At 39.2% G+C, this 144,179-nt stretch overlaps 1 long non-coding RNA gene across 1 annotated transcript; it reads right to left on the bottom strand.

Annotated features, from left to right (window-relative positions):
- Positions 1 to 24,539: 24,539 nt before the first annotated feature.
- Positions 24,540 to 143,860, bottom strand: LOC122748503. The gene is made up of 3 exons (XR_006355612.1): positions 143,799 to 143,860; positions 62,773 to 62,891; positions 24,540 to 24,658 (listed from the first exon to the last, which is right to left on the bottom strand). It is a non-coding gene; the product is annotated as an uncharacterized LOC122748503 (long non-coding RNA).
- Between the last annotated feature and the right edge of the window lie 319 nt (positions 143,861 to 144,179).

Raw genomic sequence — 144,179 nt, 5'->3', positions numbered from 1 at the left:
AACTCAGGTCCTCCTGAATCCAGGGCTGGTGCTTTATCCACTGCACCACCTAGCTGCCCTAGGAGGTGAGCTTTTTAAGAACAAGATCTGTTTTTGCTTTTCTTTGTATCCCTAGCATTTAGCACAGAGACTGTCACATGGCAAATGCTTAATAAGTGCTTGTTGAGTTGATTATAGATATTATTACTTCCATTTTATGGACCAGGCAACAAACCCAGAGTGGTTAATAGAATTTATAACTTGTCCATGGTCATAGAGATAGGAAGTATGATCTATTTCTGGGTGGAATGTGAACCCAGGTCTTTGTCACTCCAAGTCCAGTATTAGAATACTATTCCTTGCTGGAGGGCCACTAGTTGGCACAGTGGATAGAGAGGCAGGACTGGAGTCAGGAAGATCTGAGTTCAAATTGGACCTCAGACACTAGCTATGTGACCCTTGGCAAGTCACTTGACCCTATTTGCCTCGGTTACCTCAAAATGAGCTGGTGAAGGAAATGGCAAAACCACTCTGGTATCTTTGCCAAAGAAACCACAAATGACCGAACAACAATTTCCTGCTGCCTCTATCAGTGCAAAGTATTGTTGTTACCTTGTATTTCATAGGGAATTAGGAGGTAGGGGTGCTTATTTAATGTTTCTTTTAAGAAATAGGTTATGCTATGGTTGCTTATTCTGAGTCTTATAATACCTCTAAATACATGATCCATTAAAATAGTGAGGTAATATGGCAAAGTAGAAAAATTGGTGAACTTGGGAGTCAGCTGGTATCATGGTGCAGTGATAATAGAGTTTAAGTTTAGAGTAAGAGGAGTTGGGTTCAAATCCTGTCTTTGCTACTTAATTACCTTTGTGACATTGAGCCTTATTTTCCTTAGCTATAAAATGAGGGGATTGAATTAGATTATTTCTAAGGTACCTTCTAGTTCTAAATCTATGGTCCCCCACCTTAGGTTCTTTGTTGTTGTTCAGTCATGTCCAACTCTTTGCAACCCCATTTGGGGTTTTCTTGGTAAAGATATTGGAGTGGTTTGCCATTTCCTTCTCCAGCTCATTTAAAGATGAGTGTCAAAGGGAAAAGGTGGTGGGGGGCTTAGGTATTCCTCTGTAAAGAATTACACTCTTGCACACAGTCCAATTAGAATTTAAATGACCTTTTATTTGGACACTAGAGAAAGTGACTGAAGGGTAAGCTAAAGGTCTTACCGCTGGGGAAGAGGGCTCAAACCTCTTCTCCAAACAGAAGGAAGGTAGAAGCTTTTATAGAGGATTGGGGTGATCATCTGAAAATGGAAAGTTCCTTTTTCGACTAGGGTGGAGAAAGCCTGGGTGCTTGTCATAGTCCTGAGAGTCAGGGGGATTTTAGATTTGGAATGATTGTCCTAACTTCTGAGGTTATCACTGTCTCCTGGCTCCAGTCAGGTAGTAACCATACCTAATTGTCTTTCCTGCTATAGAATTTTATCTCCCCTTCTTAAATGTGTCTGTGCTGATATCTAGTTGGCCAAGCTAAACTTTAATAGTTCCTTAATTCCTTGGTATGTCTGTACTGTTATCTGGTCACCTTTGGTTTTGCTTCTCAAAGGAGAAACTTCTTCTGACTTATCCTAAATCCTTGTCATGAGGAAAATAAGGTAAACAGGGATAAGTAATTTATCCAGGGTCACAAAGTTAGTAAACGTATGAGGCCGTATTTGAATTCTAGAAGATGAGTCTTCCCATCTCTAGGCCCTGAGTTCTGTCTACTCAGATGCCCCACTTTAAATTCTAAGTCTGCCTTTTACTAGGGCAGTGGCTTTGAAAAGTCATTTTATTTCTTTGAGATTCAGTTTCCTCATCTATAAAATGAAGCATTAAGAGCAGATTTTCAAGATCTTCAAGTCTAATGTTTTACGATTCTATCATTTAAAGTAGTGTGTTATACTAAACCTAACTTATGAAGAAAAACTAAGCATGTATAACCTTTCTATCAGAAGCCCCTCAATATGAAGAGCTGAGGTACACTGAGGGGAGCTTTTACCTATCTGGTGTACTGATTGCATCCAGGCATAACCCCCCGGGAATGTCAGTATCTGGCAGCTCCCCTTACAAGCACTCTGACCCATAAGGTTGAAAACAAAGAACAGTTTTATTTACTTATTAAAGAACACAAACAGACTGGACTCTAATAAAAACTGACATTTAACCAGTGCTTCAGAATTTGGAAAACACTTTATGCATACTGAGCTTATATAATAATATATTAACATGTAACACTTAACATATGGTGAGCTTCACAAATACCCTGTGAGGTAGATATTATTTTGTTTTATGGATGAAGAAATAGAAGAGACCCAGAAAGGCTAAATAACATGCCCTGGTCATACAACTAGTAAGAAATTTGAATACAGGTATTTCCAACTTCATGTCCACTCTAATTATTGTGCCACACTGAGCCCATAGAGAGTTGAAATTCCTATAATGAGTCATTCTACCCAAGAGAGATATGTGCAGTCTATACTGACCTTTAGCAAGAAGGGAAACAGGGATTTATTATTCCATACTGGAACTTCTCTCTAAGGCTACTCTGTGCCACATTGTTTTTCTTTCATGCCATCTTTGGTTTAAGAGAGATGACAAAATGACCATCTTTTTATTAATAAATGTGCTGGCCTTATTAATAAACTGATTCAATTACCCAGAAATTGTGTCACTTGAACTTTTTAAAAAGCCACATTCTATTGTTGGACTGCTGTTCTGTCACTCTACTAGTCATTGACTTTATCAATCAATCAACAGCTACTATGTGCCAAGCACTGTGCTAAGTGGTGGGGATACAAAAAGAGGCAAACATCAGTCCCCTCAAGGAGCTTACAATCTAACATGGGAGACAACATGCAAACAAATACATACAAAGAAATCTAAATGAAGGATAAATAGAAAATAGTTAACAGAGGGAAAGTTCTAGAATTAAGAGGCGTTAGGGAAGGCTTTCAGCAAAAGATGGGATTTCAGTTGGGAAATGCAGAAATGGAATACCTAAAGATTCACAATGGATGAGAAGATGAGGATGGGTTGTGATTTCCAACATTGGTATAATTCTAATTACTTGACCGTGTCTTTATAGGTATTTGGTAGGTATTCCATTTCTGCAACTTGTGGTGATATGTTGCACAGTTTCAAATATTTCTTTGAAAAATCTGCACAGATTGATAAGTCCGGGCTCCTTAACAGTGAACTTTCTATTAGTTCTCAGTAGGAGTGATCTCCTTTTCACTAACATGAACCACTTCTTTTCAGAATTCACTGAACCGAGGTTCCTTTATTGTATATATTATTGGTTGAGTTCATAGGAATACCTCTCAGTTCCCTTCTTGCTTCTTAGCTGTTTCATAGGCTCCATCCAGTGGTAAACTTCTATCAGTTACACTTGATAGGTCTGGTAGCATCTGTTTCTTTAGAATCTATTTCTGTAAATTATCATTATTTTATTATTACCATTAATAGCAGTATCAGTCATCTACCAATGGTTGGAGAATAGTCACAAAATAGGATAGAGAGAGATCTCTAGTTTCCAAGGAGATGTCGCTAATAGCTGATTTCTTTGCCTCACCCATTTTCATGCGTTGCTGTAGACTGAATACGGTACTGTGCTTGGAATGTTGTCTCTCCTCATCACTTCTGGAGTGAAATCCTTTTCTTCCTTTGAGAGAGAGTGCCACTCTTTCATGAAACCTTCCTTGATACCCAGATTGTGTAGGATACTATCAAGCCTAGGTAACTGAAAGCATCAGGAAGGCAGGGGTTGTGTTCAAAGGATAATAGATTGACAGCTAGAAAGTCAAAGTCATTGAGCAACCCCTTCATTTTACAGATGAAGAAACTGAGGCCCAGAGAGACAAGGTGACTTATTCTTTGTTATCTTTGTTTCCCCAGTACCTAGACCAGTGTTCTGAATATGTTAAGTCCTGCATATAGGAAGCAATGTTTGTCGGATGGTTGCATTGTCTAAAAATATGGGAAAAGTCTCTCTCACTTCTAGCACCTCCCTCTGAGATTACCTTCCATTTACATTATATGTACAGTTATTTTCCTGTTGTCTCCCCCTTTAGAATGTGAACCCTGTGAGGGGTTTTTTTGCATTTCTTTGTATCCTTAGCACTTAGTCTAGTGCCTGACACATAGTAAATAGTTATCCCTTTTGCATTGTGACTTTCTCCATTGCAGTTTCTATATATTGTGGGTCAGCATAAGAAATTAAATAGGAATTTTTTGGGGGGGTTGCAGAAACTGCATATGACACACAAAGGCCAGCAGACAACATAGAGCCTATGAGCAAATACTTAACTCAAATTTTGTAATAAGGTATATAAACACCCCATAAGAGAAAAAAGAAATAATCAAGACTTCTCTGGTATGAAGGGAGAACCAAAAAAATTGTACATGGGTTTTCCAAAACACGGGGGCACTGAGCCCCTAAACTTTAAGATATGGAAGGGATAACTATACTTAATATATACTTGCTGTCTTTTTGTCTGTCTAGAGTGAATACCCACAGATCTATTGATACATTAAAGTATTTAACAATTTTACCAGTTACCTTGAAATAAAGAATAGGTAAATTAGAAGCTGCTGTGACTGTCAATATTTGTGTAGAGGAAGAGACTAAAATAGCATTGTATCTCAGTGAACAAGATTTGAAGGCTGCCTTGTAGGGTTATAATTAGGAATACTGGAATATGGGGCAAATTTAGTTGAGTTGGAGTAGGAGAGAGGCACCCATCCTGGTTGGATATAATCATGCCAGGAGAAGGGGTGACCTATTGTCTATAGTGCCAACCCCAATGGTGAAGCTGATCCCCAAACTCTTGTTCTCTTGAAGGAATCTGGGAGGAAAGGGAATTTCAGATGGGGAGAAGGCAGCTCCCTTGAGATGGGTGGGCTTTGAGTATGATGCTATGGATTCATAACTGTCAAAGAACCTCAAGACCCGAGGACAGCAGGCTTAAGGACAGTTTCAAGGTGGAAGCATTTCCTCCCATATGCCAACCATGGGCAAGGCCCTCATTGTTGTATCTTAGTTTTGTTTCTGGCACCTTATAAGATGTTCTACAGAATTTGAATATATATTCAGATAGACCGAAATGTCTTGTAAATAATAATAAATGACATTTATGCAGTGCTTTAAAGTTTACAAAGTATTTCATTTGAGCGGTATAACCGATTATCCTATGAGATAAGTACTATTGGTATAATATTATCCCCATTTAACAAATAAGGAAACTGAAGTTGAAAGAGATTAAATGACTTGCCCATGGGTACACAGCTTATAAGCATCTAAGGCAAAATTTGAACCTATCATCTTCCTGACATAAAATCCAAAACTCTATCTATTAAGACAGGGACTGTTGACTTGGGAACCATGAATTTGTTTTTAAAAAATATTTTTATCATTCTATTTCATTATTTTTTGCTTTTCTTGTTATTCTATGTGTTCTATTTTATGCTTTAAAAAAAATATTACTCTGGGTGAGGCAGCTAGGTGGCACAGTGAATAAAGCACCAGCCCTGGATTCAGGAGGACCTGAGTTCAAATCTAGTCTCAAACCCTTGACACTTACTAGCTGTGTGACCCTGGGCAAGTCACTTAACCCTCATTGCTGTACCAAAAAAAAAAAACACAACAAAAAAATACCACATTACTCTGAAGGTCCATTGACTTATCCAGAATGCAAAGATATCCATGCTTACCCCAACCCCCACCAAAAAAGATTAAGAACCCCTGAACGAAGTCATGCTATTTCTTAAATAGATTGATATTTTGGCCAAATGCCCAGGAGAAAGATTTAAAAGCTGAATTAGTTAACTTTCAATTAGAAGAATTGGGTATAATTTTTAAATAACTGAGGCCGAGGCTTGAACTCTCATTAATAATAATGGAGAGACACTTCTCACTCCTTGAGTACTCAAATTCTACAACTAAGACCTCCTCTGAAACGAATGTGAAATGTCATACATAACAAAATTTATGTGGAGAGCAAGAGTAGGAATCAGTTTAGCTTCTTTGAAATATTGTCTGTATAAAGTCCTGTTAAGTATATTCTCAGAGACCATAGAAGTAGGCAGAATAAGTGGCCACCTACTTGTAATTTGAAAACTATTGGACAGGCTCCACCACCCTACATCTCTGTTCAAACAAAATCTTATTTAATATGAGAATATTTATTACATGAAATCATGCAGATTGAAAAAAGGAAAACCACAACAAACCCACTATACATCCCATTATAATCACAGCAAAAAAAAAAATCCTGGAAAATACACAAAAAGAAAAGATCAGAAGGAGAAATAAACAGAATAATTTTATTATTCTCCTGTGACCTTAATTTTGGGGGGGCAAACTGTAAATAACAGTTTTGTTGTTCAGTCGTTTCAGTTGTGTCCTCTTCATAACCACATTTGGGGTTTTCTTGGAAGAGATACTGGAGTGGTTTGTCATTTCCTTCTTCAGCTCATTTTACTGATGAAGACACTGAGGCAAACAGGGTTAAGTGACTTGTCCAGGGTCACACTGCTAATAAGTGTCTCAGGTCACATTTGAACTCAGGAAGATGAGTCTTCTAAGTTTCTAGCTCAGCACTCCACTGTACCACCTGTACCACTTCAACAGGAGTTTATAGTTGTCCAATTATTTTTGAAGTTTTTGCTTGTGTATTTGAAGGTTTGTTTTTGCTGACAATTACTAACTCTATATGGAATTATCTTTTAAAAAATTTTTGTTCCAATCATTGTTTCCTATGTAAAGAGGACAAGTCCTTTCAGAAATCAGTTCTGAAAAGAACAGTTTCTATGAGAGTTTGTAGGCAGGGAGACTATTGCCTTGTCAGCCTTTCAACTCATTAACAAGAAAAAGATTACTTCATTTTCCCCCTTTTCAGTTTTTCCTCTTAGTTGAAACATTGTTACTGGCACTCGCAGAAGCAAACTCAAAGAGTTCTACAAATGGCAAGTTGTGAAGAATTTTTCTATTTTCCGTCATTGGAATTAAAAGTGAGACGAGAACAGACCGTCACTGATGGCTCCTCATGCATGGTGTTTGACTTCTTTCCAGATGGCATATGTGACTTTAGAATACTGGTCATTTAGCCTAAATTGCATTTTAAATTGCTTTTAAATGTATTTATAACTTTTCCTCAATGTGATGACTCTCTCAAGGTGAGATGAAATGCTCTTTCTACCGTTTAAAAAATAGCCATCAATAACTCAAATGTAGCCATTTCAACTTAAAAATCTATGCCCATCCATTGAGTTAACATAATTAAACTTGGTTTCTGTGATTGGTATCTGGAGCTATTTGAATCAATTGAAACTAAAAGCTGACAACTGTAGTAGACATTTCAGATAATTCAGTGAAATAGAATTTCCCCAAGGCTTTCAGTTTATGGTCATTAATCATGAAAGTGTAGACTTTAGGTAGCTGCTCTTCTCCTTGACTCCTTTCTCCTAGAAGTAAAATTAGTTTTCACTCACATCCAATGCCAGACTGTCTAATGACAATTTAAAGGATCCCAACTTTCCTATGGTTTTTTCCCTCTGTCTTGGCACCTACCCCACATAGCTCTCTATTCTACCTTTCAGCTTCTCAAATGAAGATATCTTTCACAGTTTGTCTATACTCACTTTCAGCAGACAGGCTTGTTTACAAATTGGTCCCAGTGTCTTCTCAACAAGGAAAAATTTGAGGGAAAAGAACCTACATGTACAAACATAACTATAGCAGCTCTTTTTGTGGTGGCAAAGAATTGGAAACTGAGGGGATACCCATTAATTGGGGAATGAATGAACAAGTTGTGGTATAAAAGAATGTAATGGAATACTATTGTGTTATAAGAAATGACAAGCAGGCAGATTTCAGAAAAACCTGGACTTACATAAATTGATGCAAAGTAAAGTGAGCAGAACCGGAAAACACTGTATACAGTAACAGCAACATTGTGCTGATCAACTACAAATAACTTAGCTCTTTCAGCGATACAATGATCCAAAACAATTCCAAAAGACTCATGATGGAAAATACTATCCACATCAAAGAAAGAATTGATGGAGTCTGAGATGCATACTATTTTCACTTTTTAAAATTTTTTGTGTTTTTTCTCTTTTGGCCTGTTTCTTCTTCTTCTTCTTCTTCTTCTTCTTCTTCTTCTTCTTCTTCTTCTTCTTCTTCTTCTCTGGTGAGGCAATCAGGGTTAAGTGACTTGCCCAGGGTCACACAGCTAGTAAGTGTCAAGTGTCTGAGGTCAGATTTGAACTCAGGTCCTTCTGAATCCAGGGCTGGTGCTGTATCCACTGTGCCACCTAACTGCCCCCTGTTTCTTCTTTTACAACATGACTAATAGGGAAATAAGGGCAGGTAGGTGGCACAGTGAAAAGAGCACTGGCCCTAAATCCAGCCTCAGACACTTGACACTTACCAGCTATGTGACCCTGATTGCCTCCAAACATCCAGGGCCATCTCCAGTCCTCCTGATGTATATCTTGCCACTGGACCCAGATGGCTCTGGAGGAGTGAGGCTGGTGACTGCACAGCCCTTCCTCACTTAAATTCAATTCATTTCAAGTCATGACATATTTCATGGTCCTCTTCAAGAACAAAGGACAAACAACAATATGGAAATATAACCTGTATCAAATTGCTTACCATCTTAGGGAGGGAGGGAGAAAATTTGGAGCTTAAAATTTTTTTAAATGAATGTTAAATAAAAATTTTAAATGTTAAATAATGTCTTTACATGTAACTGGGAAAAAATAAAATACTATTTAAAAAGAAAAAATGAAGAAAGATTTGATGTTGTACATTGTTGGACTTATTTAATCTACTAGGGGGACAAGAAGGTACAAATGCTATTGGAATTTTGAAAGCGTAGCCCTTCACACACTCTGCAAGTCCAGCCAAACTGGCCTCCGAGATGTTCCTAGAACTCATGGAATTGGAATGCCCATCTTTCCACCCCTCCACCTCTTAGAATCCTTAGCTTTCTTCAGTTCTTAATTGAAGTGTAAATCCTAAGGTCCCGGGAGTCAGGAAATGTTTCTTTCTTGTCTTTGTAGCCCCAGCACCTTGCACTGTGCTTGAGCACATCAGGGAACTTAATTGTTTGTTGAATTGAATGAATTAAATCAAGTCGAAGAAGTTCCTGTTCTTAAGGATCTTATTTCTTCTGGCACATTGAGCCCTTCTATTGTAGTTCTCACATATCACTTTTGCCCCTCCCATCACTCCTTCACTTCTTACTCCTCTGACCCTCTCCCCCCAAGTGTACTTGGATTTTAAGTGTTGTTGAAGAACTCCTTGTGCTGTATCTTTTTTTTTAACTGAAAAGAGGAGTGCTTTCAGAAAGAATTGTGCCAACAGCTGCTTCTTTACACACCTCTGACAGAATTGACCTTTTTATCCCTTGCTGTTTATTTTTTCCCTCACATAAACTAACAATTTCAAGAATTATTTTTTTTAACCAACAAACCATCTGTGTTTCTGCCTCCTATTTTCCCCCACTTTGGAAAACAAAAGCAAAATCCTTGTAACAAATATGTAGAGTCAAACAAAACAAATACCACCATTGGCCATGTCCAAAAAATGTATCTCAATCTGCACCCTGAGACTATCACCTCTCTTTTAGGATGTGGGTAGCCTATTTAATTAAACTTGGGTCCTCTAGAATTGTAGCAGGTCATTACTTTGACCAGAGTTCTTAAACCTTTCAAAGTTGTTTGTCTTTATAGTGTTGCCGTTGCTATAGAAATTGTGCTTCTTCCTCTGTCCATTTTACTTTTCATTAGTTTATATGAATCTTCCCGGCTTTCTCTGAAACTGTGTTCATCATCTCACAGCACAACAGTGTTCCATCACATTCATATAACATACGTTGTTTATCCATTCCCCAAATGAGGGGAACTCTCTTAGTTTGTAGTTTTTTGATACAACCAAAAGAATTACTACAAATGTTTTTGTGCATATGGGCCTCCTCCTCCTTTTCTTCCCTCTCAGAGCCTTAGGAAAAACTAAACTAGCCCACGTGTCTGAGCTTTGGGCAACAGGGAAGCTATGTCAATAGCCTGAGTTTTAACTCCCAGAATCAATCAAGTTTCAAGGATATATTTACCATCTTTGGGGAGAAAAAAAAAGCCTACACAGTAGAGATCCTACTAGATTTTGTTCCTTTTAAGCTTCAAAGCCTAAACGATCTTTCATTTCAACAAACAACCACTGAAACTTCCAAAGAACCTTGCAAAATTCCTCTCAAGAACCAGAAAGGGAAAATATATCCTTACATTTATATTGGCAATGTTTTCCAGCTAAGATCTATGACTTCGCATGAGCAAAAGGGGGTTTGTTAGAGCCAACTGGAATAGGAGGCAAAGGAATCTGAGTATAAAGAGAGAAGCAAGGGGAAGGAATATTTATATAGTACTTACTGTATGCCAGGCACTGAGCTAAGCACTTTTTATAAATACTATTTTATTTCATCCTTGTGACAACCCTGGGAAATAAATGCTAATGCTTATTTTACATTTGAGAAAACCTGAGGCAAACAGAGGTGTGAGAATCAGTGTGACACCACCCCTGCTGAGAAAGACATTGTGAGAACCAGGGCAATGCCCCCCTGAGGAGAAAGCATGTGACTAGCATCCGGAAGTTACATCTATTCATAGAAGTGCCTATAAGTCATGTCAATCAATGCTACCAGCCAATTAGCTTGGAGCTTGTGTGTGGGAACCGCCTCTATGGCGGTCTTCAGGGAGCTTCTGCTTGAGGAGAATGGGGACCCTTCTTTCCGCTGGAGGTCGAGGTGGCAGCAGCAAGTCCAGGGTAGCTAGGCTTTTTCTTTCTGAACTCCACGTGTCCTTCCTCCCTCTTTTGCTAACTTCTAAATACTTTAATAAATGCTTAATGCCCAAAGACTGGTGCTATAAGCTTCTAATTTAAGGTGACCACACATTAGATTTTGTCATAATAGTTATATTTTAAACATCACAGAGGTAAAGTGACTTGTCCAGAGTCACAGAACTAATAAGTGTCTAAATCTGGATTTGAACTCAGGTCTTCTTGACTCTAGGCCTATAATCTATCCATCGTGTCATCTAGCTGCCTACTTAGCTGGACTTGGGCTTCAGAACCCTCTTTTGTCTCTCACAGGGCAATGACTGCATGTCATGCAAGAGACTGTAAAAAAGTGGCCTACCTCAACATTCTTATTTTGTGTTTCCCTTGGTGAAGTATGACAAAGAGAGAGGAGGAGAGAGAGAGAGACAGAGAGAGAGACAGAGACAGAGACAGAGAGAGAGAGATAGAGAGAGACAGAGAGAGAGAGAGGAAGAAGAAGAAGAAGAAGAAGAAGAAGAAGAAGAAGAAGAAGAAGAAGAAGGAGAAGAAGAAGAAGAAGATGATGATAATGTTGATGATGGATTGAGGAAGAAAGAAACTAAAGAGTATGATAAAGGGAATAGGAGGTGAAGGGCAAGAGACTAGGAGTAGAAACTATCAATCAACCAGTGTATATTAAATACTTTCTATGTACTTGGCAACTAGGGCAGCCAGGTGGCACAATAAATGCAGTGCGAGACCTGGAGTCAGGAGACACATTCTTCCTAAGTTCAAATCTGGCCTCAGATCTGTGCTAGCTGTGGACCTTGGACAAGTCACTTGACCTTGTTTGGCTCAGTTTCCTCATCTTTAAATTGGGCTGGAGAAGGAAATAGCCAACCACTCCAGGATCTTTGCCAAGAAAACCCCAAATGGGGTCACAAAAAGTTGGACATGAATGAAAAAATTACTGAACATGTACAAGACACTGTACTAAGCACCAAGGATATAAGTCAAGAAGAGCACATTCTTTTTTTAAAAAATTCAATTTAATATTTTATCTTTTCCTGTTACACGTGAAAACAATGTTAACATTCTCTTTTTCAATTTTTGAGTTCCAAATTAAGGAGATCACATTCTAATGCAGAACATGCAAATAACTATAATATACAAGATAGACAAGAATCATATCTGTTGTAATCTGTTGTAGAAGTCTTGAGGGACTTAGGTGGGAGCATGTGTGTTGTGTGTGTGTGCTGCGGGTAAGGGGTGGTATTCATATGGAGTTTCATTGGCTGGTGAGGCTAAAACTATCTGTCTTTATTTAGCACATTTTAACTTACACAAGGGAAGGCTTGAGTTTTGGAAGGACATCCAACGGTTGGAGCACAAAGAAAGTAAGTAGAGACAATAAGAGAAGATACAACAGGGGGCAGCTAGGTGGTGCAGTGGATAAAGCACTGGCCCTGGATTCAGGAGGACCTGAGTTCAAATCTGACCTCAGACACTTGACACTTACTAGCTGTGTGACCCTGGGCGAGTCACTTAACTCTCATTGCCCTACCCCTCCCAAAAAAAAGAGAAGAAAGAAGAAGGAGAAGGAGAAGGATATGCTCCTTACATGTAACAGGTTGGCAGAGAATGGGAAAGATGATCCCTCATATGTAGCAAGGTTATAGGGCCTGGGATCTGGTCAAACTTATTCATCAGTTACCTAGTCTCAAGCTGTCATTTGACTCACCGATATATATTTAATTTTATCCTCCCAAGCTCTATAGTGACCTAGGGGTATGCTTGGATAATTTATTTTTCATTAATAAATGTGTAGTCACTTTTTCATTAATAAATTAGCTTCAGCTCCCATCTAGTTCATTAAATATTAAGTATTTGATGAACTAGGGAGACCTTTCCAAAAAGTAATACTCTAATTTATCTATGATTGAATAATAGTTAGAATTACTGAATATATGTATTAATAAATGGAATCTACAAAAATGTAAAGTACTGTCACTTCTTACATGGACATTTTATTTGCTGAAAGGGACCAAAAACCCCCACCATTTACGAGAAAAGCAGCTTGAGATAGTTCTGAAAACCAGAAGAAAAAAAGTCCTTCAGATAAATGTTCTGAGATCTATTTGAAAGGTCAAAGGAAAAAGCACTGAGTGATGGTAGCAATCGTTACAATATATTATTTCCCAGCAGCTAATTTAAGCATGACTTCAGGATTTGAATTTATTGCTGTGCTGTTGTCATTCGTCCTTCATTTTGAAGAGGACCAATGATTGTCACAGGTGATGTCTTGACTTGCTGGTGAATTGGATTTAAGTGAGGCAGAGTTGCACAAAGTCATCAGCCTCACTCTCTCTTTCAGAGGCATTGAAGTCCAAGTGGCAAGAAAAAATTCAGAACGACTGGAGATGGTCTGAGATGCAGTGGATGACCTTGGCATTTTCAATGTCTGACCAAGTTCTCAGTGCTTCACAGCTTCAGCTACATTCATGGCTGTTGGAATAAATTGTTCTTGTTTGCTCATCCCCCTGGGGGAAGTCTTTGAATGTTTGGAGTAGACATTTCCTTAACCCACTTACTGGGTAGGTTTGTGTTACCCTCAACCTGGTTTAGCCATCTATCTGCTCAGACCTTTTTACTGGGGTGAGGCTACTGGGCACGCTACAGATTCTTGGAGCCACAGGTAAGCAGTTGGGTGAAGGTGGACAGAAAAGATGGATGGACAGCCCTGGAGAGGCTTGGCAAGCCTTCATACCAGAGGTGCTAGTCCTCCCTGAACACCTCATACACCAAGATGCTTACTAGCTGTGTGAATGTAAGTCACTCTTAACGTCTTCCTGCTTCTGTTTTCTCAATTATAAAATTGGGATAATAATAGCACCTATATTGCAGGGTTGTTTGAAGGTAAGATGAAATAATTTTAAAAAGCACTTATTGGGGTAGCTAGGTGGCGCAGTGGATAGAGCACCGACTCTGGAGTCAGGAGTACCTGAGTTCAAATCCGGCCTCAGACAACTTAACACTTACTAGCTGTGTGACCCTGGGCAAGTCACTTAACTCCAATTGCCTCCACTAAAAAAAAATTTTTTTAATTAAAAATAAAAAGCACTTATCACCAGTGTAGGCTATTATATAAACGCATACTTCCTTCTCCTTCCTTTCCCCTATGGTAATGCTGTCTAACAATTATTTGCATTATACATGATAGAAATGCAGGTTTGGGGCTTCTCGTTATATGATAGAACTAAAGGATTTCCCATCAAGATGGCTGTTTCGGGGGCAGCTGGGTGGCACAGTGGATAGAACATTGGCCCTGGAGTCAGGAGGACCTGAGTTCAAATCCGGCCTTAGAAACTTGACACTTACTAGCTGTGTGACCTTGGCAAGTCACTTAACCTCATTGCCCAACACACACACACCCCCCCAAAAAAAAAGAAAGAAAGAAAGATGGCTGTTTGAACATTAGGCAAGCTGCCTGGCTCTGTAATACTACTCTGGCCAAACCCTGACATTTGCACCAAACTGAATAATGATCAAGGGATCAATGGGAAACTACAGTGATGTCTTCTCCCTCAAAACTACATAATAAACCAGGCAAAAATCCACTGACAAGAGGGAAAGGGAGTTGCCAGTGTAACCAGGGTTTGGGGACTGTAGCCGACTTTGCTCTTTTCCTATAGGCTGCAAGAGCAGAAGGAATCCCCTGAGAAAGCCTCAGTGTGGCTAGAAAACATCTGGGTGAGGACCTTGGCAGCAGGCAGCAACAATGGCATAGGGCGGACCTTCAGGAAGAGGGACAGCCAAGACTCAAGAGACCTGAGGTGTCCTGATACTCTGTCCTGAGATGCCAGAGAGGGACTTGAAGATCCAGTGCTCTGAATCTCAAAAATTTAGGAGGCTACCCTAGACAGTGGAGGTGATTATAATAATGTTCATAGGGCTAACCACTCTACCCAAAAGCCTCAAAGTACATCAGGTGATAGATACACAAAACCCCAATTCAGGAACTAAAGTTGGAAAAATCAAGAGACAAAATACCAATAAAAATTATTAAAAATCTAATTCCATAACAAGAGTAAGAGAGTCAAAGGGAAAAAATAGCTTTTCTAAAAGGACTGTATGAATATTTAGAAGAAATTGAGCAAGAAATAAAAATAAAATAAAAGCTCTGGATAAAACAATTGGAAGGAGAATAAATAACTTAGAAGGGTGGGTAACCATTAACCAAAAAGATGAAATCCCTGAAAACTAGAATAAAAGAAAGAAAAATAAGTGACTATGAAAACAGAAATAAATAGAACAAAATCAAAAGATTTTTTAAATAGAAGAAAATGTAAGAAGCTGCAATCTAAAATAATTGACTTAGGAAGCATGCAAAGGAGAGAACTTTTAAAATTATTGTGCTTCCTGAAAACCATAATTTTTTATTAAAGCCTGGATACTATTTTTTCAAGAAATCATAAATGAAAACTACCCCAGATCTATTAGAACAAGAGGGCAAAGCAATGTAGAAAGAATCTATCAATGAGCTTCTTAAAGCAACCCAAAAAAGGACAAGTGTCAGGAACAACATAGCCAAAATTAAGAACTCATATCAAAGGGGGAAAAAAAAACAACTCTTAAGAAAGAAGCAGTCTAAGTACCAAGGATCTACAATCAGAATCACAAAAGACCTAACAATTTCTACTAAAAACCAGAGATCTTGGAATACAATTTTCCAAAGGCACAGATACATAGAATAATTTACTTTGAAAATCTGAGTATATCCTAGAAGGGAAAAAGAAGATATTTAATAGAATAGGGGGTTTTCAAGTATTGCTGATGAAAAGGTCAGATCTGAGTAGGAACATGGAACTACAAGAATCCAAAGGAAATCTAATGTAGTGAGTATGCTCTGACCCCTCTCTCACAGTCAGATTGATTATATCTTCCCCTTGAGGTGTGAGGAAACACCAAGGCAGCATTCTTTTTTAATGCCATCAGATAAACCCTCAGAAAGCTGTGCCCTCCTCGTGTTAGGGGGCCCAGTAATCAGCACCTCAGTTCTACTGAACAATGTAACATCACTCAGCTTTTAGAAAAGGATATGTACTTTAAAAAAAGAACAGGGGCTGCTAGGTGGCACAGTGGATAGAGCACTGGCCCTGGAGTCAGGAGGACCTGAGTTCAAACCCTGGCCTCAGACACTTGACACTAGCTGTATGACCCTGGGCAAGTCACTTAACCCCAATTGCCTCACACACACACACAAAACCAAATAAAAACATAGAACAAATAGTTTTTCTCTGACATATCATGGAGCATGGTTTCCCCTATTCCCCACTCTGGTCTCGGGTTCACAACTCAGCTCAGCTCCTACATGGAAAGTGGTCCCATCAAATTCATATCAAGATGAAGCAAACTTTTTTTTTTTTTTTTGCATATAAGGTATTTTATTTTTTCCGTTACATGTAAAGATAGTTCTCAACTTTTGTTATACAAGCTTTACAATTTCAGATTTTTTCTCCCTCCCTCCCCTCCCTCCCCCCTCCCACTAGATAGCAGGTAATCTGATAAAGGTTATATCTATATGTCTATATATATGATAAATTTTTATGTCAACCACCTCCAAGCCTAGGTCCTGAAAGGTCACTCCCCAAAGTTACTCCTTGCTCCTATAATGCTGTGTTGACTGCCTGGATTCTGGATTCTGACTCCCAGCTTCCTCTGGCTCTGTCTACTAATCTTCAAAATTCTCAGGTACCCATAGTCTCTTTACAAGATTTTGCCAGCTAAGGAGTCACCAAATGAAGTCAAAAGAAAATAAGGCAAGGGCAGCTAGGTGGCGCAGTGAGATAGAGCACCGGCCCTGGAGTCAGGAATACCTGAGTTTGAATCCGGCCTCAGACACTTAACACTTACTGGCTGGTGGACCCTAGCAAGTCACTTAACCCCAATTGCCTCACCAAAAAAAAAAAAAGAAAGAAAGAAAGAAAGAAAATAAGGCAAAAGAGGAAGTAGCTGAGGTGGACAATCCTTTTTGAGTGCCTTATGACCAAAGAGCTTCCTCTTCCACATATAGTCAGCCAACTAGAGCCAGTCACAGAGTGTCTGCATGCTACCAAATCTCTCTAGCCACTTCCCTTATTATTATTATGATTATCCTAGAAGCAACCTTTTCAGGCTCTCCACATGCCATTCCAATGCCATCCTAGACACTCTGCCTTAAGCCAGACCTTCATTGCACTAGAAAGGTAAGTTAATTGAATGTTTTTGAAGGAGCTGCATGAAAATGTAGTCACTAATTTCCTGATAGAGGGAAAAGGAATGTGCCTTTCAGAAGCCTTCAAAAGATATTAAGATGAAGTTAAGAAAAATTAATATCTTAGGGGTGCATCAGCTCTTTCTGAGGGTTTTGAAAAGGGGATAAAGGGGCAGCTAGGTGGTGCAGTGGATAAAGCACCAGCCCTGGATTCAGGAGTACCTGAGTTCAAATCCGGCCTCAGACACTTGACACTTACTAGCTGTGTGACCCTAGGCAAGTCACTTAACCCCAATTGCCTCACCAAAAAAAAAAAAAAAAAAAGAAAGAAAAGAAAAGAAAAGGGGATAGAAAAGGAAGGGTAAAAGGAGGAAAGCACTAGTGTAAAATGGAGGAAGAGGGTAGGAAAAAAATGTCATTTCTCATCATTATAGTACAGGAGAAAAATACGTGGAACAAGAGGTAGGGAAAGCTGGTTAGAAATAACATTGCCAGAGACAGACAGAGACAGAGACAGAGAGACAGCAACAAACGGAGAGGACAATTGAAACTTTTCTAATGCATAGAAGAGAAGAGAAGGAAATACAGAAGGAAACATAAACATGCAGGACAGTTTTAACAGCAATATATAGTATGTATTATATATTATATTTTTCTTTAAAAAGTAAATTGTGAAATGGAGTCACAGTTCACATACATCCTTGTTGTGTTCTGTGTTTTTGGAAATGCTTCTCTTTTTTTTAGTGGCAAAGTTCAAGTTTCAAAAATGACATTGAAAAATAAAGTAGAGGGCCAGCTGGGTGTACAGTAGATAAAGCACTGGCCCTGATTCATGGGACCTGAATTCAAATCTGACCTCAGACACTTGACACTTACTAGCTTAGCTGTGTGACCCTGGACAAGTCATTTAACCCTCATTGCCCTGTCACTTCATACCAGAGACACTGCTTTGAAGGAGAAGATCCATAGAACAGGACTTGTAAGGAGAAATCAACTGAGAAGAGAAGACAAGGAAAACTGCAGACATAGGAAGGAAACACAGAAACCACAATGAGTGGAGCAGAGACTGAGACAGAAAGAAAGAGCAGCTGAACTGGAAAACCAAGGAAAGAGCTTGGAGCAGGGCAAGCCAGGCTTTGCTGTTGGAACTAACTGAAGAAAGTTTCTGGAGATTGGGAACTGGTTTGGATAAAGCAGAACCTTCAAACTATGAGTAAAGAGCAGGCTGGCCAGTCTGCTTTGCTCTTTATTGTCATCTATAGGTGGCAGTTAAGAGATGGCTGAAGATGGAGAGGCTCTGCATTTGCTCTGGAGTTGATTGATTGGAGAACAGTTCTGATGCCGGGAGCTGATTGGAGAGACTAGTGTGGATGCTGTTTTGAAGAGCTGCCTGGATTTGCCTTTCTCTTTAACACAATCTACAGTTTGAGAGAGAAGAAACCCTCAGAGCAAGAGCTCTTATGTGCCATGGATCCCTTGATTAGTCTGCCGAAGCTTGTAGACCCCTTCTCATAATAAATTAAAACACATAAAAATTTACAAGACTTAATTACAAAATTTGCCTCCCAAAATGTAAATAGTTATTCGGAAGTACAGTTATCTCCAGAGGACCAGTAATGAAGAAGTTAGCCACTGTCTGACAATGAGGTGATGGACTTTTGTGTAGAATGTTTTTGAACATGGTCAATACAAGAATCTTGTTTTATTCAAATATGCTTTTTATGAGTGTTGTTTTCCTTTTCCCCAGTGGGGGAGGGAGAAAAAGACAAAGCTTGATAATTGAATTTTTTCTAATTTAAGAAAAATAAATAATATAAAAATATTTTTTTTTGAAACAAGTCCATGGATCCCAGGTTAAGGACCCCTGCAGGGGCAGCTAGGTGGCGCAGTGGATAAAGCACTGGTCCGAGATTCAGAAGGACCTGAGTTAAAATCTGGCCTCAGACCTTGACACTTACTAGCTGTGTGACCTGGGCAAGTCACTTAACTCCATTGCCCAGCAAAAAAAACAAACAAACAAACAAAAAACCTTGCCCTATACATGCAGATTGAGGAGAGTGAAGCCAACTCAGAGAAGAAAAGGTGGGTACAGGTGACACACCCCCTGCCTAATGCATAAACATACATATATATGTACAATATTTTAGCAATGAATGTATAGAATCACCTCAAACAACTCAACCAATATAATTCTCTTTATTTATGAAAACTCAGTCTTGTGCTATTTAGTATTCTCCACAGTCCTCAAGTAAAATTTCTTCTCAAAATTCTCTTAAAAAGATGAAGTTGAAAACAACTTATTCAGAAAAAGATCTCTCCATCTCTTTCTCTTGATGACAGAAGCTTTCCAACCACAACAGGAAACAATCTGTTCAGCTTTTCTCAAGCTTTCACTCCATAGTTCATCAAGTAGATCCTCATAGATCTTCGTGGATGACAGATTACAACACACACCTCCCTGCCTCCGTAGAGAGAAGAATTTGACATTAAATCATTTTCTCAACCAACTTTCATAGATCCTTATCGATCATAAAGCACATACTTTTCCCCTGACTCCATAGGGAGGAAATATTTCATATCAAGCCATTTTCTCAGCTGTCACTTTTAATACTACCAACACAAATTAGTTTTTCCTCCTCAATTTTCACTTGTATCCAAGAGCTTAGAGACAGTAAAGCAATTCTGTAGCCTCTATAGGAAGGCTGATTGAATCAAAGGTTAACCTACAAAAATCAGGGTAGTGGGGTGGGGGGGACACTATACAGCTCTAAGACTACCCACACACTAGGCAACTTAGAACAGCCTAACCACAAGGGCAACCCATTGAAAGCAAGTAATAAGTGTGCTTATAGGTAAGGGCTGGATTTGTATAGATGTATCTGATTGGTTTCGCATTATTGATGTCATAGTCAAGAAGCTGCCAATGAACAAGGTTCTCTGGGGACAACTGTAGTATACTTGAACTTCTTCCCTGACTTCCACTCCAAGATCTGGCTGTCGTATTTCCTGTTATGAACCCTGGTGTCAATGTTTGAGTGGGGTACCTAAACCCCTCTATTCTTTTTTTTTGTTTTTTAAGTGAGGCAATTGGGGGTTAAGTGACTTGCCCAAGGTCACACAACTAGTAAGTGTTAAGTGTCTGAGGCCAGATTTGAACTCAGTACTCCTGACTCCAAGGCCGTGCTCTGTGCCACCTAGCTGCCCCAAACCCCTCTCATTCTAGAAGATAGATCATATTCTAACTGCTTAAGGACTTTAGTGGCTCTTTAGTCTATCTAGGATAAAATACAAACTCCTCTATTTGGCAAATCTATCTTTCCACTGATTTCACATTGTTCCCCTTCATGCAGGCCTATGTTGCAACCAAAATGACTTGCTATTATCCATATACAACATTCCTTCTTTTGCCTCTCTGCCTAAGTACAGGCTATATCCCACATAGAGAAGGCTCTCCTTCCCTCCCCATCTCAACCTCTTGGAATCCCTACCTCCTTTCAGGGTTCAGTTCAGTGATGCTCTCCCATCTCAAAATTATTTTATTTATTCATTCATTCATCTGTTTGTTTGTTTGTTTGTTTATTTTATTTGGCTGTTTGTTTTGTGGGTCAATGAGGGTTAAGTGACTTGCCCAGGGTCACACAACTAGTAAATGGCAAGTGTCTGAAGCTGGATTTGAACTCAAAGTCCTCCTGAATCCAGGGCTGGTGCTTTCAAAATTATTTTAAATGTATTTTTAATTACTTATTGTATAAGTTGTATTTGCCTAGTAGAATACAAGGTCCTCAAGATCAAGAAATGTTTTCCTTTTATCTTTATATTTATAAATGCTAATTGAATTGAATCTCCATCTCATGAGATTCTACGGGCCTCACATAGAGAAAACTAAGCTCCATAGTGCTTTCGGTAAGTGGATAATAAATGTTTTTGTTCATTTAGTCAGTCCACGCTCCTTCTCTGATCTCCCTCTTTTCCCAATACAGCTTAAAACCTTTTTGTTGCCTCCAGATCCCCTTTTCCAAGCCCTGGCTCATTCTGAACCTTAATACTCTAAGATGGATGGAATGTTCTAAAGCAATGGTCTCTAAGATGGGGTGTATACCCAAGGCAATGCATGACATGATTCATCGGGAATCAATTCAGCTTGACTAATATTTAACATATGGATTGACACTGACATCTTCACTTATTCCACACGGCAGCTGAGCATCTTGTACAGCACAGGAAGTAATGCAAAAGAAGAGTGGGAGTTCTTCTACAAAGTAGAGGGGTTGATTGGGAACCATCACTCATGCTCAGCTTTCAGTGTATTGCAATATACTGCGACATATGTGTGCTCAGTTGAGTGGATTTATTAATTATGTTATCTAATTTTAACTAAGCTAAACTTCACAAAGTGGACAGATTCCTGCAAAAAGATTCTTGCAAAGAAATCTCAAATTGAAGCTACTATAAATAATGTGATATATAACCTATATCAGGTTGTTTGCTGTCTTCAGGAGGGGAGAGGGAGAAAAATTTGGACTTCAAAATCTTATAAAAGTGAAGTTGAAAACTATCTTTACATGTCACTAGAAAAAATAAAACACCATTCAGTGGTTAAAATAAAAGAAAAAAGAAATGTGAGTATAAGAAAGTATACATAAAATGGCAGAGTATTATGTCTTCTTCAAACCATACTGCAAAGTAAAAAAAACGATAATTTAATCAGATCTGATAAGGTCAACCAAAAAAAGAGAAATCATCAAAATGATTTGAAATATGGCTTTATATCTACTATCATTAAGACTGTATTTCACTCAGTGTAGTGTGTGCCTTGAAATATTAGCTTACAACAGCATGAAGTCATCACAATTAGCAAGGCATTTAAAAATTAAACTTTGGTTGCCAAAAAACAATGTGTGTCACCTTTTGTATCTGCACATTTTAAAACCTTGGAAACAGAATTTTCTAACCTGTTTAAAGATCTTCCAAATGAGGAGTTTTAGTGGGTGTGAAAATAAATTTGTTTAAAAAATAAAAATATAGCCCTTCTCATTAACTTGCTGGAACCATTGATTGACATTGGGGAAAGATGGAAATTACTAGCCAAATTTTAACAAAAAGCTTTGCATAAGTGGTAGATGAAATTGAAAGATGAGGATCTTGTTTTAGTGAGCTTAGTCAAAGGTACACTTCTCACATTTGTATCTACACACCTTTGTAGATACATTTTAAAAGCTATGTCATTAAAAACAAATGTCAGAATAAATGGAATTTAGAAGCATGCCTTTGATTGCTGCAAAATGTTAAACTAAGATTTTAAAAAATATATCAGATTCAATCACATTGCTCTCACCTAAAGTAGGTTTTAATGTGTACAGAAATGAGAGTTTTTATGGTGACAAATTTTTCATTGTTTTTGTTGCTACCAGAGTCCTATTCCTTGAAGTTGTTTCTGGCATTAAGTGACTCCGTCTATGTATCCATGTCAGCCTGGAGTGTATATCTTTGTTCCTTCAACTGTACCCCAAATGGACTCTAGAACTCCTGTTTGGGTGTCAAGCGCTGGACACATAACTTCATTGCTAGCCACCCCTCAAGAGGTGAAGAACTTGGGCCTTCTGCAACTGTTGGTTCCTGACCTCAACTACTCAAACTATTGGGCATGATCTCCAACTCTGCAACTGCCTCAACTGATGGCTGTCTCCAGGTTCGGTTATTTAAAACCACCATGGACAGCCAATTGTCAGCCCCGCCAATCACATTGCTCCTTCTGACTCAGATGGAGAGAGATCTTCATACTTGTAAAGGGAATCACTGCAGTAATACCTTGTTACTACATCAAAACCGTTTCTTCTGTGATTTTCAACCTCCTCTCATATATCTTTACCTCATTCCTTTAAAATTTCTCCTTTTGGAGATATATTTTATAATGTACATGATACATTAGCAGAATGGTTCAAGTATATGATTTTATAAATAAATATGTGGGGGCATGGTCAAAAATTTTTGATAGTGTATATAATCAAAATGTTTGATCCAAGGAACAAAATACTGAATCTATGGACACAAATATTTCTGATGAGGAAAAAAAGGGGGTGGGGGGAATCTGTTTAAATAAGGTATACGAATATGCAGGGAAATCAATAACCAGTTTAGGTTTTTAAAATATGTGTATAGAAGATGGAAGGAAGAACAGTAACTGGGGAAAACTACAAAGAAAACAAAGGAGTAGAAGAACATCAGGGAATGCTAAAGCTCGAAATCTACTGAGGCTGTTGAATTCTAAGGATATTAAATGAAAGGTCTTATTTTCTTAAGCTATGATGGGGCCAGAAGATAAAAGGTGGGATAGGACCATTACTTTGGGTGAATAGATGATAACAAATGTTTGAATGAAGGCAGAATTTTAATTCATTGTAACTATGCATTGTACTGGGAAATAATTTGAAATTTAAGAAAAATTTCTAAACTGTTCATACCCTTTGATCTAGAAATTCCATTTTAGGGATGATCCTAAAGCAGATTATTATTATTATTATTTGGTGGGGCAGGGCAATGTGTGTTTAGTGACTTGCCCAGGGTCACAGAACTAGTAAGTGTCAAGTGTCTGAGGTCATATTTGAACTCAGGTCCTCCTGAATCCAGGGCCTGTGCTTTATCCACTGTGCCACCTAGCTGCCCCTGATGTGCATTTCTCTTACTATTTATTAGTGGTTTTAGAGCATTTTTCATGTGATTATTTATAGTCTTCAATTTTTTCTTTGAGATTGGAGCTTCTTTAGAAGTATCGTGCTAACATGGTCCCCTTAACAAAATTTAGTAGGTAAAAAATTAAATGCCTTGTTTCTTCTTTTAAAACTCTCTTACCAAAACTTCTTCCTTTACTTATTTTTTCTGCCTACTTCTCAATGTTGTTTGTTTGTTTTTGTGTGGGGCAATGAGGGCTAAGTGACTTGACCAGGGTCACACAGCTAGTAAGTGTCTGAGGTCGGATTTGAACTCAGGTCCTCCTGAATCCAGGGCCGGTGCTTTATCCACTGCACCACCCAGCTGCCCCTCAAAAGCATGGAGTGCTAACATGATAGCCATGGCCCCCCATTAGTGTCTCACCATGTCTGTTCTTCTGATACTTTGTCTTATCTTCTAGAACACTATATCATCAATATTTACTGATCCCGCATTCCATTCCCTCAGCTCTCTACTGTTTCCCAAGGTAACTGTGCATCCAATCCAGTAACCAATTTCTACTAATGTGTAAATAAGTAATAATGGTTTAATATACTGCTCTTTCCAGGCAACATATTTGTGTTGGGAGCCTTCTGGAGCTCAACCATTCAGTCTAAAGGACTGTCTCTCATCATTTGCTTTTCAGGTGCCATGGTGGAACATGATGAAGGGGTCAGGAGATCTGGGAGCTAGAAGCATCTTTCAGAGCACCTCAAACTACATCATAGCCACAGACTTACCTGTACCCCAGCTGGCCATCCTTTAAGTCTTGTAAATGTTGACCTTTGGCAACCTTGATAGTCCCTTGAAGTCATTACGAGGGGATAGGGTGAAGAAAAGCGTGATCGGTTTCCACTTCTGGAAAAACAACCCAAAGTAGTAGATTGGTTGTGTCATAGAAACAGTAGCATATTGCTTATGGGCCCCTCCTGAAAAAATAGCATTTCCTGCTCAAAGGAAAGCCATTAGGAGAGCAGGCTTCCATCGATTCCTCTTGACCTAAAAACTCAGCTTCTGCCCTCCCAAGGCTACCAAAAGCTTCTTCTCCTCCAGAGCACATCTATAACCACAACCAGTCTTCATAACTAACTTCAGGCCATTTCTAAACCAGCCACTAGGGGGCAAATATTCACTAATGGTAGCTGATTTCGTTTAAATGCTATATAAGAGGCATGCCTCCTTTCTGTCTCCCTCTCTCTACCAAACGACCTAATAACTTTTCCCCCCTAAAACTATGTCAGATTTTGGGGCTTGTTCTCATGAACAACAATCTCTGCAGTAGGTTGTTGGGTTTTGGTTTTTTGGTCAATTATCTCTTACTGTTCTACACCTACCAGTCCAACTGCTCTATCCCTGTCTCCTTTGCTGCCTCTTCATCTGTGTCATGGATATCTCCCAAGGCTCTCTCCTGGGCCCTCTTCCCTTTTCCTCTATAAGAGGGGTCTTAACTTTTTTTTTTTTTGGCACCATGGATCCCTTTGGCACTGTGGTGAAGCCACAGTGACCCCTTCTCTGAATAACATTTTTAAATGTATAAAATTAAATACATGGGCAGCTAGGCAGCGCAGCGGATAAAGCACTGGCCCTGGATTCAGGACAACCTGAGTTCAAATCTGGCCTCAGACACTTGACACTTACTAGCTGTGTGACCCTGGACAAGTCACTTAACCCTCACTGCCCTGAAAAAAAAATTTTAATACATGCTGTTTAGTCATTTTTAGTTGAGTTTGCCTCTTTGTGCCCCACTTTGGGGTTTTTAGTGGCAAAGATACTGGAATGGTTTGCATTGTTCCTTCTCCAGATGAGGAAACTGAGGCAAATGGTTAAGTGACTTGTCCAGGGTCACACAGCTAATAAAGAGTGCCCTTGTGGGGGCAGCTAGATGGCGCAGTGGTTAAGCACCGGCCCTGGATTCAGGAGTACCTGAGTTCAAATCCGGCCTCAGACACTTGACACTTACCAGCTGTGTGACCGTGGGCAGGTCACTTTACCTCCGTTGCCTGCAAAAAAAAAAAAAAAAATTATAAAAAAAAAAAAGAGTGCCCTTGTACTAGTTTTCCCCACCCATCCCCCTCTAATGTTCTGCCCCCTCACCTTGCTTTTTTTAGTTTCCCTGACTCTCTTAAAGCTAAAATCCCATCCCCTCCAAGTACACTACAAATACTCTTGTACCTTCTTAGTTACTGACTTGTCATCTCCAATAGAATGTAAACTCCTTGAGGCCAGGGATAGTCTTTTTGTTTTGCCTTGTATTACCAGGGCTCCTCATAGTGCTGCCCTATAATAAGAACTTAATCAATGCTTGATTTGACTTAGGTAGTAATATTAATTCAAAAAAACAAAGAAGAAAAGAAAGAAAAGAGGGTCAATGAAGAATTGAAAAGGTACACAGAAAAGAGGAGAAGGACCACAGAGGAGGGGATACACAAGGAGGGCAGTTTTGTTAACTATCCAATAAAATTTAATATGTACTTTAAAAAAAAGACACCTGTAGGGGCAGCTAGGTGGCGCAGTGGATAGAGCACCAGCCCTGGAGTCAGGAGGATCTGAGTTCAAATCCGGCCTCAGACATTTAACACTTACTGGCTGTGTGACCCTGGGCAAGTCACTTAACCCCAATTGCCACACACACACACACACACACACACACCACCTGTAGATAATAGAAATTCACAGTTGCTCATGCAATCTTTTTTTCTGATCCTTCTATATTGAAATATTCATGTTTTGTAACTGATTCCGTGAAAAACAAAAAAAGAAAATTTCTACTACAAAAGATATCATTAGGATCTGAAATCTCCAAGCAAGGAAGGAAGGATGCAATTGAAAGCAAGCTTGCTGCCTTCTCACAAGCCCTCCCTGCCCCATCACCCAGTAAGATGACAAAGAATCAAATGGTTTGGAGAAGGCAGTGCAACCCCCAGCTAACAAATTATTGTTACTGTTTTATTAACTTATGGGAAACAGAGCTGACCAAACCATTATTACCCTGTTCCCTGTGGGGGCACTTTTGTTTGTCCCTGGGTTTATCAGCTCTAAATCTTTTGTATTCAGGACCCTTGCCTCAGAACTGAGGACCTTTATGCTTAGTGTCTGGTTGATCTAGCTTTTGTGTTCAGTGAGGTGGTGCAGTGGATAGAGTGCCCGGTCTGCAGTCAGGATGACTCGTTTTCATGAGTTCAAATCTGGCCTCAGACACTTATTAGTTGTGTGACACAGGGCAAATCACTTAATCCTGTTGGTTTCAGTTTCCTCCTCTGTCAAGTGAGCCCAAGAAGGAAATGGAAAAACACCCCACTATCTTTGCCGAGAAAACCCCAAATGCGGTCATGAAGAGTTGGACATGACTGAACAACAAGAAACTGACTTTTGGGGGATAAAGTCAAAGACCCTTAAACCAGTTAAAATCTTTCAACCCTTTTTATGACTTTAGGTTTCTTGGCATGAGATACCATTTCGATAAAACCAACAATTCAATTCTATTCAACAAATATTTATTAAGTGACTGAGACATGCAAAAACATTATTGGGAACATGTGGAAGCATATTAAAACCTCCTTTTTAATTTAATGAAAATGTTAAGTAATAAACATTTCTCCAGGCCAAAGTTCTTTCCCCCATCTTAACTGGAAAGGATACTTTATTGGTACTTAAATCAAATTTTCTCAGGAAACAATATCCTCCACTAAAATTCCTTTCCTACTTTTCTCTTAGGTCTAATACCTTTTATGAAAATGTGCTAAAGGTTAAGAAAGCTAAGGGCCTGGAAAATGGATTAAGAGGAACAAGACTTAGAATAAGATGCAGACTTCATTCCTAGTTAAGGTCAATGCTTTCAGGGGCAGCTAGGTGTGCAGTGGATAAAGCACCGGGCCTGGATTCAGGAGGACCTGAGTTCAAATCTGACCTCAGACACTTGACGGGCACTAGCTGTGTGACCCTGGGCACATCACTTAATCCTCATTATCCTGCCCCGCCCCCCCCCAAAGGTCAATGCTTTTCCAGCTTGCTACACTACAGACTTTGAGGGAGGGTGAGATCGAGGACATAGTCTCTTGGTTGAGCTGAGTTATCTCACTCCTAATGGGAGAGCTACCTCATTCTATACTGCCCTATGTAGACCTACTCTGAGTTCTGTTTTGCTATTATTTGGGTTTCTTAGCTATTTGCTGTATGTGTTCATTGTGGAACTGTTATTAGGCAAGAAAGTGGTCAAGCTTTGAATATAGAGCTTTGGGTCCCATTTCCCTCCAGAAATGACAAGGTGATCAGAAGTTAGATGGAATCTGATCATATACCCCTAGATAATAATATTTAAGGGAGCAGATAGATATGTTTATAGCCTAGTACCTTCCGAGGAAAGCAGAGTAGCCTTTGGCCATAACTTAGTTCTTTTTCTCCTGGAAGGATTTAAAGACACCCTTGGAGAAGGGTCAGGGGAGAAGAGATGTCTATTTGACTTCCTTTCAAGCCACAGAATGACAAGCCCTCACTATACTTGGGTCCTTCTCCACACATGGGGCTCACCCTCACTCTTTCTAGGTACATATGGAACCTAAGAGTTCTCATATGCAGTAGTTTTTTTAATAATAATAATAATAATTATTATTATTATTATTTAGAGTAGTAGTGTCCAATTTTTTTATTACCACTTCAGTCAATAGAAAATGTTTGAGACATAGTCTCAATTGAAATAATAATTTCAATAAAGTAACAGGATATAAAATAAACTTATTTAAATCATCAGCCTTTCTGTGTTTTACCAATATAAAATAGCAAGAAGAGATAAAGAAATTTCTTTCAAGATAACTATAGTATGTATAAAATATCTGGGAGTTCAGCTACCAAGCTATACTCAGGAATTACATAAACAAAACTACAAAATACTACTTACAAAAATAAAAACAAACTTAAATAATAAGGGGCAACTAGGTGGCGCAGTGGATAAAGCACTGGCCCTGGAGTCAGGAGGACCTGAGTTCAAAACTGGCCTCAGACACTTAATATTTACTAGCTGTGTGACCCTGGGCAAGTCACTTAACCCCAATTGCCTCACTAAAAAAACAAACAAAAAAACCAAAAAAACGGCCTCAGACACTTGATACTTATTAGTTATGTGACCCTGGGCAAGCCACTTAACCCTCATTGCCCAGCAAACAACAACAACAACTTAAATAATAAGGGATATTAATTGCTCATGGTTGGACCTTGCTAATATAATAAAAAGGCAACACATGTAGCAATTAATAGATCATTGGAAAATTTGGAAACAAAATTTCTGTTTGTGATTTTGGAAGATAGATGGCAAAGGGCAAAGGATTGAGATGGAAGTGATGCGAGTAAACATTTCCTAGGGATTTGGCTGTAAAAGAGAAAAGACATATATACATATATATATGACAAAAATCTTGATTTTTGAGTTGTATTCTGCCCAGTGAATAGTTGGCTTTCCATATGGGCAGGTAGGTGGCACAGTAGACAGAGAAAGTGCCAGGTCTAGAGTCAGGAAGACTCCTGAGTTCAAATCTGGCTTCAGGCGCTTACTAACTATGTCACCCTGGAAGCAGGCAGAGGAAAGAGGAATCAAATATGAGAAAGGGATAAATCATAGCTTCTGTTTCCTGGGAGTTCTTCCCTTTGTAAGGTGATCATGAAGGTCCCCATAGGAGTTTGACTTTGCAGGGCTCCTCATGAAGCTGTGAATCTGCCTTCCCAAACTGTTCTTCCCCATGCAGACATTGCCAGCAAGCCACTGCTGTCCCAGGAAACAGTGATGAGGGAAAGGAGAAAGGAGAAAAAGGAAAGAATGGGGAAAAGGGAGAAAGGAAAAACAAAAGATGTTTTCCTTTCCATCCCCAAGAACTTACTCCTCAGAGGCTCTGTTACAATGCCCTCTCTTGGCTCATACTCACTCCATTTTCTTGTCTTTAAGACAATAGAATAAGTTGGGTTTTATGTTTTATAGGCAGCCTACAAGGCATGACAAAGTTTTCTCAGCCAATTCAAATACTCTTCCTTTCTAAGTCCAGTTTAATCAAGGGTTGTTTTGTTTTGTTTTGTTGGTTTTGTTTTTTTGCTCTTAATCTAAAGTCTTTGATTGATTGGTTGAGATATATTCACTCTAATTAAGGTACAGTTTTTTTTTAAATCACTTTAAATGGGTGGAGTGATTTGTTTGATTTACTGAGCCCCATCCTTACACAATTTGACTTAATTGACTACAGGTTAGGGGAGTGAGTAGGGTGCAGTCAGTTAGGGAGGATAGTTTGGAGCCAGATTGTGAATAGTTACACTTTTCAAACAGAATAGTTTGTATTTTGTCCCAGAGGGCAATAGAAAACCACTGAAGCTTCTTGAGCAGAGAAGTGACCCATGTATCCATTTAGCAATTGTGTGGAAGATTGGTTAGGAAAGACCTCAACCAGAGATGCTAATTAAGAGGCTGTCATAATAGTCCGGATGGGAGCCGGGGCTGAGGTAGCAGCCGTGGAAGTGGAGAGAAGGACATGGATATGAGAAATATTATTTTGGGAGTAGTGACTTTTCTTTTTTTTTTTTTTTTAGTGAGGCAATTGGGGTTAAATGACTTGCCCAGGGTCACACAGCTAGTAAGTGTTAAGTGTCTGAGGCTGGATTTGAACTCAGGTACTCCTGACTCCAGGGCCAGTGCTCTATCCACTGCACCACCTAGCTGCCCCAAGGGAGTAGTGACTTTTCAACTGATTATAATTGGGAGGTTAGGGAGAGTGAAGCTTTGAAGATATAGCTTGTGGACCTGGATAACCAAAAGGGTGGTGCCTTCCACAAAAATAGAAACATTAGGTAGATTTGGGGGAGATAATTAATTGTCTTGGATATAAACTCACAGACTCATAGATTTAGAGCCGAAAGGGATCTTAGATATCATTTAGTCCAATCTCTTCATTTCACAGATGACGAAACTGAGGCCCAGAAGTGGTTGCCTGACTTGTGCGAGGTCACACAGGTCAGATGGCAAAACCAGGATTTGAACTCAGGTTTTCTGACTCCAAAATCCAGTTGTCCTTCTACTACATTGTCTTGCTCCCCTAATGTTACATTTGAGATGCCAATGGATGAATACAAAAGTCACTTAATTAGGGGCAGGTAGGTGGCAGCAGTGGATAAAGCACTGGCCCTGGATTCAGGAGGACCTGAGTTCAAATGTGACCTCAGCCACTTGAAACTTACTAGCTGTGTGGCCCTGGGCAAGTCACTTAACCCTCATCCCCCTCCCCAAAGGCACTTAATTGCTATCTGCTTCAGTTTCCCCAACTATAAAATGGGAATAATAATAGCATCTACCTCACAGAGATGCTGCAGGTATCAGATGAGATAATATTTGTAAAGCAATTAATATAGTGCTTGGCTCAGAGTTCTTCAGTTATAGCTATCAATCTTTGTGACCCCCATGGACCATACTGTCCATGTGTTTTTTTGGCATCGATACTGGAGTGGTTTGTCATTTCCTTCTCTGATGAATTAAGGCAAACAGAAGTTAAGTGACTTGTCCAGGATCACACAGTTGGTGTCTGAGGCCAGATTTGAACCTAGGTCTTCTGAGTCTAAGGTCCAGTGCTCAAACCAATGAACCATCTAGTTGGCTCATTATAGGGGCTTAATAAACAAAAGTAGGTGCTTGATAAATTCTTGTTCCCTTTCCATTCCCTTCATTAATGCCATTCTCTGAGAAACTACCATAGCAAAGAATACAGATGCCAAACCTGACACTATTTGAAGTCATGTTACATCACTGTCATTTTATTTATTTCAAAGATGAATTTTTTAAATCATAAAAGTATTTTATTATTTTTTAGTTACATGTAGAGATAGTTTTCAATATTTGTTTTTATAAGATTTCTAGTTCCAAATTTTTCTCCCTCCCTCTTCTCCAAGACAGCAAGCAATCTGATATAGGTTATATATGTACAATCATGTTAAACATATTTCCATATTAATCATGTTGTAAAGGAAGAATCAGAACAAAAGAAAAAACAAAAGAAAGAAAAAAATAACAACAACAAATAAAGTGAAAATAGTATGCTTCATGATCTGCATTCAGACCCCATAGTTCTTTTTCTGGATGTGGAGAGTATTTTCCATTATAAGTCCTTTGGAACTGCCTTGGATCATTGTATTGCTGAGAAGAGCTAGGCCTTTCACAGTTGATAATAGCACAATGTTACTGTTACTGTGTACAATGTTCTCCTGGTTCTGCTCACTTCACTCAGCATCAGTTCATGTAAGTCTTTCCAGATTTTTCCAACAGTAGGTTTTAATTTGGTTTTGATTTTTTTGTTGTTTTGTTTTTGCAGGGCAATGAGGGTTAAGTGACTTGCCCAGGGTCACACAGCTAGTAAGTGTCAAGTATCTGAGGCTGGATTTGAACTCAAGTCCTCCTGAATCCAGGGCCGGTGCTTTATCCACTGCTCCATCTAGCTGCCCAGTAGGTTTTAATTTGGACACTTGTGAAGCCAGATTAGATCTCACTGCTTCATGCTACTTTCTCATGTCTAAGTAGGTATCTTCATTAGATTCTGTGACTAAAATCAAGTGTTGCCTGTTGGCTAATAGTTCTCCAAAAACTTAACTAGGCTGCTTCTTGGAAGACAGATATACTGTCTCTCATTGGTCCCATACTCAAAGCCTTTCTAACTTGGTATCGCCTGACAGGATTCATGTTATCCAAGCATAGCATCTGAGAGTGCAGGGTTGTCTCCATGCTATCATCAGGCATCTGTGGAAGATTTTTAGTGGAAAAAAGTCAAATTATGTTCTAACAATTGATCTCTATGACTCTTCTCAAAAATGATTCTTTCTGTCAGAACTCTCCTTCATTGGATTAGAGGCCATCAATTCTAATAAAGGTGCACGCTTGACTTCATATTGACACATTGTGTGGCATATTGCTATTAGACCAAATTTACTGCTTCATTTGGCCTCGCTAATACTTCTTTTTTCTTGATTAAAAGTCCTACATTTTTTGTCTTTTGACTCTCTCATTATTTGATCAAACATCATTTCTGCAAGGTGATATATATATATGTGTACATATATGTATATGTGTGTACATGCATACATGCATACATACAGACATACAGACATACAGTGGTAAAAATTATTGGAGTTTAGCTGACTCATTTGGGAGGGACCACACCTGGCCTGAAGTTATGTATGTTACTGAGGTCAGAAGGAGAAACCGACCTCCCCTTTTGGGGGAGGAAGATTGAACGCTCCCTGAGGGGAGGCTGGGGTGCTTCAGGAACAGAAAGCTAACTCTTCTCTCTCCTCTCTGCCTTTCCTGTGGTGCAAGCAACTGCAGATGTCCCAGGTGTGGTGAGTGAACACAAATTCCTTTGAATTAGCTTAATTGGAAATGAGCTGGGGATTGTATAGACTTAGGTTAGAGCTAGGAGAATTTATCCTATTTCTTTTCCCCTACTTCCTTATCTTTGATTTTTATTAATTTCACTTTTGTTGTTTAATTAATTCCCAAGTAATAAAATCTGATCCTTTTTTGGAAAAGTAGCTGTAAGGCTCCTTTCTTACTGGCCTGGGAGAAATATCTAAAAAGGCAGTTCGGAGGGGAGGGAGCTTTGAACTTAAAGGTCCCTCATTATTTCTGGGACTCCAATATTTCTGCGAGTCACCCAATTAACTTTCCATATATTAGATTTGGCCCTCACAATACACATCTATATATCTATATCTATATCTAAATCTATGCCTATGCCCATACCTATACCTATCTCTATCTATCTATCTATTGATCTATCTATCTATCTATCGATCTATCTATCTATATTTTTGGACCCATTTTAAAGAAAAGATTGCTGACTTGATTGAACCTTAGAAAGGACCTTATCTAACGAGGCTGGGAATTTTTTTTTTGGGGGGGGGGCAGCTGCAAAGGCTAGATTGAATGCTCAGCCACAGTTACTGCCATCAGAACCTATGCCACCCAGCTCTCAATGAAGAGGCTTTAGCAAGCACACAATCATGAGAATGATTAGTGAAAATGGCATTACCATTATCCTGAATTACCTAATCTTTAAAAAAAATTGTAATAAGCTTTTGATCCACCATGTAGGCTCTGCAATTTAGAAAAAAATAAATATAACTATCTTGTTCCCTGATTCATTACTTCATCTTCTGTTCTGTGAGGCTAACAACATAATTGGTCTTCCACAGTGCTTGCTTAGGCTATAGATGTTTTCAGAGACATTTAAAACCCTTCTATGAAGGCAGAGCCAACCTTGAGATACAGTTCCATACAAATTAAAATATGTTGTTTCTAAAGCTGCTTTGTCAGTTCTGGACTTGAACATTTAATGTATGAATAAGTATTTGTACCTCCCCGGACCATTCAGTTGCAAAGACCCAAGACCTTAATCTAGATGGGGAAGAAATGCATATGTTTGCTAAATGAGACCTTTCACTGGCATAACACAGTTTTTTTTTTTTAAAAAGACTTTCACATCCATTTCCTCAGAGGACACTTCACCTTCTATTGACTACCTACATATTGAGATGGTTCATCTTAAGTGACTGTTGCTGCTGTTACCATGTAAGATTTCTTTTTTAATCCTCTTGTGAGCTAAGTCAATAAAATGTCCTATAGGGAACGTACAATCAAACTTACTTCAGAAGGTTATTCAAGGCTAAAGGCTGAACAACTGCAAGGAAAAATAATAAGCATTTCTTTCTTTCCTGCAAAGATAATGATGATGAAAACAATAGCCCCTTAAAATTTTATAGTGCTTTATAGTTTATGAAGCCCTTTCTCATTGTCTTATATGAAACTCATTCACTTTCCTTTCTATTTCAGGATAATGCATTTACTACTTTTTTCTTTTGTCAGGATAGGTATTTGACAGCTATATGCTGCAGTGGATGGAGTGAGTGCCAGATACTTCCTCACTGTGTGACCCTAGGAAAGTCATTTAACCTTGTTTGACTCAGGTTCCTCATCTATGGAAGGAACTGGAGAAGGAAATGGCAAACCACTCCAGAATCTCTGCCAAGAAAACCCCAAATGGGGTTATGAAGAGTCAGATATGACTGAAAAATGACTGAACAATTTGGTAGTGATGTCTTATTCATTCATTCATTTACTTATTTATTTATTGTATTTTTATCTTTATTATATATTTATTATAAATACTATAGGTTTATATATAACAAATAGATACCATCATATTTTATATATAAATTTATATTTTAAATTTTATAATATATTTATTTCTCTTATTTATTTATTTATTTATTTGCAGTAGACTGTAAGCTACTTGAGGGTAAGGACTCTCTTTTGTGTTTGTATCTCTAGTGCTAATTGCTTAATAAAAGATTATTGATTTATTGATTGATGCCATGTAGAGATCATGAGTATAAGTGGAAAGACTTCTGGATCCAGAGTCAGGATGGCCCAAGCACCAGACACTTTCTAGTTGTGTTTGGAGCAGTCTACCATAGTAGACTGAGCCTGGGAATTTTAGTCCTGGCTCTGCCACCAATCAGTCGTGTGACTTTGTGTAAGTTGATTCTCCAGGATGATATGTAAAATGCCTACTCAGTAGTCCTGCAAAATGCCTTTTGTTTAGATGAAGTTTAAGAAGCAACCTCCTTGGGGGCGGCTAGGTGGCGCAGTGGATAGAGCACTGGCCCTGGAGTCAGGAGTACCTGAGTTCAAATCCAGCCTCAGACGCTTAACATTTACTAGCTGTGTGACCCTGGGCAAGTCACTTAACCCCAATTGCCTCACTAAAAAAAAAAAAAGCAACCTCTTAAGAGAGTGTTATGGAAATCATTGCTGCTATTTGTTTAAGTTTACTTCTGTCAGGTGCACACTTGTGTGCTCTGTGTTTAGCATTTCTTTTGTGTGTGGGGAAATAAAAGCTTAGATGTTGGGACCTCTCCCAAAAGGGAGTAATAGAAAGTAGGCCAAAGTGTAAGATGAACCAGGTATGGGACAATTATTTAAGTAAATCATCCTGAGGATGGGCCAAAGAATGTGAGAATAGGGTGCTTAACTCTTCATTAAAGGCCAAGTTCTCCTTAAGGCTAAACCTGGTCAGAGCTGAGAGGGAGCCCCTGCAGCAGTTCTCATTGTGAGATGAAAAATATGAGCGTTGGAAAGGATAATGTTGGGGATACAACAGCATGAAATGGAAAGAATTCTGGATTGAGTCATGAATACTTATTTGAAGCCTGCCTCTGATACTAACCATGAAATAATGCACAAGTCACTTGTCCTCTTTGAGACTTCTTTAAAAAAAGGGAAAATAATGCCTGTAATAATAATGGGAATAATAGTATGTGTAAAGCATTATATGTATGTCAAATTTCATTTTTTTCTGACTCTGACCAATTGGTAAGTTCAATGGCACAACTAAAAGTATCTTCATTTTTTTGAAGGACACAAAAGTACCTTGGAACAGAAATTCAGTCTGGATCTATGGTCTGGGAAGGCTAGACATTAAGAATTCACACACTTATCTTGTGTGCTAGGGTCAGCAGGATGTTGTAATAGAGAGCTGGCCTTTAAGTCAGAAGACCCAAGTTCAAGTGCTGTATCTTATACATACAGGCTGTGGGATCCAGAGCAAAACACTTCTCAGTGTCTCAGACAATGCTATGAGAGTATAAGGTATAGAAAAGTTTTTAATCTATATTGGTAGATGTACTTGGTAGATTACTTAGCAGGAATCCCCTGGATCAATGAAATCACAGGACTGGAACAAACTCAAAAAGACCTTGCTAAGACATTATCATACTGACTTTAGCTCCATCAACATTTCCAGGTTCTCATACATTTCATAATTGGAAGATGGGTATGGGACACTCAGCCCCCTCCTATCCTGATTCTATATAACCTTATTTGCACCTCTAGGTGGATGAAACAATTACAGAAAATAATTTGTTTCAAGGGTCTAGAATAAATTATTAGGAATTATTATCCTAATAATTTCATGGCCAACAACCACCGACCAGACTGAGGGGAAAATTCAACAGTCTCTGCAAAGTCATTTGTATCTTCCTAATTAAATGATAAATTCTCCAAGGGATTAGATTGTGATGCCTATTTTTTTCTCTCTCTCCACAACCTCCATACTAACTAGCACAAAAATCAGTACACAATGATCGGTCAATAACTTGTTGTCTGACCACTACAAGCTAAATCTTGTGGCTTTCTGAGCTAATGGCAGCAGAAGGGGGGAATGTTCACAATAATAGCTAGTATTTATATAATGCTTTAAAGTTTGCAAATCAATTTATAAAATATCTCATTTTATCCTTACAATAGCCCTGGGAAAGTGAATGAGGATCTTATGAGACAATGTAAGTGAAAGTACCTCATAAACTATTCTTTTTTTTTTTTTGGTGGGGCAATGGGGGTTAAGTGACTTGCCCAGGTTCACACAGCTAGTAAGTGTCAAGTGTCTGAGGCTGGATTTGAACTCAGGTCCTCCTGAATCCAAGGCCGGTGCTTTATCCACTTTGCCACCCACTGCCCTCTCATAAACTATTCTTATCGTCATTTTACAGATGAGAAAACTAAAGCTTAGAAAGGTTAAATGACTTGCCTCAGATCACACAACTAGTAAGTGTCTGAGTCCACATTTGAACTCAGGTCTTCCTGATTCCAGGTGTAATACTCTATCCCTAAGCACCCTCTAGCTGTGTTTGAAGAGTAGCTACAACTAATAGGCTAAATTGGCAAAGATGACCAAAAACGGAAAATAATAATAGTTGGTGGGGCTGTGTGAAAACAGGCAAATTTAACCACGTTTGATAGAACTATGAGTTGCTATAACCCTTCTAGAAGGAAGTTGAAATGTGCACCAGAAGCCACTAAACTTTGCACAGTCTTTGAAATGGCAATACTATTACTAGGTCGAAGAGATAAAATAAAGAAGAAAAGGTTGTAGACATACAAAAATACTTATAGAAACTCTGTTTGTAGTGGTTAAGTGGGTGCCCATCCATTAGGGAATGACTGAATTAATTATGGTATACAAATTAATGGAATATTATTGTGCCTTAAGAAATTATTTAGAAATGACTTTAGAGAAACCTGGGGAGATGTGTAGGAACTGGGGCAGAGTGAAGCAGAGTGAGAAAAACAATTTCTACAATAACATCATTAAGACAAACAACTTTTTAAGACTTAAGAATTCTGATCAATGCAATGTCCAACCACAGTACCAGAGGGAAGTATGCTACCCACCTCCTGATACAGAGGAGATGAAAGTGGAAGAGATGCAAGTAGACACAGAGGAGATTCGAATTGCAGAATAAGATGTAAATTTGGGTACATTCACAATGGAGGAATTTGTTTTGCTTGATGATACATATTTGTGACATGAATCTTCTTTCTTTTCATGGAGGGGAATGGGTTAGGGATTGTGTAGCCAAAAGCAAGAAAAAAAGAAGGAAAAGAGAGTCATTGAAGCAATTTTAAAATGTTCAGACAAGAACAGAAGGTCCAAAAGAATCACAAACAAGCAAAACAATTTTGAAAATTATGTGCTGAATTTATTGCATATTTCAAAGAAAAGATGTATATAATAGATTCATAGTTTCATTTATAATGTCCTTTTTCTATACTACTATGTGTATGGAAATGCTCATTTTACTTGATGTATATTACATTTAGACTAAGACCAAACCAAATTATTTAAAAAAACAAACAACTAACAACCTACTGGCCATCACTAACTCTACCTTCGGATTCAGTTAGCTAGCCCTAAGTCTTGATTCTGGTGCTTCATCATGCAAGGAGATAACTCTGGGTTCTTTTCAGAAGAAACCAACCTGGAAAGGCTTCAAGTAGACCCAGAAGAGGATTCTGTTTTATGAAGAACTGTCTCAATAACCCTGGAAAAGCTTATCACCAAAATAAGGCTGGTCAGTTGGCTCCCATGGGGTGACTTTTTTCAGTTATAGCAACCTATTAAACCATCTACTACAGTGTGGGAGAGGAAGGACATTGTGAATCTGTGCTGGAGGGAGCCCTCACACATATGAAATCAGAGATCCTTGAAGTAAGTGAAATATATGACGTGATCTATACAGCATGTCTTAAAATTTGAAGGCTATCTCAGGAGAGAGAAGTTATGCATTGAGGCTAGGAGCAGATTTATTGGTACCCAGGCTTGGCCAAGAAGTAGTCAATGAATCACTATTTGGGAGATGAATGGTGTGATATACATTACTTCTCTGTCTTAGTACTTGCATCCTCTTTTGTTTGACATAAGTAAGATTTGTTGATTTATGCATGTATCCATCTGGCCATTCAGAACAAAGAGAACACCCTTCTTCTTACCATTGGCTTAAAGGTTATAACTTTGCCAGAGTCAGACTTAATAAGGGATGTACATAGGCATGGACAAGGCAGCTTGATAAGGAGAACACCTCGCAGATTGACCAATTACTAGTATGACATGTGATCCAGAATAGCTGGTGCTATCTTTATGTGTTGTGAGACTCTAATAAAGGTAGTAACAAAGGGAAATTGGACAACTGAACTCTGACATTTGGCCTGAATCATGAAGTATCCTTCCAAGTGGACAAGTGTTATATGAACCCTTGAGTCAGGAATACTGGTATCCAGGGGTGGCTATATGGCTAATGGGGGGGGGGCAGAAGGAGGGGGGGGCCTGAATACCTGTGTATCCTTTCTCTACTATCTCCATTAAATAATTCAGCCTTTGAGGTGAATGGGCCAAGGAGTTCCTTTTCCCAAACAGAAAGAACCTGATTACGTGGATCAATACTGTTTAGTATTGTTATAGAAGCTAATCATTATTGTAATATTTTCCCCCTATGGGAACAACATATTCTGAATTTCAGTTTAAAATGCCAAGAACAGCTCTTTCCCTTAGCAACAGGGATATATAATCCCAAGTCCAGTGGTGGGTACAGAAAGAACAAGGGTCAAAGAATAACAAAGGGTCTTGGGATTCCTAGCAGCTTAAACATTAGCTGTTGAGGGCTGAGGATCATCTATGTAAGAAAAATTTAATCATAGTGGTTGTAGAGATGATAAAGTTTGGTTGGGGGAGGGGCAGGGATTCATCAAAAAGGAGGGTAGCACCATTCCATTAAATGCTGAATGACTTTGACATGATTGCTTTTCTGTTTTTTATATAAAAGCAACTTCAGAATCCCCCCTCTGTAAGAAAGAAAAGCAGTTAAGAAAAGCCAATGAACACAATAAGCACACCTGATAGTATATGCAACATTATGTAACTGTAGTCCCCCACTTCTATAAAGAGGAGGGTAGTGTATTTCATCATTTGTTCTCTAGAACACAGCCTTTTATTGTTGTTCATTCATTTCAGTCATGTCTGATTCTTCATAATCCATTTGGGGTTTTCTTGGTAAAGCCTCTGAAGTGGTTTGCCCTTTCCTTTTCCAGCTCATTTTACAGATGAGGAAAGAGGCTAACAGAGGTAAGAGACTTGCCCAGGGTCACACAGCTAATGTCTAAGGCCAGATTTGAACTCAGATCTTCCTGACTCCAGATTCGGTGTTCTCTCCACTGGGCCACCTAGGTAGCCAGAACAAAGATTAGTCATTGCATTTGATCTGATTCCAGATGTCTTTTGCTTTTGTTTTTGAGAGAAATGAATGAAATGTGCTCTCCTCAGATTAGGCAGGCCATATTGTTCAAGTCCCAGGGGCTTCTTCCTCCCCACCCCCCAACCCCCTTCTCTTCTTTTTCCTGCTGCGCTAAGCTGTTACAGTTATAAAGTGAGGTACCTGGAAGTTGTCCCGTAGGTGGGGGTACATGTTTAGAAGTTAATATGAGGGGGCAGCTAGGTGGCACAGTGGATAGAGCACCAGCCCTGGAGTCAGGAGTACCTGAGTTCAAATCCGGCCTCAGACACTTGACACTTACTAGCTGTGTGACCCTGGGCAAGTCACTTAACCCCAATTGCCTCACTAAAAAAAGAAAATTGATTAATCAGGGGCAGCTAGGTGGCACAGTGGATAGAGCGCGGGCCCTGGATTCAGGAGGACCTGAGTTCAGATCTGGCCTCAGACACTTGACACTCACTGGCTGTGTGACCTCGGGCGGGTCACTTAATCCCCATTGCCAAGGCAAAAAAAAAAAAAAAAGAAGTTAATATGAGGGGCAGTTAGGTGGTACAGTGGATAAAGCACCAGCCCTGGATTCAGGAGGACCTGAGTTCAAATCTGGCCTCAGACACTTGACACTTACTAGCTGTGTGACCCTGGGCAAGTCACTTAACCCTCATTGCCTCACAAAAATAAAATTAAATTAAAATTTTTAAAAAAAGAAGTTAATATGAATTAGGAGTGTTGAGAAGAGTGTACATCTGGAGTAGCCAGCCAACGGCCAGCCACTTCAAAACGGGGGAGGGAATCTCTGTTAGAGACACAAAAAAAAGGCCCCCGTGATGAGGCCACAGGTACACAACTTCTTTGAAAGTGTGTGCCCTTTCCTGCAAGATTGTAATACAATGGTCTTCCTGCTTTGCACCAGATGGGGAGTCCTGCCTCAGTTTACCTGTTTCTTACAGTTTTTATATATAGTATTGTAGCCATTGTGTATATTGTTATTTTAGTTCAGCTTTCTTAAGTCTGCATCAGTTCAAATCTACCCAGATTTCTCTGAATTCCTCATCCTTGTTTCTTTTGTGCCTCATGCACAAAATTATTGTGCCTTCCTTATGGCACAATAATATTCCATTGTATTCATACGTCACAGTATCTCCCATTTAATGGGTAACCATTTCAGTTCCAGTTCTTTTACTAACATAAAAGTGCTGCTATAAATATTTTAGCATATACAGTATCTTTCTTTCTTTGACATCTTTGGGATAAATGCCCAATAGTGGGGATCACTGAGTAAAAGGCTGAGAACTGTTTAGTAACTTTTCTTGTTTAATTCCATATTGTTTTTCAGAAGGGTTGGATGAATTTCCAGTTTCTGAAGTGTGTCTTCACATAGCCCCTCAAATATTGACTATTATTTCTGTCTTTTAACATCTCTGCAGGTGGAAATAAAATCTCAGAACTGTTTTAATTTGCATTTATTTTATTATTGTCCAACTTACTTTTCCAATGTTTTATTCCACTTTGAAGATGGAGACCATATCCTGTTCATTTCTGTTCCACCTCCTACCCCCAATAAAGTGTTGAGTAAACTATCATACTCAAGAGTTATTACTGTTATATTGGGCTCTTGAAAACATTTCTCTTTCAAAGAATTACTTGCCCATCCAATCCAATCAAAATTTAAGTAAAAGTTTTTATTATTTGGCACACAGAGGCATAGCTGGGAGAAGAAGCTTAACTTCAACTCCTGGGGAGGTTTAACCAGACAGCCATAGAGGTATGGCTGGGAGAAGAAGTCTAACTTCAAACTCCCCGAACAAAGGAGAAGATGACAATTTTATAGAGGTGAGAAGAGTGTGGGGGGAGAGACCTAAGACTGAAAAGTTACAGCAGTTTGAAAATGATGATGTTGGCTATTTAGATATATGAATAATAAAAATTCCACATTTCTAACTTGAGATCATTGTCACTATCTGGTCCTAATCACATAGCAAGCACGATGGCTCCCAACTAAGCTCATGTTGTAAATTCAAGGTCCCCAGCTTTCTGGGTGGCTGCTTTATGATCTGTTTGACCACCCCCTACCTGGTTAATCAAATACTTTGCTTCTCCAAGGAAAGAGTCATCTCTAACTGACCCCAACGAGCTGATCGACTGCATTTCTCCATGGTCATGGTGTCCCCCTCAGGGCCAGAGCAGCCCTAACTGGAGCCAGGCCCACCAGGCTGCTACTACAGAGTGGTCATTCAATATACATTTGTTTATTGATAGATTGCTTGGGCCTATGGTCAAATGAATTCTCCTTAGGCAATTTATGCCTGTCAGAAGATTAAATTTGGCCCATGGTAGCTGGATTTGCTTAGTTTTGCTTTGGAAGAAATAGAGCTGTCTGGCACTGAAGGTTTTGACAAATTACTGAGCTTTCATGGTATGCTGCCAAATATTCACAGAGAAGGAGTAACATTTATGGGTTTAACTTGAATGCCTCTTAACACCCACCCCCTCTCCACTAAGAAAGTCCAGAGAAGGTCACAATAGGAAGGACACTATTCAGTTTGTCACGAAAAGCCAGCTACTAACCACTGTGAAGGACAGAATCCATTCCATCAAGCTTTCTTGAAGGTTGAGGACAAAGCCATGATCCAAGTTGGGGTTGGACTAGAATAGACAGATGCAGGGTACATGAAAGAAGCTGTTTTGGAGTTTAGCAGTGCACTCTGGTTCTCTGGCTAGCAAGAAGCAAAAAAAAAAAAGTGAATAAATGGGGACGGGAGCGGGGAGACACATCGTAGCAGGATATTGATTGTAGTAAATAAGTATTAGAGAAATGGCTCAATTACTTACAAGTCCCAAACTCCCTAAGATATAATTTATCCCTATAAAATGGGGATAATTATTTTCATACTACGAGGTCATTAGGGAAACGTTTTGTAAACCTTGAAAGTGCTATGTGCAATAATGATAACAATGACACATACCTCCTAATGTTATTGTGCAAATCAAATGAGATAATTTATGTACAGTGCTTTGCAAAGCTTAAAGGGCTATAGAAATGTCAGTGATTGTTATTTTTTCCACACCTGTGACTTCATTAGGTAGAGAACTCCCTCTGTCAAAGCAGATCAGTAATACTTTTACAATTGTCAGCCTAGAGAATTGTTTGGAGCTGGGAGAGGCTAGGTAACCCACACTGGGTCACATAATGTGTATGTGCCTGAGGCTGGTCACAAAAAACCCCAAGCATCTCAACAAAAGGCTGGGTATGTACTCCTTAGACTAAGCATCTACCAGGGCTGTCTCTAGCCAAAAATCATGGCACAGTCAAAATTTGTCTTCAGTCTTTCCAGAAGCACAAGCCAAACTTATGGCAGGGTCAAAGTTTTTCTTCAATGTTCCTAGCATCTCATTGGACTCTTGCCCCAACCTCCAGCATTTCCTGATGTAATTCAGATACAGAGTGCCCTTCTTCTCTCCTTTTGACTGCAGCAATCATCATCCTCCTGAGCTGCCCCTCCAAAAGAAAAATGTCTGCCCTACATAAAGATTGTCCAGAATGGGAGAGCTCTCATCCTGACCCATTTTTTATTTGGGGGGGACTTCCACTGGATGCTCTGTTTAGTTCAAGGACCATGATGTCACCCTCAGTTTTCACTTTCACTACAGAGATGTCTACCTGGCCCAAGAGTCCTTGGCACCATGCACAGGGTTAGAAACGAAGATCTAAGAATCACTGGAGAAGGCATGGACTGTGGATCTCACAGATTAGGCTTTGTGGAATGAGTAAAAACAAAACCTTAAATCCTAACATCCCCTTGGGCCATAATGTTGTAGAGGATAGAAAACTGCCCAGAGTCAGGAGTCACCTCGGACACATATTAACTCTGTGACTTAGTAGGTCAGTCACCTGATCTTTGGGTATTCTCTGGGAACCGATAACTTCCTAATTTGTATAAATGGAGGGAATTTACACCCTAGGGAGGTCTCTACTTAGACCAAAGATGGGGGTGGGTGGGGAGGATTGGATGGGTGGGGTACACCACAAGGGATAAATTTCTTTATCTCAAGCCCAGACACAAAACCAGAAAGATCTGAGTTGAAGTCCTAGTTCTTACTGACCTTGGGTAGGTTACTTCATCTCTGTGCCTCAGTTTTCTCACTTCTAGAATAGGAAGGAAAATGCCTATACTGCCTGCTTCACAGGACTGTAGTGAGATAAGTGTCATTAATGTCAATTGCTATTATTCCAAAGAAAGCCTTGCTTAGTAGAAAGAACATAGAGTTGGAAAACCTGTTGTTTAGAATGTTAACTTTATCATTTCCTATCTGAGTGACTTTGGACAAGTCTCATTCTCTGGGACTCAATTTCCTCACTTATAAGATGAGGGGGTGAGGCCTATATGATTGTTAACATCTTCTTCCAGCCCTAACATTCTGTGAGTCTGAGTAAGTACCAAAGTAAAAAGTAAAACGCACAAAGATTTATTTTGTTTTCTGACTCCAGGACAAATGCATTTGAGAAAACTTGGAGTTCAAAGGTTAGGAACTCCAGAAAAAGGGAAGTCTGAGCCATTGCCCATAACAAGCAGATTATCCAAGAAGAAAGGTGAATGATCAGGTTCAAAGGAGCATGAGTTTTCCAGATGAAAATTGGGGGATGGGGTAAAAGGGGAAAAGACTTGAAGGCATCCCAACTGATCAGTCAGTTGTCAACTTGGATTGGTTGGAGGTCACCCAATACCAGGGAGGTTTTTGGGTTTTTTAAAAGTGTAGTTTGGGGGAAATCTTAGATCAGAGAAGGAGAAACTCTTTGTCTTTGATTAGCTAATCCAAGTTTTAGGGAACACTCAGTGACCCATTTTGGAGTGGGGAGTGAGAGAGGGAGGGAGAATGTAATCCTGTTGGGGTTTTCTAGCTAACAATGAAGGACTGATAGGAGGTGAGGTGGGTTGTCTCATTCTCACACTGCTAGTTTGTTCAAACAGTGCCTGGGGCACAGGAAGTGAGAGAGTACACAATTTTCTTGGGGCTCCATTAATTTGGGGGAAGGTCCCCCTCACCATTCATTCTTTGCTTTTCCTGAAAATAGTTGTGGGAAAAATTATTATTTATCAACATTGTTTGAACCTAGCTTTTTGTGACTAGTAATTTTCCAACCCAATACTTACATTGGAGGTTAGACTGACCTAATGCTTGGGTCTACCTAGAACAATTGGGGTTTTTTAAAATTATTTTAATTTTTTTTTTAACAATTGTGTTTTGGTTTTGTTTTGTTTTGTTTTTGCAGGGCAATGAGGGTTAAGTGACTTGCCCAGGGTCACACCGCTAGTTAAGTGTCTGAGGCTGGATTTGAACTCAGGTCCTCCTGAATCCAAGGCCAGTGCCACTGTGCCACCTAGCTGCCCCAACAATTGTGTTTTGAGTCTTCTCCCTCAGGTCTTATTTTGGGTCCATCCAAAGTTTGTGTTTTGGGTTCCACAATAGCTTGTGTTTTGGCTTTACTCCAATATTATTGAATGTTTATACTGTTAAGGGCTAAAATTCTAGCTAGTCTGTCTAAAATATCTAATGAGTGGTTGCCAATAAATTATAAGCTTTAGCAAGAGTTAGACTTTTAAGCATTTATTAAGGAGAATAAGAATTTGGTAAAGAGAGAGAGAAAGGCCTAGATCCCTATCTATTAAAGGGAGAGCACATTTCTAGCTCTGCTCTCCACCAGAGTCCAGAGGAAAGAGAGTGAGAACGAGTGCCAATCTCTTCCTTCCTCCTCCCACTAGCCCACATCAGGAAGTGACGCCAAAGATAAGACTCCTGGTCTTGACCTCAAAGACCTTTGTTTCATGGGCGGAACTCTTCTACAGTAAGTCTCCAGCAGGTGGCGTCATTCCAATCGTTACAATACTTACCTGCTGACATACATATTAAGCAAACTGCCTATGTGCTGCAGTTCTGGTACCCTTGTTTGAATTCTATATAATGTAAACCCCTCAAAGACTGAGGGAGGGAGCCACACCTTTTTTTCTGGCTCTCTCCTTTGCTGAACTGGCTTAATAAAATTCCTTCTAAAAACCTTTTTAGGTCCTGGGGTTCTCAACTGGCAAAGTTTATGAAGAACATATGTTCCATCAGATGTACAAAGCATATCACTTAATTTTAAAATTATATTTGAAATTTTTTGAAATGTATTCCCTTCTTTTTTTTGTTTTGTTTTTGTTTTGTTGTTGTTTGTTTTGCAGGGCAATGGGGGTTAAGTGACTTACCCAGGGTCACACAGCTAGTAAGTGTCAAATGTCTGAGTATGGATTTGAACTCAGGTCCTCCTGAATCCAGGGCTTGTGCTTTATCCACTGCACCACCTAGCTGCCCAATGTATTCACTTCTAACTGAGGAGTTCTTTAATTTTTTTGTTTGTTTGTTTCATGGACCCATTTGACTGTCTGGTGAAGCCTAAGGATTCCTCAGCATAAGTTTTTGAATGCATGAAACAAAACACGTAGGATTACAAAGAACACCAAGTATATTGAAATCATTATCAAAATATTTAAAAAAACAAGTTCACAAACCCCCACCTAAAAACCCTTGCTTCTCAGTTTGAAATTATGCCCAAAGGGAAAACAAACTGTGTGTACCTTTGACCCAGCAATACCACTACTAGGTCTGTATGGTAAAGAGATCATAAAAAAAGGAAAAGGACCCACATGTACAAAAATATTTATGGCTGCTCTTTTTGTGGTGGCAAAGAATTGGAAACTGAGGGGATCCCCATCAATTGGGGAATGGCTGAACAAGTTGTGGTATATGAATGTAATGGAATACTATTGTGCTATAAGAGATGACAAGCAGGTGAATTTCAGAAAAACCTGGAAAAGCTCACATTCACTGATGCAAAATGAAATAAGCAGAACCAGGTGAACATCGTGCACAGTAACAGCAACATTGTGAAATGATCAACTATGAATGGCTTAGCTATTCTCCATAATACAATGATCTAAGACAAGTCCAAAAGACTCACTAGGAAAAATTCCATCCACATCCAAAGAAAGAACTGATGGTGTCTGAATGCAGATCAAAGCCTGCTATTTTCACTTTTTTTTCATGTTTTTTCCCCTTTTATTCTTGTTTCTTCTTTCACAACATGACTAATATGGAAATATTTTACACGATTGCACATATATAACCTATAACAACTTACTGTGTTAGGGAGAGGGGAGGAGAGGGAGCAAGGAAGAAAATTTAGAACTAAACATTTTATTTGAAAAATGAATGTTAAAAAGTATCTTTAGGGGGCAGCTAGATGGTGTAGTGGATAGAGCACTGGCCCTGAATTCAGGAGGACCCGAGTTCAAATGTGGCCTCAGCCGATTGACACTTACTGGCTGTGTGACTCTGAGCAAGTCACTTAACCTTCACTGCCTCGCGAAAAGAAAAGAAAAAAGAAAAAAAAATATCTTTACATGTAATTGGAAAAAAATATAAAATACTACTTAAAAGAAAAAAATAAAAACTTCTGCTTCTACAGCTTCCATACTTGAACCATTTTTTATTCCATCCCTCCTTCCACCTACATCCTTAGTCTTTGACTCTAAGAATTAGAAGGTCTTCAAGGATTGCAGTGTGCCAAGAGACCTGGGGACCAGCCTTCTGGTGACATCTTCTCTGGAGAACTTTGGCTAGCCTGACCTTCTTCTGCTAGGCACACTGATCACTGGCAGGAGTCTACTCAGACACTTCTCCAGCTTTGTAAGATCTACCAGGGCTTGTGCTCTACTAGCGTGACCTGTAAAAAGCCCAGGAGGCCTCCTGGTGCTGATGAGGAAACAGAGGGGGGATCTGGTGGAGGAGGGGTGTGGAATATTGCCTAGACCATCAGATACAGTAAAAGATGAAGGCGGGTAGACAGGAGATTTGTTCCACAGTAACTGGGTAAAATAAGAAGCTAGTGATTCATTAATTTTACAAATATTTGTGGAATGCTTTCTATGTGCTATGGGGAATTAAAAAAAAACCTGTATTCTTGCTTTTGAGGAGTTTCTAAAGTTTATAGTCTAGCAGAGGAGATAAACACGCACATAAATAAAAGAAAATATGCTCAGAATCATAAGAAATCTACAAAGTTCTGTGGAAGTCAGAAGAGGGAGAGAATCACATCTGGTTGGGGGAGGGGGGGTTGGGTGTGTGGGAGAATCAAAGCTCCACAGAGCAAGAAAGATGTGTAGGGATTTGACACCCAGGAATGATTAAGAGCTAGAAAGAACACTAAAGAAGGGGAAAGGAAAAAAGCATTTATATACCACTTACTGTGTCAGGTACTATGCTAAGTGAGCACTTTACAAATCTTCACAATGAATTTTGAGGTAGGTGTCTATAGACATTGAGGAAATGGAGGTAAATAGAGGTTAAATGACTTGCCTAGGGCTGCATAGGAACAACTAGATGGTGTAGTGAATAGAGCCAGGCCTAGAGTCAGGAAGGCTCATCTTCCTCAGTTCAAATCTGGCCTCAGACACTTACTAGCTGGGCAAGTCACTTAACCCTGTTTGCCTCAGTAAAATGAGCTGGATAAGGACAATGGCAAACCAAATGGCCAAGAAAACCCCAAATGGGGTCACAAAGAGTTGGATATGACTGAACAATAAAAAAGGGTCACATAAATAGCGTCTGAGTTCAAATTTGAACGCAGGTCTTCCTGACTCAGGAAAGTGACACAGCTAGTAGGTGTCAGAGCAAGGATTTAAATGTAGGACCTTTGATTCCAAATCCAGCATTTATTTTATTGTGCCTCACTACCTCACTGCCAATATAGTAACATTCTCCCCATCCTTTACAGATCTATAGACAAAGCAGAAAGCCAGTGGGAGGCATCCAACAATAGGCACGATGCCCACTCACTTGGAGGAACTGAGGGAGGAGAACAGTAGCTTCAGACTGATTTCCTTTTTAGTATAGCATTAGATCTGCCCTGAAGCTCCCTCTAACAGAACCGGCTTCATTGATTTGGGGAAAAAGAAATGCCGGAGAGCACGTGGGGGCACTGTCATCTCAGAGATAACGCCTCCAAGATAGGATTTAATGATGGGATTGGAGGCTAAGCTTTAAACTGCTTTTGTTAGTAATGACAGCAGTAATAAATGAATTGTGGTGAGCGGCCTCTATTTAAAGCTCTTTATCCTCTGAGAGAGCTTTGTTTTCCACTCATTTTAATTTTTAATGAGCTGCTGAGTGGCCCTCCTGTTTGTTCAGTGAATTGGCTTGAAACATAAATACATTTATGAAATTGGTAACAAGCTATCAAACCATCTCCTTTTCCTCACAAGTCTGAATAGTCCCTTTTATGGTAATAACCAGAAAGAAGAAAAAGTCTGAACTTTTTGTAATAGCAAAAAACTGGGGGGGAAAAGTGGGTGCCCATAGTATGGGAAATAGCTAAACAAGTTGTGAAACGTAAATGGAATGGAATGTTACTGCACCATAAGAAATGAATGGGATGAATTCTAAGAAGCATGAGAAAACTTATATGAACTAATGCAGAGTGAAGTGAGCAGAACCAGGAATAAAAATATACACACAATGTGTGTGTGTCTCTCTCTTTTATTTATTCTTTGCAGGATAATGAGGGTTAAGTGACTTGTCAGGGTCACACAGCTAGTAAGTGTCAAGTGTCTGAGGCCGGATTTGAACTCAGGTCCTCTTGAATCCAGGGCTGGTGCTTTATCCACTCTGCCACCTAGCTGCTCCCCACAATGTCTCTTAAAACAGAAAGAGAAAAAATTTAAATGAAATGAAATGGGGTATAATTATAGTGACAAAGCTTGGCCCTAGCAGAGATGAGAACAGTCTCACCTTTCTCCTTTTTTTGGAGAGGTTGGGGAGGGGCAGCTAGGTGGCAAAGTGGAAAGAGGGCTGGGCAGAGTCAGGAAGATATGAATTCAAATTAGGCCTCAGATACTTTCTAGCTGTGTGACCCTGAGCAAGTCACTCAACCCTGTTTGCCTCAGTTTCCTCATCTGTCAAATGAGCTGGAGAAGGAAATGGCAAAATACTCTAGTATCTTGGCCAAGAAAACCCTAAATGGGATCATGAAGAGTCTGACATGACTGAAATGATTGAACAACAACATTGGGGGACTATGGGGTGAAATGTTGCATATTCTGGCAGATACAATCAGTGTGCCCCTTGGTTTTGTTTGTGTTTTTTATTTTATGTATTTGAAATTGTGTCCTTTGCTAAAAAAAAAAAAATTGGGTAGGGGAGAGGGCTATATTTAGAAATGAACGTAGCGGGCAGCTAGGTGGCACAGTGGATAAAACACTAGCCCTGGATTCAGGAGGACCTGAGTTCAAATCTTCCCGCAGACACTTGACACTTACTAGTTGTGTGACCCTGGGCAAGTCACTTAACCCTCACTGCCACTCAAAAAAAAAAAAGAAAGAAAGAAGGAAAGAAAAAAGAAATGAATGTGATATAAGATTATAAAAGGAGATTATTATAAGAGCCCCTGATCAATTTAGTGATTTCCCCAATCAACTGGATAAATTACTGATAATTGGTGATCAAGATTCAGAAGTAGATTCTCAAAATGGCTGTCCCTTTCTCATGGTCTATAAAAGTGAGCTGGTCATGTGGTATGCAGAATGGACCTTTATAGGGGAGAGGTAGTGAATGGTGACTTGCAGGAGAAGCAGATGACACACTGTACATGGTTGCCAGGTGATCTAAAGTTCTTGGTCCCTAAGTTTCCTTTCTCTTTCCTCGTTTGAGCATAGGTCAGGGATTCATGTTTCTGAGAATAAGCTTTGCCTGCCCAGTGCCCTGACCTATGCACAGAAAAGGGCATTGATGGAATTCCTGCAGCAGTACATGGCAGAACATCACTCTCCTCTTTGTAGAGAAGGGAGCTGAGCAATGTGGAATACTGCACATACTATCAAATAAAGTAGAGAAGGGGGCAGCCTGGTGGAGTGGCTGGCTCTAGCATCAGAAGAGGTGGGTTTAAATTCCCTCCTGCATGAATGCTATCTATGCAACCTTTTTGTTGAAGTGGAGTGAAGAGGGCAGAACCAGGAAACAATGCATATAACACCCATGACATCCTAAAGGCAAACAACTTTGAAAGATAAGAATTCTAATTAATGGAATGATTAACTATATTTCCAGAGGACCTTCTGACCAAGAGGTGATAGACTCAGGGTACAGATGGAGACCTTTTTTTGATACAGCCAAAATGGGAATTTGTTTTGCTTGACTATGCCTATTCCTTACAAGGGTTTTGGTTTTCTTTCTCAATTATGGGGAAGTAGGTGAAATAAAGAGAAAAACAGATTTTTGTTCATTAAAGAAAAAATAAATTTGAAAAGAACAAAAGAAAGAATTTTTTTCCCTAGATCACTTTGGCTCTTTCCTTTGCCTGAAACCTGTCTTAGATCTTACTCCTCTTTGTAAATGTATGCCTCCCCTCTCTCCCTGGGGAATGCAAGCTCCTTGAGAGCAGAGACTGTAGCAATTATATCTTCATATCTTCAACAATTCATTGTACATAGTAAGTACTTAATATGCATTTGTTATATGAATGAATGGTATACTTTTAGTTATCATAACATGGCTTCTTTACTATTTGTCCTCAACAGGTGGTATATTTTTAATTCCACTTTAATATTTTATAAAATCATAGGTCTTTTTTTTTCCCAGGGCAACTGGGGTTAAGTGACTTGCCCAGGGTCACATAGCTAGTAAGTGCCAAGTGTCTGAGGCCAGATTTAAACTCAGGTCCTCCTGAATCCAGGGCCAGTGCATTATCCACTGTGCCACCTAGCTGTCCCTAATGATAGGTCTTAAAAGAAAAAAAAGAAATGAAAGAAAGAGGGTCCACCATCCTGGCTACCACCAACAACAATAACTAATGAAGACCTGGAAAACTCCAACCACCAAAGTCCTTGTCACCATCAGATGTTTCAATATATATATGTGTGTATGTATATGTAGATATGTATATGTATACACATATATTATATATAGGATGAATCACATGAAAGAATATACATTTTGGCCTTTCTAGCTGATTTGCAGCTGAAACCTTCTACATGTGTGGTCTCCCCCTATTAGAATTTGGACTCCCTGAAAGTAGGCTCTGTCTCGTTGTTCTATTTGTATCTCCAGTATTTAGCTCTGCACTTCACACAAAGAAGATCCCCAATACATGTCTTTTCATTCATTCATTCATTCAATCTCCCTGGGCCTCAGTTTTCTCTTCTGTAAAATGAGAGGGTGAGACTAGCTAGACTCTGAGGTCCCTTCTGGAACTACATTTATGATATGATTCATGCATCCGCTAGTTTTGTCAAATTGTGGTATTTTTTTCTTTCTTTTTAAAACGTTGGTACTAGAGATGACCTGTTGGGTAGGGGAGAGAGGAGGGCCATATTAAGAAATGTGACGGTGGTGTAAGAACAAAAGATATCAATCAAAATACGATTTTTCAAAAAAGGACATGGTGTAGAGAGCCATGTGCTTTCACATGATTTGAGAGGAACAATCCTGAGAGTGAACCTGTGGATAATCCTAAATTCCTAATTTTGAGAATTTGGGCATTGGCCTTCTAGGGGAATAAGAGTTCCTTAATAGAAGGCTTCTTGGAGAAGGAAGAGGCATACCAATATGACCCCTTGACCCTGTGGTTAGAAGACTACCACCTCACAATGGAGGTGGGAAAGAGGATTGGATAGGAGATCTGGACCATGTCAACTCTCCCTGTTTTTTTGTTTTTTGTTTTTGGGGTTAAGTGACTTGCCCAGGGTCACACAGCTATTAAGTATCAAGTGTCTGAGGTTGGATTTGAACTCAGGTCCTCCTGAATCCAGGGCCCTATCCACTGCGCCACCTACCTGCCCCAACTCTCCCTGGTGTTTTCTGTGCACCCTTCAGGAAGAGCAGATTTGAAGTGAAGGGAGTTGTTCATTCATCAGACCGCCAAGGTATGTTTACCTTCTGAGGGATATTTGATTGCTTTATGTCTTTTTGTATCTGTTCATATCTGTAAGGACATTTTTGTATCTCATCAATATTGTGTGCAATGACATAAGGCAAGGTAACAAGCATTTATTAAGTCCTTACTGTGTACCAGACACCCTGCTAAGTACTTAAAAGAAGAAAAGTTAGACTTCTAAGAATCCTGAAATCACTCTTTTTATTTTTAGAACCTGAACAATGCAGACAATAGTATATTCTTATCAGAAACTTCCAAAAGGATGCTGGTGTTTTTTTAAGGAGGTGTAGCATTTAGAGGGGAACCTAAAGAGAAAATATGACTTCCGTTCTTCCAGATGTAATAGGGGTTTGACACATGCTTAGATCACCTAAGATGGAATTGCCCATGTGGAAGACGGTAGGGGACTTGGAGTAATGGAGTATTCTGTGTTGGCCTACAGTATACAGTAAAGGCCTTGTTGACTTGAGGAAAAAAATAAATCCTACTACAGATATTTACTGGCTACATGATGCTGAGTGAATCATGTAACATTATTATTATTATTATTATTAATTTATTTATTTTTGCAGGGCAATGGGGGTTAAGTGACTTGCCCAGGGTCACACAGCTAGTAAATGTTAAGTGTCTGAGGCCGGTTTGAACTCAGGTACTCCTGAATCTAGGGCCAGTGTGCTATCCACAGCGCCACCTAGCTGCCCCTCATGTAACTTATTATTAGCATCACTTACCTCACTATTCTAATTTTTATGTCATTCAGATATAAAAGGTTTGAGGACAAATTAATATCATGCTATTATTATTTTATATCTAATATTATTCAGACTATTGCATAGTTGGGTGAAATGGTAGCTATTATAATGGCATAAGAACTTGAGTTATACGCCCATCCTTTGTAGGCTCACTGAAAACATCTTTGGGAAAACTCCAGTAGCAGACAAGATGACAAGGATGATACATACTTCATCCTGTTTCCACATAGTGGTTTTAATTTCTCCTGCTAGGTCTTTATTATATCTTGAAAGCTTTTTAGGCCACATAGTTTAGAGATTATGCATTTCTGGCATAGTGACTTCTATTTAAAATGTTCTTAAATGTCTATGGATCATTGCTATGTTTAGGTGGTTGTGGGCAACAGTTCTGTCTGGAGTGATGCTCTGATTCCAATACGTGCTGTCTGCTGAATTCTCAAGTATATTTAGAGAGTTGTATTTGCACTATAGGGATTTATTGTCTGTTAGTTTTTAAAGGCTAGAGAGCTTCTTGTATCTAATTCTAGCCACTTGATCATGACTTTCTAGTATAGCCCTGGCTTGCCATTCTAGTGGGTGTTGCTATGGGAACATGAGATGCAGAAGCATGGCAGCAAAGCAGGCTTTTTACCCAAAGTTCACAGGACTTAGGCCACTGACCTTGACATTAGAAAGGATGCTGGGGGGGGTGCAGCTAGGTGGCGCAATGGATAAGGCACTAGCCTTGGATTCAAGAGGACCTGAGTTCAAACCCAGCCTCAGACACTTACTAGCTGTGTGACCCTGGGCAAGTCACTTAAACCCCATTGCCCTGCAAAAAAAAAAAAAAAAGAAAGAAAGGATGCTGAGAAAGAATTGAAGACTGAGAATCCATCTCACCTATTCACATGGTGGAATCAAAGGTCCCTGGGCACCTATCCCCACTTCCCAAGACTCTTCAAGGGTTGCTGATTCAAATGATGGAGATGGGGAGCTAAGGAACAATCTAGAGACTGCCAGGAGTGTGTTGGGTGAGAATGGATGGCCCAAAGGCCCTTTCTCCAGTTTAACTTCTGGATGATTAATTTCTTTTTTTTCTTTTGGTGAGGCAATTAGGGTTAAGTGACTGGCCCAGGGTCACACAGCTAGTAAGTGTTAAGTGTCTGAGGCTGGATTTGAACTCAGGTCCTCCTGACTCCACTGCCGGTGCGCTATCGGATGATTAATTTCTGATTCACTTCTGCTTGATGAACAGGAGAAGTGAGTGGGGTGTCAATTATCAATTCTCAACTCCTAATCAAATGCAGCTATTATCTATGCTTTTGTCCCCATTATCATTTCAATTCCTACTCCATTTGCTTAATTTCATATAAAAATTGGGGACTACTAACCCAGGCTAATTGTAGGCTCAAGGATATCTATATCTATATCTGTGTATCTATGTATATACATGTATGTATGTATGTGTGTATACATCAATATGGGCAGCTAAGTAGCGCAGTTAATAGAGTGCCAGGTCTGGAATCAGGAAAACTTGAGTTCAAATCTGGCCCCACATACTTTCTAGCTGTATGGCTCTGGGCAAGTCACTTAACCCTGTTTACCTCAATTTCCTCATCTGTAAAATGAGCTGGAAAAGGAAATGGAAATTACTACAGTATCTTTACCAAGAAATCCCAAATAGAGTCACAAATAGTTGAACATGACTGAAATAATTGAACAACAAAAATACATCTGTATGCCTACACACTGAGAGTCCTCTAAGCACCAAACCTGGACATAATCTGACTGTACGTTATTCTTTCTTTTTTCTTTTCTTTTTTTTTTTTTGGTGAGGCAATTGGGGTTAAGTGACTTGCCCAGGGTCACCCAGATAGTAAGTATCAAGTGTCTGAAGTTAGATTTGAACTCAGGTCCTCCTGACTCCAGGGCCGGTGCTCTATCCACTGCACCACCTGGCTGCCCCCTCTCCCGCCCCGCTGTACATTATTCTTAAATATGAATGCCCCCTATCACATGTGGGATCCTACCTTCTATATGCATGAACTTCATTACAAATGAGAGCTTTTCATGTTAGATCAATTAGATCAATATTAGATTTTTGCAATCTAAATTTTTGCATTGATATATTTCAGTTTTCACCATTTCATTGCATAATGTACACTGATCAAGAAGCCCAAGTTATTTAAGGCTAATCTTTTTGTAATTTCGGGTAGACATGACCTGATACTGAATTATTATTACAAAGTCCTCAGCTTCTATAAGCAAATCTGCATGACTCAGCCATTCTTTCTATAACTGCTTTGAATGGTGACCCTTATGTTTCATTAATATTACATGGAGTTTTATTTGGATAAAATCTAGATCAATTGCTACCCATTTTTACCATGCCAAAAGTTGACTGGTATTTCATAGGTGTTAATTACTTTAAATGTATTCTTCCCATTAAGGTTTGACTTTAGGATGCCAATAAGCTTCTTAACTTGCATGGCCTCAGCTTTCTCTTTGTTTTTTTTGTTTTGTTTTGTTTTTTAGTGAGGCAATTGGGGTTAAGTGACTTGCCCAGGGTCACACAGCTAGTAAGTATTAAATGTCTGAGGCCGGATTTGAACTCAGGTACTCCTGACTCCAGGGTGGGTGCTCTATCCACTGAGCCATCTAGTTGCCCCTCAGCTTTCTCTTTGATAGCTTTATGCTCAAAGTGTCTTGCCTGGAGAAGACTAAAGTATGCATAAGTATCTTCTTCATTCATTGGTTCAATTTAACTGCTAAATTCAAGCTCAAAACCTTCAGTCTCTACCTTTCCTTATATTAAGAATTTTATATTAGGGCAGCTAGGTGGCACAGTGGATAGAGCACCGGCCCTGGATTCAGGAGGACCTGAGTTCAAATCCGGACTCAGGCACTGGACACTTACTAGCTGTGTGACCCTGGGCAAGTCACTTTACCCTCATTGCCCTGCTCCCCACCCCCCCAAAAAAGAATTTTATATTTATCAAGTCCAAATGACATTTTAATATAAATGAAGAAAGTTTTCTTGTGAGGAAATAGCTATAAAATATCTTTTTCAGTAGAGTCATAAACATTTATATCATCCTTCTATATCAAGTGATTAATATCTTTCTTTGACTTAAAATCCATACTTCTTTTTCAAAGTAATGGTAATGTGTTAAGGTCTAGGCAGAACCATAGTGGGTTTAAACTATCTTCCTGAAAGATGCCAAGTTTTATATTAGTTGTTCTTGACATTACTATATTGGTGGCATGTCTTAAAAAGAGAACAGTCTTTCATATGGATCTCAAGTACTCTAGTGTTCTAAGTAAATTTGCAACTTTAAAAATATATTTGTAGTACATTAATATGCCAGGAGTTTAGAATTGAGTCAAAGGTTTTGCAGCATTAATAGTTAATAGCTAGAATTTATAGAGGGCTTTATCATTTGCAAAAGGCTTTACATATGTTATCTTTTATCTTCATGAGGACTTCATGAAGCTACTATAATCCTCATTTTATAGATGAGCAAACTGAGACTGAGGAGTTAAATGACTTGTCCAGGGTCACACAGCTATTAAGCGTCTGAGGAAGGATTCAGATTCAGGTCTTTCTAATACCAAGTTCAGCACTCTAGCCACTTTAATAACAAGCTGCCAGAGTAAAGCTATAATCAAAAGTGACATAAATGTTACCATGCATTTGAATAGTTTGTTCAATAATCACCAAATCAATAATTAGTTGTTATTTATATTTGCATTAAGAATTCCAGGGTTAACTACACTTATATCAACCCTCAGCATATCATTTCAATCAATCAATAATCAAGCTTTTATCTTTTTTTACGCTTTTTTTTTTTGCAGGGCAATGAAGGTTAAGTGACTTGCCCAGGGTCACACAGCTAGTAAGTGTCAAGTGTCTGAGGCTGGATTTGAACTCAGGTCCTCCTGAATCCAGGGCCAGTGCTTTATCCACTTCGCCACCTAGCTGCCCCAATGATCAAGCTTTTATTAAGCACCTACCATATGCCAGGCACTAAGAATCCAAATACAAAGAAGGAAACGATTCCTCTGTCCAAGAAGTTTATGTTCTAATGGGGAAGACATATAAAAGTAGTAGCTAAATACAAGGTAGGAAGGAAGGGATTCTATGAAGCAGATGTAAGGAGGAGGTACATTCCAGGAAAGAGGTATGGCTAGTGCAAAGGCATGGAGACAGGAGACGGATGACAGAGAAAGCCAGTCTGGATCAGTGGTGAAGTGGGGGAAGGAGAATAAAGTACAAAGAGGCTAGAAAGCTAGGTCGGAGCCAGATGGTGAAGGGTTTTGAATGGTAAACAGAAGTTTATATTTTACTTTAGGGACAATAGGGAGCCACTGTAATTGATTGAGTAGAAGTGGCATGGTCAGATAAATGATTAAGGAAAATCACATTGACAGCTATTGATAGCTTGGATTTTTTTTTCCCTTTGAAAACTGCCTGTTTGTTTCCTTTGATTATTTATTTGTGTGTTTGTTTTTTTTTTTTTTAAGTGAGGTAATTGGGGTTAAGTGACTGGCCCAGGGTTGCACAGCTAGTAAGTGTTACATGTCTGAGGCTGGATTTGAACTCAGGTCCTCCTGAATCCAGGGCCGGTGCTCTATCCACTGCGCCACCTAGCTGCCCTTGATTATTTATAAATGGGAAAATTGTTGTTCTTATAAATTTGAATCAGTACCCTATATATCTTAGAAATGAGACCTTTATCGGAGAAATTATATACTTCTATTAAACCTTGTAATAGAAATTCGGGGTTTCATATGCCATCTTCTTTTTCTGTTCTTTATAAATGGAAATTTTCATGGTGTGTGACATTTGTTAAATTCACAATTTCTTTTTAAAAAAGAACATTTGCACCAAAGAGACAATCTATGTTGTGAGATTTAAAATTGGATATTAGATCATAAATCTCCCCTACTTAACTTTTCCCTTAATTTATCTCCCAGACTAGTAAATGGAAGAAGCTTCTGGTTTTCTAGATAGAGCCTTTATTGTATATAAGGTGTTGTTGATTAGAAGGATAGGAAAATAGAAATACAGTACAAATCGTCTTAAATCTAGGCTTAGTCTATATTCCTTATAAAAATTCACCAAACCGAAAAGGCCACCTTTGGAGAGAGGGAGACCGTCTGTGCCACGCCGCCAGGAGTCCCGCCAAGCAGGCAAAAAGGACTACTCTCGTTCTCTCCACCCCGGAAGTCAAAAACCCCGGCAGGCAGTCTGACATGCGCAGCAGGCGGACTGTACCCGGCAGGCAGTCTGACATGCGCAGCAGGCGGACTGTTCATCTCCTCCCCAAAAGGGTGGTCCTTGAAAAACTGGCGTCTTTCAGTTTTCCTAACCGACTGTTAAAAACTTTCATATTTTACCACAATGTCTATAGTTCTGACTCTTTTCTGAGTTCCAGACCTGCGTCTCCAAAAAAGACAATTCTGCAGGAACATCCCACTAGGACCTCAAAATCAAACTTATCTTTTCTCCTTTTGACTTCACCATTTCTGTTTTTGGCATTACTGTTTATCTGTCTCCCAAGTTCATCCCTGGGGTCATCTCTGACTCTACTCTTCTTTAGCTCTCATGTTCAGTCAGTCTTGTTGGTTCTATGGCATCTTTTATCTTTTCCTCTCTCTTCTCATTGTTATCGTCCTGACTACTATTGGTTCTCATTTCCATCTATTGGAAAAACTTTGTAACAGCTCATAGCACCTCCATTCCCTCTCCCTCCATTTTTCATATCACTGCCCAATATGCTGCTGGTCAAGTCATCCCTTTGCTCAGACATCTTCAGTGACATCCTAATGTGATTGTTTGACATTCAAGGTCCTGTTCAATTTAGTCTTATCATCTGTATATATTTACTAGAGTCACCTTGGTTCGCGTCTATGAGGTAAATTTATATAATAGGCCCTGGATTTGTAGCAATTCTGTGCTTAGGAAGTGGCCCATGCTTATGACCCACAGTTAGACAGCAGAACTCTCTAATAAAGGGTTTTAGTTTCCAGCCCTGTGCTAAGAATAACTTTCTCAGGGATTCCTAGTGCTCTGTGTAGTGAATAAAGGACACCAGGCAACTTAAAGACAAGATTTGTCTCAGGTGTGAAGTAGAAGTAGGGCAGAGGCAGGGTAGGGACCACCCTTTCCTCCTGTCAGGTTTTCCTCCAACACTCCTGCTACTGGAATGAGCACCCAACCACCTGCTCCCTTACTCATAGTCATGCATCTCTGCCGGTTCATGCAGAGATGATCTCTCAGGGCTCCCAGTCACTGGCTTTCATATCTTACTGTTGTCATCCTTTGCCCCTCTCTCTTCCTCTCTCCTCACATTCCTCATAACCTACATGGCAGTCTGTCAAAAACTCCACTTCTCTCCCTTCCTCCCCATCTCTCCTCATTCCCCAGGCTGATCTTGAGTTACTTTTCCTCTCTTCCTTGCCTGGGAAGAACTACAAATCCCAGAGGGTTTTGGGGGCAAACCAGCCCTTGCCTTGGGCGATTGAACTATTTTTTGTTCAGAGACAAGACTTGAGTCAAGGTCTCCTGACATTGATCCTAAGCTGAGCTTGCCCCCATCTCATTTTAATATCCTCCAGAGATTTGTATTCAAAAAGAATGGCTTCCCAGCCCCGTCTCCTCTTTCATTTCCATGTCTTTGCTCCTACTATTCACTGTGCCTAAAATATCCTTCTTTTCTCTTTTTACCTGTTGAATGTCTGTCTAATTTTCTTTTAGAGCCTGACTAAAATGCTATTCCAGGGGGCAGCTAGGTGGCACAATGGATAAAGCACTGTCCCTGGATTTAGGAGGACCTGAGTTCAAATCCAACCTCAGACACTTGACACTTACTAGCTGTGTGGCCCTGGGCAAATCACTTAACCCTCATTGTCCTGCAAAATAAAATAAAATAAAATAAAATGCTCTTCATAGCCCATAAGCTCTGGGAGAGCAGGGACCATGTATCTAAATGTTATTATCTCTTACTCTGAGAACATAGTAGGAGATTAATAAATGTCTTTTGATTTTTCTAAAAATAAATTTTGATTGATATCTTTGGTTTTTTCATCATCTATATTTTCCTGCATATCCGTCTTCAACTAGGGGAGACTAACGCTAGTGAGGCAGCTAGGTGGCTCAGTGGACAGGGTACTAAGGTTGGAGTCAGGAAGTTCTGACATTTACTAGCTATGTGACCCTGGGTAAGTCACTTAATCTTTATTTGCCTTAAAACAATGGAGAAGGAAATGGCAAACTGCTCCAGTATCTTTGCCAAGAAAACCCCATATGGGGTCTAGACAAGTCAGATCCGACTGAATGACTGAACAACATGGCTGGTGGATCTCTTGGGTTTAGGAGTTCTGAATCACAGTAAGACTAAAGCTAATCTATGCCCCCACTAAGTCCAGCACCAAAATGTCGAGTCCCCCTGATCCTGGGGAATACCAGGTTGCCTAAGTAGGGACCAACTGGCTCATGTTGGAAATGGAGTAGGTCATAGCTTTAGTGACTTTTAGCAGTGGGGTTGAGAATGAGTGGCTGCTGTACTTCCTTCCAGCCCAGGTGAGTGAAAATAAAAATTCATCTTGAGGTAAAGGATAGGGTTGGTGCCTTGGAGAAGGGTATTCATCCTTGGGTTTATTACAGCATTATAGGTGATAGACATGCCTTGGACTCTTTGGGGAGCATAGATCACACCTAGTAAACTGTCTTTGTTACCATTGGTTCGTCCTTTCTTCAAGGGAAGTAAGCAGCACAGCAGTGCCCCTCCATGCTGGTGAGCTTTCTGCAACTCATCCTACCCAAGGTCAATCAACTGAGCTTTTATTTGGGCTATCTGGACCTTAAAAATGGAAAGGAAATGGCTAATTTTCCTGGCAAGTAGTTGATAGCACCTGCACTTAGAAACTGGTAGGAACTATTATTTCCATAGCTGAAAGCTAGCTCTGCCTGCCAACATCTGACCCAAAAGACTGGACTTGGACTTGGCCAATGTTTGGCAAATAATATGAATGAGAAACTTGAGAAAACTCCAGCTGGTGCAAAAGCTCATTTAGAGGAAGCAATTGTGTGGAAAACAGGAATCTTGGTTCCATTCCTAGCCTCAATTATAATTCTGTGAGTGAACTTCATCTCAGCTTGGTCAGAAGCATGCTCTGAATAAAGAAACAAAATGATAAGGAAAAGGCTGACCTTGCCCAGTGGTGAAGTAGGTCATCCCCTAGGTGTCTGATTTGAAGGGGCCTGGAGGTCCTTCATCCCCAAGTGTCAACCAACCCTACTAGACTTGCTGGACTGTCTGAAATTTTCCTGTTAGAGATTCATTCCTTTGGGTTTATAATCTTCTTTCAAAATGCAAACATCTCAGCAAAAATACATGTACTAAATTTTGTGAGTCATTCATAACTTAGTGCTTTGGTTCCCAAACTGTGCTCCATGGCACACTGGGGCCCTATAGTAAATTACAGGGGTCCAAGGGATGCTTTCAGTGATTAAGGGAAACACAAGTAGTTGCCATCTATCAGACACCACTTGAAGGACTAGCTAGTACTAGTGCTAGTTCACAGTTTCAATATTAAATAGAACTATATTCCCTTTTGGTCACGTGCTTGAATGTTTGAGATACATTTTCGTTTACCTGTAACTTTGTTTACATCAATAACTTCTTGAATTTTCTTCTTTGCAATGTCGTATCTTTGCAAAGCTGTTTTCAAAGGTTTCTCTGGAAAAAGCAAGTACTTCAGGAAAATCAATGTCCTGGAATAGGAAATGAAAGGGAGAGGTCCAAATTGATTCCAAGATTTAAGAAGTTGTGCAGTGCCCAACAAGTGTGTGCACTCCCCATAGTAAGTAAGTCTGGTTATTTAAGAATGTGCTCATGAACTGAGAAAGTCTGGGAAACTTTGTTTTCAGGTGAATTAGTTTATAGATTCATTTTCCTTGGATTAGCCTCTTTTATCTTCAGTCTCTCCCTTTCTATTGGCTCCTTCTCTGCACTCTACAGACATGTTCAGGTTTTAAGGATGCATCCATCCTTTAAAAATATTCAGCAGCTAGGTGACAGTGGATAAAGCACTGGCCCTGGATTCAGGAGGATCTGAGTTCAAATCTGGCCTCAGACACTTGACAGTTATTAGCTGTGTGACCTAGGGCAAGTCACTTAACCCTTATTGCCCCACCTCCCCCCCAAATTTCATTTGACCTTGCCATCCTATAAAGCCATCATTTTTAAAAAGCTTCCATTTCCTCACCTTCCATTGACTTCTCATTCCTTTTTTAAATCATAAAAGTATTTTATTATTTTCCAGTAACATGTAGAGATAGTTTTCAACATTTTTCATAAGATTTTGAGTTCCAAATTTTTCTCCCTCCCTCCCTTCCCTCCCCCTCCCCAAGACAGAAAGCAATTTGATATAGGTTATATATGATTTCTCAATATGGCTTTCAATCTTACCACTCAACTGAAACTTCTCTTTGCAAGGTTATCAGTGACCTTTTAGTTGCTAAATCCAATGGCCTTTTTTTAAGTCCTCTTCCTTCTTGATCTCACTCATTTCCATTTCCTCCTGCTAGATATTCCCTCCTGCCTGCTGGTATCATCCCAAAGGCATCTCAAACTCAACAAGGCTAAAATGGATTTTATTACCGTCTCATCCAATCCCATCCTTCCACTAAAGCTCTCCATTTCAGGTAAAGTTACCACAGAAGGATGATCTTGGAGTCATCCTGGAAACCACTATGGGAAGAATGCTGGCTTTGAAATAGGAAGGTAATTGGACTAAAATATTGGTTTTGACACTTACTGTATGAGCATAGGCAAGTCACTCAATTTCTCTGAACTGCATTTGCCCTATATATAGCATAGTCATTATAGTACTGTATTTGTTATTTTCCTATTTATTCTGCCTGGAATTAGATATGTCCTTGCTATTTCCTCCATTAAAATGTAAGTTCCTCAAGAGTAGGGATTATTTTATTCTTTTGATCTGTATCTTTGTCCTAGCACAGTACCCGGCACATAGTAGGTGCTTAGTAAATAAATGTCTGTTGATCAATTGACTGAAAGGGTCCTTATGAGTAAAGAGCTTTTGCATATCACCTTAAAATTATATGCAAATATGAGTTCTAATTATTATTATAATTATGGTGATACTCAGACTTGTATAAGTAGAGCCATATAAATGTCAATAACCCCAAAATGCAGATCACTAGGGAACCTGCTTTGATATCACCCTGGGAATGTTCAAGGGAACACTGGAAAGACAATAAGACCCAATGGATTTAGAGTTCTCCTTGAAGCTCTGCTGCTAACTTGCTATGTAGCTTTGCTTAAGTTATTCAATTACTTTGTTCCATAAGGAGCTGAAAAAACAATATTATCAATGTTAATAAAACTTTTAAAAAATGTATCAAAAGTCTACAAGTAGGGGGCAGCTAGGTGGCACAGTGGATAAAGCACCAGCCCTGGATTCAGCAGGACCCAAGGTCAAATCTGACCTCAGACACTTGATACTTACTAGCTGTGTGACCTTGAGCAAGTCACTTAACCCTCATTGCAAAAAAACAAATAAACAAACAAACAAAAAACCAAGTCCATAGGTAAGTACCATATAAGTGCCAGTTTGGGGTGTTTGGATATTAACCCTGTTATATCTTTATGTACAGTTCCCATATTACAGGGGAGTAGTATTCCCAAAGTTGGCTAATTGTTTGCATCTCTTCTCTTATTCGGTACTGTATGCTATGCACTTTTCTGAAATCTCCATTTTGGATGCCCTAGTACTAAGGAAAAATGTTTTTTCCTTTCTTCAGGTTATGATTAGACAGAAAGATTTTCCAAAGTGTGTATTTTTTTTAAAAAGTAAATAATAGGGGCAGCTAGATGGCGCAGTGGTTAAAGCGCTGGCCCTGGATTCAGGAGAACCTGAGTTCAAATCCAGCCTCAGACACTTAACACTTACTAGCTGTGTGACCCTGGGCAAGTCACTTAACCCCCATTGCCCTGAAAAAAAAAAAGTAAATAATATTGGGGGGCAGCTAGGTGGCACAGTGGATAAAGCACTGGCCCTGAATTCAGGAGGACTTGAGTTCAAATCCGGCCTCAGACACTTGACACTTACTAGCTGTGTGACGCTGGGCAAGTCACTTAACCCTCATTGCCCAGCAATAAATAAATAAATAAAGTAAATAAGATCAGTTATTCTAGAATGACTATTGTACTATTAAGTCAAAATGACATTAAAGTCTCATTGGTTATTGCTATAACAAATAAAAAGCAAAAATGGATATCAAATCTATATGAAGGTGAAACAATACACCTAAAGCCATACAGAAGACTACTAATTAAAAGTAATGCCTCATGACCTGAGATGAAAGGACATTGAAAGTGGCTAAAATGGTGCAATACTTTCCCAAGATGTAAAGTCCTTATTAATTGATATAAAGAGACAGCCAAAACCTATTTTTTGTAAACTGTTTGGATGAATATGAAATTAATCCATGATCTCACTTATTTGGAAGTTCCCTTCAATGATGCAGATCACAACCCATTCATATTTCTCCATATCTTCCCCTAAATTCACCATAGGTGAAGGCAATGTGCTAGAGGCCTTCCTTGATTTCTCCTCACAATTGGAGGAGACTAGTGGAGTACTTTTAACTGTTTATTTGTTATCCCTGACCTTCTCCATGTAATCAGTCCATATTCACTTCCTAGTATATGATACTTTGATAACAGTTAACTGTTCCTCATTGGTTATATTTTATAAACTATTCCCCCCACACACACCATATATATTTTCCTTGCCCTTTGTGTGATACTAATTTTTCATTTCTTTGAGCTTCAGTAAACTATCCTAATGAATAGAATATTTTAAAATCTTTGGTGATATCTGTAACAAAGGATTTGTTTTGCTTTCTTTTTCAATGGGGAGAAGGGAGGTAGGATGGACAGAAGAAATTTGGGGTAATTGAAAAAATTTTAATTTAAAAAATTAAAATAAAATCTTTGATGAGACAGGTTTGGGAAAGTATATGGAAACTCATTACTAGGTCTCACAGTGGAGATAAGAATATATCTGAATAAAGTCAAAACTTTCCTGATCAAAAATCTTATTTCTAATACAGATTGTCATGAGCAACCATGGAGAAAGAAATAGCTGTAAGATGGAGAATACTAAAGATGTTGATAGTTCTCTGTGTTCCCTAGTCCATAGTCCTCATTAGCACAAGCTGAGAACCTTTTCATTGGAGGACCTGTGTCCTTCTGGGAAGGAACCATTTTTATTTTTTTTTAAGTTTTTTTTTTCCTTTTTCTTTCCTTTTTTTGGTGGGGTAATGAAGGCTAAGTGACTTGCCCAAGGTCACACAGCTAGTCAAGTGTCAAGTGTCTGAGGCTGGATTTGAACTCAGGCCCTCCTGAATCCACCTAGCTGTCCCCAAAGGAACCATTTTTAGCACTGAATATTTACTACTTAATTGGACATGCCAATTAAGTGTCACAGCTGTGGCTGGGGGCTGATGCAGAGAAAGATGAGATAGAAGGATCTTTAAGGGATTTGATTTGGTCTTGTAAGGTACTGTCTCTTTTGTATTAGACATTTTGGTTGCTGAAAGGGGCAGAAAATGAGCATCTATATAGGGAAAAATGATAAAATCAGCTTGAGAGGAAACAGCCTCCCGAATAAAATGTTGGGGAGAGATACAAACTGTTCTGAGGAGCAGAGAGAAAAGCAACTCAGATGAATGTACTAAGAAGACCCGTTTGAAGGCTGAGCACTCACTGACTGAGGCCACCATAGCTTCAGGGCATTTTGGGTCCATTGGCTCATCTGATTGATGTGATTGTTTTCAGAGGTTTGGAGGTTATAACTGAGAAATTGTAAATCAAATAACTGTTTGGGTACTATGAGATTATATAAGGCTTGTTGGGGTCACATGTGATAGAAAGGTAGAATTTTTTAGCTTCACATCATAAGTTAGAATATCCAGTGTGAAGTAAGTGGACTTGAGGTCATAGTGTTAAGATATTGGCAAAAACTCAGGCTCAGTTTGGTGGAACAAATAAATCTAAGCAATATGGATCACTGACTTGTGGTGGTAGAGGGACTTGCACAGCTCAATGAAACTATGCGCTATGCTGTGCAGGGTTACTGAAGATGGACAGATAGATCATTGTGGAGAGCTCTGATAAAAGGTGATCCACTGGAGAAGGAAATGGCAAACCACTCCAGCATCTTCCCCCCTCCCCAAACCCAAACAAACAAACAAAAACCAAAAACCCATGGACACTATTAAGCAATGAACATGAGCTTGAACAGATTTTCAAAGAAAATAGAGAATAGAAGGACCTGGCTTTCTACAATCCATGGGGTCATGAAAATTTGATGAATGTTAGATGAATGAATGAATACCAAAGGTCTCCTTTGCCTCTTGTGGAGTGGACATGGCCACTCACACTGCTTGAATGAGCAAGGAATCATCAGCTATAGTCCTTCCAACAAGGAGGAGGACTACCAGCCCTTATGCCTGACCACATGTACTGACAATGTCTCCTTTAGACTGATGGGCACTGCTACATGAAGTGCCAATGCCCTTAAGGACTCCTGGGTTTTGCCATGAACCCTGAAACTGAACCTATAAAATTTCCGGACTTACCATCTGCCCTACAGCTGAATCCTTCTATGTGTTCTGTCTCCTCTAATGAGAATGTGAGCAGATACTATCTTCCTTTTCTATTTTCTATATCCCCAGTACTGGGGAAGCACTAAACAAATATTTTTTCATTCATTCCTTCATCCGTTCATTCATCTGCATGAACAGACTGCTTTAAGAGCCAATAGTCAAAGGGCTAGTGAAGGTGGAAGAAGTGAACACTTTTCAACCGTGACAAGTGACCGATAGTTCCATGGACAACATAAAACTAAAGATGAACCCAGATGTCATTGTAGGACTTGTACAACAGATTGCAGAATGTCAGCTGTTGCAAAAAGAGAGAGTACAAAGAACTATGCAACAGAAGAAGCCAAATTCTGTTGTCTTCAGAACAACTTCTCTCCTATGGGTCTCAGTAGTGAAGAGAGACCCTGTGCCCTGGTAACCTAGATCCAAAGGAAGAAACCTGGGAAAAGCCTGATGAGAAATGAAACAGTGGACATAACTATCCTCCTAGAAGAGATCATGGAATCAGAGGTCACAATAGTTAGAGGCAAGAGCCCCCATGATCAATTTGTAATTGGAAAGGCACAGCTGAGCTCCATTACAATTACATACTAGTTGTTGTCCTTTGCTCTGGAAGAGGATCATGACATCAGGAGGTGAAGTCATGACTCGTAGTGAATTGAATTAAAGTAAGGGAGGGCTTGGCAGTCACCAGCCTCACTCTTCTCCAGAACCATCTGAATCCAGTGGCAAGATATAGATCAGGATGACTGGAGATGGCCCCGGATGTTTAAGGCAATTAGGGTTAAGTGACTTGCCCAGGGTGACACAGCTAGTAGTAAATGTCTGAGGTGAGATTTGAACTCATATCCTCCTGATTCTAGGGACAGTGCTGTATGCACTGTGCCACTTAGTTGACTCACAATTACATATTAGAGGAGACAAATGGAGAGCTGGTGAGGAAGAAGCTGAATTGGAATGACCCAGCTTCAGGAAATGAAGTCAGAAGCCCACCCAGACCCTGAAGACCCTGAGTCTGGCCTTGGCAAAAACTCTTAATGGATTCTTTCCACCCTAACTCATAGGACTTCATGAAGAAATGGCTATGAGGAAGAACTTGGAAAGTATCTTGCCATGATGAACAGTGGATTCTAAGGGATCATTGCATTCTAGCCATTCTATAGGCAATATTTGCAGAAGACCCTTCTATAGCCCATGAAGAGGCTAGAATTCTGAGGACTGAATAAGCACTACCCATATTGGTGTGAATTTGAAGTGCCCAAGGAAGTCACAGCCATCAGCAAAAAGGGAAGACATCCTGACTCCTCTGTCTAGACCTGCACAGTGCCTGGCATATAGTAAGTCCTATATAAATGTTATCTTTTATTATTGTTGTTACTATTATTCATTGTTATCATCTCTGATGTGTCAGCATTGATTGGGATGAACTCCAGACTATTCAAGAATATGGAGAATACTACATGATAAATACTGTAGGCCCTGAATTAGAATATAATACCTATATACCCTGCCCAAACATACCTCCCTGAACAGAAATGTATAATTCCAAATTCTTTTCCAGATCCATTGGACCAATTCACTGTTTTGTCAACAGGAATTGTACCTTTCTTTCCATAGCCTCTGCAACATTGACTGCCAACAAGCCCTTTGGTTTGGGTTTTAAAGCATGGACAGAATTCAAGAAATGAATATGGGAAGGAAAGTCATTCCTAGAATAAAGAACCATTTGAGAAAAGACACAAAAATTATAAAGCCCAAGGCATGCTGAAGAGACAAAGAGAAGTCCAGTTTGTCTTGGCAGTAGAAAAGGAAGGGGAGTAATATGAGATAAGGCTGGGGAAGTATAGTGGTGCCAGATTTTGGAGGGACTTTTTGTGCTAGGCAAAGAAGTTTGAACTTTATTTTATAATAAGATTTGCAAGGAGAGGAGTGTTATGACCATATCGATGACTAAGGAAGATTAATTTGGGAGGAATGTAAAAGGTGTTTTGGAGGAGAAAACTTAGCACAATGCTTTCTCATTCATTGATTGAGAGGGGAGTACCTTAACCAATGGCCTGCTAGGAATCTATTGTAATAGTCTACACAGGAATAGACTGGATCTGCACTAGGGTGTGGTAGTAGGAATAAAGAAAAGATGGATTAAAGAGATGGAGAAAAATTGACAGGATTTGTCAACTGATCTCATATGAGAAGCAAGGGGAAAGGGAAGGTCAAAGATAATTCCAAGATTTTGAACATGGAGTATAAGATCATATATTTAGAATTGGAATGGACCTTAGAGGTAATCATATTAACCAACACACACACACACACACACACACACACGCATACATAAACACACACACATATAAATGAATGGATCATCTGGATTTGATGGAACTGCCTTATTATCCAAATAGATTTTATGAGACCCTGGAAAATGCCCTTTGACTAAAACTTCAGGCTGAACCCAGATAGCTGGCAGATAAGTCCCTATTTACTAACTTCTTTCCCCAGGAGAGTAAACAAATCAAAATGCCCCTTTTGACTAAACTTCAACTAATGAGTCCCCATTTACTATCTTCTTTCCCCAAAAGAGTAAATAGATCTTATCATTCTCCTTAGCAAATATCTAGGCATCCTTGTCCTTGGTAAACCCTTACTGTGTCTTTAAGCTGCCTGTTATAGTATTTGCTTTAGGTTAATTTGTATTGTGCTAATAAAACTGACATGTAACCAGTCAAAGAAAACCTTATATACCCTCAGAAAGAGGGAGTCCTTGAGCCCTTTTGGGAAGGGTCTTCAGCATGATCATGTTTAATTCTTCTTGGGACAAAATTAAATTGGTATTATGTTTTCGTGTCTGTCTCTGATCTGGTTTATCCTGCAGGAGACATTATGTTCTCTGATCTGGTTTTTAGCCATGTTTTCTGATCTGTTTTTTTGGTAGGAGGACAGGTATGGAAACAAATTGTAGGAGATATTATAAGATTAATTTCTCTGATCTGTTTATTAATTTTTTTGTAGGAGACAGGCAATAGAAACTATATTTCATTTTCAGCAGTAAATACATATATATAGTATTTTAAGTTTTGTAAAGCATTTTTTCAATTATTATTTCTTTTTATCTTCACAACAACCCTGAAAGGTGAGTGCTTTTATCTTCCCCTTTTACAGATGAGAAAATTGAGGTAAACAGAGATTAAATGATTTACTTACATTCATACAACTAGTAAGTCAGGTTTTCTTGACTCTGAGTCCAGTGCTCCACTCATTGTATCTTTGCCTCCCCATTAAGGTCATAAAATCATTTATTAAGTATCTACTATACGTCATGCCATTGTGCTGAACGCTTCGTATGTTGTATCACTTGCACTATCCATGCATGCATGGCACTTTTGGGGGCTGACATGCATGAAAAGATAGAAGGAGAGGTGAAGATCGGAGAGGCTAGAGTGGTTTGTGGGGAGTGGGGAGGGGCCAAGATGGCTCAAGGTCAGCCTCCAATTTATAATGCATGGAATGTTCCTGAATCTCCTGTTTATATCGGAGTGACTATACTAAGGATTCTTTTTTTTCCTCCCCCTCTTTTTCTTGTAACAGCATTATGGAAATGTTCAACTTTCTGGATGCCTAGAGGGAAGCATTTCAAATGCTCTGTTAAAGAAATTGAAAGATTACTTAGTTTGCCTGAAGGTTCCGTAAGCAGTTACTGAATTGTTTCCAGGGATGTTATTTGGTAACTTCCTAAAGCAATCTCGCTCCTTAAGTAAATGAAAACTGATACATTTCTACTTTAGTGGGAGCAAGGGGAAGGGGGCCCGATTCTTTGAAATGAGGCTCATTTTTCCTGTCTTGGGTGGCAAGGGCATACAAGTGTCACACAGCAATGGAATTTACTAGTCCTCTTTGCCTGGTGAATTTTCGGAAAGGACACTTGACTATAATGTACCCTAAAGACTTCTCAATGAGAGCTGATTGAAAGTCCCTTGCAGGAAGCCGGGATGTTGTGGAGTGCTGTAAAAATATGTCTACTTGTAAAAGAATTACCTTTATTACCCACTCGCAGTCTTTTCCTTCTGTGATTCATCAAACATTCTCATGGCGCTGGAGTGGAAATGAATTGCAATATGCCAAGGAATCCAGGAAAGATTTGCAGTGTGTGAGTGTGAGCATCCTGAGTGCTGTGTTGCATTAGCAGCCTCAAAAAGTGATTAGAGCAGAGGAAATAGTGCGATGATAAGTACTTTGGAAGAAAAAGAATGAGACAGAAAAAGGGAGAGAAATAAAGGAGGAGGGGAAGGAAGAAGTCAAGTGGAAAAAGAAACCAGGGGTTTTGAGGGAAAGAAAAAGATAGAAGCTGGAGAGATCCTACAAGCTATTTAGTGAATTGGAAAGCACAGAGTTGTGTGGGAAGCAGTCTGGTGCTGGGGGGCGAGTCTGGGAATCAGAAGATTCTAGTCCTAGCTCTGCTACTAACTGGTTGGGTGACTTTGGGCAAGTTGCTTCTCACCTCTCTGAGCCTCGGTTTCCTCATCTGTAAAATACAAAGGTTGGAGAGGATGACCTCAGAGAGGCTAGATGGCAAAGTGGAAAAACCTCTCAGGACTTGGAATCAGGAGAGATTTCCAAATCCCAGATCTCACATCTACTGTGTGACTCCAGGCAAGTGATCCAACCTCTCTGAACCTCCCTTTTTGCAGATGCCAAATAGGGTTACCATTACTTGCAATGCCTTCCTTGTAGGATTGTTATGAAGAGAGTACCCTATGCATGAGCTGGTATTCTCATGAATAAGGTTAATTCCAGCTCTAAGAACCTATGACTCTGGAGGCAAAGTAGGGAACAAAGAATTGGAAAAGATATAGTGTATAACCCTGTCTGTCTTTGCATTTAGTCTCTCTTTGTCTCTGACTCTTGATAACTCTGTGGCTTTGGGTCTATCTTGCTTCCTGAGTCTCCATTGTTCTCTGTCTCTGGGTTTTCTCTTCTTTCCCCACCAACTGTGCATGGGTTTCCCTTGGGTTATTCACGTCCACTCCTTCCTTGTATTTCTAAAAATTAATAAACATTTGTATTTAAAGTTTTGAGTCCCAAATTCAATTCCTCCTTCCCTTCTTCCCTTCCCTACTCCCTGAGGCAGTAAGCAATCAGATATGGGTTATACATGTGAAGTTATGTAATTTTACCATATTAACATTAACATTATTACCATAATTATCATTATAGTAACATTACCATATTAGTCATTGTGTATAAGAAAGCTTGAACAAAAGAAAAAAAATGAAAGAAAGTGAAAAAATAGCAAGCTTCATTCTGTGTTCAAGCAATATCACTTCTTTCTTTGGAGGTGGATAATATGCCTCATTAGTCCTTTGGGATTGTCTTGGATCATTGTATTGCTGAGAATAGTTAAGTCATTCACTGTTCTTCATCAAACAATATTGCTGTCTCTGTGCACAATGTTCTCTTGGTTCTGCTTACTTTACTATACATCAGTTCATAAAAGTCTTTCCAGGTCTTTCTGAAATCATTCTGCTTGTCATTTCTTTTTTTTTTTTTTTGCAGGCAGTGGGGGTTAAGTGACTTGCCCAGGGTCACACAGCTAGTAAGTGTCAAGTGTCTGAGGCCGGATTTGAACTCAGGTACTCCTGAATCCAGGGCTGGTGCTTTAACCACTGCGCCATCTAGCTGCCCCCTGCTTGTCATTTCTTAGAGCCCAATAATATTCCATCAACATCATATACCACAGCTTGCTTAGCTATTCCCCAATTGATGGACATTCCTTTGATTTCCAATTCTTAGCTACCACAAAGAGAGCTGCTGGAAATATTTTTTATACAAATAGGTCTTTTTCTCTTTTTGGGAATGTCTTTGAGATATAAACCTGGCGGTGGCATTGCTGGATCAAAGGGTATGCACAGTTCTATAGACTTGGGCATAGTTCCAAATTGCTCTCCAGAATAGTTGGATCAGTTCACAACATCTGGAATAGATGGAAAGGGCACTACTAAAAAGCATGTCAGCAAGATCAAGCAATGGGTCCAAATAAAGAACAAAGGAGACCGAGGGAGAGAAAGGAGAGAATAAAGATTTAAAAGAAATATGCTTTGGAGAGGGAAAACTAACAGAGAGAAAAATGAAAGGTTTTCAATCCTCTCTCTACCATAATAATTTTTTAAAAGAAGGTCAACTGTATATTAAAAAGAAGTATATAGAAGAGGGAGGAAGGATGCTGCTGCTATCCAGTGTAAGGAAAGGAAAATGAATTAACTTGGCATATTCAAATCTATAGGCTCTGATGATTTACTGAGAAGGTTATGGAGTAAATGGAGGTGGTAATCAACTACTCATAGGTGATTAGAGCTAAAAGGAAGCTTAGAGATAATTTTGTCATAAAATCATATATTTTGAGGAAAAAGGAGCCTTCAAACTCATCTAGTGAAACTCCCTCATTTTATAGATGAGGCCCAGGAAGGGTAAGTGTCTTGTCCAAAGTTACACAGCATATAAAGGAAAAGCCAGGATTCCAACCCAGATACTCTGACTCCCAAACTGGAATGCTTTCTACTATATTGCTTTCAATCCCCATTTTTATTGTATTTTTAAAAAATTTGTGTATTTTTTCAGTCAGCAAAAATCTGTCTTCTTTTCCTTCTCTCCCAGTTGAAAATGAAAGAAAAATAAATCCTATTAAAGATGTACAGTCAATTCATTCATTCATTTTGTTTTTTATTTTATTTATTTATTTTTTGGTGGGGCAGTGAGGGTTAAGTGACTTGTCCAGGGTCACACAGCTAGTACGTGTCAAGTGTCTGAGGCTGAATTTGAACTCAAGTCCTTCTGAATCCAGGTCCTGTGCTCTATCCACTGTGCCACCTAGCTGCCCTATTGTCATTAACTTTTTTTTTTTGCAGGGCAACGGGGGCTAAGTGACTTGCCCAGGGTCACACAGCTAGTAGGTATCAAGGGTCTGAGGCCAGATTTGAACTCAGGTACTCCTGAATCCAGGGCCAGTGCTTTATCCACTGTACCACCTAGCTGCCCCCTCATTAACTCTTAAAAGGAGAGGGTACTCTAAACTTCCACCTACAAGTTGTCTCTTTCCTATCAAATATTAGTTAGACAAAAGACCATTTATAAAAATATGAATAGTGAGCAAACTCATTTATTCAGACAAATGGTAAGGAGAAATTGGATAAGTTATACCGATTAAAGTATGCTTGAAAATACACAAGTGAATGAACTCTTTCATTGGGAGATAAGATCTCAGTTCAACCAAGAGAAGCCTCCCTGTATAAAAATCTCTTGAGAAGCAAGCTAGAAATCAAAGACATGTTGAGGAGCCAAGGGCCTCCTGTTGAGGAGATTCACCTACATACTTGCCTTCCAAAGTCTGTCTGTTTCTTTTCAAATGTATCAAATTGGTCCCCAAAAGAATCTGGAACCACACATATCCTCCCTAGAAATGCCAAAAAGGATGCTTTCAGAAAAATCTGGGAAGACTTGTGTGAACTATTACAAAGTGAAGTGAGCAGAACCAGAAGAACGTTATACAACATAACAGCAATATTGTACAATGATCAACCATGAATGACTTAGCTCTTCTCAGCATACAATGATCTAAGACAATTCTTGTTTTGTTTTTGTTTTTTTGTGGGGTTTTTTAGTGAGGCAATTGGGGTTAAGTGACTTGCCCAGGGTCACACAGCTAGTAAGTGTTAAGTGTCTGAGGTCACATTTGAACTCAGGTCCTCCTGAATCCAGGGCTGGTGCTCTATCCACTGTGCCACCTAGCTGCCCCGATCTAAGACAATTCTTAAGGACTTAAGATGAAAAATTCTATCCACCTCTAAAGAAATAACTGCTGGAGTCTAAATGCAGATTGAAGCATCCTTTTTTTTTTTAACTTGCTTTATTTTTCTTGGGGTTTTTGTGCGTTTTCTTTCACCACACATGACTCTACATGTGTAGACTGTATCAAATTGCTTGCCTTCTTAATGAGGGGGAGGGGAGAAAAGGAGGAAGAGAATTTGAGTTCAGGGTCTTAAAAAAATGAATGTTAAGAATTTTTACATGTAATTGGAAAAAAATAAAATCTATTTTTAAAAAAGAATCTTCATCCTCTTTTAAACCTTGGCACTCACTCTGCCTCACATATAGCCTTGAATGGGTCGAGTCTCCATTCTTTCAACCAATCCAGAATCACATTCTGTGGGTATCATGCTGCAAAAGGCTGCCCCTTCCCTACCTTGCTTGGTTGGGAGTCTGGTTTCACATGGGTTATAAGGGGAAAGTTTCTAATACTCAAGAATGGAAAGAGAATGGAACTTCTTTCTCTGTGAATATTGAGTAACTATTCACTACTCTATTAGTGCTTAATAGAAGCCTGAAATGGAGGAGGGGTTGGCTTTTCAACCCTCTGTCCAGCTTAGTGTTTTAAATATAATGGGAACTAGTACATGGGCAGAATACCTCTTATGATATCTTCCTTTGTGGAGAAGGCTTAGGAACTTCCAGAAGAGTCATGATGATATGTAATGAAAATTATTTGGAGAGATGTTAGAGACATTTGCTATAACTGGTTCTGGTTGATTGACCACATGGTAAAGAGGAAGCTCTTTGATTGGCTTCACTAGAGGAGACAACCATTTTCCTTTTCCACTCCTCTGCTTTTTGGTTTGTCTCCTTTGCTAATAGGGTCCACAAAGCTGTAAAGGCAGAGCCCTGGACACTCCCCTCCAAAGTCACCATTTGGTTACCTATGACTACTGTTCACTTCAATGTTTGTTCTTTCTTTTCCTTTCTAGGTAAAGGGTTTGGAGCTTCTAACTCCTCCAGGGCCAGTTCTAACAACTCATGAGTTAGTCCCCCTGGAACCCTGAGAGGGTCAGTATAGCCTGCTGGCTCTGGGAAAGTATGCCAAAAACTCTCTAAGAGTTTGTGAAACATGCGTTCATTAGAGAAATAACAATTATTGTCTTCGTTACAGTAAAGTTTAGTCACTTTAATTACATGACTTTGTGACTTTTCTGGAAAAGGTGAGGAACCCCAGAACTAGAATCTATCATCGACACCCTTCTAATAGTAAGTGCCTGTCACTGTGCTAGGCAATGGAGCTACATGGACAAAAGGGAAGCCCCTGCCCTCGAGGAGCTTACTATAAATTTAAGGAAGCCACAAAGGGAATGAGATGTCCTTGGGAGGCCAAAATATGGGACAAAGGGTCTGGGGGCCTCTCTCCCATATGTAGCCAAAAGGTCCACAGGAAAGGGCCCCAATCCTTATCATAGGACCATAGTTTTAGAGATGGAAAGAATATTAGACCATGACATCCTTTTGCTTATTAACAGGGAACTCTTAAAGCCAAAAAGTTTTTAAGAATTATTTCAAGGGGCAGCTAGGTGGCGCAGTGGATAGATCACCAGCTCTGGAGTCAGGAGTACCTTAGTTCAAATCCAGCCTCAGACACTGTGTATTTTAAGATTCTAAATGTGGGTTCTAATCTGTTCCCCCAGTTTTGGGGGAAACTGACTAAAATCACTGATAAAATGAGTTTAGGTTTTTAAGGGTTTATTGAAAGATAGAAAGAGAAAGATTGAGAACAGAATTCCAACAGCCTGGCATTCCTATCTTTCCTCAAATTTCCTGTGAAGTCCTCTGCCGCCACCACCACCATCAAGTCCGGAACCAAAAAGAGAGAGACCTCTCTGAGCAGGCCCTCCTTCCTCCTTCCTGTCCCCTCCCAGAAAATGGGAGGCTCCTCAAGTTGATTGGCTGGTAACCTTGGTGGACAGTACGCATGCGCAAACGTTACTTCCTGACGCCAAGGAAAAGCTGCATGGCCTTGCCCTCTGAGGCATTCTCCTCATGGTGGAGCTTTCCTATAGTAAGTCTCCAGTAGGTGGCGTCATTCCAATCATTACAACACTTGACACTTACTATCTGTGTGACCTTGGGCAAGTCACTTAACCCCAATTGCCTCACTGAAAAAAAAAAGAATCATTTCAATTCAACAAGCATTTATTTTTTAAAATGTAAATCATTTCATTACAGTATTTTTATAATCATATTTATGTTATTTAGTTTCTTTTTTCTTTTTTTACAGGAAACCTCTCAATTCTAGTGCTTTCCCTCTGTTAATTATTTCCTACTTGGGGGCAGCTAGGTGGCACAGTGGATAAAAACACTGGCCCTGGAGTCAGGAAAACCTGAGTTCAAATCTCACCTCAGACATTTACTAGCTGTGTGACCCTGGGCAAGTCATTTAACCCCAGTTGCCTCAAATATCTGGGGCCATCTCCAGTTGTCCTGATCTATATCTTGCCACTGGCAGATAGCTCTGGAGAATAGCTCTGGAGGAGAGTGTGAGATTGGTGACCTTGCACTGCCCTCCCATACTTAAATCCAATTCAGCACAAGTCATGATATCACCCCAATGTCATGGTCCTTTTCAAGAACAAAGGACAAACAAAAACAATTTCCTACTTATCCTATATACAGCTTACTTTGTATTTGTTTGCATATTTTCTACCCCATTAGATTCTAAGTTCCTTAAGGGCAGGGTCCGTCTTTTGCCTCTTTTTGTATCCCTAGCATTTAGTGCCTGGCACATACTAGACATTTAATAATATTGATTAATTCATATCTTCTTTTGACTGTTGCATGGAACTTTGCTTATGACTTAAGTACAGCTGGATGAATTTGTTTCCTGAGGATACAAAGACAAATTCACTCCCCCTCCCCCCAAAAAACCCAAACAAACAACAAAAAACAAAATAGAGTTAGCCTTTTTCTATGGGGACTGTTGGGTAGAGTCACCAGCAAGCAACAAGGACACAAATAAGCAATTACAAAGTACAAACAAAATAAGTACGAAGAAATTTAGGGCCAATGGCACTCAAATGGGAAGGATGGTGCAGGGGAAAGTCCTACTGGAAGATGCAGTCCCCAGAGTCAAGCCTTAAAAGAATCTGGAGATTGCAATTTAGAAGCGAAAGCATTTCAGACATGGAGAACAATTCTAACAAAGGCATGGAATTAGGAGATTGAATGGCAACTTCAGAAGGACAGTTTATTGAAATGTAGAGTGTGTGATAGGAAATCAACACGGAAAGGTTAAGTTAAAACCGTTATTGTAAGGTGTTTTAAATGCTCAAATGATTTTGTATTTTATCCTCAAGGCAATAGGTGGTTACTGAAATTTCTTGAAGTGACATGGTCACCAAAGAAATTAATCTCTAGTGGTAAAATATCAGGGTGGGCTTAGGAGATGTCTTTAGAGAAAGGGGGAAAGCCTCCCTAGTGATCTGCAAATGTAAGTAACCATTTAAGTGGTCTCTTCTTCCTCTGTCCAAGTTTCCAAGATCTTTGTTTCAGTTTGGTTATTCATTCTTCTACTCTAGCGTTGTTGTTTTTTTTAATTATTAAACTTCACATTATGGCTCTCTGAGATTTTTTGGGGGGGGAATTATAATTCTCTGATAGGTTTGGCAACCACTACTAGTACTTTGTTTGCCTTTAGCTGAGGAATTGGTCTGAAGGCAGCCACTGATCATTTGGTACATTGCTAAGGCAGGAGCCAATTCAAGGCTCAGCTCCAGCCAAACAACCGGCCCCATGTCTGGCTCTCAGTCTGTCTATCACCTTCCAGCATCAGGTGAACATTCCAGGGGCTGCTGTAGGCCCATCAGCTTTCTATCTAGTTGACCTGAAGCAATATAGAGGAAGATATAGGGGAAAGGGGTATTGGAGGAAAAGGAAGGAAGCAGCAACCCAGATAAGAGGCTTGGGGTGGGATAGGTCCCATTCCTGAATTGAATCCTTCCTGTCCCATTCCTCAACCCTCCCATACCAACTCATACCCTCACCCAGAATAGCAGGAATGCCCCACCTCAGTTCTATGTGTGAAAGAGTCAACTAGTTTCACGCCTGAGGAAAACACTGCAGCCAAACTCCAAGGTGCCTGTGACACTGACAAAAGATAAACCCTTCCTCACTGTTCAATGGCATATTACACGTATAGATTTGGAGACTGAAATGAAATAGTGAAAGGCATCATCAATCAATCAAGACATATTCACCAAATTTTTGGAATCAAAGAATGTTCACCCATACCCTTCATTTTTGAAAACAGGAAACCTGCCGAGAGAGGGGAAGTGACTTGCCTAAGGCATCAAACAGAGAAGATGAACTTGGTGTTTGGAGAAACCCGCCTGTAAATAAAATACTAGCAAATTCTTCATTTATGGTTGGAAAGAATCTTAGAGATCATTTGGTCCATCAGAGTCAAACTCAAATAGAAATGGGGCCCACAAATCCATACATAAAGATCCCTGAAGGACATATGTTGGCTTAGTTTTAAAATGTAATATTATCTATGTTTTATTGCATTTTCATTAATTTTATTAGGTATTTCCCAATTACATTTTCTTTGGGGGGGGGGAGACAGGGCAATGAGGGTTAAGTGACATTCCCAGGGTCACACAGCCAATAAGTGTCAAGTGTCTGAGGCCAGATTTGAACTCAGGTACTCCTGAATCCAGGGCCGGTGCTTTATCCACTGTGCCACCTAGCTGCCCCCCCCCATTACATTTTAATCTGGTTTGCACTGGGGAAGGTTATGGGCTGTCATCCCTGCTGATACCTGTGAACTCATCTAACTTCCATATTTTACAAATGAGGAAACTGAGTCCCAGAGTGCTAAAGGGTCTTTCTGTCAGTAAGTAGCAGGTCTAGGATTTTAACTCAGATGCTCAGACTACCATCTGTAGTCTCTGCATCATGGTTTTATGGCTCTCAGTAGCTATTTGTTTTTTTGTTTTTTTTTAGTGAGGCAATTGGAGTTAAGTGACTTGCCCAGGGTCACACAGCTAGCAAGTGTGTGTTAAATGTCTGAGGCTGGATTTGAACTCAGGTACTCCTGACTCCAGGGTCGGTGGTCTATCCACTGCGCCATCTAACTGCCCCTCAGTAGCTATTTGTAAAGCCAGTGTTAGTCTTAGATATCAACAGAATAGGGAGGTATATATATGATATAATTTGGAGAACTGTGGCTTTCTTTTCTATTTGCTGTTCACGAATTGCCATTGGCCTCCATGAGTGGACAAGACAACTCTTCCAAGCTGGCAAAAATTTTAATCTATGGAAGTTTCTCCTATGATGCTGAGTAGGAGAGAAAATCCATTTCTGAATAAATGACCCAATCTGTGGATTCCCTGATTTAGTCATTTCTTCAAAAGAAGGATTGGAAAGCACAGTGCTTCTGTTTTCATCTTTAATAGTGAAAAAGAGGGAAACAATAATAAAACAGAGTTTGGGAGAGAAACCTTTTCTGTCAGCCTCTCTTACCACAAGCTACAGAGGATATGATGAAGTTAGATTTCTTTACATTTACTTTCATCTTATAGATCTGATGCTTCAGGGGGAGAGGACTAAGTGTGTTTAGAAGGTCTTGGCTAGTATATGTAGGAAGATCTATAGTTTATTTCTGAAACAAGAAGCAGCATCTGTTTGAGTTTGGAGACCAAATATTTTTCAAAGTCAGGCTGAGCTATTGTGTCCCCCCCCATCCCCCTTTACAGGCAAAACCTGTCATGGTGCCTTATAAATTTAAGTCTAACACCTTTTCCTCAACTTGTCCTTTATGCTGACATACTGGAGGAAATAACAGTTTATATTCTCCCCTTGATGCGTGTAGCTGTAGTTTCCATTAGTGTTAATGGAACTGTTGTCAGCACAGAGAAGGAGGAATTGGCCCCTGAAGGGGAGAACATCTTATTGTCTCCTCTGCCACCTCCAAGATAAGCCTCCACTCTGCCCCTCAATCCCATCTCCCTCCACATTGCTGTGTTTACCTCCCACGCTAAGATTCATAGGATCATAAAAATATTAGAGATAGTTAGAGACTATCTCCGCCAAAGCCCCTTGTTTGATAGCTACAGAAACCAAGGCCCCCAACAATAAAGTCATTTGTCCAAGAGTATCTCCACCCACCATACTTTCCTTCCTCTGAGGCTTTGCTCACATGAGTTCTTCAACTTAAAATATCCCTTCCCCGCTCCCAGTTTCACACTGGAGAAGACACACTGGGGAATGTAGGTGATAGATATAAATACAAATTTATTTCTCAGAAAATGAGAGAGTTGAACCAGATGATGTCTAAAGTCTCTTACGATTCCATGGTTTCAAAAGGAGGCTCAAGTACACAAAAGAAGGTGAGAAAAGGGTTCATTCTGCCACCAAAGAGGCTGACAACCAGGCCAATGTTATATTACCTCCTCTTCTAGAACCTGAGAGATAGCTCTGTGAAGAATTCCATGCTGGGGAAGAAGCCCAACAGAGCAATGATGCTGGTGTTTATGACAGGCCTGAGCCTAAAATTAAAGACTCTGGCAGCCAATTCCCAAGCATTCATCAGGTACGCAAAAGTAGAAACTAAACACTAATTTAGTATGAATAGAAACTAAAATTGCCAGAGCATTCAAATGGAAGAATTTCTATTTAGGGGGAAATATAAACAAATAAACCAGAAGAAACTGAACTTGATATTTATATAAACCAGCATTTTAAGTGACTTTAGTCCATCAGGATAGAAGAAATTTTTATAATTGGAAATATTTTGTTCTAACCATACAGAGCATGAATACTGAACTGAGGAAGGGAGCCACTTGGAATACTTAACAGTATCCTGTATTGGGTATCAGATTTAGCCAAGGGATGAATAGGTCTTTTTTTTTTTTTTTTGGCGAGGCAATTGGGGTTAAGTGACTTGTCCAGGGTCATACAGCTAGTAAGTGTCAAATGTCTGAGGTTGGATTTGAACTCAGATCCTCCTGACTCCAGGGCCAGTGCTCTATCCACTGTGCCACCTAGCTGCCCCAGGATGAATAGGTCTTGAACATGATTGTATTTTTTTTTTAACTTTAGAACCTATTCCAAAATTCTCAGCAGCACATAACAGTACAGAATACTAACTCATATGCCACAAAATGACTACATTGTTCCCCCGCACGCCCTGGATTATAGCCCTTTAACATCAGCTAACGATTTTTTAACTAGCTATGGGGTAGGTGTCCTTCCCCAACCCCCAGATCTGTCTCTATTTTAAACTAGTGCTTTAAAAACACCCAGGGACTCAATTTCCAGAGCTACAATAGCTAGAGAAGAATAATTGCTCAATTCACTTCATGATTCTAGTGATTCTTCAAGAGTAGCCAAAGGGATCAATGGCAATTGGCTATACAGGGGATTATTTTATTGGTCCTGCTGTTGTCAAGTTAGTCTAAAAAGGGCTCTTTTTGGGTGATGATGGTGATGATATGACTATACCTTCTGCACTACGAATCTCAGATGACACAAGCTCTATAATCTCAATTATAGTGGCAAGAACCCACTTTGGCCCGATTCCATAGTTCATAGCAAAGCCTAACTTCCTATAGTAAAAATGAGTGATGAGTGGCTTACAGAATCCATTCTTGTTTGTTTTTAGGCCTTATCTAAGTCTGGATAAAGATGATAGAGGCAAATCTAGAGACAATGTGCCATTAGTAATTCAGTAGTCCCAATTATTAATATTGAACAGGGGCAGCTAGGTGGCGCAGTGATAAAGCACTGGCCCTAGATTCGGGAGGACCTGAGTTCAAATCTAGCCTCAGACACTTGACACTTACCCTGGGCAAGTCACTTAACCCTCATTGCCCTGCCAAAAAAAAAAAAATTGACCGCATATTAGATGATGAAAACCTCATCCAAAAATATAGAAAAGAAGAAATACTAGAAACATTATTTATTGATCACAATGCAATAAAAGTTATATATAGGGCAGCTAGGTGGCACAGTGGATAAGCACTGGCCCTGGATTCAGGAGTACCTGAGTTCAAATCCGGCCTCAGACACTTAACACTTACTAGCTGTGTGACCCTGGGCAAGTCACTTAACCCCAATTGCCTCACTTAAAAAAAAAGTTATATATAATAAATGGCTCTGGATCACTATTAATTAGAGAAATGCAAATTAAAGCAACTTTGTTGAGCAAAATTATGTCTAAGTTCCCCTATAGTTCCATGACTCCAAAAGGAGACTCAAGTACACAAAAGAAAATAAGAATAGGATTCAGACTGCTACCAGAGACTGACAACCAGGCCAATGTTATATAGTCTCCACCCCTACAACCTGGGAAATTCCTCTGTGAGGGAGTCCATGCTGGGTAAGAAGCCCAACAGAGCAACGATGGTTCCTCTGCTAGCATTTATAACAAGCCTGAGCCTAAAATTAAAGACTTTCATAGCCATTTCCCAAGCTCTCATCAGGTACACAAAAGTAGATACTAAACTCTGGTTTAGTTTTTTACCTATCAGACTGGCAAAGATGACAAAAGAGGTGATGGCAAACGTTGGAGGGCTTTCAGGAAAACAGGTATACTTGACCCAGCTGCTAGACCTATCTATACTTCAAAGGAAAAAAAATCAAAGAGAGAAAGGACATATATATATAAATATTTATAGGTGCTTTTTTCGTGGTAGACAAAAGAATGGAAACTAGAGGAGTTTCCTCCTATTGAAGGATGGCTAAACAAATTATTAATATAATGGGATATTATAAGAAATGATGAAATGGACATTTCCAGAGGAAACTGGGAAGACATCTGTGAAATAATGCATATCAAAGAGAGCAGAACTAAGAGGCCAATTTATATAATGATAACATTATAGAGAAAAGACACTTTGAAGACTTTAGAATTCTGATCAAAGCAATGATAAACCATGAATCCAAAAGAGTGAAGATAAAATATGTCATTCACCTTCTGTAAGAGAGGTGATGAATTTAAAATGCAGGAAGAGACATATATTTCAAGACATAGCCAAGATGAGAACTAGTTTTGCTGGACTATGTATCCATGCAGTGAAGGTTTAAATTTAAAAAAAATTTTTTTTGCTTACTGGGGGATAGGGGAGTAGTAAGAAGGACAAATTAATAAAAGACAAAATTAGATAAAATGTACACATGCATCTGTTTGGTAATCTAACAAACAATTTTGTTTTTAATGATTATTTTTATTTTGTGAATTATTTCCCAAACACATGTAAATTTTTTTAACAACCATTTAAAAAAATTTCAAGTTCCAAAATTTCTACCTCCCTTCCACCTCTCTCCCCTCCTTGAGAAGGCAAGCAATTTGATTTCAGTTATACATGTGAGGTCATACAAAATCTATTTCCATATTAGCCATGTTGTAAAAGAAAATACAAACAAAATGAAGTAATAAAGATAAATAATTTTTGAAGTATGGCTTCAATCTCTATTCAAAGTTCATTGGTTCTCTCTCTGGAGGTAGACGGCACTTCTTATCATGGGTCCTTTGGAATTGTCATGCACCATTGTCTTGATCAGAGCAGCTGAGTCTTTTATAGTTGACCATCCATATAATATTGCTGTTTCTGAGTACAATGCTCTCCTGGTTCTGCTCATTTTACTTTGCATGAATTCATATAAGTCTTCCTAGGTTTTTCTTTTTATGTTTCTCTTGAGTCTTGTATTGGAAAGTTAAATTTTCTACTCAGTTCTGGTCTTTTCATCAGGAATGCCTGAAAGTCCTCTATTTCATTAAATATCCATTTTTTCCTCTGAAAAAATTATATTCCATTTTGCTGGGTAGGTTATTTTTTGTAACAATCCCAACTCTTTTGCCTTCCAGAATATCATATCCCAAGCCTTCCATTTCTTTAAGTGGCAGCTGTTAGATATTATATATTGTTGGTACATGGTATTTAAATGGTTGTTTTCTGGCTGATTGAAATATTTTCTTTTTGGCCTGGGAGCTCTAGAATTTGGCTATAATATTCCTGAGAGTTTGCATATTGGAATCTCTTTCAGATGGTAATCAGTGGATTCTTTCAATTTCTATTACACCCTGTGGTTCTAGGATACCAGGGCAGTTTTCCTTGATAATTTCTTTAACTATGATGTCCAGGTTCCTTCTTTAATCATGGCTGTCAGGTAATCCAATATTTTAAAAATTATTTCTCCTTGATTTATTTTCCAGTCAGTTGTTTCCCCAATGATATATTTCACATTTTCTTCTATTTTTTTCATTCTTTTGGCTTTGTTTTATTATTTCTTTTCTTTCTTTCTTTCTTTTTTGTGGTGCAATGAGTGTCCAGGGTCACACAGCTAGGAAGTGTCAAGTGTCTGAGGCTGAATCCAGGGCCGGTGCTTTATCCACTGGGCCACCTAGATGTCTCCTGTTTTATTGTTTCTTGATGTCTCATGGAGTCATTAGCTTCTGCCTGCCCAATTCTCATTTTTAAGGGATGATTTTCTTTAGTGAACTGCTATACAGCACTTTTCCCTCATTTGTCCTATGTTTCTTTTAAAGGAGCTATTTTATTCAGTGAATTTTTGAACCTCTTTTTTCATTTGGCCAATTCTTTTTTAAGGTGTTTTCTTCAGGATTTTGTGCCTCTTTTACCAAGCTATTAATTCTCCTTTCATAATCTTCTTCCTTTGCTTTCATATCTTTACTTATTGTTTCTCTACCACTCTTATTTGATTTTGAAAATCATTTTTAACTCTTCTAGGAATTCTTGTTGGGCCTATGTCCAATTCACTTTTTTTCCCCTTTGAGGATTGGATTGAAGTTGTTTTAACTTCATTGTCTTCTGAGTTTATGTCTTGATCTTCCCTGTCACTATAGCAGCTTTTAATGGTCAGGTTCTTTTTGTTTGCTTGATCATTTCTCCATCCTATTTTTTGACTTGTGGACTTTGTTCCAAGCATGGGGGTGGGGAGGGGTTCTGTCTCAAGTTTCAGGCTTTTTTGACTTTCTGTTCTTAGTGTTAGTTCTGGGGGTTTGGAAATTTTCAGTGCTTCCAAGGTGGTATGATCTGGGAAGAGATGTGGTTACTGCTCTTTTGGTCTGTTATTTGGTCCTTACCCAGGAAGTATCCTTGCTCTCTTGGAATTGCAACTGATATTTCTCCTTATGACCCCCTAGCAAACAACTTGTGAAGAAATACAATTACTGCAGTAGAAATTAAGAGATGGAACTATAAGTACTTTGAGTAGAATTCTAAACTTTTAAAAAAATTAATAAACATTACTTTTCTTTCCTTCTCACTTCTCCCTTCAACAAGAAAGGAAAGAAGGAGGGAAGGAAGGAAGGGAGGAAAATAATCCTTATAAGAAATATGAATCACCAAGCAAAACAAACTCTCTCATTGGCCATGTCCAAAAATTTGCCTTAATCTGAACCCTGAATCCACTACTTCTCTGTCAAGGGATGAGTCATCTGGAATTATGGTACATTGGTTCAAATTCTTGACTTTCAAAGTTATTTGTTCTTACAGTGTTAATATTGCATAAATCCTCATTCTGCTCACCTCATTGTGTATCGCTTCAAAAACTCTTCCAAAATTTCTGTGAAATTGTAGCCTTAATCATTTCTTATGGCAAAGTAATGTTCCATTGCATTCATACATCATAATTTGTTCAGCCACTTCCCAATTAGAAGCACACCATTAGTTTCCAGTTCTTCACCACTACAAAGAGACCTGCTATAAATATTTTTATACAAAGAGGTCCCTTTCCTTTTTGTTTGATTTGTTTGGGGTATAAGCAAAATGGATGATTTAGTGATTTGGGTGCATTGCTTTCCAGAACTGTTAGACTAGTTCATGGTTCTACCAACAGTGCATTAATGTGCCTGTTTTCAAGCAGTCCCTCCAACATTTGTCACTTTCTTTTTGTCATCTTGGCAAATCTGATGAATATAGAGATTTGAAGCTTTTTTAAAAAATTGGCTATTGACAGGTTGTCTTTCTTACTGTAAAAACAACCTATTTTATCATCTGACTATATATCAATTGAGGAATTGTACCTTTTCTTAGAGATCTGAAACAGTTCTTTAAATATCTTGGAAATGAGATTTGTTGTGTGTTTTTTTTCAGAGATGCTTACAAAAGTTTTTTCTTATTGAACTGTCTGCCTTCTAATTTTAGCATTGGTTTTATTTGTATAAAAACTTTAATTTTATCAAAATGACATAATTTATTCTCTATAATCCTCTTGATCCTTTGATTGGTCATGAGCGTGTATCTATCTCTTGATAGATCTGAGAAGTATTATTATTTTCCTTGCTCCTCTTAATTTATGATATGATCTTTTATATCTAAATCACATAGCTATTTGAGTTTATCTTGGCATATTGTATTGTTTGCCTTCCTTCTTGGTCTAAATCTAATATCAGCCAGATTGCTTTCCAGTTTTCCCAGGAATTTTGGTCAAATAGTGAGTAATTGGAGTCTTTGGGCTTATTTGAAAATTAGACTAGCCTCTTCATGTTGTGTGCCTAATAAGTTCCAAATTCAAGTCAACAAGCACTTATTAAATACTTAATATGTGTCTGTCATTGTGCTAAATGGTGGAAATAAAAATACAAGAAGAAAGAAAAAAACAGTCCTTACTTTTGTAGAGTTTACATTTTAATGAAATAAGACAATACATGAAAAGAAGCTGAAAAGTAAGAGGATTAAGGAAAGGCACCCATTCATGAGGGCATGGTAGAGAAAATCTGGAGAGTCACTGGTAGAGCCTAGAGAGAAATGAAGACATAACTGGTCCTATCCTTACAATGGGTGTTCCAAAAGGAACAAGCCAAGCAAAGGAAGGGGCTGCAGGGGCAAAGTATACCACTATTGTGAGAAATCCAGGATAAGAAGGCTGCAGTGGTGATAACTGACAGCCTCTCCATTTTTTAATCAGTACCAAATCATTCTGATGATTACTGCTTTGTAGAATTGTTAGAGGCCCAGTACTACTAGGCCTCTTTCTTTCTTTCCCATTTATTTTTATTATGTCTTTTGAGATCCTTAACTTTTGTTCCCCCAGACAAATTTAATTCTTTTATTTTCTGCTCTATAATATGTTGGTAGTTTGGTTGGCATGGCACTGAATAAGTAAATTATTTGAGATAGTATCATTATTGTCATTATACTGGCTCAACCTATATTTTTCAAATTATTTAGATTTGTCTTTATTTCTACAAGGCTTATGCTGTAGCTGTAATATAGTTTCTGTGTTTCTCTTGGTAAGTAAAGTCCCAGTTTTTTATATACTGCAGTTATTTTAACTGAAATTTATCTTTACATCTATTCCTTCTGGGTTTTATAGGTAAAATACAGAAATAGATTTATTTTATATTCTGCAACTTTGTTAACACTATTAAAATTAATTTTAGTTGACTCTAGGATTCTCTAAGTAAATCATGACATTATTTACAAAAAGCAATGATTTCACTTCAACTTTGCTTAGTCCCTCAATTTATTTTTCTTCTCTTATTGCTTTAGCTAATATTTCTAGCCCCATACCAAATAGTAGTGATAACAAAAGACATCCTTGCTTTACTTCTGATCTTATTGAATAGGTCTCTAGTTTATCCCCATTACATGTAATATCAACCCTTGGTTTTAGATAGATATTATTTACCATGTTAAAGAAAGGTCCCTTTATTCATATATTTTAAATATTTCTAACAGAAATAAGAGTTATATTTTGTCCAAAGCTTTTTTTTGTTCTTCATCTAATCATATGATCTTTATTGTTCTTGTTATTAATGAGCAGAGTCGGTGAGAACAATAGATAGGAAGGAGATCTTCAGGTTCATCAGGCTTCCAACTTCAAGGGGGAAGAGAGATGATGCCAAGACCCACTTCAGGTTGCTAAAGGGAAAACAGTCCCTTCTAATCAAGCATTAAGGATTCATTATGTGCTTACAATGTGCCAGCTACTGGGCTAAGTGCTGAAGTCCCTGACCTCAAGGTGCTCATAATCTAATGTGAAAGACAATATGCAAACAAATCTATACAAAGCAAGCTATATACAGAACATTATTATACAGGAAGTTATTAACAGAAGGAAGGCACTAGAAATAAGAGGGGTTGGGAAAGTCTTCCTGTAAAAGATGAAATTTTAGTTAGGACTTAAAGAAAGCATTGGCCACCTGGTTGTTTGATGAACAAGACACTCCATCTCTTAGCTCAGACATTCTCTAGCTATCTCCCATGCCTGGAATGTATCCCCTCAACTTCAACTACTGACTTCCCTGGCAGATTGAACCATACTGTTTCTACTTTTTTTTCCTTTTTTTGAGGTTTTCCCTTTTGTTCTGATTCTTCTTTAACAACATGCCTAATGCAGAAATATGTTTAATGTGATTGTACATATATAACTTACATCAGATTGCTTTCTGTCTTGGGGAGGGTGGAGGAAAAGGAAGGAGGGAGAAAAATTTGGAACTCAAAATCTTATAAAAAATGTTGAAAACTATCTTTACATGTAACTTGAAAATAATAAAATACTATTAGGTTGAAAAAAATATTTCTCCTGATTCTTGTGTTTTTATTTCAAAATTTTTACTCAGCTCTGATATTTTCATTAAGGATGCTTGGAATTCCTCTAAAGGTCAGTTTTCCCTCTTGCTGGGTAAATTATTCTTGGTTGTAATCCTATATCTTTTGCCTCCTGCAATATTATATTCCAAGCTCTCTCCTTCTTTATAGCAATGGCTATGTGTGGTTCCTTGGTACCTGTACTCTTTCTTTCTGACTACTTACAGTATTCTTTCTTTGACCTGGATTATCAGGATTTTAGCAATGACATTGCTGGGAATTTTCATTTTGAAGTTTCTTTTAGGATGTGACCAGTGGATTCTTTCCATTTTCACTCTGCCCCTGGCTTCTAATAAATCTTGCTATTCATGATTTATTTAAAATATGGTAGCCAGTCAGGACTGTTTTTTGGTCATGACCAAACATTAACTTTTCTCGTTGTCTCATGGAGACATTAACTTCTTTCTGATCCATTCTAATTTTCAAGGAGTCTGTACCTCTTTTACAAAACTATTAATTGTCCTTGCAAATATTTTGTCTAGAGTTCTCATTTCTTTTTCTAATTTAATTTTCATTAATTTCATTTCATTAATAATATTTTTGGGGGTCAGCTAGGTGGTGCAGTGGATAGAGCACCGGCCCTGGAGTCAGGAGTACCTGAGTTCAAATCTGGCCTCAGACACTTGACACTTACTAGCTGTGTGACCCTGGGCAAGTCACTTAACCCCAATTGCCTCACTTAAAAAAATAATAATTTTGTTTTACTCTTGCTTCATTTCTTCTTGGAATTCTAGTTAATATTGTGACCAAGTTGTGTTTTCCTATGAGGCTTTGCTTATAGATACTGTTAATTTTCTTTTTCTTGGTTTATGTCTTAGATGTTCCTCACTCTATAATAGTTTCTTATCATGGGTGTTTTGGGGTGGGTTTTTTGGTAATGGCTATTTATTCATTTTTCCACCCTTACCTCCTGAATTGGGACTTTATGTTAGGGCTAGACTCTAAACATTTCTAAGGAAGATACTGAGACTTTTTTGCTTTATATCTATTTTTTTTCTGGGGTTTTGCTGGTACTTTCTTTGCTTATTGAATGCAAAGATACCAGGGGAAGTTCAGGTGAGAACCTACAAAGTTTCAGTAGGCTCCCAGTGGTCTAATCTTGGGCAAAATCTGATTACTGCATCCCTGGTCTGAGATTGATAAACTCACTCCACCAGCCCCCCCACCCCACCCCGCCCTCCATTTGAGCCTGGGTGACAAAACTGAAAACTTATCCCTGGTTGGAGCTGAAGTAGAGTGCTGTACTACCATGTACTACCAGCTAACTGGAAGGCTCTGCAGGTTCAGGACAACAGGTCTGCAGGTTCACCCTTGCCCTGAATTCCTTGTGCTGGTTACTCAGCTACAACAGCTTGCATTTATGGGCTGAATTTGCAGTGCTGATCTGGGGCCAAGCTACACAGATGTCACTCAGGACTATGTGCCACCTACAGTGTACTAGATCCCCTACTGTTCCTAAATTTAAACTTAATCTCCTCCCCTTCACATGATGATTTGAGGAGAGACAGAGGGGATCCATTACCAAAAACTGAGGGAATCAGAAAAGGTTTCCTATAAGAGATGGCACCTGAACTGAGCCTTAAAGAAAGCTAATGGATCTAAGGTGGAGGTGAACAAGTAGTACATTTCAGTCACAGTGGCCATCCTATCCAAAGGTATGCAAAGAGAATAAGAAAGTAGAAGGTTCAAGTGCATGAAGAATAACATGAAATATTTAGAAAGGTCTATTTGTATGCTTTTGTTTTGCTGGTAGGCAACTGGAACCGGGTGTACATATTATCTGTTCCTGTTCCAGCCATATCTTCTCTATGAGGCTTAAAGGGCAGTATGAACCACTAGAAAGGCTACTGGACTTTGATTCCAAAGATCTCCTGGATCAAATCCCACCTGACATCACCTCTGTAATCTTGGACAAGTTACTTCACCTCCTTGGGTCTCAGGGTTTTTTCTTTGATCAGTAAAATGAGAGTTCTGGACTAGACATCATCTAAGATCCTTTCCAGCTTTACCATTATGATCCTGTAACCCTCTCATCTGAATTTGAGTTCTAGCTCCAAATTTAGTAGCTATATGAAATTGGCCAACTTATTTCACCTTGCATGGGGGCAGGGTGGAAGAAAAGATACAAATATAGTACCATACCAATCAAACTACTAAAGGGAAGGGTTACTTTATAGAACTAAACCATACAATAAAATTCATCTGAAGGAACAAAGAGTTAAGAATTTGAAGGGAAATAGTTTTTAAAAGTAAGGATGATGGAGTTGTAGCAATACCGATCTCAAACTATATGAAAAGCAGTAATCATCAAACTATTTGGTACTGGTTAAAAAATATTAAAGTTGATAAATGGAATTGATTAGGTACATACAAGCCAGAAACAATCAAACAAAGTAATCAACTGCTGGGCTAAGAACTTGTCCAATGAAAACTATTGACAAAATTAAAAAGCAGTCTGGCAGAAATTAGGTTTTGATCAGCAATTATACCATATATCACAATAAGCTCTAAATGGTTACTATATATATACATATATATATATACATATATATGACATCATATAAGGAAATAAGAGGGCAGAGGATAGAGATAATTTTTAACAACTATGGAGAAAGGGAAAATTCATGACTAAATGAGAGATAGATGATAAAATGGTCAATTTTAAGTTCATAAAACTGAAAAGCTTTTGAACAAGAGAATCAATACAGTTAGAATTAGAGGGGCGGCTAGGTGGCACAGTGGATAGAGCACCGGCCCTGGAGTCAGGAGTACCTGAGTTTAAATCCGGCCTCAGACACTTAACACTTACTAGCTGTGTGACCCTGGGAAAGTCACTTAACCCCAATTGCCTCACTAAAAAAAAAAAAAAAAAATTAAAAAAAAAAAGAATTAGGAGGGAAATAGTTACCTGGGAGAATATTTGTAGCAGAATTTTCTAATAAAGAACAGATATTCAAGATATATAGGGAACTGAAAAAAATAAGAACAAAAGCCATTTCCCAACAGATAAATTAGTCAAAGATTATGAAGAGGCAATATCTATCAATAACCATATGAAAAAAAATGTTCCAAATCACTAACAATAAGAGAAATACATTAAAAAAAATTTCTGAGGTTCTGCCCACACTAAATTGGCAAAGATGAAAGAAGAGGAAAATGGTGATTATTGAAGGGGCTGGTGGAACACTGGAATACTAATGCACTTTCTTGACACCACCAATACCAACTACTAATTAACTGCCACGAACAGGCAGGTAAGCCCAAGACCCCTTAGAAGGACAATGCCTTCTAGACCATAGATTCTGTTTCTAGCCAGACCCCAACAGCCATCATCCCAGGAAACAACCCCACTTCATCACTGTAGGTCCCTGATTATTGTACCTCCTATTGCAAGAACATTTTCACCTTTCAGTGATCCATTTGTACTTCACTGCAGCCTTAACACATAGCCCAGGAATTCTAGCTTCCAAACTGATATTTTTCCAACTTGGAGAACAGATGGTTCTGGTACAGGTGCTGGAGAATGGTTTCTACCACAGTTAAATCCTGGCAAAGGTCCTATGAGTAAATCAAGATGTCACTGAGAGAAGCCACTCGCCTTTGATCCAGCAGGTTGCAACAGACTGGGTTCATAAATTGCTGGAAAACTGCAGGGACCTTATGAAACCCAAATGGCATAAATCTATATTTAAACTGACCCACACAATCCAAACTGTGTCTGAAAACACAGTCCTCTATTCATCCCCATCCAGACACCCTCTGCACATCCTGCACAGTGATAATCATTGCTTGATGATGCAGCTGAACCAGTCCATTGGAATCAAGGGTAAAGAAAACTGATCTTGTGCCATGATTGGGTTGAAAGTTCCATTAGTTTACCATACTTTTTTTCTCCATGAACATTAAGGAGAGTGCTAATAGGAGAAATACTATTAGTTTGTGCTTAGGTCATGTCAATATAATAAAAGTGACAATGCTACCTAGAAATTAAAAAATGAAACCCTAATGGGCATTTTTTTTTCCTAGGGAACTCCTGCACACTCATTTCTTGTTCCCAGGCAAAGAATAAATATTGTTCAAAGGAAAAAGAGTGCAGGAAATCAAACCAATCATTCCAGGGACAACCTTTGAATATGAGGGGCTCCAAGCAAAGTTTTTTGTGGGGGATTTTTTTAATAACCAATTTGATTTTTAAATGTATTACAAAATTTGTGGGCTCATATACTGATTTATCAATAAAGATTTAGAATAAATAGCTTCCAGTAATTACCTTTTTATAAAGAGTATTGTTATTTAAAACACTGATCTGTACAGAGACTATCTAAATTTGGATTACTATTATAGTCTACTTGACTAAGTGAATTACAATTTCATTCAGCAGCATTAAAGAGTGAATTCCACCACCCATCCAACCATCTGTCTGGGTACAATGTTATTCTTCAACTAATCCAGGAAAACCAGTTTATACATTGACCATTCACCTTACTCTTATACTGCCAGAATATCCTGAACATGCCCAGAAACACACATAGTTACATTTTCTGAAAGTTTTCAATACCATTCCATAGCCAGTGATACTCAGAAGATAGAATACTTCAAACGGTTTCTTATAACACTCCAATAATAAACATTAAAAAAAAAACCAACACTAAAAATGTTGCTCTATTTGCAATGACGTGTCAAAGAACAGGGAAGTGAATAAAAACTTTCTCATAAATCTGAACTCTGTTTTGAAATGTTTAATGTGAAAAGGGCCCTATTAATCATACTCATTTTCATGAAAGATAATTAAATTAATTCAAAGATAATTGTTGTTGCATCTTACACCAAACTTCAAATTGTAATTTTTATAAATATCATTTGTTGTGTTGACAGTATAAATAAACCAGAGAATGGAATGTTAATACTATCTTTACATTTCATAATGCTCTGATTTTAAAAATCTCTGATATGGATAACTCTTAAAATTAAAATAATAACCACTTTGTATTAAATGTACACAATATGTTCAAATTATAATTTAAGAAAATTAAATAAAATAGAACTTGGGTTTCAATTGCTGCTACAAACATAACAATATTTTCATATTAAAATTGCATTATACTTTTGTTTTTGTACTATGATTTACAAGTTTAAAAACAAAAAAATATAAAATTAAAATATTCCAGTCTATATACAAATTATCAAGTTTCTAATACATTATGTAACAGAAGACAGAATCCTACATAATATGATGAGTTAGCACACATGGCACTTTGATGACAACCGTCAACGCTGCCCCTTCTCTCGATGGGAAAAGTCTTAAATTTAAGTTTATTACAACTTTTTGTTGTTGTTCAATTGTTTTTCAGTCATGTCTTTGTGACCCCATTTGGGGTTTTCTTGGCAAAGATACTAGAATAGTTTGACGTTTTCTTCCCCATCTCATTTTACAGATGAGGAAACTGAGGCAAACAGGGTCACACACCTAGGGAGTGTCTGAGACCAGATCTGAACTCTGGAAGATAAGTCTCCCTGACTCCAGGCCTGACACTCTATCCACTGCACCACCTAGCTGCCCTAAGTACAATTACAGTCTTAATATTAATGATTACAACATATTCTAAAAGCAGAGTTGGAGAAATAGTGGCATATTTTGTGAATTATTAAGAACTTAGGTAAGAATACCCATGATTTTAAAGCAGCTAACATGGGCCATACAGGCATATCTTGGAGACATTGTGGGTTCAGTTCTAGATGCCACAATAAAGCAAATATTGCAATAAAGTAAGTCACATGAATTTTTTGGTTTCCCAGTGCATATAAAAGTTATGTTTATATTATACTGTAGTCTACTAACTGCATTATGTCTAAAAAAACAAATGAGCAAATCTCACTTTAAAATATTTTATTGCTAAAAAATGCTATCATCTGAGCCTTCAGCCACTTAAAATCTTTTTGTGAGTGGAGGGTCTTCCCTGGATGTTGATGGCTGCTGACTGATCAGGCTGCTGAAGATTGGAGTGGCTGTGTCAATTTCATAATATTACACCATGAAGTTTACCCCATCGATTGACTCTTCCTTTCACTTGAATACTTAGAGGCCATTGTAGGGTTATTGATTGCCCTACTTTTGATATTGTTGTTTTTCAGGGAATAGGGAAGCCAGAGGAGAGGGAGAGAGACAGGGAAGGGCAGACCAATGAAGCCATTAAAACACACATACAATATTTATTGATTAAGTTTACTGTCTTATATGAGCATGGTTTGTGATACCCCAAAACAATTAACAATAATAACATCAGAGATGTTGTTTGTCCTTCATTCTCCAGGACTATGATATCTGATATCAGGATGATTACATGACTTGTAGTGAATTGGATTTAAGGGAGGGAGGGCTGTGCAAGGTCACCAACCTCACTCTCTCCTCCAGAGCCATCTGGATCCAGTGGGAAGATATACAACAAGATGACTGGAGATGGCCTTGGATATTTTAAGGCAATTGGGGTTATGTGACTTACCCAGGGTTGCACAGCTAGTAAGTGTCTGAAGTGAAATTTGAACTCAGTTCCTCCTGACTCCAGGGGCAGTGCTTTATCCATTGCACCACCTAGCTGTCCAACATCACAGATCACCATAACGAATATAATAATAGTGAAAAAGTTGGAAATTTTGAGAGAATTACCAAAATGTGAGAGAGACACGTCGTGAGCCCATGCTATTGGAAAAGTGGTGCAGATAGACTTGCACGATGAGGGGTTGCCACAAATCTTCAATTTGTTTAAAAAAAAAAAAGTGCAACAAAGCAAAGTGCAATAAAATGAGGTATGCCTGTATCAGAAATCCTAAGAAGCAAATACAGGAAATCAAAAGCAATTAATTCAGACCATAGAGTTTGCTCCTAATATTAATATTTTAAAAATTAATGTTTTAGTGAGAGCAAAAAAGTTTTTGTGCTATTTATAAATAAAATGTCAAATATCTATTTTATATTTATCTCTTTTTTAATGTCTATTTTTGTTTCATAATGTAACACTAACATAATGCCACATATTAGTATAGTAATACTGATTTATAATAATTTATAAATAAATAGAAGTACTTCTTTATAGGAGTACACTGTCAAAATAGTTTAGAGAACACTGTAGGCCTAGGCCACTGAGAGTTGAAGTGAGTGGCTCCTGGTCTCACCACTAGCATGTGTCAGGGGCTAGCCTGCTCTAAATCAAGCTGCCTCTCAACAGTTCCTCACATTCAGCTGAAATCTGCTTCCTCGAAGATTATGCCTGTGACTTCTAATCTCCCCCTCCCTACCCCTGCCAAGCAACACAGAAAGTGTTTGCAAACCTAAATTGACTACTTTTGAGGTTTCAACAATGGTGACAAATTCCTTCTCTGTGTGGTATATAGCAGAGACAGTAACTGACCTAGAGTAGAAAGACCTGAGTTCAGATCATTCTTTCAACACTTAACTAACTGCATCCATAAAATGGGCACAATAATGACACCTACTTCCAGAGTTGTGAGGTTTAAATGAGATAATACATGCAAAGTGCACTGCAAATGTTAAAGTACTACATAAATGCTAGCTGTTGCTATTATTATTAAAATTATTATTATAATTCCACTGTGTGGTTGGTCTTATCCCATGGTGCTTGGGGGGTAGGAAGGAATGAGGTCCTCAGAACAAGAAGATGATATTAGTTGGCCACTCCAGCATTTACCCATTTTGGCCAGCTTTAACTAGTAAGCTGTGGCAGCAGAGGCCTGAACATATGGTCACATCATAGGTGTGCAGGAGACTTGAGGGGGGTCTAAACCAGGTCCATTCCTTTAGGCCAAATCCATCACGCTTCATTTCTACCTGTGCTTTTGATGTAGGAGGTGAAAAAAGGGTTAACAGAAAAACCTAAGTAAGACCCAAGCTCTAATTCAGATATTAGCTCCAAAAGGGAGTCAGACCCCAGTTAATGGATAACTTACAAGTAGGATGCTGGGTTCTCGTACCCACCTAAATCAGTACCCATAATGGGAATAGAGGGACCCAGGCCATGGAGACCTGAAGACAATAAAGGAATTGACAGCCTATAAAAATTCAGATTAGAAATAAAAGAAAAATGAAGTTGTTTTGAACCTAGCCATGGGAACCAGAAAGAGACATGTGCAGAAAAGGCCAAATTTGTCCCCAGATTCACCTTATGACATGTAAACCCCAAAAACACACCTCCACAGAAAAAGGTACCCACCTCGGGGGTTGTCTAAGGACCCCAGGAACTCCAAATTAGCATAAGCCATCCCCTGTACCTCCCAAAGGTGGAGAACATTATAAGAAGGACAGGCCCTCCCCTGTACCTTCCCAAAGTGGAGATTATTATAATGAGACCGATAATCAATTTATCCATACTATAAATATAACTGTCTTTCCTTTCACTATTCGAGAGATACCTTTCCACTATTCTGGTCCTCTCCCTGTGGTCATTTACAGTATTGCAATAAAATTTGGGAAATTGAGTCACTGAGTCTTGTAATTCTTTTGGGACGACTCATGATCAATTTGACCCTAAATTCCAGCCCACATCACTTTCTCCAGGACAATTGGCTGACTTAATTTAGATGTATTCAGATGTTCTAATAGATCTCATACAAATAAGGTCACATTTGCTTGGTTGTACAGGTCATTCATAATTATTTTGTTTTATTCTGTACATTTCATTTTTATCTTAACACATTTTTTTTGGTGCCTATGATGAGCCAGGTCCTCCACAGGGAAGTGGCAGGCTGGGGAGGGGCTTGTCTAAGGCTGATACTGAGTCATCTAATCCCAATCCAATATAAGTGGAGGGAATACTTCCACTACAGAACACATTTAAAGGTCACTGATATGAGGATGTTGCAGGAATGCAGTGGGACCTCAAGAAAACTAAAGATCCCAAACCCCAAAGAATCCTTAAAACTTTCCCAAGAGAAAAGCAGCTCTGTCTCCCATCTCAGGAATAAGGTGTGGCAGGAGCATGACCCTGGTATGCTGATAAGCAATATCAAGGTCTTCAAGATGATATGCAGGATATGGATGGATGCTGCCTATTGTGGGGACCAATTTTTAATTGGGGAGTACTAGCTAAGCAGCTCGCCGCAATATTGGGGCAAGGAAGGAGACCGGCAGTCTCCCTCAAAACAGAACAAGATTTATTTTAAGAAGAACGAACTTAAAAAAAAAAAAACCATAAACAGGATCAGTAGGATCAAGGGAAAGGAAATAAAATAGGGAAAGGTAAATTATAATACCTGAAAAAATACCACCGCCCAGGAATCAGCTGAAAATACACAGCAGAATGCCTGTCGCTTTCCAGCTTCCCCCTAGAATTCCCAATTCTCCTCCCCCAAACCTAGAAACACCCCACACAGCCCCAGCCAATGGGATGGCTGCTCTGACAGTCACATGATGCCCTCACTAGGCTTCCAATCATTATAATTTTGCCAGGCCCATGCGGGCAAGTGGTGATGACGTGAGGTGTCAGAGCCCTGGCAACGGCTACAACCAGTGGGTTTGTGGAACCCCAGGCCAGTGTGTGCCAAGGCATAAAAACCTCAAATAACAATTAATTCTTTACATTATCCTGCTGATACCCCATTATTCGAAGATCCCCTCGAAGTTATCTTGCCCTTTCCTCCTCTTTGTTTTGTAAAGATACAAAAGACCAGGTCTTCTCTTACTCCAGTGAGACAGATTTTTCCATAGGAAGTCTGTCTCCAACCATATATTCTTTCTCCTAATAAATCTTTTTGTTTTACAAGATTCAAGGTGAGCCTCTATGCCTTTGGGTAAGTTAGCGCTCCATTCAGGTCACGAGTTCCCCCAAGAAGAAGTGGCACCATCATTTCTGACTCTGCCTACCTTCCTGAAATTATAATAACCTTACGTGTAGCAGGATAATATTGCTCCTGGGTCCTGTAACAATTGGAACGATGCCACCTGCTGGAGACTTACTGTAGGAAAGCTCCACCATGAGGAGAAGGCGCCTGAGGGCAAGACATGTGACTTTTTTTTTGGCATCAGGAAGTGACGTTTGCTGGTGGGAGGAAGAGGGGATGAGGCTGGCTCTCTCGTTCTCTTTCATGAGGACTCTGGTGGAGAGCAAAGCAAAAAATACACTCTCCCTTTGATAGAGAGAAGAGTCTAGGCCTTTCTGTCTTTACCAAATTCTTATTCACCTTAATAAATGCTTAAAAATCTAACTCTTGCTAAAGCTTATAATTTATTGGTGACTGCTCATTAGATATTTTAGACAGACTAGCTAGAATTTTAGTCCCTTACAGATGGCAACCACGAAGGGAAAGCTGAGCCTACAATCTTCTGATCTTCCAGTTGGGTAAGAAATTTCCCTACCCTGTCCCTTTAAAATTATGGGAACTTATCATTTAAGACATAAATTGCCTTCATTCCGAGTTATCAGATGCCAGTTGGCCAAGATGCCATCCAATCGAAAGAGGATTACAGTCAAGAGCAGACATTGAACTGTCACAAGAGGGGAGACATGCGTGAAGTCAAGGTATGGCTGAGGGAATGCCTTTTGACAAACATTGATGTTGGTTTTTCTTGGTTTAATTTTTTTTCCCCACAATATTGTACAGATGGCTGGAAGTTTTCATCCCACCCATCTCATTCTATGCCTGGCTTCTATGCCCCCTCCTATATGCCTGATGCCATGGACATCTCAATCCCATGCACATCTCAATCCCATGCATCTGATTAAGTCTGACTCAGTTTCCTCCAATATGTTCGGTGGCATGGATGTATATCCCATCCACCTATTTTAAGCCTGGCATACTGCATGAGCAGTATATATTGCTCAATTGTGGGAATGCTCATATCCCATCATTTCTCTGTTCTTTTATGGTAACCCCCATAATTATCTCAGGTGTCATGATAATACAAGTGTTGAATTTGGCCTTGACATCTGTTACCAATTATATTAGATTTTTAAATTTCTCATAATGGCATGAGGATAATTAGGCAGATGATGCAAAAAGTGATGAAACAAAGATAAAAATTATTTTTAAAAATTAATATCACAGCAATTGTCTTCTCAATTTACTCTACAAAAGGGGAGACTATAGTTATATTAAGTTTTAGAGAATGTTTCAATTTTTGTTTTATTGTATGTTTCATGTGTAACAAGATTCTGAATTCCCTTAGACATGTTTTTCAGAACTTTCATTGTTTGATTTGATTATCGACAAAGCTATTTTAAAGTTGTGTTAAGCTCAATTTTGTAGGAAATTTTCCTGTCTGATTACCAGCATCCACACATCAAACCCTGAAGAGACTTCCATTCCACGACTACACCCAGAGGAAATCCTGAGAATTATCTAAGAAAAGATTTTCAAAGACTTTGAATGAACAGTTTTGTTTTGTTGATTTTTATTCCCTTCTGTTATGTATACATTTGTAATATGTATTCTCTGCAGAGGCCCTCCCTCTGCAGGCCAGTGTCAAAGCGCCGGTTCATGAGGGACTGCCCCTCTGGACAAAACTCTTTGTTTAGCATAGGGTATTGTATTCAGTTATTTTTGACTGTTTCATCAAGGAAACACCCCATGTTTCTTGAAGAAACAAAGAGGGGACTGCAATGATTGGAATGACGCCACCTGCTGGAGACTTACTGTAGGAAAGCTCCGCCATGAGGAGAAGGCGCCTGAGGGCAAGACATATGGCTTTATTTTGGCGTCAGGAAATGACATTTGCTGGTGGGAGGAAGAGGGGGTGAGGCTGGTGCTCTTGATCTCTTTTGTGAGGACTCTGGTGGAGAGTGGAGCGAAAAATGTGCTCCCCCTTTGATAGATAGAGGAGTCTAGGCCTTACTCTCTTTACCAAATTCTTATTCTCCTTAATAAATGCTTAAAAGTCTAACTCTTGCTAAAGCTTATAATTTATTGGTGACCACTCATTAGATATTTTAGACTAACTAGAATTTTAGCCCCTTACAGTCCCAAGAGCTATGAAGGTCATGCTGAGCTAGACACCCCATCTTTAAGATGACTGGAAATATTGAGTTGTAAGTTATATCCTAGGAACAGCTAGGTAGTGCAGTGGATAGAGTGTTGGGTCTGGAGTAAGGAAGACTCATCTTCCTGAGTTCAACTCTGACCTCAGACATTAGCTGTGTGACTCTGGGCAAGTCACTTAAGCCTGTTTGCCTCAGTTTTCTCATCTATAAAATGAGCTGGAAAAAGAAATGGCAAATCACTAAAGTATTATGGCATTTAAAAAATTTCAAGAAACATAATTTCTGGGTAATTTAATTATTTTATTAATAATGCTAGCATTTTAATAATAGGATCATAGTTTGGCCATCTCTTTTATATAAAAGACCCCTCATGGTGGTGGGCTCACAGTCAATATGCTCTTGTGATGTAGGAGGCAAAAAAAAGGGTTTAATTCAGATATTAGCTCCAAAAAGGGATTCAGACCCCAGTTAATGGATAACTTACAAGTCAGGGAACAAGGTTCTCTTACCCATGGAAATCAGTACCCATAACAGGACCATAAAGGGTCAGGTCAAATAACAATAAGACATAAGATAAGGCTATAGAAATTCTCAAGAAAAATGATTATGCTTTTAAACTAGTCATGGGAACCAGAAAGAGACATGTGCAGAAAAGGCCAAAATTGTCCCCAGATTCACCTTATGATGTGTAAACCCAAAAAACACGCCTCCACAGAAAAATGTACCTGCCTCAAGAGTTGCCTTAAGACCCCAGGAACTCCAAATTAGGATAGGCCTTCCCTTGTACCTCCCAAAAGGTGGAGAATATTATAATGAGTAGGACAGGCCCTCCCTTGTATCTCCCCAAGGTGGAGATTATTATAATGAGACTGATAATCAATTTATCTATACTATAAATATAACTGTCTTTCCTTTCACTATTAGAGAGATACCTTTCCACTTTTCTGGTTCTCTCCCTGTGGTCACCCACAGTATTGCAATAAAACTTGGGACACTGAGTCACTGAGTCTTGTAATTCTTTTGGGATGACTCACAATCAATTTGACCCCAAATTCCATCCCACATCACTTAGAAGAATAAGTGTTTCTCAGAGTGGAAATCAACTCTGATTGCTCAACAATCAATGAGAAAATGAATATTACAATTTAAGACAGTGAGCTATATATATTACAAGGAAGGTCTTGGGGTATGTGACTTGGGTCACCCAAATCTCAGTCAAAGAAACATCGATTTCCATATCACTTTCTGAGAAAAGGGAGAATTAATACTTCCCAGATCTGTCTGAGCAAACACAATGAGCAGGAATGTCCCTATTAACCCAAGCTTAGAATTTCTTTTACTGTCTAATTAGATCTTGTCCTAGGTAAATCTGCCTAAAATTTCCTGCTCTGGTAGATTTCTGCATGAGGAAGTAGAAAGGGGGATATTAATAACTAATACAATTAGTTATTAATAAACAATCATTTCTCACAGATTTTGCCAAGAAAATCCCAAATGGGGTCACAAAGAGTCAGACATGACTGAAACAAATGAACAACAACAAGTTATATTCTAGGTGAGGTATTTCTCATGTTCACTCACTTGTATACCAACTGTAAGGAATGGCCATCAAAGTTATACACCAGCAGAAAGTACATCTAAAAGGATTTAATACTGAGATTTCCAGGGGCAGCTAGGTGGCTCAGTGGATAGAGCACCAGCCCTGGAGTCAGGAGGACCTGAGTTCAAATCCGACCTCAGACACTTACTAGCTGTGTGACCCTGGGCAAGTCACTTAACCCCAATTGCCTCACACACACACACACACACACACACACACACACACACAAAATAATAATAATACTGAGATTCCCAGCAAGGTTATCATTTCAACAAAGCTTCCTTTGTAGCAATAACTTTTGTTTCACCCATATACTTATAGTAGAATTTTTAATCCTTTGATTTTAGGCTGGAAATCAAATGACTCAAGTTTAGTACTATAAAAAGTATGTAATGTAAAAATGGATAACTTGATTTGCTTGAGTCACTTGTTTGCTTATCCAGGTAATCAGAATAACTTATGAGGACTGGCTGCATTGCCTAACACACCAACAATTCTTTGTAGTGCCCAAAGTCAACCAAACAGGAAAATTAGTAACTCTGAAGCCAATTAAGCTTATATCAGCATTGAAGCAGATCCTGAACTATTTGGTGATGGTGGCTTAGGGACCTTCAAGAAACATTCCTATCTTACCTGACTGCAAGTTATGAGACAATGAACATATCCCATTTATGGTCTTACTGTCTCTAGCTCTCCCCCAACTCTGATTATGGGACTCTCAGTATTATCCTGGTTTTTCTGAGAGATCTCCTTATCAAGATATTACCTACTCAAGCCTTGAACTGTGAACTGCTTATCACCAAGGATGCTTTCTGATTTGTGTATCAAAGGTCACCTCTTTGACCCCTTGAATTCCTCATTCCCCCACCCCTTGAGAATGGAACAGACCGAACCCACCTTTCCCTCCAAAATTCCTTAACTGCCTTTGTTTAAAATGTATATAAACCCACACTATCTACTGCGTTGGTAGAAGGGCCTCAAAGCCAATAGCATAGTCATGAAAATGTCTTCAGTGATGCCAAATCTTTCCACTGAAGGGTGGGTGATTTTGTTTTAGAAAGAGACAAAAATCATTCTGAGCCAAATCTAGTAAATAAAACAGTAACTCAGAATTCTTTTGCCTAGGGCAAAACTAAGTGGGGGTGAAGGTTGGGGAGGACAAATGAAGAGACCAACAGTCCAGGGACAAGAATAGCTGAGGTGGGAGAAGGGTGGGCCATCATAGGAAGAGTAACGGGTTGGAAGTGAATGTGGCCCAAAGGGAAGGATGCCCTGGCAATGGGAACCTGGGATCCCGTGAGGGAACAAGGTCAGGGCACCCAACAAAGGTTGGTAGCATAACTGTGAGGTAAGGGCGAGAAGGTGTCTGAACTGCTAACAGGAACTGTGGACCTCCATGTTGGCACCCACGTCAAACCCTGATTGTCCCTTGCTAGTTGTGGCTTTGCTGGTGAATAAAGTGGGTGGTCAGGACAGGTAATGGTTCATCCATTCCTTTGTTCGAGAAGCATCCAAATGAGAGCATATTATGTTCTAGGTACTGGGAATACAGAGACAACCACGGAATGACCCCTGTCCTCAGGTAGTTTATATTTGGAGTGGGGGTAGGGGTGAGGAGAACACACATACACAAATAAGGAAATACAAAAGATGTACAAAGTTAATCCAAAGTAATTTCAATAAGATAGGGTATGGGGGCAGCTAGGTGGCACAGTGGATAAAGCACCGGCCCTGGATTCAGAAGGACCTGGGTTCAAATCCAGCCTCAGACACTTGACACTAGCTATGTGACCCTGGGCAAGTCACTTAACCCTCATTGCCCTGCAAAAAAAAAAAAATAAAAAAAAAAAAAAAGATAGGGTATGGGCCACTGGGAAGATGGCCAATAGGCTTTCTGTAGGAAGTGGCACTTGAACTGAGCTGCAAAGATTAGGGATTCTAGGAGGCCTTGGGGAAGAAGGAATGCATGGGAGGTGGTCTTATGCAAAATCTCATTTTTTGTTTAAAAGAAAATCAGCCTAGCTATAATCTAACAGGATTTATTTCCTTGTGTGACTTATACATTGAGTCTGAAGGCAATTCCAATATGTTTTTGCAGGTAAAGAAAAAACAAATCAATCATCATTATCTTGTCAAATGTAATACATACTTTAATTGAATATATGCATAATATGTACTTAAAATTTTTTTAAAAATATTTTATTTTTTCCAATTACATGTAAAAACAATTTTCAGCCTGTTATGGGCCTAGCACCCCAGAAGTTCTCTGGGGTAAATCAAAGAAACTTCTCCTTGAGAAACTAAACCAAAGGACAGACACACCTAGAGAGATAACTGAACTGAGCTAGCTCCAGGACCACCACCCTTCATTCCAGTCTCCCCCACTCCTGGGGAGATAAGATTAGTTATGCCTGCTGCCTTTGTGGCTGGAGGAGGAGAGAGATGGCTTAAGAGATCCGCAGCTACCCCTCACCCAATTCCGCCAGCCACCACCAGTGGGGTATGGTCCTCCCCCAATAAGGGAACTTTCCACAGTCAGATGATCACCCCCATCAGTCCTCTATAAAAGTACCTGCCTATCTCCTGCTTGAGGAGATAGGTATTTCAGAGCCATGCCTCTGTGCTATGCCTTCTCCCCATGAGAAGTCCAAGCATTTTTCTCTTGGTTTCCTTTTCCTAGCACCCTAAATAAACTATTATTTTATTCTAATTGGATTTGTGTGCAAGAGGGTGTAATTCTTTAAAGAGGAATTCCTAAGAACCCCTATCTCAAACCCATAACCCCTACCTCTACCCTTACCCCCATCCCAAACCCCAACCCTAATTTCCCCATAACACAGCCTTTAAAAAAATTTTTTTTGTGTTTGATGTGATGTTGTTTCTTGTTGTGATGATGTGTTGTTGAAATGTTTGTGTGTGTTGTTTGTAATAAAAGATAATTCTTTTAAGTTTCATTTCTTTATAGACTTACCCCATTTATTCTCTACTGATTTTCTTTGCTATTAGGCAATAGGTAGTAGAAACTACTGAAAGCCTGTATGTTAAAATCCTAATGAAAATAAGGTAATCCACTTATAAAACATCAAGAGCTGATTGGGCTTTCTTTTTAAATTGGCATCAGGGCTTCCTTGCTCATCATCTCAACAATGTTTTACCAGGCTTATTTAGCACTGCTTGTTTGAAGGAACCTCCATATAAAAGAGAAAACTGTAAAATTGCTTTTCTGAGTAGCATTTATTTCAATTATCAGATGCCTCAATTTTCCCTTTTCTGGCATTTGGAGAAGCTTCCACCTTACCAGGGGAAAAAAATGCTGCCAATTGCAGGGGGAAAACAGTAGGGAAAAAATATCATATCAAGTTTATTTAAACATTTAGGGATTTTATTTTTATCTTATATTTGCTTTCCTGAGAATGAAATTTTTAAAAGTTGCAGAAGTTCAGTCTAGGATCGAAAAATTCAAATGAAAGATGGATAGGAAGAGATTTATAGCAAACTGGAGGCTCAAGTTATTTAAATATTAATTCCTCCCCAAAGTGAGAATTTAAGAGATAGCCCCATCTGTCTGAACTTCCTTTGATAAAACCCAGTAAGAGATTTCAAGCATTTTCCCCCCATCTAACATCTTTTACAGACTTCACCTAGCACTTCCAGATATTTTAACCCCTGAGGGGCCTATTTGAGTTTTCAGTTTAAAAAAAAAAAGTCTGCACAAGACTTCAGATAGAATCCAATTTCCCTTCTAGCATGATAATTTCCCCAAGGTATCAATCAGGCACAGAGATGGAGGCAGCTTCTGGCAGGGTCAATGATGAAGACTGACGTGCTATCAGTGTAAGGGAGATCTTTGTGTGCCCCAGACCTGGCCTTGATCCCCTTAATGTGTCTGTCTTGTCTAATAGTGCCAGTTAAGGGTTCAATTGTCAAATTTAATTGCACAAAGTTGTGGTAAGAACTTGAGCAGAAAAAGAAAAAGCTGCTTCCCTTCTTCAGAAACCTAGAGCAGAGTTTTGCAGCACAGGGGCAACAGGATAGCAAAAAGGCAATAATAGACTAGTTAAGTAGGCCCTGACATTTCCCTCTAGTTTTTTCCCCCTTGCATTTTTTTTTCCTGGAAGGAGAAAACAGCAAGTATTTCAAATGATTTTTTTTTGTAGGCAGCTATATTTTACCTTGACATAATGAGGAGGTGAATATTGCGTGACCATCCTGACCTCCAAATTACCTTTTATTAAACTTTTTAAAGAATCCACAAGTCTTAATGTTTCTTTTTCATTCACTGAACAACCAGGGAGCCCTCCTGTGGCTAATTTAACACCTGTATAGTCCCAGAGACATTAATTGCAACAGTGTGGAACTCACCAGCCAAATATTATCCTTAACCAATAAAGGGGTTGAGAATAAACCCAGAAAGTGAAAATGATTTGGTAATTTATCTTTGAAATCCTTCCTATTATTCCACCCAAGTTGAATGGCTCATTAAGCCTTAGCTTTATTTCTCCGAACCTCAAAATATACTTTAAAATGTTATTAAAGAAAACCATCCCTTTTAATAGAGAGCCACTGCCAGTGGAATAACATGATACTCTGAGTCTAGACTTCAGAGTTCTCTTCCCAAATCCTCTTCTGACTTGCTGGGTGGCCTTAGGCAAGTTATTTAACTGAAAATCCTCTTTTTCCTCAGCCCTGGATAGCTTTTTCTATGTACTTAAAACTCCCTTAGAAGCTAGTGGGAGCTAAGAATGAAACTTACGAGTAAAGTTATGATGATTTAAAAATAATTTTTAAACCCCACAGAAGTAACATACTATATCCGCTAATGAGCCCCCTGAGAATTAAGCTCCTATATAAGGGCACTAGTCACATGAAAAACAAATTCAACAAGCGTTTATTAAGCCGTATGTGCAAGGTACAGTACTAAGCCGAGGTACACAGAGACACACAAAAAGAAATTTACTTTTTACTGAGCTAGGATTATACACACACACATATACACATACATATATATATACACACACATACATACATACATACACACACACAGATACATACACACATACACAGAGCAAATACAGATGTTATGAGGGGCTCATGTCTACAGAGGCTGGAAAGGAGGTGTGGCTGTGAGGTTCAATGAGAGACAAAATAGACATTGCTAGCATCCCTTCTCCAAGGGAGATTTTAATTCCTGCTTGGAGTTGAAGCAGAAAGTTGGGGTCAGAAGCTTAACCACTGTGCTCTCCCCACAGAATGGGCTAGCAGACTAAGATTATATCTATTTGCTCCTTTAAATATTCTCAAGGAAAGGTCTATTGTACTGGGGTGAGTTCAGGGACAGAGGTTTTCCTGTTCAAGCTAAGATCTGATCACTTTTTTTGTTATTGGGGGTAAGGAGGACACAAAGCTTTATATCCAAGACTTGACCCCTTTCCCACTGAATACACACTTCCGCAATGAACACACATAATAAAAATAGCATGGAAACCCATTTATCCAAATCATAGAAAAATATAAGAGAGAAAGTATACGTATGAGAAAATACACTAGGCAATACAGAATGAAGGAGGTCTCCCTTTGGAAGGGAGGTAACTCAGCTTAACCGAGGGGGAGGGAAGAGAGAGAGAATGACAGAGACAGAGACAAAGAGAGAGACAGAGACAGAGACAAGGAGAGAGAGTCCTAGATCTCACCCAAGGAGAATTTCCTCAAAGTCTCTAATATAACAATCGGGATAGGGACATGATGTAGCTCCTCTCATGTCTTCCTAGATTTTTTTCCTTCAGCAACCTGAAGTGGAGTTGGCCTCATCTATCTTCCCTCTCAAAGATGGAAGCCAGAAATGCCCAGAAAGAATGCATGGCCCAATGTGACTTAAAGCTTGAAGAAAACTCAAAGTGACTTTGCTAGAACTGGGAGAATACTGAAGCTCTCCTACTCTTCCCTTCTCTGCCAACTCCACCCTGTTCTTTTTTTCAGGGTAGGACATTCATCTCCATCAGTAAGAAGAGAGCCCCATACTAATGGGCTTTGGGACTGGGGTTACATAAAGGACATGCCTATATAGTAATGCTGCAATTTCTTTTTTGTTTGTTTGTTTTTTGTTTTTTAGTGAGGCAATTGGCGTTAAGTGACTTGCCCAGGGTCACACAGCTAGTAAGTGTTAAGTATCTGAGGCCAGATTTGAACTCAGGTATCCCTGACTCCAGGGCCGGTGCTCTATCCACTGTACCACCTAGCTGCCCCCACCACCTAGCTGCTCCCACCACCTAGCTGCCCCAATGCTGCAATTTCAATAGAGAGAGTGCCAATAGAGAGAGGATCAGGAAAAGGCCTCTGGGAGAAGGTGGTACCTAAGCTACTCCCCATCCTTTTGAAGGATGCTGGGGATACCCTATAGCAGAGGTGAGCAAGGACTCAATTCCAGATATGAGAGATTATTTGTGTCAAGGTTTAGAGTCAGGAGATTGACTAGAACCAGCTAGTGAGGAGCTATGGACCAGAGAAGTTAAGTGACTAGCCCATGGTCACACAAGTAGCAGAGTCAGGATATGAAGCCAGGTATTGTGACTCCAGAGCAGCTTAGGTGGCACAGTGGATAGAGTTCAGGTCTGGAGTCAAGAATACTCATCTTCCTCAGTTCAAATCTGGCCTCAGACACTTCTAGTGGTGTGACCCTGGGCAAGTTACTTAATCCTGTTTGCTTCATCTGTAAAATGAGCTGGAAAAGGAAATGGCAAACCAATCTAGAATCATTGCCAAGAAAACCCCAAATGGTGTTACAAAAAGCCAGACATGACTAAAAATGAATGAACCACAACAACTCTGACTCCAAATTCATCGAACTTTCCACTGTACTATGTGAATCTGTCATCTCAATAATGCATTTCATTTTCAAGTCTTTTATTTTTAATATTCTCACACCAGTAGTTGTACAGGGAAGGTAAACTTGGATTCTTAAAGGTTATTTCTCTGTAGTACAAGCTTTGGCAGATCCTACTAAGTTAGAAAGGTTTTAAGTTTGGTTATCATTCAAGGACTAGGCTAGCTAGGATCAGAGGGGTGCATTACTAGGTAGATTGCAGGTGATGAATTTTTCAGCCACGCCAACTCTAAGACTAGCCATCAAAACCCTTCTTCACAGGTACAGGTAAAGCACATGTACAGGCTTAGAAGAGCCTGTCTGTGGTCCTTGAAACCCTGGCTTCTGTTGCTGTTTCATTTCTTTCCTGGATATAGGTGACCAAAAAGTGAAGCTAAGATAGACATGTCCAGCTTTGGAGCTAAGTCTTTTGAGTTCAAGAGGTTGAGAGATCCTCAGTCCTCATTGCAGACTGTGGGCACTGACTGGATGAGCCCAATCTTTTGCCTCAATTTCCAGAAGCCATGAACTTAAGGAGAACTGTTTGGACAGTACAGAACTGAGGTGAAACATAAAATGTGTATTCATCAGTCTCACAAAATGCTTTATGTTTTGACATGTCCCTTGACAATATAACAGAAGTTAGGTTGAAAAGAGGAAGAGACGGGGTGGGGTCAAGATGGTGGAGGAAAGGCAATGACTTGCCTGAGCTCTCCCCAAAACCCCTCCAAATACCTTCAAATAATACCATAAGACAATTCCTGGAGCAGCAGAACCCACAAAAGGACAGGGTGAAACAGTTTTCCAGCCAAAGACAACTTAGGTCAGCAGGAAAGGTCTCTTGTACCTCGGTGAGAGTGGAGTGCAGCCCAGTGCATGCTGTGCCAGCATAGACACAGCCCCAGTGAACCAGAAGCAGGCCTCTGGAGCCTCTGAATCAGCTGCAGCAGGAACTACCTCTGGAACTCGGCCCACAGACAGTGAAGAGGTCAAATAATCGGCCAGAAGGAAATTACAGGGATTTCCTTGCTAGCACTGAGGCAGGACTGCTGTTTTGCTCATGCTCAATCCAGGTCACAGTCTTGGGTGGCAGTCCCAGGTTGGGGAGGAGAACAAGCACACAAGAGCTTGCAGTCACAGTGGAAGAGGATTCTGCTCATAGTTTCAGGGCAGAAAAACAGGCTTGTAGTTGATTGCAGAACAGAGCACAGGCCAGAAGAGTGGTGAAAACACCTGTGCTTAAATCATACCACCTTGGAAGAACTAAGGACTTACAAATTCCTAGAAGTATCTCTGAAAATAGCTGCACAAAACCCTTGAAGCCTGGGACAGAGCACCCTCCATCGTGGAAGCAGTGCCCCACTTTAACAGAGAGCAAAAAGTCAAGAAATAGACTGGGAAAATGAGCAAACAGAAAAAATGCTGACCCTAGAACATTTCTATGATGACAAGGAAGATCAAAATACACCCTCAGAAAAAGATAACAAAGTCAAAGCTCCTACATCCAAAGCTTCCAAGAAAAATATGAATTGGTCTCAGGATATAGAAGTACTCAAAAAGGACTTTGAAAATAAAGTAAAAGAGGTAGAGAAAAAAATGGAAAGAGAAATGAGAGTGATGCAAGAAAATCATGAAAAAAAACCCAATAACTTGAACAGCCCAATTGGCCAAATGGAAAAGGAGGTATAAAAGCTCTATGAAGAAATAATTCCTTTAAAATTAGGATTGAGGGGGCAGCTAGATGGCATAGTGGATAGAACACCAGCCCTGGATTCAGGAGGACCTGAGTTCAAATCCGGCTTCAGACACTTGACACTTACTAGCTGTGTGACCCTGGGCAAGTCACTTAACCCCCACTGCCCCCCCCCAATTAGGATTGAGCAAATGGAAGCTAATAATTTTATGAGAAATCAAGAAACAATTTTTTTTAAACCCCAAAAGAATGAAAAAATAGAAGAGAATGTGAAATATCTCATTGGAAAAACAACTGGCCTGAAAAATAGATCCAGGAGAGATAATTTGAAAATTATTGCACTACCTGAAAACCATGATCAAAATAAGAGCTTAGACATCATCTTCCAAGAAGTTGTCAGGTAAAATTTCCCTGATATTCTAGAAGCAGAAGGTAAAATAGAAATTGATAGAATCCACCCATCACCCTCTGAAAGAGATCCCAAAATGAACATTTCCAGGAATATTATAGCTGAATTCCAGGGATCCCAGGTCAAGGAGAAAATAATGCAAGCAGCCAGAAAGAAACAATTCAAATACTGTGGAGCCACAGTCAGGATAACACAAGACATAGCAGCTTCTACATTACAGGATTGCAGGGCTTGGAATATGATATTCAGGAGGGCAAAGGAACTGGGACTACAGACAAAAATCACCTACCAGCAAAACTTTGTATAATCTTTCAGGGGAAAAAATGGGAATTCAATGAAAGAGAGGACTGTCAGGAATTCATAATGAAAAGACCCAAACTGAATGGAAATTTTGACTTTCAAATACAAGACCCTAGAGAAGCATAAAAAGGTAAATAGGAAAAAGAAACCATTAAGGATATTAAAAGGTTAAACTATTTACATTCCTACATGGGAAGATGATACTTGTAAATCATAAGAATTTTCTCATTATTAGAGCAGCTGAATGGGGTATATTTAGACAGGGGGCACAGGTAGAAATTAATGATGAAGGTATGATGTCTTTTAAAAAATAAAATTAAGGGGTGAGAAGAATGCACTGGGAGAAAGGGAAAGGGAGAGGTGGAATGGGGAAAATATCTTACATAAAAGAAACAAGAAAAAGGTTATACAGTGGAGAAGAAAATGGGGGAGGTGTGGGGGAGTGAATGAACCTTACTCTCATTAGAAATGACTCAAAGAGGGAATAATATACGCATTCAATTGGGCATAGTAATCTATCTTACCCCGCAGGAAAGTAGGAGGGAGAGGGGATTGGGGGGGGGGGTGATAGAAGGGAGGGCAGATTCAGGGAGAGGGCAGTCAGGAGCAAAACCCTTTTGAGGAGGGACAGAGTGAAAGAAGATAGAAAATAGAGTAAATGTCATGGGGAGGGAATAGGATGGAGGGAAATACAGTTAGCAATAGTAACTGTAAAAAACATTTGAAGTTAGTTTGTCTGACAGGCATCATTTCTCAAACACATAGAGAACTGAGTCAAATTTGTTAAAATGAGAGCCATTCCCCCATTGATAGATGATCAAAAGGTAGAAAGTTTTCAGGTGAAATAACCAAAGCTACCTATAGCCATATGAAAAAAAAATGCTCTAACTTACTATTGATTGGAGAGACGAAGGTCAAAACAATTCTGGGGTACTACCTCATACCTATTGGATTGTATAATAGGACAGCAGAAGAAAATGACAAATGTTGTTGGGGATGTGGGGAAAATGAGACATTAATACACTCTTAGTGAAGTTGGAAACTGATTCAAACATTCTGTAGAGTAATTTGGAACTATGGCTCATGCATACTCTTTGACCTAGTAATACCATTACTAGGTTGGTATCCAAAGAGATAAAAAACAAAAATTTGAAATTGAGGAGATGCCCATCAACTAGGGAATGGCTGAACAAATTGTCAGATGAGATTATGATAGAACACAGTTGTGCTATAAGAAATGATGATCAGGATGTTATCAGAAAAACCTGTAAAGACTTACATGAGATGATGCAAAGTGAAATGTATGGTATACAAAATAACGGCAATATTGTATGATGATCTGGTCTGAATGACTTAGCTATTTTCAGCAATACAATGATTCAAGACAACTCTGAAGGACTTTTGAAAAATGAAATCCATCTACAGAGAAAGAACTGATGGTATCTGAATATAGAATGAGGCATAACTTTTTTTAGTTCCTTTTTCTTAATATTTTTTGGTCTGTTTTCTCTCAAAACCCTAACAATATGGAAATGTTTTGCATGACTACACATGTATAACTTATATTAAATTGATTAAATTCTTAAGGGGGAGGTGGAGAGGGAGGGAGGAAGAGAATTTGGAACACAAAGTTTTAAAAATCAATGTTAAAAATTATTTTTTAATGTAATTTGGGGAAAAAATAAAATTCTAAAAAAATGGAAAATAAAAAAGAAGTTATATTACTATATCCTGTTTTAGGTCTTTTATCAGTACATACTTGTAGGTCTTTATATTAAGCAAAGTCAAGCAACCTGAACTCAAATCCTGGCTCTGGCAGTTCCTGGCTATGTGACCTTAGGGAAATGAATTCTTTGAGCCTCAGTTTCCTCATTTGTAAAATGGGGCTAATTGAACTTGCATTACTTCCTTCACTGGGCTGTTGTGAAGAAGGAACATTAGAAACTTTAAATGTGCTTTAGAAATTCAAACACTGATTATAATGTCTGTGGCTCTGTGACTCTCTCTCATCTTACAGATGAGAAAACTGAGACTCGGAAAGGTTAAATGATTTGCCCGAGGTCACCTAGCTAGTTAGTGACTGAGCTAGGATTAGAATGCACCAGTTTCCTGAAAGGGAAAGCAATTCAGTGATCTTTCCATTACGCTATGGTGCCTGGGGTATTATTTTTCTCTCTGGGAATGAAGCTGAGAGTTATGACATCATTAGAACACAATCTACTTATTAATAGGATTATTACTTCCCTCCAACCCTTTCTCCCCTTTTTTTCCTATCCAAGGGCTCTTACCCCACCCTCCACCCCCTAACCCTACCTGTAGGTCTAGAATATGTCTAGATCCCCGAAGGCCTCAAATACATCTCAAGAAAAACTATATGAAGGAATCTACTGCAGCCAACACACCAATCCTTCAAATGCCCTTACTGTGTACTTGGGTGGAGGAAGACATCTTTTTTTTGTGGATCTTCAGGTATTAGTTAGGTAAATGTCATAAGTGCCAGAGGTAGCTTTGCCTGCCTTCAGCCTTCTTTGCCATTCTCTCCATCTTTATTCATGTTGCCATCCGAGCATAAATTAAGAACTGGAAAAGACCTTGGAGGTCAGTGAGTCCTGCTCCCTCTTTTCACATCTGAGGAAACAGAGACTCAGAGGTTAATTGGCTTCTCCAAAGTCATATGAGCAGCCAGGTGGTGCAGTGGATAGAGCGCCAGGCCTAGAGTCAGGAAGACTCATCTACTTAAGTTCAAATCTGGCCTTGGACACTTACTAGCTGTGTGACCCTGGGTAAGTCACTTAACCCTGTTTGTCTCAGTTTCCTCATCTGTAATATGAGTTGGAAAAGGAAATGGCAAACTACTCTGGTATCTTTGCCAAGAAAACCCCAACTGGGGTCACGAAGAGTTGGACATGAGTGAACAACTAGGACTCCAGGGCAGGTCCTCTGACTCCAAGTTTAGAGACCTTTTTAATGCACTGTGCTGCCCTAATATTGGTTTTTTTTGTTTCTTTTTTTTTTTTAGTGATGCAATTGGGGTTAAGTGGCTTGCCCAGGGTCACACAGCTAGTTAAGTGTTAAGTGTCTGAGGCCAGATTTGAACTCAGGTACTCCTGACTCCAGGGCCGGTGCTCTATCCACTGCACCACCTAGCTGCCCCACTGCCCTAATATTGTAGCAAGGACCCATCTTAGTACCAGCTTATCATCAGGACATTGAGCATATCACTCACTCTGGCAAAATTCGAAATGCCTTTTGTATTCTTTAGTAAGCCCTTTGACACAAGAGAGAAGTAAAACTAGAATCATATTTACTAATAGGTGACATTAACCCCACAAAAGGCCAATAGCGCTGCACATTACAACAATCTACAGAGAAATACCACATCAAATGCCACATCACCATTTCTGAACTCAGAAAATCAAGCTACAGAGTAAGTGATTTGTCACATAGAGACTAGTACAGAGCAGACACCATATCTATATCTATATCTATATCTATATCTATATCTATATCTATATCTATATCTATATCTATATCTATATCTATATCTATATCTATATCTATATCTATATCTATATCTATAAATTATTTTTTTTTTTGGTGAGGCAATTGGGGTTAAGTAACTTGCCCAGGGTCACACAACTAGTAAGTGTTAAGTGTCTGAGGCCGGATCTGAACTCAGGTCCTCCTGAATCCAGGGCCGGTGCTTTATCCACTGTGCCACCTAGCTGCCCCCCCATATATATATATATTTTTTTTTTAATTAATAAAGTATTTTATTTTTTTCCCATTACATGTAAAGATAGTTCTCAACTTTTGTTTATACAAGCTTTACAATTTCAGATTTTTCTCCCTCCCTCCCCTCCCTCCCCCCTCCCCTAGACAGCAGGTCAGCAGGTAATCTGATATAGGTTATATATATACCTATATATTTTTAATGAATCAGTACCATGCAAAGTTTGCTGCTGTTCAATCTTTTTTTTTTTTGCGGGGCAATGGGGGTCAAGTGACTTGCCCAGGGTCACACAGCTAGTGTCAAATGTCTGAGGCCGGATTTGAACTCAGGTACTCCTGAATCCAGGGCCGGTGCTTTATCCACTGTGCCACCTAGCTGCCCCGGTTCAATCATTTTTCAGTTGTGTCTGACTCTTCATGACCCCTTTTGGAATTTTCTTGACAGAGATACTGGACTGATTTGCTATTTCCTTCTCCAACTTGTCTTTATAAATGAGGAAACTGAAGCAAACAAGGTTAAGTGACTTGCCCAGGGTCACACAGCTAGTAAGTGTCTGAGGTCAGATTTGAACTCAGGAAGATGAATCTTCTTGCATTCAGGCCCAGCACTCCATCCACTTTGCCACCCAGTTGCCCTACCATGCAAGAAGCTGGTCAAATAAATAACTCCCCTCAGATTAATTTATGTCATTTTTTGTTAGTCTCTCTGGGTCCTGGTAGATAAAAATGCAGGTAGTAAAATAAGTGAAATCTGTACTTTGGTCCCCAGCCATATTACCATCAGCCATCTTTCAGATGGACCAGAGACTATGTCCTAGAAAAATTAACCTTTTTAACTCTGGAATTCATGCCCTGGGATGTACCCCCGCCTTCCTACTACCCACCTAATCCTGCCTCCACTCCCAACCTTGTCTAGTGAGTAACTGAAGGTGCCCACAATACCTAGAGAGTATCCAGTGAAATGCTTAGCTTTACTCCTCAATCATCTTCTCTCCAGTCACCTTGCTTGCTACAAGGTGTGAATCCTCTGGGTCCCACCCTCTGGGGAGATGGAGGCAGCTAGGTAGTGAAGTTGATTGAGTACTAGACCTGGAGTCAGGAAGACCTGGGATCCAACCTCAGATATTTGATAGCAGTGTGACCTTGGGTATGTCTGTCTGCCTCAGTTTCCTCAACTGTAAAAATAGGGACACCTATCTTGCAGGCTGTTGTGAGGATCAAATGAGACAATATTTGTACAGAATTTAGAAAGGTTACTGGCACTTAGTAGGCATTACATAAATGCTTATTCCATTCTTCCCCTCTCCTTACCACCACACATTATAGTTCTGGAACCACTGCTACCATTGCTACTATAAGGAGAGTGTCGATCTTCTTTACAGCTCCACTTACCATTCTGTAACTTTCCAAACCAAAATACCCCCTCACCACTTCCCTATATGGGCTCCTCCATTATAATGCAAGCTCCCTAAGGAAGGAAACTACCTTCATTTTTTTTTTAATTTGTATCCCCAGAACTTAGCAGTGCTTAGCACTAAAAGCACCAAAAAGCTCATTCGTTCATTCCATTCCATTCCTTATCCTAGGTAATATGACTTGCTATAGGTAAGTGGATGTTTGTGAGTCCTCAACAAGTTAGTGGCAAGAACTTCTCCTGACCGCCCAATCATTCTAGTTCATAAATAAGAATTAGTGAGACTGAAATAATGCTTTCAAAGTAATTACAGGTGTATTCCCCAAATAGAAATTAGAATAGCTCATATTTATAGCACATTACAGTTAACAAAGTACTTTTATAGATGTTACCTCATTTGATTCATATTATCCTCATTTGATACCCATATTAGGGAGGTGATGAAAGTATAATTATCCCCATTTTACAGAAAATAAAACCGAGTCTCAAAAAGGTGAAATGATTTGCCCAAGGTCATACAGCTAATAAGCCATAGAGTTAAACCATCAAACTACAAGTTCTACCTCCTGATCTAGAGTTCTTTATACAACACCATATTACCGCTCCAAAGAAAGATTAATTAATAAACCTAGAATTTGATTAGATTATCAGGCTAAGTTCACGAAATTTTCCTTCAGAGATGACATTTAGAAAGTCTTTGAATACATGTAATTCTTAGCTATGGTTTAGGAGGTATGTGATCATTAATTATTTCTTTGTCATGCTCAATATGTTTTGATGGCATTCAGGGAACAATGGGCTTTGCCTCCTGTGGCTAATTTTCCATCTGTAAGTTTGGACAGCTGTTAACCTCAGACTTTGTGGCCTTATGGGAAAAGTTTTTATTTCATAATTCAAAGCCATTGCATTTAAATCTTGTCAAAGTCAAACGTTTCATTAAAATTTCTATTAACCTTTTCCCACCAGAGTGACTCTAAATTGATTAATTTTTATCCCATTTTGAAAGCCTAAAAAAAGTAAATTCAGTCATGTAAAGAAATGTGTTCTGGAAAGACAGAAGGAAGGAAGGAAGAAAAGAAGGAAGGAGGGAGGGAAAAAAGGAAGGAAAGGAGGGAAGTAGGAGAGAAAGGTTGGAGGAAGAGAAAAAGAAAGGAAAGAGAAAAAAAAGAAAGGAATAGAGAAAAAGAAAAAAGGAAGTTATCAATGGGGTGGTTAATAATCTCAGGGACAGAGTATAGGATTGTAAGAGTTAGAAAATTTTATTTTTACCTTGTACTACTTATCATATGTGCTGTAAGGAGATAAGGGACAATAGAGAAAATGGACAATTCAAGATACCACTGAATTTTTTGGAAGTCAGATTTCTGGAAACCTGGAAATCCTTCAAAATAAAGCCCTAGGGCAGCTAGGTGGTGCAGTGGATAAAGCACCAGCACTGGATTCAGGAGGACCTGAGTTCAAATCTGACCTCAGACACTTGACACTTACTAGCTGTCACTTAACCCTCAATGTCCTACAAAAATAAATAAATAAATAAAAAGGAAGACAAAATAAATCCCTAAATCTGGAATTAAGTGAAAAAAAGTCTTCTGAGAACACCCAAATAACTATCATACAGGTCTTAGACTAAAGGCAATAAAATTCAACAAACATTTAGTGCCAAGTATGTATACATCACTGTGTTAGGCACTGGGGAAACATAGATGAAAAACAATATAATTTCTGTCCTCAAGAGATTTAGAGGGTAATAGAGGTAGTATGGAATAGCCATGGAGGTTGCAAAGTAGATTGTCGTAAGAGCCAGGAAAGGTGTTGGACAAAGTATGCTAGGGAAATTTGAGAAGCAACCTGAGAGATCAGAGAAGTCTTCAATGAAGAGGTGATACAAGCTGGACTTTGAAGAAACAGAAAGATGTCTACCAATGGAAATGAAGAAATAAATTCCAGGAATGGGGACAACCTGTGTGAATGAATGGATGGATGTGGGAGAGTTTGGGACAAAATCAAGGAAGACCTAGCTAACAGACCAGTTTGACTGGAGTGGAGTGAGTGAAAGGGAGTAGTATCAAATGAGATTGGAGAGACAGGTTGGACCCAATTTATGGTGGGCCTTAAATACCAGGCTAAAGAGGTTTTGTGTTATCTTACAGGAAATAGGGATCCAGTGAAAGTCTTTTTTAACAGAGGAATGACAATCCAGTGCCCTTGTAATATTATTTTGGCAACTGTGTGAAGGATAGATCAGACAGGAAATATCAGAAGCAAGGAGAACAATTAGAAGACTATAATATAGTTCTAGGAGATGATGCTAAGAGTGTGTGTGTGTGTGTGTGTGTGTGTGTGTGTGTGTGTGTGTGTGTGTAGGCAGGGAAGCACATCTTTGTGCCCTTAGACTGGTTGTTCTTCATGCCTAAAATATACTACTTCCTTACCTCCTCCACTTAGAGTTCCTCTCTTCCCTCAAAATACAACTCAGCCACCATCTTTTGCATGAAGCCTTTCTTCTCAATTACTAGGGCCCTTCTTCCCAAATTTCCTTCTATTTAACTACTTTACATTTAATTACATGGAAAGCGATATGATAGGAGGAGAGGGGGACTGGAGGATTGAGGGGTGTGACACTCTGGGGTCAAATCAAGGGTTAGAAATGAGGGGAAAGTGACCTTTGTGGTCTCAGAAAGAAAAGAGCCTATGGGAAAGTGGGTAAAAAGGAGGGAGAAAGATTGAAAAAGGTTGGGGGAGGAGATGGAGGTCTTCCTTTAAAAGTGGGAGGGAGTTCCACTGATGAAGTCTCCTATGGGTGAAGAAAGATAATGGCTTGAGACTGAATGAAGCCATGGGGATTTGGTCCTTGAAAAGACCACTTGTCCTGGGAGGGGAGCAGCTGGAACCCCTGCGGCAGTCGGCACTTAGAGGGGTAGGAGAGCGGGGACACAGGAAAGAGATTTCCAGAAAAATATAGAAAAAAAGAAAACAAAGGAGGATATAGTTCAGTGTAGGGCAGGGACCCTAACATAAGACAGTTTCCTCTGTGGCACCTGCAATAATTGTCATTGTTTTGAGAACAATGGAAAAGGAGATTCATGGGGTAAGTAATATGAGGCAGTGGCAGAAAGTACCCAGGAGGAAAGCCTAGAATGGATACCTTGGAAACTTCTAATGTATGAAGAATAGAGAGAAAAGAGAGCCACCTAACATGGAAATGTTTGACATGATTACACATGTATAACTTATATTGAATTGCTTGAGTTCTTAAGGAGGGGGAGGGAAGAAGAGAATTTGGAATACAAAGTCTTTATAAATTGATGTTAAAATTTGTTTTTGGGGCAGCTAGGTGGCGCAGTGGATAGAGCACCAGTCCTGGAGTCAGGAGTACCTGGGTTCAAATCCGGCCTCAGACACTTAACACTTACTAGCTGTGTGATCCTGGGCAAGTCACTTAACCCCAATTGCCTCACTAAAAAAAAAAAAATTGTTTTTACATGTAATTATGGAAAATAAGAATGAAATAGAAAAGAGAGCAACCAAATGAATATACAGGTCATGAAGTAGAGAATGAAAGTTAGAGTAAACAGAAAAAGAAGCCAGATAATAAATAAATAAATAAAAAATCCTTTCTGGAAAGGGTGCCAAAAAATAAGTTAAAAAAACTTAAAGAACAGGAATAGCTGAAGGGAAAGAGAAAAAGGAGGAATCTACTTGACTGAGAGGAAAAAAGAAGGGGAAGAATTATGTACACAGATAAAAACAGGAGAAAGGAATTAATAAACAAAACTCTGGAGGGAAAAAGGGCACAAATGAGGAGGAACAAGGGGAAGGGAAAGAGAGCTAGTAACAACAGGGTCACTTTTAAAAAAGATTACAGTAGGGGCAGCTAGGTGGTGCAGTGAATGAAGAACTGACCCTGGATTCAGGAGGACCTGAGTTCAAATCCAGCCTCAGACACTTGACGCTTACTAGCTGTGTGACCCTGGCCAAGTCATTTAACCCTCATTGGCCCCACCAAAAAATAAAAAGATTACAGTAACTGAAGGAATATAATATTGTGTTTATAGCTGAAGAGGAAAATATTATAACTTAGAACAATTTTTAGAGACAGATGAAAGAAAATATAAACCTAGTTCTTATAGCTTTAAATGTGAATGGATTAAACAATCCAACAGAATGAAAAAGAGTGACAGATTAGATAAGAAAATAAAACCCTATACTTTGTTGCTTATAAGAAATACATTTTAGAAACAAATATATACACAAACTAAAACTGGGAGGATGGAAAAATTACTATGGGTCATTTTAAGATTAAAGATCATACTATAAAAAATTAGAAAAGAAACAAATCATATATCTCCCACAGCTATAGCTAAGAGAAGTATTTTTGACTAAACAAGAGATAGAGAACTTTTATTACTTTGAACTAAAAAGCTTCTGCATAGACAACATTAAGGCATCTAGGATAAAAAAAGGAAGAGGTTTAATGGGGAAAAAACACCTTTGTATCAAATTTCTCTGGTAAGAGTTTGATATCTAAGATACATAAATAATTAATATATGTATATAATATTAATAGCTATTCCACAAGAGATAAATTGACAAAGGATATGAACAGTTCTCAAAAAAGCTGCAAAGTATTCACAACCACATGGGAAAAGTGCTCCAAATCGCTAATAATAAGAGAAATCAAATCAAAACAACCCTGAAGTTTTACCTCACACCCTGAAAATTGGCAAAAGTGAACAAAAATGGCAAGAGTCAATGTTGGAGGGATGTTGGTGGAGCTGGAAAATAGAAAAAAATGAAAAACATTTTGGAAAGCAATTTGGTATTATGCAAATAAAGTGACTAAAATGTCCATACTCTTTGAATCAGAGACTGTATTACTAAACTTATGCCCCAAGGAAGCCATCAATAAGAAAAAACATCCCTATATACCCCACAGTATTTAAAACAATTGTGATTAGCTAAAAAGTGGAAACAAAATAAATGCCCATTAATTGAAAAATGGTTAAACAAATTGTGTTACATGAATGTAATGAAATATTACTTTACTATAACAAATGATATATGTGAAGACTACAGAGAAGAATGGAAAGATCTGTAAGAACTGATGTGGAGTGAAGTAAGCAGAGCCAAGAAAACAATATGCACAGTAACTACAACATTATAAATGGAAAGAACGACATATCAAAAAAATCAAGAATAAGTGTTACGAAATTATAAAGATCAAGAGTGACACAAATGAAGAGACAGGAGAAGAAACTCTCAATCTATCTCTTAATGGAGGTAGGATGTCCACAGGTGTTACATATTGTACATACTTTCAGATTTTTTTTAATTGCTTGTGCTGATTTTTCCCCTTCTCTAAAAAAATACTATTTACCATATGAGCTGACTCTTTAGGAGAGAGAGGAACAGGGATATATGGGATATTATGGTGATATAAGAAATACGAAATATCAATAAAACTTTTAAAAAAAGAAAGATAAAGAAGAGGACTTAGGACAGGACAGTAGGAAGATGGATCAGGAAAGGAGATTGAGGAGAACTGTCATAAGAGCCAATGAAGGGAATTATAAAGGAAAACGAAAAGCATCAAACCTTGCAGAAAGGTTGTGGAGAATGAAGACTTAAGTAAAGACCTTTGGATTTGGCAACAAAGAGGTTATTAGTTGGTGATTTGGGAGGGAGAACCATGCCATTGGAATGTTGGGCATCGAAACCAGATTGTAGAGTCAATAAGACAGTAGTGGTAAGGAGGCAGTGAGTGCAACAGCTCTTTCTAAGAGTTTAGCAGTGAAGGGGGAGAAGAGACATAGGTAATAATTTTAAGGAGTGTCAGGATCAAGAGAAAGGTTTTGTTTGTTTTAGGATTAGAGTGATCCAAGTATGTCTATAGGCTAAAAGGGAGAGACTGAAGATGAGAGAGTGGAATCCTTCTAGGCTCTGACTTAGGGTCTGACTGACATATAATTTGTGGAGGGGTTGTTTTATTGATACTTTTTGATTTAGAATTATAGCAGATGAAAATCTCTATCCTCCCTTTCCCCTTTAAGCACTCCTTTATAACAAATAAAAACTAACCAATGCCAACTCAGCAACCTGGTCTGAAAGCATATGTAACATTCTGGATGCATAGTCCTCCTACCTCTCTTACTAGAGGTAAAGGAGGTGTGTTTCATCATCAGTTCTGTGGAATTAAGATTAATTATTACAATTTAACAAAGTTTGGCTGCTTTTTAGTGTTATTTGTTTGTTGTTCATTGTCCTGGTTCTTCTTACTTCACTCTTCTCAGTTCATACAAGTTTTCTCATGTTTCTCTGAATTTCCAGTATTCATCAATTTTATAGTTCAAATAGTATTCCACTATATTCCAATACCACAATTTGTCCAGTCATTCCCCAGTCAGTAGGTACCTACTTTTTTCCAACTTTTCTGCAACCACAAAAAGTATTGTTGTGTCTCATAAAATTCTAAATAATTTTGATTATTTGGTTTTTCAGCCCACAGGAAGATAGAAATAATGAATTAGAATTGGTGTGGGGGGACTTTCAGAAGTAGGTAGAATCACAACAATGGCATCATTGAACAGGGAACAGCCTCTGTGGAGAAGGGGTAGTGATAGCGGCTAAGAACTTTGGGGGGCATATATCACTGATTTCTGTTTTACTTGATATCAATCAAAGAGTCCTCGGGCAAAGTTACCTCTGTTTTTACAGTTTTCAAGGAATTCTGTATGTTTCTGACAAATGCACTAAGGACACTTCTTGTGAAAAGAATGGGCACAACCTGAAGATCCAACAAAGAAGTCTAAGAGGAGCTGTCAGACAGGGAAGAGGGGAACCAGCAGAGAGTATTGTCACAAAAAAACAGAAAAGAGAGAGCATCCAGATGACCAACACTGTCAAAGGCCGCAGAAAGGTCATGGAAGATGGAGATCGAGAAAAGTTCGTTGGATTTGGCAATTAAAAGATCATTGGTAACTGTGGGGAGAAGAGTTTCAATTAAATGATGAGGCTGGGGACTGACTAGACTGTAGAATGTTTACAAAAGAATGAGAGAAGAAGATGAGGAGAGATCTGGTAAAGATGGTTTTCTCATTGAGTTTACCAAAGAGGGGAGCAGCTAGGTGGCGCAGTGGATAGAGCACCGGCCCTGGAGTCAAGAGTACCTGAGTTCAATTCCGGCATCAGACACTTAACACTTACTAGCTGTGTGACCCTGGGCAAGTCACTTAACCCCAATTGCCTCACCAAAAGGAAAAAAAAAAAAAAAGGAATGGTTAGTCAGTCCATTAGTGAACAGATGGACATTCCCCAAATAAGAAAAATGTCAGAATTGATTTTGTCACAGAACTGGAGTTGGGTAGGTGGGTGGCACTGTGAAGTAGCAAGTTTTACAGATGAGGCTTTTCAGAAATGAAGACATTTACTCAAGGTCACATGGCTAGAAAATGTCATAAGTGAGATATAAACTCAGTTCTTCTGACTTTGAGTCTCATGCTCATACCACAAAAATTCATTTAGAAAGATTTATAGGGGGAAGCTAGGTGGCACAGTGGATAGAGCACCAGCCCTGGATTCAGGAGGACCTGAGTTCAAATCCAGCCTCAGACCCGTGACACTTACTAGCAGTGTGACCCTGGGCAAGTCACTTAACCCTCACTGCCCTATCTCCCCTCCCCCCAAAAAAAGAAAAGAAAAAAAGATTTACAAATGGTATTTGATATTACAAATTTTTCTACTTGAAGCAGAAAACCTTAGTGATCTGGAAAATCCATTGTAGAACCATTCTGCATTTCTCAGTGATGTCAGACAGATGAAGAATTAGTTACGTAGCTTAAACACCTGGAGAAACTATCAGATTTTGGTCACAGTTCAGAAAATGGTAATCTCAGACACTCATATCTCCAGGAAATTTAACAATAGTTTATTAAACTTTTAAACAATAAGCTCATGCTATTATAATGAGGTAATACCAGATTCATGAAAGTTATAATAATAATAAACCCTGATTGAAGGAAGCTATGAAAAGGAAGGAAGGCTAGCTGTGGCTACTGCTGTAAGAGGTTTCATTGAATTTTTTAAAGGTGCTTGAACAATAGCCAAATTTTCTATCTTTACAAGAAGTATGCCTTTCCTATTTAAAACAAGTGGACATTATTGACATGAAGCAAACCTGGAAAATATCTTTTCCTGAGCAGCCCTGGGTAAATCGAGTGAGGTGGTGCTCAGCCAAGTGGCTAAAGGATAAAACAAACTGGGGGCAGCTAGGTGGCGCAGTGGATAGAGCACTGGCCCTGGATTCAGGAGGACCTGAGTTCAAATCTAGACTCAGACATTTGATATTGACTAGCTGTGTGATCCTGAGCAAGTCACTTAACCTTCATTGCCCCCTCATTGATTGACTTGTGTCCTGGCTCATACACTAGAGCTTTGCTTTGGGACTGGACTTTTAAAGAAAAAAAGAGGAAGTTGAGACAACAGAGGAGAAAAACTGCATACCCACATGGACTAAAACAGGGCTTTGTTGTTGTTGTTGTTGTTGTTTTGGTGAGACAATTGGGGTTAAGTGACTTGCCCAGGGTCACACAGCTAGTAAGTGTCAAGTGTCTGAGGCTGGATTGGAGCTCAGGTCCTCCTGAATCCAGGGCCGGTGCTTTATCCACTGTGCCACCTAGCTGCTCCTCAAAGCTTTGTTCTAAAGGGAACCTATACACCCCCTCCAGGCAACCATATGGTTCTTGTACCAACCTGAGGAGTTACTCCATCGATCAGAAGAATTTCTGAGTTTCTAGACTATGTGAAGGAGTTCCTGAACCAAACAAGTGTCAGAGTTGAGGAAAAAGAAGCCACAACATAAAAGAGAAAACATGAACCTTGCCCTTCAATGATACTCTTGAGTTACTTGGACTGTGTAGGTCTAGAGAAGAGTAACTGACTTTCTATTGAACTCTAGTACTTGCTTCTTAGAGTGGGGCTGGTACCCCAAGATAGATTAGAAGATTGGATATGATCCTGTAAGGGAAAGAGCTATTGTATAGGACAGGACAGTTGTCTTGATTATTTATGGGCTCAGGTTTGAGTTTTTGTTAAGTTAATAAAACCTATCCTATAGCTGATACCTTTTTTGAGTGTATGTGTGAAACAATTGGGGTTAAGTAACTTGCCCAGGGTCACGCAGCTAATAAGTGTCAAGTGTCTGAGGCCTTATTTGAACTCAGGTCCTCTTGACTCCAGGGCCAGTGCTCCATTCACTGTGCCACCTAGTTGCCCCCCTATAGCTGATATCTTTTAACCTGAGTGGGAGCTGAAAGCCATTTTCCTTTCTGAGGAGACCAGACACAAGTCAAATTCTAATATTTGGGGGGGAAGGCCTAGTTTTGAAAAGTTGAAAGAGACTTGTGAGAGAGGCTGCCAAGAAAAGACATAGATAGAAAATGGAAATAAAGTCACTATGAATAAATATGAAACCATGCCATGGGGTTTTAACATGCTAGAATATTGAACCTAATATGAATGAAGATGAAATTTAATTAATTCAAATAATTAGCTTCACAAGAGAGAGGCATGGCTAGATAGTATTTTGGAATAAACTCAAAATGCATCAAGTGTGATATAGCAACTAGTAAAGCTAAATTTTGGTTGCATTAAGAAAGGCATAGTATTAGAAATAAGGACTTTTTCTTCTGCAGTATTCTGCTCTGTTCAACCACATTTTGAGGCATTATGCTCAGTTTTTGTCACCATATTTTAAGAAGGATATTAATAAGCACCAAATTTCAGAGTAGGGTAACCATATGAAGATACAGGTTACTTGGGCTGTTTAGCAGAGATGAAAAGCATTAAGGGAAGACATTAATTCTCTTTAAGTATTTGAAGAGCTGGAATTTTGGAAGAGTTTGTTCTACTTGGCTCCAGACAGCAGAACTAGAAGCAATGGATGGAAGTTGCAGACAGACTTTTAGGCTTGAGGCAAAGAAAAATGTCTATTAATTAGAGCTATAAAAATAGTAAACCAGGTTGGTGTGGCAGGTTGGAATTGACTTAAACAGGGCCCAGCTAGGAATAATTTATAAGAAACTTCAGAGATGAATAATCTGAATTAGGCTCAGGCCCTCAGATGAGGGGCTATGTAGAGAGACATAGAGGCATAGAATCAGCCTGCCCCTCCAGAAGTCTTCAGATCTAACTGTATGAAGCTCAGGGGAGAAAGTTGTAGTTGGTTTGTCCAGACATTGTCTTCATTGCCTCACTAATGAGACAGTGGTTCTCCTCCATGGTAATGGCTCCTTAATAAGGTATGAGTTCCTAGATACTCTGGCCACTTATTGTCCACTGGGTCATTGCCCACCATAGGATCATAGAGAATCAGAGATTTAGAGCCAAAAGACACATTTTCTAAGTGACTCTACCCCAGGGGAAGAGTTCAGGAGCACACCTTTAGAAACATTGGAGGTAGGGGCAGCTAGGTGGCGCAGTGGATAGAGCACCGGCCCTGGAGTCAGGAGTACCTGAGTTCAAGTCCAGCCTCAGACACTTAACACTTACTAGCTGTGTGACCCTGGGCAAGTCACTTAACCCCAATTGCCTCACTAAAAAAAAAAAAAGAAAGAGAGAAACATTGGAGGTAGTTAGGCTCATTACACTAAGTAATCATGTAACAGCATACTTAAGACCCTGAGTATTTTATTGCTTCATAAAGGAACAGATTTTGAAACTTAGTCTTAGATAGCCAGTTTGATAGGTATTGGGTAAAGACTTCATTGGTGGTCTTCAATCAAACACAAATGACTACCTGAGGGGATGTTATATTATGTTTAATTATGAGTTGTACATGACTAATGAGGAAAAGTTTTATACGACTGCATATGTACAACCTATATCAGATTGCTTGCCATCTGAGGGAGCTGGGGAGGAGTAGGAGGGAGAAAAAATTGGAATTCAAAATCTTTTTAAAAATGAATGTTAGGGCAGCTAGGTGGCATAGTGGATAAAGCACCAGCCCTGGAGTCAGGAGTACCTGAGTTCAAATCCGGTCTCAGACACTTAACACTGTGTGACCCTGGGCAAGTCACTTAACCCCAATTGCTTCACAAAAAAAAAAATTAATGTCAAAAATTGTAAATTTTTAAATTACGTGTAAATTAATTGGAAAAATAAAATACTATTAAATAAGAAAAAAATATGAGTTATATTAGATAGCCATTAAAGTGCATTCAAACTCTAATAAATTATGGGAAGATTGGACTTGGGTTAAATAAAAGATTGTGTTCTGAGTCATCTCTCAGTGATATCTGAAAACAAATTTATTTGTAGTGACATGTGTGGGCTACAGTGTTAGAGCCAGAAGTCCTGGCACAGGCATTTACTAACTAAATGATCCTAGACAAGTTACTTAAGCTATGCCTCAATTGCCTCATCTATAAAACAGAAATAATAATATGTATCTCAAAGTGCTGTTGTGAAGAAAACGTTTTAAAACCTCAAAGCCACAAGAGAAGGTTTTGCAAAGTTTCTCCAAGGGGATAGTGGTTCCAAGATATTTTATTCTATCATGGTTATTTAAAAAGTGAAAAATTCAATCAGTAGTGAGATTGATTTTTTTCACTGATTTAATGAGTAGGCTAGCCAATCCAGAAGTCCATATTCCAGGTATAGAGGGTGTGCCCAAGAAACACTTTTTGCCTACTAATGTGGATTTCTCAAGGAGGTTGGGGGGGGAGGGGAAGAGAGAAAATGGCAATTGGGTGGGAGTAGTTTGCTCAGCATTCCCCACTCCCAATTCCATTTGCTTTTGAAGGAATTCCGACAGTAAATGGTAGCTGTTTTTTTTTTTCTTCTGTCAACCAACATCTTAGGCTAGATAGACAAAAAAATATTGACACAACCCAGCCAGGGATAGTGTCAAGGGCTAAGTGGAAGCCAGAAGCTCTGAGAACCAGTGACACACAGGAAGCTTGGCAGTTACTCCAGAGCACCCTCTGGTGTTGGGTGGTACATAAAACAGATGGAGCTCACCACTAGATCCACAATTTATATGTGTGTGTATGTATATATATATGTATATATACGTATATATGTATATATATATATACATACACACACATACATACACACACATATATATATATATATATATACACATATAAACACACACTGATCACAGCATCATACCCGACCATGATGATATGGGGATATCATACGAGTACTTTTTCTCTGAAGTAAATACTTTAAAAAAAAAACATTCTGCTTAGGAATCTTTTTTTGTGTCAGTCTTCTCCTTGGATCTCTGTCCCCTTAGTTCTAGAAAAAACATCTGTTGGATGTTTGCATAAGGAAAGGCCTGCCAAAAGAGTTCCTTTGAGAGCGATCCCCTGAAAAGGGACATTTTCCTCTGTCCTGATCTCCTTTAAGATTGCCATGCACCACCAATGCTTCTTGCACAGGCATGCTTTATTTGGCATACCCATCTATCCCTGATGGGTACCATACCCCTCATTCTAAGTTAATCATTTGTTCTGACAGCCTGTAAAGTACTGCCTTGTAATATAACACACAGTTTGCATTTTCCTTCCGTGATGGAGACAATTCTTTTGGAGAATGCGTTTTTTAGTCAATCAACATTTACTTTAAAATATTTGGAAAATGAACAAGCATTGATTTTCTTTCTCAGGGTACTTGCATGAAAAATGCCAAAAAAAAAAAAAAAAGGAAAGAGGAAAAAAAAAAAAAACCCTTCTAACTAATACAGAGTCAAGCAAAACAACTTCCTGTACTGGCTACACCCAAAAATGTTATGTCCCATTCTGCATCTTGAATCCATCACCCATCACCTCTCTGTTAGGAGATGAGTAGCATTCTTCATTATCAGTCCTATGGGATTGTGGTAGGTCATTGCATTGATCTGAGTGCTTATGTCTTTCAAAGTTGTTTGTCAGGGCAGCTAGATGGCACAGTAGATAGAGCACCAGCCCTGGAGTCAGGAGGACCTGAGTTCAAATCCGGCCTCAGACACTTAATACTACTAGCTGTGTGACCCTGGGCAAGTCACTTAACCCCAATTGCCTCGCTAAAAATAAATAAATGAATAAAAGTTGTTTGTCTTTACAATGTTCAACAAGTGCTTACTCTGTCCCAGGCACAGCGTTAAGTGCTGGGGATAAAAAGAAAAGGAAAAAAACAACCTTTTTTTTGCCCTCAAGGAGCTCATGTTATTTATTAGAGGATAACTAGGTACATACAAGATTCATACAGTGTAGATAGAGTAGTGATATCAGAGGGAAGGCAATAGTACCACAAGAGGACCTGGAAAGACCTCCTCCAGAAGGTGAGATTTGAGCTGAGCCTTGAAGGAAACCAGGGAAATAAAGTGGAGGTGAGGGGCAGCTAAGTGGCTCAGTGGATAAAACACTGGCTCTGAATTCAGGAGGATCTGAGTTCAAATCTGACCTCAGACACTTGATACTAGCTGTGGGACCCTGGGCAAGTCACTTAACAATCACTGCCCTGGGGGGAAAAAAAAAGAAAGAAAAATAAATAAATAAATAATTGAGGTGAGAGAGCAGGCCAGGCACTGTGAACAGCCAGTTCACAGGTAGAGACAGGAATGTCTGGTGTGAGGAGCAACAAATATACCAGTAAAAGTGAACTTTGGAGCACAAAGGACTAGGAAGGCACAAAGGATCCGGGATGGGAAGGGCTTTAAATGCCAAATAGGAAGCTTCACATTTGATTCTGGAAGAAATAAGAAATCACTGGAGTTTATTGAGTAGGAAAGATGTGACATGGTGACATGAAAAGACCTCCATCTTAGGAAAATCACTTGGGCACCTGGGTGGAGAATGTATCAGAGTAGGGAGAGACTTGAGGCAAGAGAATTCAGGTAGCCTGATTTAGGAGGCTATTGCAATAATATACACTCACATATATCCACACACAAGAGATTGTAAAACAGGGGAGATGGAATAACATGAGAATAGTCAAATAAAGGAATTTTGGAATTCATGAACATGGAAACAGAATGGTTGTGGGTGATGGAGAGATCTGGGGTATGACAATCTCTGTGTATGGCTGAAGTGGTCACAAAAACTGAACAGATAGGGCAGCTAGGTGGTGCAGTGGATAAAGCACCAGCCCTGGATTCAGGAGGACCTGAGTTCAAATGTGGCCTCAGACACTTGACATTTATTAGATGTGTGACCCTGGGCAAGTCACTTAACCTTCATTACCCCACCCCCTCAAAAAACAAAAAACAAAACAAAAAAACTAAACAGATAGAGGAACTGGAAAATTAGGGCATTTGAGGAACAACATATATGCTGAAGTCCCCTAATATGAGGGAAGGCTTTCAGGTGGAGAAGGAGACTATGAACCAGACACCGAGCTAACATACTGTAAAAGGAGGGATAATGTCCAGGAGATGGACAAACAACAGATATCCAGAATCTTGACTGGGCAATGCAATTGGATTGAATGAGCCTTAAAGGAGGAGAGGTTTCTGAATAAGAGAAAGAGAGTGTGAGAATTTCTTTCTAAAGGACATTTGCAGTTGGAGTACTTCCCCTCCATTATGGATTTCTGCATCAAAAAGGACTGGCCACGGAGCCAGGAAGACGCAGCAGACCTTTAAAGAAGCCCTCTGGTTTTCCCATCTCCAAAGTTTGTGGGGGCTCAGCAAACCTTTCTCGTGTGGTTCCCAGAGAAGGAGTGAGGAATTGAGCACATATCCTGGCTAGGTGAGCCTGAGACTGGGTCTAATGTACCTAAAAGATTTCTGGCTTTAAGTTTCTTTTCCTGAGCACAAATGACTGAACAATAATTGTGATAGACGGACTTTTAAAATCTAGTGACTGCCATGGAAGTTCATGAGCTCAGTGGGTTGGTTGCCTAGCAGGAGGTGACTTATGAAATAACTTCCTGACAGAGATGACTATTGCCAAGAAGTTGAGCCCAAGACATGCTATGATTTAGCAGATGATATGAGGGAGCTGTTCAGACAGTGAAGAGTTGAGGTGAAGGTGAAATGGCTGTTCAGAAATTCCACTGTTTCATGTTTTAATGTTTTGAACATCCATCTTCTAGAAGGGAGAATATAGCAGGAATTATGAGTGACTGTTTCACCAATGAAGTCTTTATCAACACATGCTTATGAATCTTTTCTGTTTTAATATTCCTTTTGTGTGGAAGAAATAAATAGCTGTCCTATAACTGATCTACATTGTACAAAGAGTACATTTCTAAATTCTTTTGGAGCCCAGTATAAAGAGCCTGACACCACCCCCTCTCTAGAAGCCAGGTGCCCCAGGACTGAAGCCAATAGTGGGAGAGGGTGCCTCAGCTCCCTTGGTCTACAATTCCTTATTATGGCTAATCCTTTAGGAATAGAATATTCACTCTTTTCTGGTCCTCCAACTCAAAAAATGAAGGAAAGAGATGGACTCCCCTGCAGTAGCTAGCTGCCTGTTAGGAAAAAGATCAGGTGGATACACCTAATGTGAGCATTCTGCCTTAAAAACTGTGATGGAGAGGGATTGATGGGCAGGCAATCTGCATCTAAGTCTCAAGTTCAATTCTTATTAATTGGATGACCAGGGACAAGTCAGCTAACCAACCGGAATGTTTTGAGGGAAGTGCTTTTTTTTTTTTTGGTGAGGCAATTGGTGTTAAGTGACTTGCCCAGGGTCACACAGCTAGTTAAGTATTAAGTGTCTGAGGTCGGATTTGAACTCAGGTACTCCTGACTCCAGGGCCGGTGCTCTATCCACTGCGCCATCTAGCTGCCCCCGGGAAGTGCTTTTTAAATGGTGAATGTCTATAAAAATATGAGGCCCAGCTCAGCTCATTGAGTATAACAGACTTGCCTCGTTGGGATCTTTTACACAGCCTGGCTCCAGATTTCATTCCATTCTCTTACCACTCTGGCATCTCCTAGCTATATTGCTACTCTGTTGTGTCACTCAAATATAATCTTTGCCTTGGCTGACTGTCCAGTTAACAAACATTTCACTTTAGTTAAGCCATATCTTCAATCCTCCTCAGACTGGACACCAGGTCCAGTCCTGGACCTAGGTTACAAGACCCTTTAACAACTCAACCAGGTGCCTTAGAAGTCAGAGCTACCTCATGCCTGTATTCTTCTCCTGTATTGGACCAAGCTGAGTTAAGAGAATATTCAAAAATTGGACACTTACAAGAACTTCAGTACAACACATTAACTCGGTGTTTCTCTCCGTGTCTCTTTTCCCCTCACTCTTTTTCTCTCCCTCCTTTTTTTCCTTTGTGCTTCTGTCTTGCCAATGATGGCAAAAGGAAAATCATCTTAATAACATATTACTCTTTAATTTTTAAAAAAGGGCCAAGAACAAAACTATCAAATCTAAACTTGACATAAGGTATGAAAGAAATATTCTACTGCTCCCTTATCAAAGGTCTCTTTAATGTCTTAGAAAACTATCTTAGCTAGCCAAGTAGTTCTCTCAAAGAATCCAAAATCCCTTTTCTTCTCTTGTTAAAAAAAAATCATTTGGGTCGGTCTGGAAGAGAAGATAATCTTTGGCCCAGACTAGGGCTTTTGGAACTTTTTGTGGGATTTGTGGAATTCGTGAAAAGAAAGGACAATCATGGTGCACATTCCATATATGACTACCCCAAGTTCTGGGGTTTTAAAAATCACAACTCTGTCACAAGTTGTCACTACTCATTTTATAGTTATCCTTTCAGTATGTTAAGAGTTACACTCAGGGGCAGCTAGGTGGCGCAGTGGATAAAGCACTGGCCTTGTATTCAGGAGGACCTGAGTTCAAATTCAGCCTCAGACACTTGACACTTACTAGCTGTGTGACCCTGAGCAAGTCACTTAACCCTCATTGCCCCAGGGGGAAAAAAAAGGAAAAAAAGAGTTACACTCTTCCTTTTGTTAACTCTCAGCTAGATCCCCCATTAGAGAATGGGAGGCTAGAATGGATGAGAATGCCTAGCAATAAAAGATAAAATGTGCATTTCCCATGGGATGGGGGTGGAAGGGTGGTTTGGAGGTCCCTGTTTATCTTATGCTAGGTGTGTAAATGGGGAGAGGAGGAGGGAAAGGAAAAACGCTTCTAGAACTGGTAGAGTTTTAGATGTTGTCAAATCAACCATCCCTTGTTTTGATCTTAGGTAGGTTTTTCTAAGATATAAGAGATGTAAAACTTGGCCATCATTCAAATCCCTTTTATCAGTACAATCAAAACTATATCTAGGAGAGCACTTATATTAGAAGGACATCTGGTTTAAGAGACAAAACTTTCTTAGTACTATACACATTTCAGACCATAAATTACCAAGAGGTTGTATTCAAAGGTCACCTTTTTAGAGAATCCTTTTTAGGGCAACTCAAGGGTGGTCTCCTTAAGAAGACTTCTCAGTACTAACTCCTATTTTTTTTTAAGTGTTAAGAAAAATGTATCCAGCCCTTTGTATAAGAAGCTACTTTGCCAATGTATTCATAAATGGAGGCAATTTCTTTGTGTTGCAAAGTGAGAAAACTAGATTGCAGAGTCTAGAACTGGTATCTTAGAAGTTGAGTCTGTGTATTAAACTAAGTAAATAAGATATATTCCCTCACCAAACTGCCAAAGGTTAATGTTGGAAACTACTGTCTGTAATAGGGTGGTCATTATTTAGATGGAATAATGTGAGCAAAGACTGAATTCCCTTTATTTTCATAATTCCAAATTGATTTCCAGAATAGCTGTAGCAATTCCCAGCTCCATCAACAATGCAATAGGAGAGGTAAATTTCAGTGAGGTCAGAAGGTGGTAATGATAAGTCCTGGATGTTTAACTTGGTTATTGAATGGGGAGAGCAGCAGCATCCTTCTAGTTTCAGCTCTATGGCAAGCTTGTGTGATCTTCATTAAATCACTTCCTCTTATCTAGGAGCTAATTTCCCCCTCTATAAAATCAAAAAGTTGAGGGGGCAGCTAGGTGGCACAGTGGATAAAGCACCTGCCCTGGATTCAGGAGGACCTGAGTGTGACCCTGGGCAAGTCACTTAACCCTCATTGCCCCGCAAAAAAAATTAAAAATCAAAATCAAAGAGTTGGTCTAGAACAGTTGTGTCAAATTCAAATGGAAACTGAGATCCACTAGTCCGTGGCTGAATAAGGACTTATTTATTTTGTTAAATATTTCTTTATGACACTTCAATTTAGTTTGGGCCAGGATTAGTAGTGTTAATGCCCCACATGAACAATGTGGTCTAGAAGATAAAGGTAACTTAGTACAGTAGGAAGGGCTGTGGATTTGTAATCAAAGGATCTGACTTCTTACAAGTTATGTAATGGGGCAAGTTACTTCTTCCTTTGGGACTCAGTTTCCTCATCTGTAAAAAGAGGGGGTTGGCCCATATGATCTTTAAGGTACCTTCCGATTTAAAGTCTTATTCAGCCTATAATCTCTTTTGTTTTGTTTTGTTTTGTTTTTTGTTTGTTTTGGCTTTTGGGTCTTTTTTTTTGCATGTGTGAGACAATTGGGGTTAAGTGACTTGCCTAGGGTCACACAGCTAGTAAGTGTTAGGTGTCTGAGGCCGGATTTGAACTGGGGTCCTCCTGACTCCAGGGCCAGTGCTCTATCCACTGTGCTGCGCCACCTAGCTGCCCCCAGCCTATAATCTCTTAATATTCTTTAAATCTTGTCTCAGTCTATTCTGGAAAAGCAGAGGTATTCCAGTGGAGAAGACCTGCCCCCATACGATTGGGTCCAGGGCAGATGATTGGGAGGATGGGGTAGTAAGTTTTAAGAGGTAAGGGATGCCAATCATAAATTTTGCCTTTTTGGCCTAGGATCATACTATCCATCTTCCCTTTTTCATAGAATCACAGAATCTCAAAATTCAAAGGAACTTCTGAGGCCATCTAGTACAACCTGTCCCTGAATCAACTGATCTGTCAACTCATCATTCAACAAACATTTAATACTTAGGTACTATGCTGGGCACTGATGTTATAAAGACCAACAAACCCTACAAATCAAAGAATACATAGGCACTGAGGGTATGAAGACAAAAATAAATGAAACTTGGGGCAACTATGTGGCACAGTGGATAAAGCAATGGCCCTGGATTCAGGGGAACCTGAGTTCAAATCCAGTCTCAGACACTTGACACGTACTAGCTGTGTGACCCTGAGCAAGTCACTTAACCCTCACTGCCTGGCAAAAAGATAAATAAAACAAAACAAAAAACAAAACAAAAAAATGAAACTCTAAGGAGCTTATATTCTATTATGGAAACAACAGGTATACATACACAAATCAATACAAAATTAAAACAAGGTAATTTTGGAGGGGAAAGGCATTTAACAGCTGGAGGCTCTAGGCAGACCTCAAGGAGAAAGTTCTTTGACCAGTACATTGAATAAATCTAAGGATTCTATGAGATAGAGATAAGGAAGGAGTTCATTATAGGCGGGTAGGGGACTGCCTTTGCAAAGAGGATAGTTTGTCTGGAGGGAGTGAACTAGAAGAAAAATAACGTGTAATAAGCCTAGAAAAATCAGTTAGAGCCAAATAGTAAAGGTCTTTACACGCCAAATGGATAAATATATAGAGGGTATCCCCAAAATCTTAGTATAATTCTGAACTTTGACAGTTTAGAAACTATCAGAAAATCCTGCATTTTGTACTAGAAACAGGGAAACTAGCTTTTTGAGCAGGGGAAGGACATGGTCAGATCTATGCTTTGGGAATATCACTTTGGTGGCTCTGTGAAGGATAGATTGTTGGGGGAAAAGACAGGAAGAAGGAAAACCATTTCATGAAATAGTCCTCATATGTGGTGAATTGCTAAGGTGGTGCAATTGGCAAAACTTGACAATTTACTGGTTACTGGATATGGGAAATGAGGGAGGTTGAAATGATGATGGTGCCCTTAGTGGAAGTAGAGAAGGGTAGAGTTATGTGGGGTGAAGGAAGAAGATAATGGTTTGGACTACTCATAAGGAGGTCCTGATTTCAGGCAGGAGAGTCAGTGAAAGGTTATGCCTGAGAAGCCAAGAGAAGATGAGAGAAGGCAACTGAATACAAGAGAGTTGAGCTCAGGTGAACTGAAAATAGCTATGGCCAGTTGACTCGAGATGGAAAGCTTCTGTAATTGATGATCTGACTGGAGGAAAGCCTTGCTACAAGAACCTTACTATAATAGCATCCTGTGTGAAAAGATGACTAGGGGAAAGTTGTTACAGTTTCCAAGATTATCTACAGTTTGAAGTAAGGGAGCCAAGGGTTAAAAAAAATTGCTTTTGATTGAAAGTGTCATGATGTTTCAGCATCTAGCCAAGGGTACATACCTGTAAAGTTCTGAAAATCCTAGACTTAAAACCACTAAAGCAAAGATCAACTCCATTTCAGCAGCTTAAGAGTAGCAGAGATACCCTTTGACCCAGTAATACCACTACTAAGTCTGTATCCCAAAGAGATCTTAGAAGAGGGAAAAGGACCCACATGTACAAAAATATTTATAGCAGCTCTGTGGTGGCAAAGAACTGGAAACTGATGGAATACCCACCAACTGGGGAATGGCTAAACAAGCTGTGGTATATGAATGTAATGGAATACTATGGTGCTGTAAGAAATGATGAGCAGGAGGATTTCAGAGAAACCTGGAAGAACTTACATGAACTGATGCGGAGTGAGATGAGCAGAACCAAGAGAACATTGTACACAGTAACAGCAACATTGTGTGATGATCAACTGTGATAGACTTGGCTCTTCTCAGCAGTGCAATGATCCAAAACAATTTCAAAGTACTCATAATAGAAAATGTTCTCCACATCCAGTAAAAAGGACTGTGGATTCTGAATGCAGATTGAACCATACTGTTTCTACTTTTTTGCTGTTTTTTTTTTCTTTTTTGAGGTTTTTCCCTTGTGTTCTGATTCTTCCTTCACAACATGACTACTACAGAAATATATGTTTAATGTGATTGTACATACATAGCCTATATCATATTGCTTTCCATCTTGGGGAGGGAGGAGGGAACAAAGGGTGGGAGAGAAATTTGGAACTAAAAATCCTATGAAAACAAGTGTTGAAAGCTATCTTTACATGTAACTGGAAAATAATAAAATATTTTTATGATTAAAAATTTTTTTAAAAAGAGTAGCAGAGGGGGCAGCTAGGTGGCGCAGTGGATAGAGCACCGGCCCTGGATTTGGGAGGACCTGAGTTCAAATCCAGCCTCAGACACAACACTTAGCTGTGTGACCTTGGGCAAGTCACTTAACCCTCACTGCCCTGCAAAAAAAAAACAAAAAAGAGTAGCAGAAGGGCAGATTTGTTCAAAAGCAGAAACGGAGAGATTTAAAAGGGGAGCTGGTGATGTGTGGTGCAGATTGTTCCCTAAAGAGATCATAGATATCCAGGCTTGTGCTCCAGAGTCATGAACTGCTCTGGGAACATGGGTTTCCCTTTTCACGTGTCTTACTACTAGGTTCCTATAAATATGTGTTCGTTCTCCCTTGCCTCCAACACAGATTATGTACACTGGTGGGCAAGTGTAATCCAGGTTTACAAACAGACTATTCTGTTTTGATTATGCTTCCTTTTGCCTTCTATTGAATAAATGTTATATTATAGCAGCATTTCTCAAGAGAAAAAAAGAGATTCCTGGCAGAGTCCCAAGACCCTTTCAGAGGGTCTGCTAGGTCAAAACTATTCTCATAATAATACTAAGATGTTTTAATTTTTAATACAGTAAATATTGATAGCAATAACCCACATAAACAAAAGCTCTTTGGGAGGGGATCCTCAATAGTTTTTAAGAGTATAAAGGGGGGGCAGCTAGGTGGTGCAGTGGATAGAGCACCGGCCCTGGAGTCAGGAGGACCTGAGTTCAAATCCGGCCTCAGACACTTGACACTTACTAGCTGTGTGACCCTAGGCAAGTCACTTAACCCCAATTGCCTCACTAAAAAATTAAAAAAAAAAAAAGAGTATAAAGGGGTCCTTGAGAGCAAAGAAGTTGAGAATCACTGTTATGGTATGATTATTGTCACTTTTGTCTTCCTGTTTAGTAAATGTTTCATAATTAATTCTTAATGGTAACATCTTGGTTGATCTATTTAAATGGAAAGCAATGTTGGAGACTTTGTAGCTAGTTATAAGTAGGAGACATATGGTTTCCCTTTATACCAGAGTGACCCCTAGGGCCTTGAGACTGAGTTGTAGCATTGTAGTCAGCAGTTCCAGGGGACCACCCCAAACTGCTGGAGAAGGTTCAGGTAAATTAGGGACACCAGGCAGGCCATGTCCTTCCAGACTACATGTTTGGTTTCAGAAACTCATACAATATCTAGTTGGACTTGTCCAACAGGTAGTTGGTAATGAAAGACTGCAGCTCAGGAGAGAGACTTAGGCTAAATATACAGAACTTGCAGTCACTCACATAGAGATGATAATTGAATTCATTTTAACTGGTGAGATCACCAAGAGCAAGGGTGAAAAGAAAAATAAAAAAAAAAACTGGTTTTGGGTAGAACCCCAGTTAGGAGATGGGACATTGATGATCCAGGAAAGAAGACTAAGAAAGAGTGGCCAGACAGGTAGCAAGAGAATCAAGAGGGAACCCCCTCTATAACAAGTGATGAGCCAGACTTTGCTTGTACATAAGTAAAAAGGGACCCCATTGCTTCTCAAGGTAGTCCTTGAGAAAGACTTTTCTTGACTGTCCTGCTTTCCATATGACTTCTAAACCTACTCTAAGGCATCACTCAAATGAGTCAAATCAAAGTCAAGTGAGAATTTGGCAACATTCCAATGAAATATTTAAAAAATACACAATTCAATTTTGTAATTCACTCCCCCAAGTTGTGAATTATTGAGTTCTGTCAACACTAATGAAATAAAACTAATAAGTGACAAATGCCCATACCCCAGTACATTTTGTGGGCAGCAATTCCACAGTTTTGTGCTTTCACAGACAGTTTCCAAAAGTGCTTTATGGTTTGAATTTCAAACTAACAGTTTTAGCTTCAAGTTATGGTTTCAGGCTTTCCCTTTAACCTCTCATATTGGAGGTGGGGAATAAACTTATCACTAAGGTAAAGATTAAATAGATTTTGAGGTAAGAGAATTTATGGCTCAACTTTATTACCACCATTTACTTAAGATGAACAGGTCACATAACTAGTCAGAGCCTACAAAATCAAGCTGAGACATCAACTATAGCTCCAGTGTTAACTGGTTAGTTTCTGCTCTGTCTTTTTGAAAATTTCAGCTTGAGGGGCAGCTAGGTGGCGCAGTGGATAAAGCACCGGCCCTGGAGTCAGGAGTACCTGAGTTCAAATCCGGCCTCGGACACTTAACACTTACTAGCTGTGTGACCCTGAGCAAGTCACTTAACCCCAATTGCCTCACTAAAAAAAAAAAAAAAACAAAACGAAAATTTCAGCTTGAAATATCATCTATAGGTCTATTATTTTCCAACTAGTTTCGTGTTTTACCTAATAGATCTTCCCTTCTACAATCTGTTCTTTGATGTATACATCATTAGCTTCCTTTTCTGCTTTCAGTAAAATTTCATTTATACTCATCCCACTTACATAAGCAAAACCTATATAATATTGCTTAAAACTGCAGCTCAGGGCTGATTTTGATATACAGTGATGCTTATGCTCTGAGCATAATAAACCAGTTTTCCCATATCTCTGTCATTCACTGTGTACCTATCAGTACCTATCAACTGATCCTGATAATTTTTGTCACACTTTGAAAATAAATGTATAGGGGGCATCTAGGTGGTGCAGTGGATAGAGCACTGGCCCTGGATTCAGGAGGACATGAGTTCAAATCCGACCTCAGACACTTGACATTTACTAGCTGTGTGACCCTGGGCATTTAACCTTCATTGCCCTGCAAAAAAAAAAAAAAGAAGAAGAAGAAGAAAATAGATGTATAGATTTTAGACAAATGCCATTGTCAAAGCTGAGACAATCATTTGTGACTTTTTATCTTTGGCACATGTAGAGGAAAAAGAAGAGCCTATTTGCAAATACTGAGCTCCCACAAAGGTCTATATGCCACTACCACTAGGTATTTAATATAACCTGAAATCAGAAGATCACCACAGTTAGGATTTTAAGCTTAGCTTTAAGGATTCCTACTCTGATACCTAGTTCATCCTTACAAAATTTTTGTTAATGTTACTTAAATCTGACTTTACCTTCTGGCATGAGGTTGACTGATCTTTGATAGCTTTCTTTCATAGATTTTAATGCAGACTGCTATGGCTCTTTCATAAGGTCTTCCAATTGGACAAGCCCAGCTCATTCTATTATTTTCTTCTTTGAAAAAAAGTTATTTTCCTAAACTTTTAGTTTAGTTCTGGAGTTCTCCCTGATCTCCCCAAGTTCTGTTAACTTCCAAGTTAAATATGTATGGACTTCATATCTCTTCCTATGCACAGAACAATCACCTTATTGTGTATATTTCCATCAACACATACTCTAGTGTTATGGTTTTATTGGTGGTGAAAAAAAAGTTGTCATTCACCACCCATTTTCTATGGCCAATATAAAATATGAAAAATTGAGCAGATAAGTAAAATTATCATAAGATTTGTGCTATGGAGTGAGCAAATAGGAATACACAAGAAAATGAAAGGAAGGGATTCCTCTATCAATAATCCTATCAATGAGAGGAATCTGCGTCAATTTTTTACCATTCTGGCCCCTATTCCTCATATAATTTATTTTAATTGTTTTGTTTTTCTAAAAATTTAGATTGCAAGCCCATTGGGCAGAAACTGTAGCTTCATCTCATATTTGTACAACACAAGTACACTGTCAGAGCTCAATAAAAAAGAATAATATGCTTATCCCACAGTGAGCTTCCTAGATCGTCCTTTCAAGTAAGCTTGAGTAATGTTCAATATAATCCATACTTTCTGGTTTTGCTTTATAATTATACTAACAAATTCTACTCTCAATCTTCATTTCTGCTACATAGACCTAGTTTTTCATTTTGGTTAGTGGGGCTCTCAAGTAATCAAGTTTTTGATTCATATCCTCCTACTCATGTGAAAATGACATAGCAGCTCAAAAAAATCAACAGCATGATATGGAAACTAAAAGAGTTAATGTTATACCAGCTTGTGCCAAGAAAGTGTACAGAACAAAGGATGTGACAGTCCCACTGTACTTTGCCCTGGTCAGACCACATATGGAGCACTATCATTAATTTCTGGGTGTCATATCTTAGTGTAACCTGGCATCCAATCATCTTTAGACCTTGTATATCCTGTGGTTCAAATCATGGGGCGTAGTCTTAATAGCAGACCCCCTGTTTGGCTTCCTTTGCCCCACCCAGTTAGAAAACAGGGAATTTCTGAAATTAAGTCCATCTTGTTTATGTATTCAAGTTGCTCACCAAGCTGCCTGACCTAGGCAAGGAATATCAATGAAACAAAAAAAATTTCATCAGGACAAAAATGAAAAGTAAAGCAAATGAAACTTGTCTTATGCACATTCCCAAATGAATAGTTTTACCCCTTTTCCCCATGACAGTTTGACGTTAAAATGCCTCCAGAACTCACCTCTCAGATGAGGCACAGGCACTGAATCAGCAGCCTAAGCAGTACTGCTGGACCTTGGTCTGAATACGTCAGAGAATGGTCAGGTCCCTCTGTGGGACTGATAACTACCCCCCTGCATATGGTCTTGGTCTGTAGCCTATCTTTCAAGCACTTCTCTGTTTTCCTCTGGCCACCACTATTTCCATGAAGTTCCTGGCTTAGCTTGCCTTAAGCATTTCTCTCTATTACACATGTTCATGAACCCAACGGAACTATCCAGCACATCTTCCCAAGATTGGTCTACCCTTGCCAATCAACAGTTACCTCTGGGCACATGGCTTCATGGTAAATGGAGTTCTTGTTCTCTTCTAATAAAATTTGAACTCTGGGTCCAAGCATCAT

Source organism: Dromiciops gliroides, chromosome 3 (assembly GCF_019393635.1).
Source record: "Dromiciops gliroides isolate mDroGli1 chromosome 3, mDroGli1.pri, whole genome shotgun sequence".
NCBI classification, from domain to species: domain Eukaryota; kingdom Metazoa; phylum Chordata; class Mammalia; order Microbiotheria; family Microbiotheriidae; genus Dromiciops; species Dromiciops gliroides.
Note: the sequence above shows the minus strand (reverse complement) of the source record. Positions and strands in the feature narration are given on the sequence as shown.